General features: G+C 39.9%; 1 protein-coding gene and 1 pseudogene across 1 annotated transcript; both read right to left on the reverse strand.

Annotated features, from left to right (window-relative positions):
* Window positions 1-499: 499 nt before the first annotated feature.
* LOC100771393 lies at window positions 500-996 on the reverse strand (annotated as a pseudogene).
* A 32,912-nt stretch (window positions 997-33,908) lies between these two features.
* Window positions 33,909-110,428, reverse strand: Hsd17b4 (hydroxysteroid 17-beta dehydrogenase 4). Its single transcript, XM_027400882.2, has 24 exons — window positions 110,271-110,428; window positions 108,522-108,575; window positions 95,344-95,451; window positions 93,034-93,093; window positions 90,449-90,470; window positions 90,303-90,349; window positions 88,101-88,185; window positions 86,360-86,547; window positions 79,137-79,228; window positions 75,697-75,721; window positions 73,323-73,451; window positions 71,871-71,971; window positions 69,949-70,185; window positions 66,598-66,649; window positions 62,395-62,466; window positions 61,030-61,133; window positions 59,582-59,647; window positions 55,643-55,712; window positions 54,831-54,937; window positions 53,710-53,796; window positions 50,218-50,304; window positions 48,780-48,918; window positions 39,031-39,158; window positions 33,909-34,333 (listed from the first exon to the last, which is right to left on the reverse strand). The coding sequence occupies exons 1-24, from the start codon at window positions 110,326-110,328 to the stop codon at window positions 34,244-34,246; spliced, it is 2,208 nt and encodes a 735-aa protein (XP_027256683.1). The 5' UTR covers window positions 110,329-110,428; the 3' UTR covers window positions 33,909-34,243.
* Window positions 110,429-129,798: the final 19,370 nt, after the last annotated feature.

The following is a 129,798-nucleotide window of genomic DNA, read 5'->3' on the forward strand; positions in this document are numbered from 1 at the left end:
TAGTAGGGAAGTGCTAGGATGAGTGCGGCTGACATATGTCCTCAGACAGGAACACACAGCACACAGTTCGTGCTCTGGTCCACATGGGGTGAAGGAAGGAGCCTCACACGCTGTGACACACTTCAAGGCACTGTCAGTGTTGTCCAGGCTTCAAAGAGCAGCCAGTACTAAGGACACCTCTGGCCCTGGTAGAGAACGTACCCTGCGTGTGTTCTGAGGATCATGTTCATCACTCTAGAGTTTTTATTATTTCCTGTTTCCCAGCTCATCTGAGTCAGAAATCAACTGTTTCTTTTTTTTCTTACTTAGTTTTTATTCATAATCATAAACTTAACTCTGCAATCCAGCTAGACTCAGAGGGGAATGAGGAAAATATGGAACCCAAAGAATTTCAGTGAGAGCAGAGATTACAGGGCTTTGCCAGCAGATAGGGTGGGGTTGTTCTCCTGAGCTACAGAAGGAATGCTCTGGTAGGTAAGAAGCCCCCAAATCAAAAGAATTAGAATTGCCCACTGTGGGAAATGGTGATCTTCTTGCTGGTCTTGCCATTCCTGGGCCAGAAACGCTCCATGGCTTCTGCAATGTTCATGCATTCTTTCACCTTCCCAAAGACTACACATTTGCCATCCAGCCACTCAGTCTTGGCGGTGCAGATAAAAAAAACTAGGAACCACTTGTGTTTGGTCCAGCATTTGCTGTGAATAAGATGCCAGGGCCGGTATGCTTCAGGATGAAGTTCTCATCCTTAAATTTCTCTCCATAGATGGACCTGCCACCAGTACCTTTATGGCATGTGACGTTACCACCCTGGCACATGAATCCTGGGATAATTCGGTGAAAGGAGGAACACTTATATCCAAATCCTTTCTCTCCAGTGCTCAGAGCATGAAAGGTTTCTGCTGTCTTTGGAACTTTGTCTGAAAATAGCTCAAAGGAGATGCTGCCCAAGGGCTTGCCATTGGCGGTGATGTACAAGTACACGATGGGGTTGACCATGGCTACAGGAAGAAGTGACAGGGGACAGCGGCGTCTTCAAAACCAGAAATCAACTGTTTCTTTTTTTCTTTCTTTCTTTCTTTTTTGAAATACAGAATTTTATTTAGAAACTGTTTAAAGTAGAAAACACCCTGTCAAAATTGGGAGCATGGGGGAGGGGGAGGGAACTAGGAGAATGAGAAGGAGAGAAGAGGAGGGGTGAGGAAGACATGATGGGGCAGGGAGGGTGAGTTAAGGGAAGAACAGAAGAGAGCAAGATAAGTGATAATATAATAGAGGGAGACATTATAAGTTTAAAGAGAAATCGGGCACTAGGGAAATGTCTGGAGAGCTACAAAGATGACACCAACTAACAATCTAAGCAACAGAGGAGAGGCTACCTTAAATGCCCTCCCCTGATAATGAGGTTGATGACTAATTCATATGCCATTGATAGCCGTCATTCAGCAGCTGGTGGAAGTAGAAGCAGACACCCACAGCTAAACCTTGAACTGAACTGAAATCCATATGCAGAGAAGGAGGACTGATGAGCAAAAGGGTCCAGACCCCCTGAATGTGGGTGTCAGTGAGGAGACCTTGCAAATATATGGGGCCTCTTGTAGTAGATCAGTACTTGTCACTACCATAGAGATGGACTTTAGGAGCCCATCTCACATGGAAGAATACTCCCTGAGCCTAGACACAAGGGGTTGGCCTGGGCCCTATCCCAAAGAATATGACGGACTTTGAAGACCCTCTCTATGGAAGGCCTCACCCTTCCTGGGGAAGCAGAAAGGGTATGGGATAGGTAGGGCGTTAGTTGGAGGCGGCAGGGGAGAAGGGGAGGGAGAGGGACCTGGGATTGACATGTAAAATAATTTTCTTGCTAAGGAAAAAAGAAAAAAGAAAACACCCTGTCAAGAAAGACCAGGTGGAAAAATGGGTTCCCAGTAAAATGGAATAAAATCCTACTTGCAATATTTTTTTCTTCATATTGCAAGTTTTTTTTCTAATTTGTTTTTCCAAGAAAATTTTTATTAGTTCAAATTAGAAACAAGCTTGCTTCACATATCAATCCCTGCTCCCTCTCCCTCCCCACCTCCCCCATCCCCTACCAACCCCCTACTCCATCGGCCCTCTGCTCCCCAAGGAGGGTAAGGCCCTCCATGGGGGATTCCCAAAGTCTGTCATAGCATCCTGGGCAGGGCCTAGCCACCCCCCCCATGTGTCCAGGATGAGACAGCATCTCTCCACATGGGATGGACTCCCAAAGTCCTTTCTTACGCCAGGAATAAATACTGATCTGCTACCAGAGGTCCCATAGAGTGCCAAGACCTCCTCACTGACATCTCGTTCAGGCGGTCTGCATCAGAGCCATGCTAGCTTCCCAGACATTAGTCTGGGGTCCATGTGCTCCTCCTTGTTCAGGTCAGCTGTTTCTGTGGGTTTCACTAGCCCAGTGTTGACCTCTTTGCTCATTACTCCTCCCTCTCTGCGACCGAGTTCCAGAGTTCAGTTCAGTGTTTAGCTGTGGGTGTCTGCTGCTTGCAATATTTTGAAGTTCTGGATATAGTCATGTTCTAGCTTAGCTTGGAATTTCACTTTCTTCAAAGCAATGGAGCCAGGGGAGAGCATGTCCATAAACTGACAGTAGGCAGCCCCTGAACACAATTGTTCTATCTTTGTCAGATTCAACTGCAGAGATTCATTGATACAAGCCAGAATGTCATGTGTACTTAGGTTATCATTGGTGACTGACGTCAAGTACACATTCACTGCCATTTTGGCGCGCCTGGCTCCGGTTCTGTCTTCGACTCGTTCAAACCGTTCTGACCCCGCCTGCCTGCGCGCAATTACCTCACAGGCATCCCTCCGTGACAAGTCTAGGCACCAAATCAACTGTCTCTTAAAAGTTCAGTAGAATTTAGCAGTGAAATCATCCGAGTCTAGAGTTCAAAGGAGAGGGGAAGTTGTTAAACACCATTCCAATTTATTTAACATTTAAGGTTCTGGTCAAAGTTTGCTTATTTATTGCTAGAGAAATATTGAGCCTATAAATGAGGGCATGTTTGATTGTGAAACTGATGAAATGCTCATCCAGAAGTTTCAAAGTTGCTTAGCTCAGATTTATCCTGGAGAGCTGCCGTATGCTGCCACCTAGTGGTAATTTTTCTCTCTTCTTCTATACTATGGCTAACTCAGATCACCCACAATTTCCAGAGTGAGCACTCACTCAGTTGTCTGAAGCTGCAGGGTTAGGCCAACAGAATGCCTACTGCTTTTAAGACTTCTACAGAAGCAACCTGCTGTTGTTTCCCAAAAAGATCAACTTGAGCTCACCACCATTTAAGGAAAGGGGGACAATATAGAGCATCAATCCAGACCATTAAATTCAGGTTGTCAATGTTGTAGTTCTTTTTAATTATTCTTATTAGATTGGTATTTATTTGGCCATTCTCTATCTGTGTTGTGTTTAATTTTACTTTCTTTCCTCTCTCTTGTTACAAGCTTGTCAGTCTTAATCAAACAGCTTTCAGTTTTGTCAATCATCTTTTTATTCAGTTTTTTTAATTACATGTAATTTTATATACCATAAAACTGCTTAAGCCAGTGGTTTGTGGCATAGTTACACTGTATAACTCTTAGCACCATTTAATTTAAGAACATTTTAGCCCCAAAATACCCTCTTCCCACTAGCCCTCACTTGCTATTTCCTTCTTTCTCGCAGCCTCTGTCAACCACTAGCTAACCTTCCTTCTGTCTGAATAGATAGAATAGTTCACAGAAATGAGATCATACAGTATATGGCCTTTAAAGTTGTTCACCTTTTATTACATCCATTTCTACAAGGATGATAGCCAGTGTTTCAGTAGCTAGTCCATTGACTGTGTATGTCATGTTAAGGAAACACCCTAAACATATCTTCCATCTACAAACAAACAATGTCTTTTCACTATCATGATGGCACACTCTTTTAACCCTAGCACTCAGGAGAAAGAAGCAAGCGGATCTCTATGAATTCAAGGTCTACCTGGTCTACATACTGGGTTCCAGGACAGCCAAGACTATCGAGACATGTTGTCTCAAAAAAAAAAAAAAAAAAACTAACCTGCACCAAAAAAAATTTGTCTTTTCACTGACTTAATATTCAATGTTTTGCAGTTTTTGCTATACAGGATGTGATGTTTGGTTAAACTTATTCCTGAGTGCTTTGTTCTTGTGAAGTTATACAATGTTTGTTTGTTTGCTTTTTACTTTTGATTTCCTCATTGAAAATACACAGATAGCCGGGCATTGGTGGTGCACTCCTTTAATCCCAGCACTCAGGAGGCAGAGGCAGGTGGATCTCTGTGAGTTCAAGGCCAGCCTGGTCTCCAGAGAGAGTGCCAGGATAGGCTTCAAAGCTACACAGAGAAACCCTGTCTCGAAAAACCAAAAAAAAAGAGAAAGTACAGAGATATAGTTGGTTTTTGTATACTGGTGGTATCCTGCAACCTTGAGAAACTCTTGTGTTAGCATTAATAGATTTGAGTTTTTATTAAAATATAACTACTTCATTTCCCTTCTTCAGTTCCATCACTCCAAGTCCTCCTATGGCCCTCTTGTGCTCCCATGAATTTATGGGCTCTTTTTCTTAGATATAGATAGATAGATAGATAGATAGATAGATAGATAGATAGATAGATAGAGATAGACATATGTCATATGTGTATTATACATATACTATATATGCATAAAATAAAAATAAAACCTACTAGTTCTTCCTCTCCCATAAGTTATTAGTTTCCTGGAGTGCTTAGTCTAGGAGTGGACCCTATGAAATTTCCCCTTCCACATTAATATCCCACTTATAGTGTGTTGTTCCAGTCTTTTTTAATGCCATCTCTAGGAGAGAATGTTTTTACAAAAGACATTCTGATATTCTAGGTCTTAGAATCTTTCCACCCCCTCTTCCATAATTTTCCCTGAGCCATAGGTACAGGAATTGTGACAGCCATGTACCCCTTGGTGCTGGGCTCCCCACAATCCACTGGTCTTAATTATTTCATAGTTTCTTTTAATGCTTCTCTTTTAAAGGTTATTTTTTCATTCTTTATTAGAAACAAGCTTCTTTTACATGTCAATCCCAGTTCCCTCTCCCTTCTTTCCTCCCCTGCCCTCCCTAACCCTCATCCCAACCCCTTTCTGCTCCCCAGGGGGATCTTCAAAGTCTGTCATCTCATTTGGAGCATCTCTCCCCTGTGTGTCTAGGCTGAGAGAGTGTCCCTCTATGTGGAGTGGGCTCCCAAAGTCCATTCATGTACTAGGGATAAATATTGATCCACTAGCATAAGCCCCATAGATTACCCATACTTCCAAAATGGCATCCTCGATCAGGGGTCTAGAACAGTCCTATGCTGGTTTCTCAGCTATCAGTCTGGGGTCCATGAGCTCCCTCTTGTTCAGGTCAGCTATTTCTGTGTTTCTCCAGCCTGGTCTTGACCCCTTTGCTCATCACTCCTCCCTCTCTGCAACTGAATTCCAGAGTTCAGCTCAGTGTTTAGCTGTGGGTGTCTGCTTCTGCTTCCATCAGCTACTGGATGAAGGCTTTAGGGTGGCATTTAAGGTAGTCACCATTCTCATTATTGGAGAAGGACATTTAAGGTAGCCTCTCAACTATTGCTTAGATTGTTAGTTGGTGTCATCCTTGTAGATCTCTAAACATTTCCCTAGTGCCAGATTTCTCTTTAAACCTATAGTGGTTCCCTCTATTGTGGTATCTCTTTTCTTGTTCTCCTCAATTCTTCCCCTGACTAAATCTTCCTGCTCTCTCATGTCCTCTCCCCTCCTGTTCTCCCCCTCTCTTTCTTCTAGCTCCCTCTCTCCTCCCCCCATGCTCCCAATTAGCTCAGGAGATCTTGTCCCTTTCTCCTTCTCCGGGGGACCATGTATGTCTCCCTTAGGAACCTCCTTGTTTCCTAGCTTCTCTGGCAGTGTGGATAGTAGGCTGGTTTAAAAGGTTATTTAATGCCATGCAACTAAGTCCCTATACACGTGATTTTCTCTATCCTTTAGCTAGATTTCTCATTTTATGTCAGTGTTTCCTTGATCCTCTGACTTTTATCAAGACCTAACAAATATCTGACATTTGATAAATGTGCTTGAATTCTTGAAAGGAATCAATATTTATTATGATTATGAGTAGACTTTAAATATCTAACTTTTTTCTTTTTTCTTTTCTTATTTGAATTACAAACAAGATTGAATTACATGACAATCCCAGTTCCCTTCTCCCTTAAGCAGATTAATTATTGTTATGATTTGATGGTAAAGTGCCACCCATTGGTTCACGTCTTTGAATTCTTCGTCCCTAACTGGTGGTTCTATTTGGGGAAATCGTGTAACCTTTGGGACACAGAGCCTAACTGAAAGACACACAACCATATCAACAGGGTTAAGGGCATATAGCTGGTCTGCTACCAGCCCAAGGCCAATGTTTCCCAAGGCCTATTTCCCTATGACCTGGGAAATAAAACAGGTAATACCAGCTGCTCTCATTGCCACAGACAGAATCTCAGCTGCCACACCTCCACACATGAAACTGTGAACCAAAATTAATGCTTCCTCCCCTAAGCTACTTCTTTCCCCATATTTGATCAGTGATAGGAAAGATAACTAATACAGTTATATATTTCAGAACATTGCTGCCCATAGTTTTTTGTCCTTTTGATCACATTTGCTTTTTTCTTTTAAACTCTATTTCTATTTTTAAATGATATTTTGTAGTATTTATACATCTTTTTATTGTAACATTTCAATATGTGAATATAATGTGTAAAAATTTAATCAGTTGTTGACATGTCTGTCACCTCAGATGTTTATAATTTCTTTGAGGTAGAGGACCATTAAAAAGCTTTCCAACATCCATTTGAAATGTTCAACTGTGGATACAGTTGTCCTATATGTTAGTCTTTATGTAATTTCATCCTGTACCTGCTCACCATCCTCTCTTCCTCTCTCTTTCCCACTTATCTCCCTTCTCTGGTTCCCACCACTCTACTCTCCATTTCTATGAGACAAAATTTCTCTCTTCCAAATGTAGGTGTCGATGTGTGCCATTTCCCTTTGTGTGTCTGACTTATTTCACTAAATATATTTCCATTTTAATCCATGCTTCTAAAAGGCTTAGATTTCCATTCTTTTATGGATGGATATTATCTTTCTGTATGTATACTACATTCATTAATTGGTGGACAAAATGGCTTACATAGCTTGGCTCTTGTAAATAACCCTGTAATAAGTGTGCTTGTTGGATTTTATTGTTAACATAACCTAGAGTCATCTAGGAAGAGGGGTCCTCAACTGAAGAATTGCTTCAATCAAATTCCCCTGTTATGTGTCTTTGAGGAATTGTCTTGATTGATGATTGATGTGGGAGGGCCCAGTGAATTTTGAGTAGCAACATCTATAAGAAGGTAGGTCTGGACTGTGTAAGAAAGCAAGCAGAGAGCAAGCTGGAAAGTGAGCCAGCAAGCAGAATTTCCTCTATGGTTTCTGCTTCAGTTCCTGCTTGATTTCATACCCTCAATGATGGACAGGGACTTGTAAGTATAAGACAAAATAAACACTTTTTAAATTTTTATTTAAATTAAAAACAATCTTACTTTACATACCAGTCCCAGTTCCCTCTCCCATCCTCCCATGGCCCCGCCAACCCCCCATCCTACCCCCATCCACTCCCCAGGGAGAGTAAGGCCTCCATGGAGGATCATCAAAGTCTGTCACATCATTTGGGGCAGGACCTAGGCCCTCCCGGGTGTATCTAGGCTTAGAGATTCTCCCTCCATGAGAAATGGGTTCCAAATTCCATGCACTAGAGATTAAAAACTGATTCCACTGCCAGAGGCCCCATGGATTACCCAAGCAATCTATGTTCAAGGGGACCAGTTTGGTCTTATGCTGGTTCCCCAGCTGTCAGACTGGGGTCTGTGTGCTGCCACTTGCTCAGGTCAACTGTTTCTGTAGGTTTTCAGTACGTTCTTGAATGACTCCTTTGCTCATCACTCCTCCCTCTCTGCAACTGGATTCCAGGAGTTTGGCTCAGTGTTTAGCTGTGGATCTCTCTGCTTCTGCTTCCATCAGCTGCTGGATGAAGGCTCTAGGTTGGCATTTAAGGTAGTCATCAATCTCATTATAGGGGAAGGGCATTTAAGCCTCTCCACTATTGCTTAGATTCTTAGTTGGAGTCATCCTTGTATATCTCTGGACAGTTCCCTAGTGCCAGATTTCTCTTTAAACCTATAATGGCTCCCTGTATTAAGGTATCTCTTTTCTTTCTCTCCTTCTCTATTCTTCCCTCGACTCTCTTCCCCCTTCCCCTTCCTCCTATCCCCGCCCCCCCCCCAGTGCTCCCAATTTGCTCAGGGGATCTTGTCCCTTTCCTCTTCTCCAGGGGACCATGTATGTCTCTCTTAGGGTCCTCCTTGTTTCCTAGCTTCTCTGGCAGTTTGGATTGTAGGCTGCTACTTCTTTGTTCTATGTCTAATATCCACTTATAAGTGAGTACATACCATGCTTGACTTTCTGGGTCTGGGTTCTCACTCAGGATAGTTTCTTCTAGCTCCATACACTTGCCTGGGAAGTTTAAGATTCCATTGTTCTTTTTTCCACTGAGTAGTACTCCATTGTGTAAATGTACCACATTTTCTTTATCCATTCTTTGGTTGAGGGACATCTAGGTTGCTTCCAGTTTCTGGCTATTACAAACAAGTCTGCTATGAACATAGTTGAACAGATGTCCTTGTGTGAATGTGCTTCTTTTGGGTATATGCCTAAGAGTGGAATCACTGGATATTGTGGTAGACTGATAATCATTTTCCTGAGAAATACTGATTTCCAATGTGGCTGTACAAGTTGGCATTCCCACTAGCAGTGGAGGAGTGTTCTCCTTTCTCCACATCCTCTCCAGCATAAACTGTCATTGGTGGTTTTGATTTTAACCATTCTGACAGGTGTAAGATGGTATCTCAGAGTTATTTTGATTTGTATTTCCCTGATGGCTACAGATGTTGAGCAATTTCTTAAGTGCCTTTCAGTCATTTTAGATTCCTCTATTGAGAAATTTCTATTAAAAAGTGAGATACAGAACTAAATAGACAAAAGAAACTCTTGCTTACCCAGGTTGTTTTCCATCGCAGTGTTTTCTCACAGCGATGGAAAACAAACTAGAGTAGTCAGCAATCTAGTGGCAATACTTCTCCAAGACACTGATTTCATTTCCTTTGAATATAATATATTTGAGGTTATAGGAATGCTGCATTATTTTGTTCTTAAAGAACTCGCATGGTGTTTTTTGTAGTAACTATAATAATTCATAGTTGCACCCACAATAAGAGTCGCCCCTTCTGCAGCTCCTCACCAGAATTTGTTATGTTCCTCTTTGTGATACTAACTATTCTAACTGGGTAAGATGATACCTTGATAAACTTTTACTTACCTCTCACTGGTAATTAGTGATGGAAGGCATTTTTATATACTTTTTGTCCATATTACAACAATCTTATCCTCATGAGCAATGTCTATTCATGTCATTTATCATCTTAAAATTATAGTGGGGTGTGTGTGTGTGTGTGTGTGTGTGTGTGTGTGTGTGTGTGTGTGTGTGTATGTGTGTGTGTGTGTGTAAGAGAGAATGTGTATGTTGTAGTGAGCTACTTGACTATCTTATATTCTGGACAATAACCCTTTGTTTCCTACATCTTACCTTTCAATGTCCAAAGTGTAAAAGTACAATGTTCTTGCTTCACTGTGAATGATAAATTGTTTGGCTAGCCTGCAATAGGGAGTAGGTAATGTAATCACATACGTGTATAGATATTAGTGATAGTTCCTTATCTGTTATTACAGTTATCTGTTTTTTCTGCTTATATATAGTTAACCACATAGAATATATAACATGTAAATATTGTATAACTACATATCTAAAACACTATTATATAATATGTAGTTTTACATTCCATGGGGTTAAAAAGAAGCTTATGTTTGTTAAGAGCTAGTCGTGTTTTCTGGATGCATTCCTTATTACAATTTGTTGCTTCACATTTATTTCCCAAAGATATTGCTAAATGGACTTTTATCCTGAAGTCCTGAAGCTTCATTTGTTAAAAAGTCCATTAACAGAAAAGAATCCTGCCTAGAACTCAAAAGAAGATATATTACTTCATTTTTTCTAGACATCTAAGAGCAGAAAGCACATATTTTATATAAAAGAAAACAGCTTATTGAAACAACATATGGAAATCAGATTCATTATTTCAGAATTATGTAATGGAAATAGTAAGTCATGGGGTAAACATATGAAGAACTGAAGAACCTTTTTCTAGTCTGTGTGCAACTTTTCTTTCATTTTGGTTTGTTTTGGTTTTAGTTTTTGTTTTTGTGTTTTTCAACAGGGTCTTACTGTGCATCCCTGCCTGGCCTGGAACTTACTACATAGACCAGGAAAACCTGGAATTCACAGACATCCCTCCTGCCTCTGCTTCCTGAGTGCTAGGATTCCAACTTCCATTTCTAAACAGTTTGCGTAGTCACCATCTCAAGCCATTCATGATAGAGAATCTGGTCAAAGTGATACTCGACATAGAGTCACTAGTTCAGCACATTATATACAAGAAGGAAGGAGGGTAAAAGCCCAAGATCCCAAAGTAAATGGCTCCTCTTTTTGCTTGAGGTCAAAGTTGCTTGTTTTTTTTTTTTTAAGTGTCTTATAATCACCACATAGTTTACTTACTCTTCATGTGGTATGGCTTTCTTTCTATTATTGCTTGGAGAAAGGAACAAAACATTACTATACCACACCCAAGAGCTGTGCTGCTGGTAACATTAATGTAGGGAAAGATACATAAGGTTCTGTATTCCATTGGCTGTTTGCATGTTAGTAAATGAATCAGTCTTACCACAGGATAACTTTGCCTATAGGGTTATTTTAACAAAGGCTTCATATCTATCCCTGTACCATTTAATTCCTGAACATGGACTTGCAAGTGTAACTTATCCAAGTCACCCTAGGCTAATAATCCTGTGAAACTTACAGGTGACTCTCATCCTACCTCAGGTTTGTGCAGATTTAAAAGTACAGTCTTTGCAGAGGACAATAGCCTATATAGAAATTCTAACAATGTTATTGATTATCCACCCAAGTTTAATTTTATATAACATATTCAATTAAAATAAATATTGTGCATTCAGTTTAGGATAGCATGTACTCAATATCATCAGATAAATTCCCCTTAGAGTGTAGAGACTGAAATGTTGTCAACTTGATAATCCTAAGTCAGGCCTATGATTAAATGTTTCTCAGACTCATCCTTTTTCTTCTCCATTCCTAGGTCCAGAAGTATTTCTCAGTTTTTTATTTGTTTGTGTGTGGAGGAGAGAGGGGGGAGGGAGGGAAGGAGGGAGGGAGGGAAGGAGGGAGGGAGGAGAGGTGGTAGGAAGGAGTGCATGCCACAAATGTGAAAGTATAACTTGTAGAACTGGCTTTCTCTTTCCAACTCTCCATGCTTTCCTCAGGTCTCCAGGCTTGTGTGAATGGCACTATTGCCCACTGAGCATCTCGCCAGCCTCCAGAAATATTTTGTATGGCATAGAAAAGGTATCTCCTTTTCCCCTTCTCCGGGGGACCATGTTTGCCTCTGTTAGGGTCCTCCTTTTTCCTAGTTTCCCTGGCAGTGTAGTTTGTAGGCTGCTACTTCTTTGCTCTAGATCTAAAATCCATGAGTACATACCATTTTTGTCTTTTTGTGACTGGGTTCCCTCGCTCAGGATGGTTTCTTCTAGTTCCACCCATTGGCCTGCAAATTTCAAGATTCCATTTTTTTTCTGCGGAGTAGTACTCCATTGTGTAAATGTACCACATTTTCTCCATCCATTCTTCGGTTGAGGGGCATCTAGGTTGCTTCCAGGTTCTTGGCTGCTGCTATGAACATGGTTGAACAGATGTCCTTGTTGTATGAATGTGCATCTTTTGTGTATATACCTAAGAGTGGAATTGCTGGATCTTGTGGTAGATTTATTCCCATATTCCTGAGAAACGTCCATACTGATTTCTAAAGTGGCTGTACAAGTTGGCACTCCCACATCCTCTCCAGCATAAACTGTCATTGGTGTTTTTAATTTTAGCCATTCTGACAGGAGTAAGATGGTATCTCAGAGCTGTTTTGATTTGTATTTCCCTGATGATCAAGGATGTTGAGCACTTTCTTATGTGTCTTTCAGCCATTTAGATTCCTCTGTTGAGAATTCTCTATTTAGTTCTGTACCCCACTTTTTAATTGGATTAGTTGGTGTTTTGGTGACTTCTTGAGTTCTTTGTATATTTTGGAAATCAGCCCTCTGTCAGATGTGGGGTTGGTAAATATCTTTTCCCATCCTGTGGGCTGCTGTTTTGTCTTGTTGACTGTGCCCTTTAGTTTCAGGAAGTCCCATTTATTAATTGTCAATCTCAGTGTCTGTGCTACTGAGGTTCCCAGATGAAGAGGGAAACCTGCCACCACAGCCTGCTGACAGGCATCAGAGCAGCTTCCATATGCTCCTGCTGTCCCAGCACTCTTGGGGTTTGGACTCGGCACTCCCGAGATGATAAAGACAGATCCAGATAAAGAAAAACCTCTAAAGGTTTACATTGCATTTAAAAATATATGTAGGCTTGTGAGAGAAAAAAATAACAGGAGAAAATAGAATAGCTGGGTGTGGTGGCGCACACCTTTAATCCCAGCACTCCAAAAGCAGAGACAAGCGGATTTCCACAGAAAAACCCTGTCTCAGGAAAAAAAAAAAAAAAAGAAAGAAAAGAAATTAAAAATAAAATAATAGAAAAACCACCTAAAGATGAAAAATACACAGAGAATCTAGATACTATATTTGCTATATTGTCTTTAAATTGTTTGATTGCCGAGGAAAGACTTACTGCTGCTAAAATACATTTGATTATAAATGCTGCTAAATTAATCCAACTTATACATTTTAAAAATGCTTTGACTTCAAAATTTAAGTCTAAGGACAGACTACTTGGAAAAAAGTTTTTACTTGTGTTTCCACAGAAAATCAAAAGCTGTGGATTCCTTCCAGACTAATATGGTTTGATCAAGCAAGACCCCCTGAAGCTGAGATGATACAGCCTTACAGACTACAAAAACAAGGACTTGATCAGGTTTCTATGTTTTATCATGACCTCTATGGTATGGACTTAGCCCTCAATCAGCAGAAAGCAGTTTGGAATGAACTACACCCAAATTCCCAAATATTGTTTATAAATATTTGTTTTCATTTAAATGAGGTTGGTTATAAATAGTAATGAGCATAATCAATCTCTTTTGAAAAGGAAAAAAGGGTAATAGGATATAGGAATGAATACTTTGCATTGGTATGCATTTTCATTTATTGATACAACTTTAAGGTCAATTTTGTGATATGTATATGTCTCCTCTTGTTTAGGTATTGTGTTTATACATATCTTTTAAAATGATATGCATAATTAAACACATGTTATATAGTCACTTATAATAGTCAGAACTTATAATTAGGTTAATTCTCTAGATATACAGAGATGTATTTGAGATGGATAGGTATTCTTCGAACCTTTCAAAGACCAACAGAATATATGGCATTTAAATGGTTTAGGGTTTTTCTTGGCAGTGAGACACAACTGCTCCTGGCACACCAATTACATCAGAAAGGAGGATGGGCATCGAAGAAACTCGTTATGGTGTTTGCTTTCAACATGGCAAGATTAGCCATTTGGGAAAGAAACTGATCTTGCCTGGACTGTTTGTTGCTGAATAAACTGTACATGCAGGATCCACAAGAAAGTGACTGCTGAACTTACAAAACAAGACAGTACTAAAGGGTTCCTGTTAAAGTGGAGAAGTCTGCCAGACACACTGTGGCCTATGGGCTGAAGATGGATGCCCCAATGTTACAGAGGAACTTTGGGTGACTGTCCAGGTAGCGAGATGTCTCTGACAATTCTAGAATTTATATATTATCCTTCTGTGGTCTTTGATAGAATTAAAGACAGATAGTTATGGTTATAGTTTTCTTCAGTTATTATAAAAGATAAGTTACCTTCTTTTATTTAGAAAGAAAAGAGGAGATGATGGAGAATGTACTTCTGTGTATGTTCATCTTATTGATTATTGAATAAAGTACTGTTTGGCCAATGAGGTAGCAAGTTAGATGGGACTAGGAGTCAAAGAGGATTCTGGGAAATGTAGTAGAGAAGTGGTGATCCAGGCAGGAAGTGACATAGCAGAGAGACTCATATTTAAGGAATGATAAGCAGGAAGTGGCCCTTTTTTCCCCTCCACTCTTCCTCCAGATTGGCGATGTGATCCACTGTCAAGGGGGGGATGCCAATGGAAGGTGTCCAATAAAATAAGTCTTGTAAAATATATAGATTTATGATAATTAAGACTGAGCTAACAGATGAGAAATCCTACTCATTGGCCAAGCAGTATTTGTACATAATATAAGTCTCTGTATTACTTTGTCCATCCACGAGGCAGACAGAACTCGGGCGGCTGGCGGAGACCGCCCATGTGGTAGTAGGGCTCGGGTGGCTTCTGGAGGAAAGATTTATCATAACAGATGACTAGATCATATGCCATCCTAGGGCCTTCATCCAGTAGCTGATGGAAGCAAAAGCAGACACCCACAGCTAAACACTAGCTGAACTCTGGAATCCAGTTGCAGAGATGGAGGAGTGATGAGCAAAGGTGTCAAGACGCGCTTGGAGAAAACCACAGAAACAGCTGACCTGAACAAGGGGTTGCTCATGGACCCCAGACTGATAGCTAGGAAACCATCATAGGACTGTTCCAGACCCCCTGAAGAAGGAAGTCAGTTTGGAGGTCTGGAAAATCTATGGGGCCACTGGTAGTGGTTCGGTATTTATTTACCCCTGGGAACCAAATAGTCTTTGGGAGCCCTCTCCACATAGAGGGATACTCTCTCAGCCTAGACACACTGGGGAGGGGCTAGGCCCTGCTCCAAATGATATGACAGAGTTTGAAGATTACCCTATGGAAGGCCTCACCCTCCCTGGGAAGCAGAAAGTGGTTGGGATGGAGGGGGTTGGTGGGGGGCAGGGAAGGAGGGGAGGGAGAGGGAACTGGGATTGACATGTAATAGATGCTTGTTTTTAATTTAAATTTAAAAAAGAAAAAATAAATAATAAATTAATTAATAAATACATAAGAAAAGGTGTCTCCCAGATATTTACAAAAAGAAATCTTATAGCATTTGTACTCGGTGTTAGCCACTGAAACTCTACTTCCTGTTCCCTCGATCACTGTCACGGGGCCCAGAACCCCAGTTGCCACCTTTACCACTTCACCCACAGTGTTCCTGACTTGAGGGTCCATTAAAGGCTCTTAACCTGAGCATGTATCAGAATTGCCAGACACTGTTTAACAGATCAGATTCAGTAGGTGTGACATTGGCCTAAGAATGTACCTTCTAGCTAGTAGGATGTGGCTAGTGTCTGGGTTCAAGCACAGATTGAATCCACTGCATAGATCATTAAAAATTAACATTCACTCTATGAAGAAACTATCTCTCCTAAGTAGATGTAAACTTCAGAGTTTTAAAAGGCCTTCTACAGGGCTAAAATCCTCAGGATCCAGTTTTCAGCCTGTTTATCTTCTGACCCAGAAAAAAGCCCAATGAAGAGAAAAATTACCCATTTTTTTGTGAAGGCAGATATAACTTGCATCCAGTCAGCATTAATCTAAACAGTGCTCTTAGGGGGTGATTATTTATTATCAACTTAGTAAGTCCCCGTACATAGTAAAATGTATTATTAGTCACTCCCCCTCTCTCGGCAGTGTGTGTGCATGAATGTATGTGTGCACGCATTCATTTGTGTGTGTGCATGTGTATATGTATGTATGAAGGTGGGCATGTACATGCCTATGTGCCCATGTGTATGGAGGTCAGAAGAAAATTTTTAGAAGTCAGTTCTTTCCTCCCATCTTGCTTTTGACACAGACTCTCTCTTATTTCTGTAGGACAATGTAGTGTAGACTGGCCTGGGAGTTCCTAGGAAAATCTCTCTCTGCCAACCACTTTAGGGTAGAGAGCTGGAAAAACAGATGCGTGCCACCATGGCCAATTTTTTAATATGGGTTCAGAGAGTTGAACAAAGGGTGCCATGCTTGTGTGACAATCACTCTTACCCATTGTGCCATTCTTCAGCCCCCATACATGTTTTTTTTAATTATTTTCTCTCTTTTTATTATTATTAATTCAAGTTAGGGAACAGGCTTGTTTCACATGTAATTCCCCTCTCCCTCTCCCTCCCCTTACCCCCATTCCTTCTCCCCCACCTCCAACCTACCCCCCACCCCATCCACCCACCACTCCCCAGGCAGGGTAGGGCCCCCAACCAGGGCTCCACCAAGTCCACCAAATCTTCCTGTGCTGGGCCTGGGTCCCTCCCCATGTGTTCAGAGACAGAGTGCATCCCTTCAAGTGGGATGGGCTCTCGAAGTCCCCCACATACACCAGGGCAAAAAGCCAGTCCACCTCCGGAGGCTCCCAGGAGTGCAGGGGCCTTCCCATTGGCATCCATGATCAGGGGGCTGGATTAGTCCCGTACTGGCCTCCCAAAGAGCGTCTGGGGTTGATATGCTTTCCCTTTTTCAGGCCAACTGTTTATGTGGGTTTCTCCAACCTGGTACAGACCCCTTCATTCTTCATTCCTCCCTCTCTTCAACTAGTTCCAGATTTCAGCTCAGTGTATTTCTGTGGATGTCTGTCTCTGCTTCCATCAGCCACTGGATGAGGGCTCTAGGATGGCATAAAGAGAAGTCATCACTCTCATTCTAGGGGAAGGGCTTCTAGGCCATCCTCTCCTCCACTGCCCGGACTGTCAGATCGTGTCATCCTTATAGGTCTCTGGAGATCTTTCTAGTTCCAGATCTCTTCTCGGACCTATAGTGGCTCCCTCTGATATGGTATCTCTCATCCTGCTCTCTCTCCTCTATTCTTCCCCCAACTCAATATATCTGCTCCTCCATTTCTTCTCCTCTCCTCTTCTTCTTGTGCTCTTATTGTGGCAGCACCCACTCCCCTACCCTCATGCTCTCAATTAGCTCGGGAGTTTAGGCCACTTCCCATTCCTGGGGTTCATTTATCCCTTAGAGTCATTCATGATTTCTAGTTTCTTTGGGGAAGAGGATTATAGGCTGGTAATCCTTTGATCTATGTCTAAAATTCATATATGAGTGAGTACAAACCATGTTTGTCTTTTTGTGATTGGGTTACCTCACTCAGGATGGTTTCTTCTAGTTCCATCCATCTGCCTCCGAATTTCAAGATTCCATTGCATTTTTCTGCTGAGTAGTACGCCATTGTATAAATGTACCACATTTTCTCTTTCCATTCTTCAGTTGAGGGGCATCTAGGTTGCTTCCAGGTTCTGGCTATTACAAACAATGCTGCTATGAACATGGTTGAACATATGTCCTTGTTGTATGAACATGCACTATTTGGGTATATACCCAAGAGAGGAATGGCTGGATCTTGAGGTAGATTGATTCCCATTTTTCTGAGCAACCGCCATACTGATTTCCAAAGTGGTCTTACAAGTTCACACTCCCACCAGCAATGGAGGAGTGTTCCTTCTTCTCCGCAACCTCTCCAGCATAGGTTGTCATTGGTATTTTTGATTTTAGCCATTCTGACAGGTGTGAGGTGGTATCTCAGAGTTGTTTTGAGTTGCATTTCTCTGATGGCCAAGGATTTTGAGCACTTTCTTAAGTGTCTTTCAGCCATTTCAGATTCCTCTGTTGAAAAATCTCTGTTTAGTTCTGCACCCCACTTTTTAATTTCATTGTATGGTGTTTTGGTGGCTAGCTTCTTGAGCTCCTTGTATATTTTGGAAATCAGTCCTCTGTCAGATGTGGGGCTGGTGAAGATCTTTTCCCATTCTGTGGGTGGTCGTTTTGTCTTACTGACTGTGTCCTTTGCCTTACAGAAGCTTCTCAGTTTCAGGAGGTCCCATTTATTGATTGCAGACCTCAGTGTCTGTGCTTCTGGCATGATGTTCAGGAATCGTTCTCCTGTGCCAATTTGTTCAAGGGTTATTCCCACTTTCTCTTCTAGAAGATTCAATGTGGCTGGATTTATGGAGAGATCTTTGATCCATTTGCACTTAAGTTTCGTACATGGTGACAGGTATGGATCAATCTGCAATTTTCTGCATGTCCGAATCCAATTGTGCCAGCACCATTTGTTGAAGATGCTATCTTTTTTCCATTGTATGGATTTAGCACCTTTGTCAAAAATAAGGTGTTCGTAGGTGTGTGGGTTAATATCTGGGTCTTCAATGCGATTCCATTGGTCTATCTGTCTATTCTTGTGCCAATACCAAGCTGTTTTCAGAACTATGGCTCTATAGTAGAGCTTGAAGTCAGGGATGGTGATGCCTCCAGAAGATCTTTTATTGTAAAGAGTTGTTTTGGCTATCCTGGGTTTTTTATTTTTCCATATAAAGTTGAGTATTGTTCTTTCAATGTCTGTGAAAAACTGTGTTGGGATTTTGATGGGGATTGCGTTGAATCTGTAGATTGCTTTTGGTAGGATTGCCATTTTTACTATGTTAATTCTGCCTATCCAAGAGCATGGGAGATCTTTCCACTTTCTGGTATCTTCTTTAATTTCTTTCTTTAAAGTCTCAAAGTTCTTATTGTACAGGTCTTTCACTTTTTTGGTTAGTGTTACCCCCAGATATTTTATGTTGCTTGTGGATATTGTGAAAGGTGATGTTTCCATGATTTCTTTCTCATTGAGTTTATCATCTGTATACAGTAGGGCTACAGATTTTTTTGAGTTAATTTTGTATCCTGCTACCTTGCTGAAGGTGTTTATCAGCTGTAGGAGTTTCCTGGTAGAGTTTTTCGGGTCACTTATGTAGACTATCATGTCATCTGCAAATAGTGAAAGTTTGACTTCGTCCTTTCCAATTTGTATCCCTTTGATCCCCTGTTCTTGTCTTATTGCTCTAGCTAGAACTTCAAGTACAATATTGAAGAGGTATGGAGAGAGTGGACATCCTTGTCTTGTTCCTGATTTTAGAGGAAAAGCTTCGAGTTTCTCTCCATTTAGTTTGATGTTGGCTATTGGTTTGGTGTATATTGCATTTATCATGTTTAGATATGTTCCTGTTATTCCTGTTCTCTCCAAGATCTTTATCATGAAGGGATGTTGGATTTTGTCAAAGGCTTTTTCAGCATCTAGTGAGATGATCATGTGGTTTTTCTTTTTCAGTTTGTTTATATGGTGGATTACATTAATGGTTTTTCGTATGTTGAACCATCCTTGCATCCCTGGGATGAAGCCTACTTGATCGTGGTGGATGATTTTTCTGATATGTTCTTGGATTCGATTAGCCAATATTTTATTGAGTATTTTAGCATCAATGTTCATGAGGGATATAGGTCTGTAGTTCTCTTTCTTAGTCTTATCTTTGTGTGGCTTGGGTATCAAAGTGATTGTAGCCTCGTAGAAAGAGTTTGGCAATATCCCATCTGCTTCTATTGTGCGGAACAGTTTGAGGAGTACTGGAATTAGCTCTTCTTTGAATTTCTGGTAGAATTCTGCAGTGAAGCCATCTGGCCCTAGGCTTTTTTTTGGTTGGGAGGCTTTTGATTACTGCTTCTATCTCATTAGGGGTTATAGGTCGATTTAAACTGTTTATCTGCTCTTGATTTAATTTTGGTAAGTTATATATATCCAGAAAGCTGTCCATTTCCTTTAGATTTTCCAATTTTGTGGAATACAGGTTTTCAAAGTATGACCTAAAGATTCTCTGGATTTCCTCAGTGTCCCCTTTTCATTTCTGATTTTGTTAATTAGCATGCTCTCTCTGCCTTTTGATTAGTTTGGCTAGAGGTTTGTCTATCTTGTTGATCTTCTCAAAGAACCAACTCTTTGTTTCATTGATTCTTTGTACTGTTTTCCTAGTTTCTACTTTGTTGATTTCAGCTCTCAGGTTGATTATTTCCTGGCGTCTACTCCTCCTTGGTGTGTTTGCTTCTTTTTGCTCTAAAGCTTTCAGTTGTTCTGTCAATTCTCTAATGTGACTTTCCTCCAGTTTCTTCATGTGAGCACTTAGTGCTATGAACTTCCCTCTTAGCACTGCTTTCAGGGTGTCCCATAAGTTCAGGTATGTTGTGTCCACATTCTCATTAAATTCTAGGAAGTCTTTAATTTCTTTTTTTATTTCTTCCTCAACCCAGGAATGGTGCTATTGGGAGTTATTCATTTTCCATGCAAATGTAGGTTTTCTGCAATTCGTATTGCTGTTGAATTCCAGCTTTAATGCATGGTGGTCTGATAAGATACAGGGGGTTATTTCAATACTTTTGTAACTGTGGAGGTTTACTTTGCTGCCAACTATGTGGTCAATTTTTGAGAAGGTTCCATGTGGCGCTGAGAAGAAGGTATATTCTTTTGTGTTTGGATGGAATGTTCTATAGATATCTGTTAAACCCAGTTGGGTCATAACTTCTTTCAGATCCTTTGTTTCTTTGTTAAGTTTCTGTCTAGTGGTTCTGTCCAATGGTGTAAGGGGGGTGTTGAAGTCTCCTACTATAAGTGTGTGTGGTTTTATGTGTGGTTTGAGCTTTAGTAATGTTTCTTTCACAAATGTGGGTGCCTTTGTATTTGGAGCATAGATGTTCAGGATTGAGATTTCATCTTGATGGACTTTTCCTGTGATGAGTAAGAAATGCCCTTCTTCATCTCTTTTGATTGATTTTAGTTTAAAGTCCAATTTGTTAGATATTAGGATTGCTACACTGGCTTGTTTCTTGAGGCCATTTGATTGGAAAATCTTTTCCCATCCTTTTACTCTGAGGTATCGCCTGTCTTTGAAGTTGAGGTGTGTTTCTTGTAAACAGCAGAAGGATGGATTCTGTCTTCGTATCCATTCTGTTAGCCTATATCTTTTTATGGGTAAATTAAGACCATTGACATTTAGGGATATTAATGTCCATTGTTCGTTGGTTCTTGTATGTTTTGGATTTATTGTTGGTGGTGTCATTGTGTGTGGATTTTGCCCTCCTGCTTCTTTTGTGTTTGGCAAAATTAGATTATCTATTGCCTGTGTTCTGTGCATGCAGTTATGTTCCTTGGATTGGAGTTTTCCTTCCAGAACCTTCTGTAGTGCTGGATTTGTGGATATGTATTGTTTAAATCTGTTTTTGTCATGGAATATCTTGTTTTCTCCATCTATAATGATTGAAAGTTTTGCTGGGTACAGTAGTCTGGGTTGACATCCATGCTCCCTTAGTGCTTGTAGGGTATCTATCCAAGACCTTCTGGCTTTCAGAGTTTCCATTGAGAAGTCAGGTGTGATTCTAATTGGTTTGCCTTTATATGTTACTTGGCCTTTTTCCTTTGCAGCTCTTAATATTTTCTCTTTATTCTGTAGATTTGGAGTTTTGATTATTATGTGTCGGGGGACTTCTTTTTGTGGTCCAGTCTGTTTGGTGTCCTATAAGCTTCTTGTACTTTCATAGGCATATCTTTCTGTAGGTTGGGGAAGTTTTCTTCTATGATTTTGTTGAATATGTTTTCTGTACCTTTGAGCAGTGTTTCTTCACCTTCTTCTACACCTATTATTCTTAGGTTTGGTCTTTTCACGGTGTCCCATATTTCCTGGATATTTTGTGTTAGGGATTTGTTGGACTTGAGGTTTTCTTTGGTTGATGAATGTATATCCTCTAGCGAGTTTTCAATAGCTGAGATTCTCTCTTCTGTCTCTTGGATTCTATTAGTTATACTCACGTCTTTAGATCCTGATCGTTTATCCAGTCTTTCCATTTCCAGCATAGCCTCATTCTGTGTTTTCTTTATTGTGTCTAATTCAGCTTTCATGCTTTGAACTGTTTCAAGAGCTTCCTTCACTTGTTTATTTGTTTTATCTTGGGTTTCTTTAGCTTCTTTAAGAGATTTGTTTATTTCTTGAATTTTTTGGTTTGTCTTTTCCTCTATTTCCTGTAATTTTTTGCTTGCTTTTTCTTCTATTTCTTTAAGGGATTTTCTTGTTTCCTCTTTGAAGGTCTCTATCATCTTGCTGAGATAATTTTTGAGGTCCATCTCATCTTCATGCACTATGTTGGGCTTTTCAGGTCTTGCTGGAGTGGAGTCCCTAGATTCTAGTGGTGTCATATTGGTCTTTCTGTTGTTGAGCGAGTTCTTATTCTGTCTTCTTCCCATATCTTTTTCCAGTGAGTGCAGGTAGGATCTCTCTATCTCCTCTTGTTACTCTGTAGTGTGTGTGGGCCAGGAATTCAATGTCCGAAGCTCTGGATGGTCTTGCCTCTCCTGGTAGTCTCCTCACTCTGAAGGAGTTAGGCCTCCATAGGGATCCTCCTGGTCTGGTCTGGTCTGGTCTGGTATGTGATGAGTCGGTGGAAGGGAAAGGAAGAGTGTCCTGTACCCAGATTCAGGGAGCTCCTCCCTGCCTGGGCGTGTCTGTTTCAAGCAGGGACAAGCCTGGAGGGATCTGGGTGAATGGCGCTTAGGACAGAAGTTGGGTAAAAGCAGGGGATCGTTCACCTGGTCTGGTCTCCCCCATACATGTTTTTAAACATCTCCAAATTCACTAAGTTAGAAAATACTTGCATTGGTTTCCACCACTGTGAATGCTTTAAAGTTTATGATCAATAATGAGAAGTCAGTGGGTTTTCCATTGTGCTCAATGAGTTAAATGGCTATAATGAGACTGGTAGGCCAGGAGAGGAGACACTGGATAGAAATCGCATGCCCATGAGGGACATCTTATTTCTTATTCCAATCCATTGTCAAATGTACTTAATGTTCAACTTATGCTCTGCTAGGGTCACCAGCACAGATAAGCCATACACACAGATCCTATTATTTTCATCATGGAGTAAAATATTTATTACGTAGTACCTGACACTATATGTGAGATAGCTTAAGGAACAGTCATGGGTAAGTCTTCCTGAAATATTTTTTAGTAACTCTCCTAGCCACCTAACTACTGCACATAATCCCAAAGCATGTTAATAACTACAAGTAATTTAAGGAAGAAACTTGAAAGTGCAAGGGGGGAAAAAAAAACGGTGTTGGGAATTGTAGCTCTCCTGTTTTCACTTGTGCAACCCCAATCTCTATGCAACAGACTCAGAGAAAGAAACTCATTTGCTAAAAAACAAATACACACAAAATGAGGTGACCATCTTAGCACTCAAAGGCAGAAAAAGCGTGTCAGCCAACCCTGCCTTCTCCCGGGTTCTAATTTACACTCTGCTTTTCTGTGGGTCTTCGGCCTCTTTCTCCATTGCATTGGGAGAAACAAAAACTCCTACTGGAAAGTGATGAGATACTTCAGGCCTCAAAAACCCACATCAGGTTTCCCCTCAGGTCTTTCATGCCTGAGGCATGCCAGGACCACAGAAGAGAGAAAAGCCCTGTTGGTACACATAATGAGTGAGGAGCAACTTGACGCCACTCTCCAGACAACCCACACACCATGCATACCAGTGTGTCCCCCTTCATTAGGAAAGGCTCTGATACCATTGCTTAGGACTTGCCTGTCCTCAGGGCAAGTGAATCCCAATGCTTCATGTTAGTATGTTGTTTACCACCAGGTATTTTATCACAGTTAAGACATTTCTTTATAAAGTCTGCTGGTAATTAGCAAGTAGATGGAGGGAAATATTATGGAGAGCAGTTAAGGTATTTTATAAACATAAGTAGTGGGGTGGAAGGCTGAAGGCAAAGCCAAGTGGCATGCCATAGACACAGCCTTGGAAACTACATCCCTTCCTTCCCTGGAATGACTATCCGGGTCTCCGGACTGTTTCAGCCTGCATGAAGACAGCAAACCTCTCCTTTCTCACCCACTCACTTTGGATCCAGTGATACAAACGCCAAGGTCCTGGACCAATGTAGACATGATAGGTGAGGGTTGTCCAGTTGTTAAAAGAACTTGGTGGTACAATCTCTCAGGCTTCCTTCTTTATCCTTTACAGCTCTACCGAGGGTGGCAGCCTATCCTACCAATTGCTTTTGTTGGGTCACACTGATGTCTAGTAATTTCCCTACATGGGGGACTTCAGGTAAATAGAACTGGAAACATGGTTTAGATCTGCTACAACCTATAAACTAAATTGTTTACCTAAGACTTTGCCACTGTGTCCAAGAAGCCCAGGAACTGTTAGAGGAAATACAACTTTGCACTAAAAATATCAAGGGCTATGGGCAAAACATCCCTCCAAAGCAGTTGTGTGTGCCAGCAAAGACAGTCATCTCTATTACTGTGTTTAGTTCCTATTCTCAGTGCAGAGCAGACTCAGTCTCTTTGTTTTACTAGAGGGCCAAACTTGTTTTCATGACATCTTTAAATATACAAAGACGAGAGAACAAGATGGCCAACTATCTTATTATATAAGTCAGCATGCATTCTGTAACATGGAAACAATTTTATTTTTCTTTTTTTATGTGTACTTTTTATTATTAATCAAATTTCTTCATTTATTTTACATCCTGGCCACAGTTTCCCCTCCTTTCTCTCCTCCAATTTCCTCCTCCCTCCCTCTGCACTCCCCAACCCACTCCTCCTCTGCTTCAAAAAGGGATAGGCCATCCATGGGTGTCAACAAAGTATGGCACATCAAGTTGAGGTAGGACTAAAGTTCCTCCCCTTGTATTAAGGCTGGGAAAACCAACCAGTATGAGGAATAGGTTCCTGGAAGCCAGCCTAAGCATTAGGGACAGGTCCTGCTTCCAGCACAAGGAGTCTCACAAGTAGATGCAGCTACACAACTGTCACACATATGTAGCTGTTGGTCCAGACTCTGTGAGCTCCTATGGTTAGTTGTTTATCTGGATTCCCTTGTGATGATGACCTTGACCTCCTGGCTCATACAATCCTTCCTCCCTCTCCTCAGCAGGATTCCCTGACGTTGGCCCAGGGCTTCGCTATGGATCTCTACATCTGTTTCCATGAGTCACTGGATGAAGCCTCTGTAATGACAGTTGGGGTAGTCAGCAATCTGTTTGTAGGAGATGGCCAGTTCAGCCACCCTCTCCACTATTGTAGGAGTCTTAACTGGGTTCATACGTGAAAGTTTCCCTTACACCAGGTTTCTTTCTACCTGTCCCCAAAATGCACCCCCATCAAGAAGTCTTTTTCATTACTCTCCCCCTCCATCTACCCCCACAACCCAATCCCCCACATTCCCATCCTTGCTGGCCCCAAGTCTACCCAGGAGATATCTTCTATTTCTCCTTTCCAGGGAAATCCATGCATCTCCATCCCCCTTGGGGCCCCTCCTTGTTACCCAGCTTCTCTGGGGCTGTGGCCTGTAGCACGATTATCCTTTACAGCTAATAATAGAAACATATTAACATTTATAGAAGCATCAGTATATGGAATAAAATCATTTAATTCAACTAAAACCCAGTCTGTATTTATTCCTGAGCTGAAATGTTTTATTTTTGCATAAATGTCATGAGGTTTGATTTTAAAATTGATTATAGTAACACCAATTACAGATACTAAAGAACTATCAAGGAAAATAAAAAACCCACATTTTGTTTAACTGTGTGAAAGAAAACACTAAAACAATCTTTCTCAACTTTCTGACACTTGTCCCTAACAACCAGAGATCACAATAACAATTTTTAACATCATTAAATATGTGCCAGATTAGGGTTGGAACCAAATAAAGTGTGTATAAGTAACACTGCCTGCAACTTTAAAGGGAGATGTCTGTTTCAAAAGAAGCTAGATTGACCTAGATATTCTGCTTTCAGGCTGGGGGAGGTGTAGTTGAATCTGAGAGTACATCAAACTGACAACCTTCCTTCATTACTTTGGCAATGGTTGATTATGCTCTTAGGTTTTAAAATGCTGATATAAAACTTGAGTAGTTGCAGAAAATATAGTTCTGGAATCTCTGAGGGAAATTCTTTTCATGTGGAAACATTGGATCCCTAAGGCCTTATTTTGCACACCATAGCTGTTTGCTAACACCACACCCTTCTCTTCCTACTCCCTGAACCACCTCAATTTAAAAGACTACACATAGGTTAGGTTTGAGAAAGCAGAGATTCTATTCTGTGTGACCTTGAGTAAATTATTTCCATGACTCACATTATCATTTAGGAAACACTGCTTGTTACATAAGAAGGCTTTCTGCAGTACTCCTGCACTGAACACAAGAACTATATGCCAATTCCTTTCTAAACTGGAACTAAAATGATGAACTTGGTTTAGAGGACAAAGGACTAAATATGAGGCAGGGGGGCACTCCGTGTACTCAGGGTCCTGTCTACTCTCTGGACTTGCTTTTACCCCAGATTTTTGTTCTTGCCTGTTCCCAGGTCTTCTGGGTTTTAGTACAAAATAAAATCTGAAACCAAATATTTACACCAGCCCAGTGATCAACCAAACCTAGACTCTCTCTGAGAACCTCTGAAATGCTAGCAACTAATAATTAGCAAAGTGGTAAGTATAGTGGACAGCTCTTGTTAAGTTCACATTAGCCTTGGGCTTCTACAAAAGGGGACAAAGGGATGAGGAGCAGGAAGAGAGGCCAGGAATGGACGCACCTACCAGAGCTCCGGTACTCATTATAGAGTCAATGCCTGACGCCCCAGCTTTCCCCAAGCATGGCTATAAAGGGAACATAATTATACTTAACAGAAGCCACCTGCATTTTGAAGTCATCTTAAATTTAAAGCTTGTGGAGAGACTTAATTAAATTTAATGAAAACCATGGCTTCTAAACAAAGATGTATTGTAGTTCCCCCATAGTTATTTCTGAAGAAATTGAGTCCCCTTAGTTCTCACATTTAACACCCTGATCTATAAATAAGACCCTGCTCTCTTCTATTCACTAGCTAATAACATTGTTAAAATACTCACCTGTTCTTTTAGGAAGAAAGCAAGCTATAGCCAAAAGGCAAAGGAAGAAAGGGAGGAAATAAGGAGAAGTGTGAGTGTGAAACAGGTAGTCATCCTGACCTCCTTAACATCCCTGGGATCTTCCACCCATCACTCCTACCTTTTCTGAAAGAATGGTTTACTATTTGCCATGATGTGTTAAGTGTCCATTCTAATGTCAAATAAGAAGTAATGACTAAATCCCAGCATCGAGATATGTGGCTCATGGTAACTGTGACCTGCTGTTCACTGGTCAGTGAATAAAATGGTGATCCTCCTGCTGCGTTCAGGAGGCTGTGGAGACACAGTGCAGAGTAACAAACACTGACTCGAACAGAGGAGGAGGAGGAAATAAAGTGGCCTCACCTGTGTCCACAAAGGACAGTGAGAGAATGTCAAAAGACAGAATTCTCAAATGCTCCTGTGCATCACAGTCCCCTGGAGAGCTTGTTAAAGGATATTTCTGAACCTCACCCCCAGAGTTTCTGATTCGGTAGGTCTGGAGTGAAGCCCGAAACCTTTCCTTTCTAACAAGTTCCCAGGAGATGTTGGTCTGATTAGCTCAGGAACTCTATTTTAGAACCACTGGTCTAAGACACAATGTCTCAGAAGTTTAGGAAGCTAATGTATTATTTAGAAAGTTGTTGGATATTGGACAAATCTAACCTAAAAAGCCATCAAGAAAACTAAGACACAAATGATAAGAAACAGTGAGGAAAGGTTGAACCCTAGAAATCTGCCCTACAGGGAAGGCCCTTTACCATCAGGATAGGATTAAAGTCTCTCCCTGGGAACACTGGACAGAGTGAAGAAGCGTCCCACTGACATGATCTATCTGTTGAGTCAGGCCAGAGCCAGGCCTCTTGGGCAAAGCAGCAAAAGGTTGCAGAAAGGCCCTAATTTAAGGAATTCTCTTGGGTAGAGAGCCTCAAGGAAGGAAAATGTTGTAGGGAGACACTCTAGCCCCACCCCAGGTAACCCGGACAGGTGTGAGGGCTGGGTGAGGGGAAGTCTAAGGTGACATAGAAAAGGCTTCTTAAGGGACCTCAGACACGTGGACCCCCTCTTCCTCTTCTTCTGGCCCTGGTCCCGGCTCCCTCCTCCTCTCTTTGGCCTGCACTTGGCTGGTGTATCTGAATAAAGAAACCTTGCCCGATTGCCTGTGGAGTGATCACTTAACAAAATGTCTCCAGCCTAGAAGAACCACACCATCTCCAGGCATGTTATAATGAGTATCCTCCCCTGGCAGAACTCAGCTTCATCCCTCGGAGACAGTGTTCCAGGACTTGAAAGTTCACATATGATGAAACAGTATCTTAATCACAGAAATCTAGTTTCATCCACCTACACTCAGATCACTGTCCAACACTGTCTTTATGAAATGTGGAGCATGGGACAATAAGACAGAGTTATCAGATTTTCATATTCATTCTCAGCTGACTGTTATGAGATGGGACAAGAGAACACATCCAGGTATCACAGAAGTGGTCCAGAATGTGGGTGTCAGTGAGGAGGCCTCAGCAATCTATGGGGCCTTGGGTAGTAGATCAGTATTTATGCCTGGCGTACGAATGGAGTTCGGGAGCCCTTTCCACATGGACTCATCCTAGATGCATGGGGGAGGACCTAGGCCCCCCTCTGGATGATTATGACAGACTTTGGGGATTCCCCCATGGAGGGCCCCACCCTCCCTGGGGAGCAGAGGGGGCATGGGGTGAGGAATTGGAGGAGTTGGGGAGGAAGGGAGAGAGAGGGATTGGGGATTGACATGTGAAGCAGGCTTGTTTCTAATTTAAATAAAAATATTAAAAAAAAAGAAGTGGTCCATAAAGCCAAGTGTTAGGCATCCGTGATAGAATGTATTCCTTTGTGGAATGGATTTAAGCTTTATTCTCTCTTGATTCATTAAGCAAAAGCCAGAGTCAACAGATTATAGCAGATGACACATCAGTACAGCACAACACCACACTTTCCTAGGTCAGTCCCCACAGCCTTAGAACCAATGAAGCTCTCCAGCACTGGAGGCAAGCAAGCAAGCAACGGTTTCACAACCACTTACCAGATATGTTGACAAAGGGATTAATGCAATCATTGGATAGACTTCGTACATTTGATTCTATTGATTCATGACTTTAGAATCCCCAACTAGAATACTAATCCCAGGTATGGTTCTTGCCCAAAGATATCTTTACAAAAGAATTGTCTTTAACCTTTTTTAAATTTTTCTTTTTCTGTTTAACTAAACTCTTAAAAACAAATGTCCTTAAATCATCAGTTTTGTATCCCTCATTATAGAATCTCACTTTTTGTAGAATCGTTAAAAACTTTACTTGTGAAAGTCTTTGGCTTTTGAAGAATATTTATAGTGTTCCAAAAAGTTAAAAAGATTCGTTTACATCCCCATCCATCAGTGGACCAGAGGTCCTCGTGTTCCACACTCTCACAAGCATTTATTCTTTACAACAGTTATTATAACTGGGGGCAATGGCATCTGTAGTTTAAATCTGTATTTCCATGATAACTAATGATAGTAAGTAGTTGTTTATATGTTCGTTGGACATTTGTACTTTCCCTGATCACATCATCTGCCCATTTTATATTGACTCACTTGTGCTTTATTAAGTTTTTGTGTTTATTTATATATTCTGAAAGCTAGAACTGTCAGATGAACAGTTGTATATATCTTCACCATTTTGATTGTTGGAAAGGGATTTATTTTGACATAATGCCATTTTTCAAATTTTGTATTTATTTTCTGTATGGATTTTGGAAGATCTTATTTTAAAAAAATCACTGCCAGTACAATACTATCTTCAAGCATTTCCCCTAAAATTTCTTTATTAGTTTTGTGTTTCAGTTTTGAGTCCATTTTGAGTTGACTTACAGGTAGAGCTAGAGAGGGAGTCAAATTTCAATGTTTTTGTGGAGATTCATTTTTCACAGCTCCTAAGTACAGAATCATCTGCAGACAGATGATAATTTCAGTTCTTTCCATCGTATTTTTATGTCTTTCATTTCTTTCTCTTGGGAAATTGCCCTGGTTTAAACCTCTACTAGTATACTGAATTAGATAATGAGAGTAAACCCCACTCTTTTGTTGTGGCTCTTACAGGAAACCTTTCAGCTTGTTCTCAGTCAACATAGAGCTCTGGCTGGGGTCTTCGTATATAGCCTTGTTACTCTGAAGCATGAGCCTTCTATACTTAAACTGTTCAAGGATTTATTAGGAAGGAATGTTGAAAATTAACAAATGACTTTCTGCATCCATTCAGATGATGATACAACTTTTTATACTTCTTTGGGGGAGGGGATAAGAGACAGGGTGTTTCTGTAGTTTTGGGGGCTGTCCTGGAACTTGTTCTGTAGACCAGGCTGTCCTCAAACTCAGAGATTCACCTGCCTCTGCCTCCCAAATGCTGGGATTAAAGGCATGCACCACCACCACCCAACTACCAACTATACTTCATTTTATAGATAAAAGTACCACACTCACACTGGTTTCCAGATATTGAACCATCTTTGTGTCCCTGGGATAAAAATAACTTGGCTACAGGGTATGGCTGACTTGGTGTACTGTTGAATATGATATGCTAACAGCTTGTTAAGAATTTTTACATATATTACTATCATAGTCTATAGTCTCTTTTTCTTATGTTCTTCTTCAGTTTGGGTGACAGAATGCTCACCTCACACAATAAGTTAGGAAGGGTTCCTTCACTTGGAATCCTGTGGAAGAGTTTGAGAAAAATCATCACTAGTTCTTCTCTTAAAGTATGATAAGAGCCAGCAGTGACCCATCAGATCCTGAACTTTTTCTCAATGGGAGACATTTTACTACTGACTCAATTACTTGTAATTGGTATATTTAGAGGTTTTTTTTATATCTTCATTATTCAGGTTTAATTAATAATCAATGGCTAGAAAATGGTTCCATACCTTCTAGATTTTATAAAATTTTTTCATATAGTTTTCCATATTAATTTCTAATAGTTTTTGTATTTTTATGTTGATTATAATATCTTATTCCTAATCTTATTTATTCGTCACATGGTTTTCTTGTTTTATCAGTTAGTCTAACTAAAGATCTACCAATTTTATTTATTTTTTCTAAAACCAACTTATTTTGTCTTTTGGTCTTTTTAGTCTTTCATTAACTTCTCTGATTTTACTATTTCTTCAACTAATTTCATGTTTCATTTGTCCATGATGAAAGTTATGCTGTCTTTTTTAGTTTTTCAGTTTTTATATGCAAGCACTCTTGCTATAAAGTTTCTTTTTTCTCTTATATTTTAGATATATTATATTTCCATTTCATTTCCATTCTGATTTCCATGATTGCCTACCATACAGCCAAAATGTGCTGTCAGACACCAGTATTTGCCTATATTCTGAAATTTCTTTTGTTTTCATCTTTTCAGTTTCATCCATTGTAATCATAACAAAAGATAAAATATTATTTCAATCTTAATTAATAGGCCTATGGGTATTTATTTGTTTTCTAAGATTGGGTACTCCAACATTAAGTAGATAAAGGACTATGATCACTATGGCTCTTGTTGAATTGATCCTTTGATCATATATAATGACTTTTTGGTCTTTTTTCCAATTTCATCTCAATCCCTATCTTGTGAGATGTAATTATGGTGATACCTATACACTATATGTTCACATTTATTTGGAATACTGTTTTTGTTGTTGTTGTTGTTGTTTTCTTTTTCTTGTTTTTTTATTGCCAGGACAAAGAGATGTGGAGATAGAAATGTCAGTGTCTAAACAATTAAAGCAGGCTTCTCAGACCTTGAAAATTATTCAAATTCCAAACACCTCACCAAATACTTTCCTAATGGAATTGTATGATGGTGTCATGTGTGAAAATTCACACTGTTATTGTGTTTTGAACTGCTATAACAAAATATTACAGCCTGGATACTTATAAAGTGTTGGGGCCCATAAAAATGAATTTGCTTCATTTTGCTTAAGGTCAGAGAGTTCAAAACTATCCTTACTCTGCCAAGGTTGAAATCATAAGACATAAAGTTCTAAGGTATGTAGGTACTGTAGGATGTTTGGTTTTAGGCATGGATGTCTTATCTAGGTAACAAGATACTTGGTCTGAGGTATGGTTACTCTTAACCCTCAAGGCCAGATAATGGGAGGTTTAGTCTAAGGTGTAGTTACCAAATGTTTGGAGAATTAAGGAAGGAAGACAGTTTCTTCTTTGTATCTTGATAAATAAGTCTTTTTGGAATACTGTTTTACAACCTTCTGCTGTCAGTCATGTTTCTTTACTAAATTTCACAACTATGCTGTTGTGTAGCATAAATTCTAGTTGGTATTAATAATAAAAACCCAGAGACAGATATTGGGGTTAAAGCTGAAGATCAGAATCAGAGAGGCAAAGCAGCCAGCCACTAGAGAGCTCTCGTCTCTACCAATGCTCAGGTCAAAAGGGCCATCCTGTCCTCAGACGGCATCTTCAGACTGCACTGCTCCTTAGACTGCACTGTTCTCCACCAAACATCAGACTACCCTAAGCTCCTGTCTCCTCCTAGCTTATATTCCTCTCTAGTGCTTGGATTAAATGCATGGGATGCCAAGTTCTGGGATCACCATTGTGTGAGCTCTGTTTCTCTTTTAGACTAGTTCAATTTCGTGTAGCTCAAAGTAGCCTTGAACTAACAGTTATCCATCTACCTCCTGAGTGCTGCGATTAAAGATATGTGACTACCACTGCCTGGCCTCTGTGACTGTGACTAGCTTTGCACTCTGATCTTCAGGCAAGCTTCTTTGTTAGATATTAGTGGTTCTCTGATCTTTAAGGCTGACAGAAAGGTAGATAAGATAACCAAAACACAACTTACTTAAGTATTGAGCAACTAATAATCAACACTTTCATTAGTGAACTGTGTCATTTGACTGATAAGCTACTTCTACTGGGACACCGTTGAGCTTCCCCCAAGCTTATCACCAGTAGGAATTTAGTATAATAAAGACCAACATTGCAAGTGATTAAAATTAAAGTGGCAGAGACTCGGCACTAAGGACAAGTCTGAGGGACCCATTTCCTCAGCTGCAGGGAATTCTGAGTGCAACAAAACTGAAGCTGAGTCCATCCCAACCTTACCACCCACATGTCCCTGGTTCCTCTGCAAACAAGCCACCAAAAGCACATCCCCAGACACACTGCATCTGAGGGAAATGTAGGGGGAACCAGCTATGTGATCATATTTGCAAGACACTATCTTTACCATTTCAGGCTACTGATGAAGTACAAATGTCCTATCTTTGCATTTAAAAACATGGTGAAACAGCTAAACACTGATCTGAAATATAATCCAATTGCAGAGGAGGACTGATGAGCAAAGGGGTCCAGACCAGGCTGGTGAAAACCACAGAAACAGCTGACCTGAACAAGGGAGAGCTCTCGGTCCCCAGACTGATAGCTGTGAAACCAGCATGGGACTGATCCAGACCATATGAACATGGGTGTCAGTGAGGAGACCTTGGAAATCTGTGGGGCCCCTTGTAGTAGATCAGTACTTATCTCTAGCATAGACATGGACTTTGGGAGCCCATCCCACATAGAGGGATACTCCCTGAGCCTAGACACACGGGGGAGGGCCGAGGCCCTATCCCAAAGGATATGATAGATTTTAAGACCCCCTATGGAAGGCCTCACCCACCCTGGGGAGCAGAAAGGGTATGGGATAGGTAGGGTGTTAGTTGGGGACAGGGGAGGAGGGGAGGGAGAGGGAACTGGGATTGACATGTAACACAATCTTGTTTCTAATTCAAATATAAAAAAAAAAACCCATGGTGAAGATAATAGCTTCAAATGGAGGGAATCAAAGAATTATTTGAGAACACAAAGACTTTGTCCTTAAGCACAGCACTATTCTAGCAGTGGAAAATTAGTACATACTGGGAAATTCATGAAATACAGGATATCAATGAAGAACAAGGAAATAAGTGAGATGAACGTTAAAGTGGCTTTTATTCATTCAATTTTCCTTTTAACATACTAACATTATTACAAATTCTAATGTAACCAGACTTGGCTGAAATTTTTTTTATTAAGATACAGATCTATGAACAGAATAATTACTTGCTAGCTAGATTACAGTTCCTTGTAAAAATAATATGTGAAAAATTAGTAGAAAATGAAAATCCGAAACTTATCTGAAATCTGAAAATGTTAAGTCATTTCTGCTGCATGTTACTGTTGATCACTTCACAGAATATTGGCGCATAATTGGGCGGAGAATATTTAATGGTTCTATTTTTGTTAAGAGCACAGTGGGCCCTTCAGAGCTTGGCATAGTCTTTAAGAATCATCTGAAGCTTCTGGCTCAGCATGATGTTCCCTCGGGCCATCAGTCTGCCGCTGAAGAAGGCCTGCAAAGGGACAGGGAAAGAGCACCAACCATCAACCCTGCACTTAATTCTTTTTCCAAAAAGATAGTTGCTCAGACTCACAACAAACAGGTGAGTCAGGAGCTGGCAGCAAAGGTGGCTTCAGTCCAGCTGTAAGAATGTAACAGTTATGGATAGCACACATCATTTTACCTAAGAAAAAAGACTCCTGTGTGTTTGGACTAAGTTATCTGACTTGAATGGCAATTCTGCTTGAATCTGTGCTTCTGGCTTTATTATTACAGGTGGGTTTGAGAATACGTGGATACAAGACTATACTGCACTCTTTCATAATACAACTATTCCACTCAGAACTTGGAGGGCACTCTTGACTCTTTCTATCTCTCAAATTTATGATCTCTATTTAACTGTTGTTACACACATACACACAAAGTCTATTCCTAAATATATAAACACAACCTCCTCAGTCAATTTAATGTTTCCAGGGCTGACCACTTGGTACTAGATAACTCCCAACATCCCTTCTTAGTTGCCTGCAGTTCTCTGTGTAGGGCTGAGGCCCCCATGAGATTTCCCCTTCCGTGCTAGCATGTCTGTTGGTAAGCTTCAAGTCTTGTTTAGGAGGTGTATTGATGAGACTTCATAGGTGTCATCTGTGTATGTCTTTTATTTCTTTCTGGTGCCCGCATGTTCTGGCTAACCCTACTATTACTTAAGCATGGGGAAGAGTAACCCATATACTGCTTATGATCATAAATGCTTTTAGCTTTTGCTGATTCCATGTAATACTGTCTGTGGGTTTGTCACCCTTTACTATGTTGGAGTTTGATCCTTCTATATATAATGTGATTGTGGCTCATATTACCACGAAAGGTGTGTTGCATTTTCTCAAATGCTTTTAATGCATTTATAGACAGTCATATGATTTTTCCCTTCATTCTGTGGAGCATATGTTGAATCATCTTGCATGCCTGGGATAAAATGCACCTTTTTTTCCCTTAGCTGCGTGCGTGCGTGCGTCCGTGCGTGCGTGCGTGCGTGCGTGCGTGCGTGTGTGTGTGTGTGTGTGTGTGTGTGCATGTGTATGCGTGTGCACGCACTCACTCAGATACATACACAGGCTGTTGAGTTTGCTTTGCTAGTGTTTTTGTTTATCCAGGACAATAATGTATGCATGTGTCTCCTTATCAGGTCTGAGTCACAGAGTGGTGCTATCCTCACTGAATGAGTTTGAAGGACTCCAGCCCTTCAAGCACTGATGTTAGTTCTTGTTTAAAAGTAGGGTAAAATTCAGTGGTGAAGTCATCTGTCCTGGGTTTTTCACTCTTATGAGAAATTTTATTAATGATTACCATGTATTTTATAGCTTAATATTTTGTCTATTCTAGGGAAAGTTCTATATGCTGCTGAGAAGAAAGTGTCATCTGTGCCTGTTGAGTGGTCTATAAATGTTAAGTCATTTGATCTATGACATAGTTTATCTGTAGTAAACTCTGATTTTTTTGAATGAATAATCTATCAGTTCACTGTTGTATGGGGTGTAGAACTTTCCCATTACTTATTTAAAGCATATCTTTCCCTTTAGTCTAACAGTATTTGTTTTCTAAAACTCAGTGGTCCAATATTAGATACACATTCATTCATAATCATCCTTTCTTTCATGAACTGGCATTTGGTCACTGTACAGTGAACTTCATCTACTTTTGTCTCCATTGTCAGATGTAAATATAGCTACTCAACATTTCTGTTTACTTTAGAATGCCATTTTACAATTTTTCTTTCAGTTCATTTTGGGATTTTACTTAGGAAAATGAATTTCTTGTAGGCAGAACATTGTTGAACCTTAATCCAGATCTTTTAGTTGGTGAATTACAACCATTTACATTTGGTAACTACTGGGTGGTATAAATTTATGTTTATCTTATGTTGATTTTCTTCTAGTTCTGATTTTTCCGCTCATTTTTCCTTTCTTATATTGCTTTATGGTTGGTGGCTGGCTGTACTAACATTCTTTCGTATGTCCGCTCGTCTAATAGACTTGCTCCTTCCTAACTCCTCATATTATCCCCTTTCCACTTCTAGGCAGGATAATCCCTTCAACACCTCTGTTCTGCTGGTGGGCTGGGTCTCCCATCTCCTCCACTGCTGCTTACCTCAGGAGGTCTCTACTTCTCCTCCAGGTCTGAAGGAGAGCTTTACTTGATACAGTAACCTTGGTTGGCAGTTATTTCTTTTCAGGCTTTGGAATGCACACTTCCATACTTTCCTGCCCTGTAGTGTTTCTGCTCAGAAGTCTGTTGTCAGTCCAATAGGGCTATTGAGGACTTGGCACTTTCTCAGGTTTAAAGAATCCTCCTTCATCCTGTAGTTTGACAGTCTGACTATGTCATAGTGACTTTTTTTTATCACATTCATTTGGGAACTCTGAATCCTGTATCTGGATGTTCATGTCTTTCTTAACATTAGGGAAGTTTTCAACCACAATTGCACTGAATAGTTTCTATGCCTGTAACATTAACTTCTAAGTATATATTTTCGTGATGTTCCACACAAACTGAGTCTCTTAATTATTTTTTCTTTCTTAATGTGAAATTTTGAACAGCATATCTTCAAGCTAATATTCTTTTTTATACTTGTTCTATTTGGGAGCTTTGACTAAAATTTTTATCTGTGTTACTGAGCTCTGTTTTCCAACATGTCTTCCTATTTGCAGAACATGTCATTTATATCCTGCACACATTCCTAACTTCATACAGCTATGATCTTTTGAGCCCTTATATTGAAAAGATTGATTGGTTGATTTATTGTGTTTATGTGTACCATATGTGTATGGGTGTTTAAAGAAGTCAGAGAGCATCAGATCACTTGGAACTGGCATTACAGGTAGCTAGCCACCTGTATGGATGCTGGAAACTGAATGTGAGTCCTCTCCAGCAGTGGAGAGGGTTCTTAACCACTCATCTCTATAACCCCATCTACTTGAGCATCTTTAGGATCCGTTACTAAAGTGCTGCCATTGGCAGGAGGTACCATAGTATAATGCCTGTTTCTCATATATGATCTTATGTTGAGATTTATGTTGTTTGGTAGAATGGATATCCCTACTACTTTCATGAGATGGCCTTCTTAGAAAGCAAATTTCTTCTGAAAATGTGTCTTGGGATACTGGTTTGTTATACAAATCTGAGTCTGGTTCTTGTAGGTTATTTTGACCATCACTAGTGTTTGAGCAATATAACATACTCAAGTCAGAGACCTACTGTCTCTGCAGATTGTGCAGGAGTTGGGGGACTCAAGCAGTTCAGATGGGTGTGGTCTAGACAACAGAGTGGGTGCATACTGTGTACATATGGGAGCAATGACTTCTATCAGGAGCATGCATTAACTTTTTTTTTTTTTTTTTCAAGACAGGGTTTCTCTGTGTAGCTTTGGAGCCTATCCTGGCATTTGCTCTGTAGACCGGGCTGGCCTCGAACTCACAGAGATCCTCTGCCTCCCAAGTGCTGGGATTAAAGGCATGGGCCACCAACCCCTGCAATGCATTAACTTTTAATACTGGCTTTGTTACTTGAACGAGTCCCTGGGACTGGCTGCCCTACTAGTGATGAGGAGCCTGAAGCAGTGACAATGGCACAAGTCCCAGTGTTTCACAGGAGACACACTTGGTTGTAGTCACATGCAGTTTTTTTCAGTAGTCTCTGGTCTTTAAGGTAGAGGAGCAGCTGATACAGGAGACCCACAAGGTATGGCAACAAAAGTTACAATTCCACTCCTCTACTGCTGTGGGTGCATACACCTAAAAGCCCCTAGCTGTGCACCCTGGGAAAGGAAACAACAGCCACAGTTAGTTTTGTTGTTTGTTCCCAATTCTCAGTGGTAGTTCTCACCAGGGACTGAGTGGAAGCTGCATTTCTCAGAAAGTTCACATTTTTTGAAAATAACTTACAAACAAGTATTTTATATAGCATATAGGTATATAGCTTTTAAACAGGTTTTCTTCAATTCTTGCATCTCATGAGTTTTGATACTATTTGGAAGTTGTTTATTTACTTGCACATTCAAATAATTGTCTGAGTCCACTCATTATTAGAACCAATACAAACTGAAAATAACTAATTTTTCTCCTCTGAGCAAATTATGATATTGGCTACCTCAATTTTGTGTTTGAAAACAGGTTAATAGTTTCAGAATAATACTAACAATAGTCACAGAAGGCCCTCTTGTCTTAATGATGATTTCAACTGAAATACCTTGGAATGCTTCAATTTCAGTGATACAGTAACTATTAGTTAAATATTCTACTTCTGGTTTTCAATAAGTTATTAATACTTTATATGGTCTGAATGTCACTAACACAAAACTCTGATTTCCTGAGAAAAGAAAATCAAGATTTTTATTTTTGTAGCAGTTCAGATTTCAAATTTTGGGATTAGTAAAATCTGTGCAAATGTCCCAAAATCTACTAGTTGAAAGTTGAAACACATCAGACATTACATGTAAGACTCAACTTGTATCACATACAAGTTTTACATCTCAACTATATATTCACATGCCTAGTATGGGTTTTATATTGTTCTTAGTAAATGGTAAACAGGACCTACACCCCCCAAAAAAAAATTCTTTTCAAAACTACTAACTGAAATAGTAATTTCAAAAATATGACTGGCTAATGAGCATGTACATGCAAACTTAATGAATGAAAATCTTCAGAACACTACCTTCTGCGGGTCAAGCTTGCCCAGGACCACTTCCATGAAATCCTCATCCGAAATTATGATGGTTGTATCAGCAGAGCCTTTTGCAGGTCCTTGATACACTTCTCCAGAGCCATTCTTCATGTCAATGGCTGGGAAAAAAGAAAATAAGGTGTATCACTTTTTTCTCAAAAATATCATAGCACAGAAAGTGAACTAAAATGGAAACTTATAATTTCTAAATTAGGCAATATTCATGTATCCTATACTTGTTCTTCTTCTAGAACATGTACTTTCTGTCATGTAGAAAATTTGTGTTGATCTGATCTGAACCTGTGCAGGTCTTGTGTGTGCTGCCTTTCTCTGTAAGTTCATATGTACATCAGTCTTGTGTCTGGAAGACAGTTTCCTTGAAGTCATCCATCACCTCTGGCTTTTAGATTCTTTCTACTTTCTCTGCATAGATCCCTGAGTCTTGAGGGGAGAGGTTTGATGAAGTCATCTCATTTAGGACTGAGGGCTTCAGAGTCTCTCACTCTCAGTGCATTGTCCAGTTGTGGGTCTCTGTGTTTATTACCATCTACTGCAAGAAGACACTATGATGTTCATTATTTTAACTAGCTTCTCTTCCATTGACAGACTTTTTGTAGAAAGGCTAACTGTCCCAGAAACAGACTTAGTAGTTGAGAACACTAATCACCAGTTTAATTGCACTGCTTTCTGTAACACAGAACTTCACCAAAGCTACAGTAGGAAGTCTGAGCTGTCTCCCCTATGACTGATATCATGCCCACAGGAAAACTAGTCAGCATATTCAGTGTCAGCCTCATGACACTGGGGTCAGGGTTGCTGCCACTGTATCAACCCTCCTAGAGGATGTAAAGAACTCCCAACTTCCACAAGGCAAGCTGAAGGTCCATAAGAACATCCAGAGTGCTTAACTACCTTTTTGTTAGCAAGTGCTGAAAAAGAACTGAGCCACTCCCAGTCTCTACAGACAAGAATTCCACCAAGCAAGCAAGCAAACAAAAATCTTGAGAAAATAAAAGCTTAATGTTTAATCTAGGAAGGTAAAGAGCAAGGAAGGACCATTTTGCTTGCTGGAGTTTCCAGTGTGATTATTAGACAAGGTGTCAGAGGCACTAGGAGTGTAACATGAAAAACAAAGGCCCTATTCTTACCGGGACTTCCAGAAATACACTTTCATAGTGTGTATTATTTCTATAGTCAAAGAGAAAGGTAACAGAAGAGCTGGGAGGTGATGGTGCATGTCTTTAATCCCAGCACTTAGGAGGCAGAGGCAGGTGGATCTCTGTGAGTACGAGGCCAGCGTTGTCTACAAAGCTATACAGAAACCCTGTCTCAAATAAAACAAAAAAAGAAAAAAGAAGGTAACAGAATGGAGAAAGTATAGAAAAAGGTAAAAGGAAGGAGAGGAAGGGTATGGAAAAGTTTAAAGGAAAGCAAACCTCTGCCAGCCAATAGACTTATCATCTCTGGTTTTAATTCTGCACATCTCTGTCCAAGCCCCACTGGGAGAGGGAGTGTACATAAAAATTCCACTCAGTAATAAAACTGTACTTTACACACATTAATGCTAGAATAAAGAAGTAAGTTTGCATACATTGATACTACAGTAAAGGAGTAAGTCTCCCCACCCACAACAATCCATGGTTGCTCAGTCACATTTTCCCTTAAACTTATCTACTCGCCATTCACAGACATGAGACTTGAAACTGTGAGACACTATTAGCTACACTGATCCAAGAAAGGATGGAACTAGAAGTCATATAGACATTTGGGGTAAAGGAAAAAAATACTCAAATGCATGGGGGCTTTGGTGTGCGTGGGAAAAGCATCCGCTGGAAACATTTAGAATCCAGATGCCTGCAGGAATAAAGAAACTGCACTTGCACCCAATAGTGGTTTACTGTGCTTGAGTGACTATAGTTCAAATTTGTTATCACTGAGTCTCTAAAGAGTTCAGGAAGATTTCAGCTAGAATTTCCTGCCTTTACAGGAAGGGGTGTGGTAAAATCACAAAAGGGCTATGGGAGGGGGAAAAAATTGCTGCTTTTGCCTCCTATGCCTAGGACAGTGAAGTCTTTGTGGGCACAAACCCATCTTGTCACCTAATCCCATATTACTTCTTTGAAGAGAAAGTGTTTAGGAAATGTTAAGTGAATGAGTGAAAGGGCATGAGAAAGGCTCTCTGTGCCCCCCAAAAGTAGCATCAAATGAAAAACTTTGACACAGTACCCTAGGATGTCCTCAAAATCATGGGTTATCCTCCTACTTCTGCCTCCTAAATGCTAAGATTACAGAAGGGGGACACCACACCCTACTAAAATAGAAGCTTTTTTGAAAAAGAAAAAAAAAAAAAGGGAGAAAGCCAGGAAACAATACTTTGCTACTATTCTGACCATAAATTCATAAACCTAATCATGAATAATATCAAATAAACAAACTAAAGAATACTCTTCAAAATAACCTTTTCAAAACACCAAGATGATAAATAAGACAATGTATCAAGACACCAGCAGCTAGGAACTTAACAAGTGAAGAGTGTGAGCAGGCCAGACAGGGGACATTCATCCCCTTCTCTCTCTTCATTTCTACTGTTGCTACTATTACTGTTATTATTCCTTTGCTTTAAGTGACACTATTGTGACAAATAGCGAAACATTAATAAGGTAGTAGAGTAGATAAGAACAGTGTATAAATGTTAACTTCCTGACATTGATAACCACTCTGTGATCAGAAAATGTCTTTGTTCTTGGAATAACAGAGTAGCCATCACCCAAGTTTCCAAGTTATTCTTAAGTACATACACTTTTACAAAATGGAGTAAAATTTTTAACAATTTGAAGTACTAGATGAAAGGTAACTGTTACTTCTCTTTATAATCTTCACAGTTTTGTCTCTGTGTCAGAATTTATTGTTAACAAAAAACTGCAAATGATGTTAGGACACATTACATACTGAGAGGACTGACAGCCTGTGAAGCAGTGCTATGCTGTGAGCATGCAGTCAGAAACCAGGCTGCCTACTGCTAGGGAAATCCTTACTGATGACTAGAGAGCAGATTCTTTCCAAAGGCACTTGTATGAGACACTTCTAAATCTCAACCCCAAATCTAGAACTGCCATCTTTAAATTTTAGTGGATAGGCCTGTTGAGCTGGTACATGCCTATACTCCAACCACTTGTGAAGTTAAGGCAGAAGAGTTTCTGGTTTGAGGCAAGCCTGGGATATAAAAGCAAGGACTTGCCTCAAAATATAATACAAATAATTTATGTTTAAGCTGAAAAGTCTTAAAGGATAATCCAATTTGACTTCAGAAGATGAATTCCAAACCACAGCTCATGGGCTCTGATTAAATGAGCTTCCTCAAGAAGGTTTGGATTCTCATCTGCAAGCAATGCCAGTTCTCAAATCTTCCTTCCACATGGTGACAAGTTTCCAAAATGTATGAACACTAACATTCAAAGAGCATCGTCATCCCGTCACTGTCATACAGTGCACAAAAGACACCTGGATTTGGTTCAGATATGTAGTTAGCTCTGGACACTTATATACAATATACGTCATCAAAACTCAACTAATTCACTTCACCAAACAATATTCAAAGAAAAATGCATAGTATCTGTATGATCTTGGTACCTCAATGAAATTTTTACATGTTCATATAATGTAAAAGATTTTAGACAGATATAAGAGACTGAACAGAAACCAACCTGCTCCAGGCCATTTGATCAAACATACCACTCTAAGGAATATAGAACACATTCTCTTCAGCAACATGGTGTCTTTAGGATATAATAAGTACTTGTAAACAGTTTCAATAGTTTGAATGCATCCTATAACTATAAATATTCAAGCAACAAAAAAATACTTAGAAACATGTATTGTGTCCTTGGCATTACAAAAAAATTATATAATGGAAATATGTTAGCAAAATTCCATGTGAATAGGAATGGCAGACAATCCTCCACAACCACAGTTCCATTCTGTCTTCTTCTTGTATGACATTATCAAGGTGGCAAAGCTAAGAGCCCTGACTGTGCTTTCCAACTCTGCACGCAGCTGTCACTTAGCCATGGTCTGCAGGCACACAGCCCACAATCTAACCCCATCTTGATTGACCATAATCCTGGCATCACAGTTCATCATTTTCTCTCTACAAACCCCTACCTCTTCCCCATTTTGCTGTTCCAGTAATGAGTCACTATTCTTAAGAGTACAAGTTCACATGTGAAACAAGCTTGTTCCCTAACTAGAACTAATAAATAAATTAAAAAAAAAAAAGAGCACAGGTTCAAAACCTCAGTTTTATCCCAGATATCTTAATTTCTTCTGACAGTCAGGCATAAGTAGTGCTCAAGGAAGTTGGTTCTAAGTAATGGTTTCACATCGGTCCTCTCCCCCTTCTCTCTTCTCTCTTCTCTCTTCTCTCTCTCTCTCTCTCTCTCTCTCTCTCTCTCTCTCTCTCTCTCCTCTCCATTATTATCATAATTTTAATATAGGTCTGCCTTTCTACTAGTCTTTTCATACCCATCGTTTCCAACCCAGTAGGGGTCATGATACATAAACACTGAACTCTTCACTGAATGAACCAATTTTCCCATCCTCTGAAGCTAAGCTCATCTTTTCCAGGCCTCTGTCACCTGTGCTCCACATGCACATTCTGAATCTCAATTTTTAGCCTGGATGTGTTTTGGAATTCAGAATTGTTCTGATTTTAGTAACTTTAAGTTAGGAAAGACCCCCAATAATGCAACACTGTATAAACTGGCATATTACTTCTCCACTCTAATTGACACTAGGTGAAGTAAATAAAGACAGTAATAACCACCTAAGCTGGGGTTGGGTTTTGTTAGTAGTGGGTTTTAAGAGGGAAAAGATTTCTACCTTCAAATCTTTCTGCTTCCAAATTTCAGATCAGAGTAACTGCTTTAATTTCCAGCAACAGACAACTCTGTAGGCTCCCTGAAGCTTCCTGCTATTTCTTTCTTGTGTGGTGCTGGGAATGAAACCCTGGGCCTCTACACAGCAGGCATTTGAAGGGGGAGGTCCTTCTGTGTATATGTTTATCCTATTGATTATTGAATAAAGTACTGTTGGCCAATGAAGAAGCAAGTTAGGCAGGACTAGGAGTCAAGGAGGATTCTGGAAAATGTAGTAAAGAAGTGTTGTGATCCAGGCAGGAAGTGACATAGCAGGCAGACTCATATATAAGCAGGGACAAACAGGAAGTCCTTCTTTTTCTCTTGCTCTTTCTCCTGCTCTCTGCTCTGGAGCTGCCATGTGTTCTGCCAGCAAGAGAGGGTACTTACCACCAGCGTCCTCCATACAATAAGTCTTATGATTATGATTGATAATTAAGACTGAGCTAGCATATAAGAAATCCTAGTCATTGGCCAAGCAGCATTTGTACCTAATATAAGCTCTGTGTGTTACTTGGGACCTTAACATGGCAGCAGGTAGAACTCGGGTGACCTGGTGGAAAGCGCCCTCATGGCAGCAGAGCTCGGGAGATGGAGAAAGATTTATCATCATTACAGGCATCCCCGACCTAAGCCACTTATTCTGCCAGCTTTCATTCCTCTAAACTTTACTGTTAACAGAACACAGGAATAGTACCCAAAGAGCTTACTAGACAATTTTTGGATGGTTTTAGAAATTAACAAATAAATAAATATGATCATTTCTAGTAAAAAAATGTTTCACCACTAAAGAAAAATCGGGGTACCATCTACACAGCAAACTACTGAACAGAAAACAAGCATCCATTTTTGTTCTTCTAAAAGGACAATGATCTCATCCCTCTAAACTTTGACTCCTATATGGCTTTTAGCACTTACCAGCATAAGCCTGTACAAACTGAATATGTGCTACAGACCTGACAACAGACACAGTGCAGTTCTTTCTCAGAGTTAAGCCCAAGGTCAGATGAAAAGGGACAAGTAACTAGAAATAACCAAAGTACAACAGAGTATTGGGGCAAGCAAGAACCTGCTCCAAGGGGAACAATCAAAGATCCTTACAAAAATAAAGGGACAAGGATGGCCTTTATTCAAAGGTGAGACAACCAATGACACAGAACCTTGGGAATGACTGCTTGTTTCCAGATATTCAGTTCCAATTATTCATTATTATTATTACTATTCATATATATATATATATATATATATATATATATATATATATATATATATATCCCTAGTAACAGGTGTGAACTTGGGCCCTAGTTTAAAAGATGTTCCATCTATGAATATTGCTATTACTAAACAATGTACCCTGAGGTATGAAGATGAATGCATGAGACAGACTGCCTTCCTTCCCAAAGTCCTGCACTGAGGTCCTTCTCTGACTTGCTAATTAACCAGGGGCTTTACCTCTTGCCTTTCATCGGTAGGAGGAAGGGCTTTAGATTTTCTCAGTCCTGCAAGCAGAGGCAACACTGCCCTCCTGTTCCTTCCTACCTAACAATATGTGATGTGTCTTAGAAGTGGCACACTTCAAGGCATACATATGACTCCTGTCTCTGTAATCAACAGTGTCTTGGCTGATACCAGCATTCTCTCTAGATCTAGATTTGACTTGAAAAAAGACCCCTCCTACACATACACTCTGCCCAGATGCGGTACTGTCAGGGGTGGAACGGAAAAGATGGGCATGGTCTAGGATCTTTGGGTTCCTACATTTGCTCAAAGGCAATGATGGCATACCCAGCCTGCATGCTCATTTCCATTCCCTGCATCCTGTTTCTAGTGTACCATGATGTGAGCATGGCTGGGCTACTTAACAATAAAAAACACACAATCTTTGGTGCTTCAGCATTTGGCAAAACATCTTTAAAAAAACTGCTTGTGGGAGAAAAGGTAAAAGCAACATATTCCCTAAGGTGTTCTTTAAATATCTATTCTATATCAACAAGCACCACAATGCAACACAGGGCTACCCAAAAGGATGTCTTCTACCACACCAATAAGCCAAAAGATCTTCACTGCAGCCAAATACTGTGATTTACCTCAGTAACACAAAGACTGGAGAGAAAAGAACCGAAAACAGTTTCACAACTGTGAATCAAATCAAGCTGAGAGACAAAGCCAATCCAAGCACAGGGAAAGATGAACCCTTTCAGGGGAGGTCTAGAGCCCTGTCACTGCTTGCTTTGCGAGGTAAAGACCTGGAGAGATGAGAAAGCAGACAAAAGCTGCAAAGAACTGATGGCATGCAGCAATGAACAAGATTCCAATATTCTCTTTACCTCTAATGGAAGTTAATGGAGAAAACTTTTTTGTGTTAACAACATGTAAGTTTTCAATGTAAGCACATTATCTTCCGAATGACATCTTAGTTGGTTATTAATCACTTGCATCTTATTGCTGGCCTGCTTGCCTAGGTCAATCACTTTTCTTCAATATGAACTGCTGTGGTTCAAGTAGCCCAGCCATGCTCACATCATGGTACACTAGAAACAGGATGCAGGGAATGGAAATGAGCATGCAGGCTGGGTATGCCATCATTGCCCTTGAACCGCCAGCTTCAAGACTCATACTTCGAGCCCTTTTCTCGTTCCTGTGGCACTCTCTCTCTTTCACCAGTATCTTCATAAAGACTATGCTCTACAACTCAGCTGCTAATGAACTTTTTCCATGAAAGGAAAGCTATGCACACTCTGTTAACCTATGGCGCTAGCTCAGAAATCATGAGGCAAGCTGAGATCTGTGAATGCAGAATCTTACTATTCAGCCTTCCTTCCTCTCCTCTCTCAACTTGTTGCAAGCAATGTTTTCCACAAGGAATAACCAACAGATTACCTGTGGTTTTCTTTTTAGCAGAAACACTGTTGTGTTTTCCTCTTTTACTAATATAGACTATGTTTTATACAGTGAACATGTGCTGCCTAAAAAGAAATAGCAAGTGTTAAATTAAAACTTCAAAATGTTTTAAAGAACAAAAAATAGAAAATTGTTTCCAAAAGTTCTAAATGATTTAGACAGAGTTTAGCTGTATGTGTGGCCATTATTTAGTTGTAATGAACAATGGAACTGTGTGATTATTTTTAAAGTACCCAAGTAGGAACAATTTTTTTTCCTCCAATGCTAGAGATCAAACCCAAGGCCTTCTACATGATGGCTAAGCACTTTGTCAGGCATATGTCTTCAGCCCTAATCATGTTCTCTCAACAGCCATCAGGTAAAAGCCCAAACATACACATTTTCATTAAGGAATCTGTACCAGCACATTACCTACATAGTATGTAATACAAAAATCCTAGTTTAAAGAAGGTCCCATCCATCAGCTCTGGGTATGAAAAGCACAGCCTTCTTGCTCTCAGTTAAGAACCCAGTATATTACATTCAATACTCAACTCATTGACTGTTTCTGGAGAATTACTACCAAAACCAAGCTGAACCTAGAAGCTTACACAGGTCTAGACTCTAAGCAAATCCCAGGCCTCCTCCAAACTCTCCAAACTCTCACAGGATTGCACTGGCTTTATTTTAAGGCTTATTTATTTGCATTTTTAATGTGTATTTGAGTTTTGCCTGAGTGTGGCTATGCACCAAGTGCATGCAGTGCACCCAGATACCAGAAAAAGGGCATCAGATTGTCTGGAATTGGAGTTACAGTTTTTAGCTGCCACGTGGGTTCTCTGAATAGAACTTGGGTCCTCTGAAGAGCAACAAGTGCTCTTAACTGCTAGACCATCTCTCCAGCCCCTTTTGGGGGCTCACAGCAACCTAAACTACACGGGAATCTCATTTTCTCAATTAGAAATGAAACTTTATGGGTGGGGAGCATGCATGCCATACACTGGTGAGAAGTCCATTTCTAAAACTACCCTGAGCCCCCCACCAATGTTACTATGGAAATTTAGGAGAAAAGAGCTGCTAGACTCCCAGTGTCCTCAGGCTTCCAGGACGAAGGCTAGGAGTAAGTAGAAGGAAGAATACCCAGGGAGCATTCACTGATGGCCCAATTTCTCCCCAATCCTACAGGACAGAATAAAGATAAGACAGCTCAGCACATACAAAAGATCTGGAAACATGCTTCACTCTTTTTAAATCTCCCAATTTTTCTTTCGTTAGAAAATGGCACCAGGGATAATCATCCCATGGCCTCATGCATTGTCAATCACTGGCAGACTGAAACCAGGGATATGGAATGCCAAGTGTAGTACTGATGTCAGGTATTACAATAGCATCACGAGCACATAGTTGCTGTGGCTACATGCACTGGACCCATACAAGACTGGGCTGGTCAACAATCAGTAGTAGATTGGGGATTCTTATAGAGACCTAGCCCTCCCTGGAGAACTATTGGCTACTGATGGATGCTAGGAGGTGGAGACTCACAGTCACGTCTTCAGTTATCAGCCACTAGTGAGAGTACCACTGGAACATATAGATAGTTCCACATGGACAGTGCAGTTAAAGTCAGTGGGTCACAAAACAAATACACAAATGTGGGTGAGGAATTGGCAGAGAGAAGGAGAGGTTAACACGTTGGGGTGGGGCAGAGTAATTAGAATGCATTATATATGTGCATGAAATCGCCAATGACGTGTAATTTAAGGGAAAAAAATGCATGCCTTTTAATGTCCTGAGGCTTATTAGTTCTCATGGAAAACGACAAACAACCATGTAGGTCAGACTTACCTGCTTTCAAATATATATAATTGATATATATATCAATTATAATGTATTTCATCTCCACTAAAAGTTACCTTAGAATAACAGAAAGTCAGAAATCTTACTTACTCCACTTGGCTGCAATATTTCCACCTTTTGTGATATGCCATTCAAATACAGCATTTACTTTCTTTACCACCTCATGTCCAATGTCCTTAAGGCGGCGACCTATTTCCCCAAATACAAGAGCACTCTGAAGCTCCTCATCCTGACAAAAAGAAGAAATTTTATTTGAAAACTTCACAAAGAAATTATTACAAATACATGCAATAAGAGTCATTTTTATCCAGGTCATAAATAACACAGCTAAACTATTTTCTTCACACTAGGCTTATTTCACACTTTCTTTGTGTTACACAGCCCAGAATTTGTTTACCTTACCAGAAAAAAAAAAAAAAGAAAGAAAGGGTTTGTCTGTATAACAGCCATAGCTGTCCTAGAACTTTCTCTGTAGACCAGGATAGCCTAGAAGAACTCACAGAGATCCGCCTGCCTCTGCCACCCAAGTTTGAGATTTAAGGCATGAGCCGCCACCACCACCTGGCAAGAAAATTCTATTTTTAAAATAATATCTTAGGGACTGAGGTAAAGTACCTCCTGTAAAACCATGAGGTCTGATTTGAATCCCAAGTGCCCATGTCAAAAGCTGGGTGTGGTCATGCACATCTTACCCCCAGCACTGGTCCAGGGGCTCACTAGGAAGCCAGTCTAGATAAAATGGTAAGCTCCAGGTTCATTGAGGGACCTTGTCTAAAAAATAAGGGGGAGAAGCAACAGAGGAAGACATCTGATAACAAGATCTACGTGTGTGGCTGCTCAAGTGAGTGCATCCAACCACTCGCCACACAAATTAATTATTTTTTATAAAAGGAGAGAAAACTACCTAGGTCTAACTAACTTCTCAAAAACACTGAGCAAATAATCAAGTCCTATGGTCTTCAGTTTTTGTTTCTAAAATAGGAGTAAATTCCATGAAACCTTAATTATTTCTGGCTGTAAGATATCATATGCTCTGACTTTAGATTATTCTAACAAGATGTTAATTTTTGTTCATTATATAATAACATTGTTTATGAAGGAAAAAGATCATGGGTATGAAAGTCTCAAGATTATTTAATATTTCAGGCATAGAATACAAATATTTTTATCAAAACCTTACTAAAATATAAATAATTTAATAAATAAGACATGTTATTATCTTCATATCTGCCTACAAACCTTTAAATCAAGAAAAAAGATTAGGTTACTTAACTTTTCACCTTTTTTCTCCAAATACTTTTCAAGATTTCTCATTAAAACCAAGTTAGTCATTCTTAAAACAACTATTTCCTCTTAAAAGTACCTCTTAAAAGCTATCAAAATATTTCTTTCATTCCAATTAGTTTTAAATTATGTTATTTCTGCAACAGGCTTTTCATAGCTAACGGAAATAGCCTGACCAATCCTGAAGTGACATTAACTAAGGCTCACACACAGAAGTGACTGCATGCCAGTCTTTGCAGCCTACCTTAGAAGGTATTTGAGCTGAAACCCCAGATGTAGGCACAAGATCTACATATGCATTTGAAATGACGATGTCTCCAGTCTCTTGGACCTGAAGAGTAGAAGTGGGATAGAAAATAAATACAGTTCAATCTGATGGTTTACAGTTCCATCCTGAAATGCTACAGCCATTTTAAAGAAACCTCATACTTTTCTTTGAAATAAAAAAAATTTAAAACAAAAGCTAGAAAGCCAAATAAAAGATCAATGATGTAAATAATAAAATAATAAACATGAAAAAATAAAAAATAAGAAGAAACATGAATATTTTCTGAATTAACATAATTGTTATAAGCCTGGATATAGAATCAACTGATAGTTTTTAAAGAAGGGAAAAAGAAAACAAACTATCATCAGGTCTCATCTTCCAAAATAGTAATTAAAGGAGCTGGAGCAATGGCTCAGTAGTTAAAAGCACTGAGGACCCCAGTTCAGTTCCAGTTTGGTTTCCAGTCCAGCACCCACATGAGGCAGCTCACAATCACCTGCAACTCCAGCTCTAGGAGATCCCACCCCTTGGCTTCTGTGAGTTGCTGCACTCACATGCATATACCCATATACACAACCACACAGCTACATAAACTTTAAAAATAATAAAATGATATTTTTAAAACCTAAATACTAATTTAAATGATCTAGGACAGAGCCTGGGCTCTGGTATTTTGGAGATTTCCTTTACCCAAGGCCAAGTATATTTTGAGGGGAGTCAGAGTGAGCAGTCAACTGTTGGAAATAGTAGAAGGTGTGTCATAATACCCCCATATAGAGCAAATTTGTTTTGTTAATATAGCTTAAAACTGGGTAGAAACAGATGATAATGTTTGTAAAGTCATAATTCTGGATCCTATTTCAAGTCAGAAGTATACACAATGTGAAGTAAATGTCCAAATAACCTTTTACACCTGCCATTAAAGAAACTCTCATTCCTAACCCTATATTTCAAATCATTCCAGGGACTACTCATCCATAAGAACAATACTGTAAGCCAGGCTTGTAATGTTAGCACCCAAAAGGCTGAAGCAAGAGAACTGCAAGTTCAATGCTAGCCTGGACTAAGAAAGCATGTTTCTGTACATATTGTGATATAGCAATGGATTTACAATACAGAGAACAAATTTCCAAAAGTTAAGTATCAATTGTTACAACTTTAAATTTAACTAATCCCCTAATCCCCCTTGACTACCTCCCTTCATTCTTGAAAGGAGGGAAAATACCTTCCCTACAAATATATATATATATATATATATATATATATTGAAAAGCACAGGCACAATTAATGAAAAAACAAAATACACTTTAGAAAATTGCTTTTTTATAAGCATATGAGCATATAGTTCTGAAATGTTTGTTTTAAATGTTTCTTAAAATACACTGGAAAGGAGGGAGTCAAGGTAGGAGTCTTCTACACCCCTGTAATTACTGGGGAAGGAGAAAACACTCTGAAAAGAGAAAGCATGTTTAAAGCCATTTAAAATGGGAAGAATGAATTACATTTAGGTTATTTCTCAGCCCTTTAAGTTCAGACAAAGTATCCATGGACTGTTCATGCTAGGAATGCATGAAAATAAAAACCTATAATGTTTCCTACAGTGTCATGGTCCACACAGTTGGAGTTCATGTTCTTTTGTGTTTGTGTCTTTCTTGCTTTCTTCATGGTACTATGGACTGAACCCAAGGCCTAGTGTGCAATGGCAGAGACAAGTGCTCTGTCACTGAGCAACATTCCCAGCCTATTTGCACATTAATTTTCAAGTACAACTCTTAACTCTAGGGCTGGGGTTATATATTTGCTAACACCCTGGGCTAATCCCTAGTACCAGTCCCCAGGACCCTGACTTGACCACAAACATTTTATGCAAGACAGAAAAGAGAGAGTTGAAGAACAGGAGGCAAAGATTTTAGTGAATTAAAAGGTTTCGGGCTGGAGAGATGGCTCAGAGGTTAAGAGCACCGACTTCCAGAGTTCAATTCCCAGCAACCATCTGTTATGAGATCTGGTGCCCTCTTCTGGTGTGCAGATACACATGGAAGCAGAATGTTGTATGCATAATAAATAAATAAAATCTTAAAAAAAAAGAAAGAAAGAAAGAAAGAAAGAAAGAAAGAAAGAAAGAAAGAAAGAAAGAAAAGGTTTCAGAGAAAGCCAGGGTGTGTGCACGCATGAGTGGAATGAAGAATAGAGTTTAAAGTACTACACCAGCTGGGCTTGGAAAGGCATGTATGCAATGCCAGCACTTTGAAGGCAGAGGCAGGAGGATCAAAAGTCCTAATGGAGCAGCCTGGGCTAGAGATTAAGACTCTGTTTAAATTTAAAAAAAGAAACCAGAGTGTCTGTTCCTAAGGGTAAGGCAAAACTTACCCTTAGGTCTTTAATACAGAAGAAATTTGCAAAATAAAACAAATGATATCCCTAAAGCAAAAACATGTTGTCAGCAACAGGAAGGCATTAATACTAAAGTGAAATTCTAAGTTACCAGTTCCTGGAGGGACAAACTACAGAAAAAGCAGCCCTGATACTGAAGCTTCGGAGCCATGTGGAACTGGGTTTGTACACCTACTTGCTCAAATGCTGCCCATGAGGCCATCAGCAAGTCATTACCAACACCAAGATTTTCTTAGGAACCTACATTTTCTTATATTTCAATAACAATACAGAGTTGTTATTGAAAGTTGCTATTGAAGACAACAGCATCTCCATAAATAAAAGTGTCATTGTCACTATTGGAATACTTAAGCCTGCTCTATGTGCCACAGCAACAGAAAGTTATTACCTGCTGAGCCTTGGCAACAAAAGTTGCTTTTTAAACTGTTAATAATGAAACAAACTTGAATGTCCTTTTAGTGCTTTTTTTGGAGCTTCACTAAGTCTTCCTCAAAATTACTTAACCAACAGAGAGACAACTGACTGGCTTGGCAATTATTAATTAGACCCAGATTCTATTATACAAAACGGTAATTTATAGATTTATAGGGTGTGTGTGTGTGTGTGTGTGAGAGAGAGAGAGAGAGAGACAGAGACAGAGAGAGAGAGACAGAGACAGAGAGAGAGAGACAGAGACAGAGAGAGAGAGAGAGAGAGAGAGAGATCAGACCACATGGTTTCTGTCTAGGGAAAAACTAAGGCTCCAACCTCACAGTTCTCTAGAACACAAGTAGCTGTGCCTGTAACTTAGCAAAAATGTGTTTTGAATGCCTTTCCTGTTAGACTATATAAACTGATGCTCTGATTCTCTTGAGCCAAGCTGCAAGATCTTTCCTTAGTGAGAAAAAATTTTAAAAGGCACATGAGGAATCTTAGTTTGAACTAAAAGTCAACATTAACTTTAAAAGAACTCGCAAGTTTCTCTCTCAAAGATTGCTATTACTAACTACAAAAATGGTAGCAGAGAACAAAATGACAATGACACTGTGGTGCAGGGAGTCACACAGCACATACTTCCAACTCCATCATTCATACCTTGGTTTGAAAATGAATTCTGTTTCCTTCCTTCCACATCTCAGTTTGTAGAGTTTGTCCTGGATACACTGGTTTGGCAAAACGAACCTATTAAAATAAGTGTTTTAGCAAGTGAAACTTCTACTTGGCAGGGAAGTTTCAGGGAAGGTAAAAGGAAAAAGGTAGAGAATTAAATATATTAAGCTTCATAGAAGATATCAAAAATGTAGAAAACTAACAAAGAAAGGACACTGACAGTCATGCACACACACAATAAGCAAGTTCTTTTCCCTCAAAACAAGAGAACCAGGGCTGGGAACACAGCTCCTTACTGGTGGAGTGTTTGCCTAGCTTATGTGAAGCCCTAAATTCAATTCCCAGCATTTGGTGGAGGAGGGGGGGAACACACGAAAAGGCAGCATTTTCTCATGACAAATAAAAAACCAAAACCATAATCCTATTGGTAGTGATTCTGGCAGCCACCAGAACAATTTGGAGTTCAAAGTAGCACTAATTAATATGGAATACACAGAACAAAATATTTCCACATTTTAGAACACAATCATTTATGTTACTATGTGAATCTATACACACATTGCAGAACTAGAAAAATCAATTGTGATTAAATAAAAACCATGAAAATAATGAGTGTAATTAAGGTTCAGGCATCAGAAAATGTATCTTCACTCTTGCATGGAGGATAAACTAATGAATATTTTAAAGCCATTTGACACTGCTATAGTGCCTTTGAAGCACGTATCTTTTGACTTAGACAAAAATGTTGTAGACAGAAACACTTTCCTTTGTTATTAACAAAGTGAGTAAACAGTTAAATCTTGAAATTAACTTTTAAGCACAAAACAAAAAAACACTAAGTCCCATCAGTGCTACAGGTGCTGTTATGAGAGTCCAAACCCACTCACTGATATCTTCTGTTAAGGCAAATGTAGAGTTTCAGAAGTACATATGCTGAGGCCAGGCAGAGGTGGTACACACCTTTTATCACAGCACTCCAGAGACAGAAGCAGGTGAGGCCAGCCTGGTGTACAGAGTGAGTTAGTTCCAGGACAGCTAGGCTTACACAGAGAAACCTGTCTCAACCTGCCCCTTTCCCCAAAAAAAATTATGCAAGAGACATATACCTTAATCGCCTTGAATCTTGACACATCATTATCTGCAAACTGCTGTAAAACATGCCTTGCAGAAAATCCAAAGGTGCACAATCCATGTAATATGGGCTTCTCAAAACCTAAGAAGATTTGGATACATGGAAATTTTTATACATGGAAAGTGCCATATCTAAGTATGTATTTAGTTCAGCATTTTAATGTCTTTTAAACTGCAATTTTACCATGAATTATACCATGTATTAAGAAATAGAATGCACCAAGAGAGATGGTACTACCTTTTATCACATCACTGGGGAGACAGAGGTAGGCAAAGCTCTCTAAGCTCAAGGCCAGCCTAGCCTACATACCAAGTTCCAACCTAATCAGGGTTACAGATGGAGACTGCATCTTAAAAAAAAAAAAAAAAAAAAAAAAAAAAAAAGTTCTGTAAATAGTACTTAGTACTTCCCAGTGGGAAATTAAGACATAAGTAACAAAAACTATTTTTGAAAAAGTTTGGGAACACAAAAAACTTTTTTTTATTTCATTTTGTTTGAGGCAAACCACAGTGAGTGATTTCATATAGCTTTCTAGCCTTTTAAGATTTTGTTCTCCCCTAATGACCTTGTCTCCCTTGAGATAGTCCCCATCCTTCCCCATAGCTTTATCCGAGGCCTTCAGTAGCAGCAGCTTCACTCTACCATCTGAATTTCAAGCAAACCACATACCATTTCCTGACTACTTCATACCTTTCTATAGCCTCTGAATAAATATGAAAACTACCTTTTCAATGCTATTCAAATTACCAGTCATAAGCATTACTTCAATATTTTTCAGTGACTCACCAGCAATGCTAGCGAAGCTAGGGTCGATGTGTAAGGGATTCCAGTCCCCGCTGAGGCGGTACAAAGCAGCCTGCAGAGAAAAATCATCACTGAACTCAGTGTTTTCTAAGAAAGCATTAAGTGTAGGACAGGAAGTGCTGCCAACTATTGATTAAAATATATAATGTACATAAATCTAGACTGTGATCAAAGAGATAACTAATTTTTACAAAAACAAAATTCCCTGTAACCTTAAGTTTTAATGAGGACTTTTGCTGTAATCAGTAGAGTGAGGGATAAAACAATAAGAAAGGAAGGCAAGAATTACACCCCCACCCCCCATCCCACCTAAAGGGAAACCACAGAAAGGGAAAACCCAATAGAGACAGGTAAAGAGTTAAAGTCTATTTCAGCCAACCAAAATCTATGCCAACTTTCTTAATTTTTTTTTCTTTGAAATCTGTAACATAATACTGGACAGATAGATAAATGTCAAAGCCTTCTCACTAACTTCCATCTTTCTGGCACACTAAATCCTGAATATCAGCTCACGCACCAAAAACAAACCAATAGCTTGCCAATATGAGTCAGTGTATGTATAGCTCAAATTTTCACATTACTAATTTAAATAGGTAAGGCAAGAAAAGCAGAAAAATGTAGGGAAAGCCATCATTTTCTGGTATTTAAACCATGCAGTTCTCAACCTAGAATGTTCTCCAGGGTTAAAGGGAAGAAACTCATGAGACAGCTGGGCATTTAATGCATCTTTATAATAGCTTGTTACAGTCTGCCGGACCTGCCTCAACATCTTTTCCTTAACAAGTCTGCTTACGTGAGAATTTCACTTTTCAGTGGCTCAGTATTCTTTACAAGATTCTGTGTGTTAGAAAATAAAAGTTATTTCTTTCAAAAGCCATACACAAACAGTTAACACTAGGAAACTACACACTATCTGCTATCGTGTATACTACGAAAAAAGACACATCTCTGGATCAAAATGAGAAGTTGTCAGACATGACCTACATAATCGGCTTTGATTCCAGAGGGACTAGAATCCACATCCACCCTATCACTGCTAAGCAAGTTTCTCCACCAAGCCTCAAGCTAGGAGGACTCACTTTCAAAGAACAACTGCAGAAATTAAATGAGATAAAACTCATGGGTATTGTCTCAGTGAACATTAGCAATTTCTAGATCTTTTTACAAGGGTTTAGCAACAGTGTAAGTCAACAAAGTCTCTGATTAGTACTTGATTAGAGCCCTGTCCACACAGAGGACAGAGTATGCATGCCTGCGGATGCAAGCCCCAGAAAAGTGTGCATGCCTGAGGATGAAAACCCCAGAAAGCATCTCTTTTGGAGAAGAGGATAAGACAAAAATATCCCCCAAGAAATTGCATGGGACTGAACTAGACCTTCTGAATATGGGTGACTGTTATGTTGCTTGATCTGTTGGGGGTACCTGGCAAAGGTACCAGAACCTATCCCAGGTACATGAACTGGCTTTTTGGAGCCTATTCTCTATGGTGGGATACTTTGCTCAGCCTTGATACAGGGGGTCCTGCTTCAACTTGTTATGCCAGACTTTGTTGACTCCCTAAGGAAGGCCTTACTCCTTCAGAGAAGTGGATGGAGGGAAGGGGTGAGGAGGGGGTATGGGAGAAGGGGAGGAAGGTGGAATTGGGGTTGGTGAGTAAAATGAAAAATAAATTTAAAATAAAAAAAAATGAAAAGCACCAAGGTGGAATTTGAGGCCCTGCTGAGACAAAGAAAGCTAAAAAACCATTCCAAAACAAAACAGCTCCCTACAGTACTCTCTACAGCCATCCATCAAGGAAGTAGCAAACAGCATTTTGCTATGGGGAAGGGATGCCACAGTTCCAAACTAGCAATCTTGGTAGCCAAGCCATCAGCACAGAGGTAAGCAGATGGTGTAGCTTTACAGGACTGCATCTCAGTGTTGTTCTCGCTGCTGCTGATGGTTCTGTCTCCCTCCAGTACGCTGATCTGTTTGTCTTTCTCCCAACTACTCTCTACCTATCCTTTCAGTTATTGCCCTCATTTTCATTTTCTTTTCTCATGTATATGGGTGCTTGGCCTGCTCGTATGTCTGCAAACCCAGAGTATTGTGTGAGAATCAAGATTCACTAGACTCAGTACAGGTGAAGTGAAGTTTATTTGGGAAGAATGCACTTACACAAGAAACAAATGACTGCCACAGGTTCCTGCTCCAAGGATGCCAACCCTGCCGCCGCCGGGATGCTCTCTGTGACCCACAACCAGAGCAGGAAGCAAGAGAGAGCTCTAAGACCCAAACCTAATCTTTATCCCTTGTCAAGTAGGCACCTGTGACCACGCCCCTTTGGGTGTGAAGATGGATGTCACTACACCAGAAAGACCAAAAGAAAGTGTTGGGCCCCTAGAACCAGAGTTACAGAACTTTGTGAGCTACTTTGTAGGTGTTGGCAATTGAACCCGATTCCGGTAGAAGAGCAAGCCAGAGCTCTTAACCCCTGAGCCATCTCTCCAGGTTCCTTCATTTTCTATTTCATTGTTCCTTTTCTTCCTCAGTTTCTCAACTTATTACACTAAGTCTGTTTGTTTTTAATTGTTGCCTTTCATCTCCCATGTGTCCTTAACAACAGGGCATCTCCATATCCCTTTTATGGTTCCCATGGGGGGTGTATCACTTATACTGTATGTTACTTCTGCCCTTTCAGTCTCTAGCCTAGTCATGGGTTTACACTTGGCTATTTCAATCTGTCAGTCAGTGTTCCTCAGAAACCGTTTAGATGAAGCTCCTTCATGTGGAGTATTCTTTTAGAAGGGTTGATGCAAACTTTGATTTCCCAAGAATGGTGCCCCACTTCCACCCGGCTCTGAAGGAATCTGATGCCCACCTATCTTCTTCAGCAAGTTAGCTCATCATTATCTTTCAGGTCCTCGAGGTTATTTTATCATCTTTAAAGTCGGTTTTACCAGGATCCCTCTCAGTACTAACTTACTGAAAATTTGCATTTCCTGGTCTATGCAAGCAATGCAGACAGTCCTGTGAAGCATTTGTGACATTTTAGATTTTCAGCCCCATAAAGGGATGGCCTAAATCTGAAAGGGTCCCCAAAAAGAAGACCCTGTTTTGAGTCATATCTGCTGTCGATTTAGCACAGAAATGATTTTAATAAACAATTATATTTTAACGGGAAATACAACCGACTCAATAATAACTGAAATTCTGACAATATAATCAGCATTAGACATATGTCTAGTGAAACTACAGTTTGTTTCTCATTCTCCTCAAATACAATGCCTGGTATTGAGAGCCGTTCATTGTTTGGCCTTTTTACATCACTGCACAGAAATCTTTATTCTTCATGAAACACTTGTTTTACTTGTACGGTCAAAGTCAGCTACCAGTGAAGAAACTCTCCTCTATGGACATTTAAACAGCATATCTGGGAAGTGGCATTTATAAGGCTAAAACTATACAGTTGTGTTTGCTTGCTAAATAAAAAGATACTAACATAAAAAAACCAGCATAAATTTATTCTTTAGTGGCACAATTTTTCCATTTTTTTGTAAAGATCTGCCCACACACATTGTCCTCCATTACCCACCAATGTAAATGAGACTTCACCCTTCACATTTGCTGATGCCCATCATGCTTCCCCCTCTCTGCACTCTGCTGTACTTCTCAACCTCTTCCCTGACAACCTGAAAGCCCTGTATCTCTGAGGAGGGAACATCCACACACCATCTTTCTGCCAAGCCAGTCATCGCCAGCAAACCTTTCCGCCTATCACTCCAAGGAGTGCCCTTCTCCAAGGACTTACTCTACAAAGCAAAGCCTTGTGTTTCATTTTTCCGTGCTTGGAATAAGATGCTGGAGTCACTCCTAACGACATACACAGGTATAGGGTATGAACAGAACAGTATATGAGCCTGATGGATCAGTACTTCTCACCTGATTTAGTGAAGTGCTGTCCCTCAGTACAGCATCAGGGGGTCGTTTTGGTACAGCTACAGCTGCCTGGAATCAGAAGACATTGTGTGTCAGTTTAAATATATATGATTCTCTAACAAAACTGACATCCAATAAACAACGATGTGTCAATAAACTCTGCAAACTGGATAAAGGATTTTTTAAATGTACAGAGAAAAATGATATTTAAAATTTCATAACTCCTAACTTTTTTAAATTATAATTTTTCTAAAATGATTCTTTTCAATATAAGAAATATTATCAGAACTATTCTCAGGTCACAGAGGACAAAAGACAGTTTTTTCTATGCAAAAAGAAGATGACAACAATTTACATATTTTAGTTTGCCATGTTAATAAAAATAATACATTATCAGCTTTTTTAATTTGATTTTAATTATTAATTATGTGGAGGGTACACAGGAATGCAAGTGCACATGGGGGCACACACCTTCAATCTCAGCACTCAGGAGACAGAGGCAAATGTATCTCTGTGAGTTAAAGGCCAGCCTGGTCTACAGAGCAAGTTCCAGGACAGCCAAGGCTACACAGAGAAACCCTGTCTCAACAAACAAAACAAAAAAAGGGGTATGGGGGAGAGGGGGAGAGGAGATCAATTGTGCCACTATTACACAGTTGTTAATAATAAAGTCAGCTATTCTAATTACAGCATTGATGATTTTTCACTATGAAATACTAAGTTTAGATATCACCAAGTTTCTTCCAAAAATCCCAAAAACACAATCCTAAAAGGCCACAAGGAAAGAGGCTGCTTCCACAATAAGAGACTGCTGCTGCTTTTCAAAAGCAATTTTAACTTCTTTTTAAGTGTGTGATGTGGGGGCTGGGGGAATAGCGAAGGGAGAAAGGAAAGCTACCAAGGAAAGACTCAGTCAGAGTCTAGTAAGTCAGTCTTATAGAGTGAAGGAAGCTGGGTACAGGGGCTCACGCCTACAACCCTAGAACCCTGGGAAGCTGAGGCAGGAGGACTGCTACAAGTTTGAAGCCAACCTGCTCTATAGAATTAGATTTCATCTGAAGAACACAAAAAGGGGGTGGGGCTGGAGAGACAGCTCAGCAGATTGAGTATACACTGCTCTTGCAGGAGACTCGTTTGGTTCCCAGCACCCACCAGGAGTCTGATGCCTCCGCTTGCCAGACATCTGTAGATCCCACACACATACAAATAATTTAAAGAAAGTAGACAGTGGTCACTAGACAGGAAAGATGTGGTAGAAAGGAGTGCAATGCCACAAACCAGCCAGTGTGGACCAGCAAGCAACATTTATCAAGAGCATGAAATTCCCAAAAAACAAATGATCTATGTTCCAGGATATGCTTTTTTCTAACTTACATTTTGAAACATATACTGAGTTGCTATCATATGCCCCATTAAAATGTACAAACATTACACCTCAAAAAAAGTCTTACTTTGAGTTTTTCTGACGTCCGTTTTCCACCAAAGCCCCCAGAGCCAACAACAAAAACAGAGAACTGATTATAGCATATAAGTTCCTTCCCAGAATAAGAATGGACTATAAAAGAAGCAAAATAGAAAAAAGAATTATTACACACAATATGTCTAGTTAGTGAAGACAGGCTTAACAATTTCTTCAATAATTAAATAAACAAAATACGGCTAGTGCAAAGGTTAGCATTTACAGTGAGCATGGGGTTTTGCAAAGCTTGACTAAGGTGTGCTCATCTCCAGACTCTGGCAGCAGGGAGAGCTCCCCAGCCCTTCACCATGAATGGTGGGGATTTTACCTCTTAAATCCCCCAACTAGCACATATATCTCAAGGTTTATCTGCCACCAACATTTCAAACAATTCCTCAAGGAAATTCAAGCTACCACACTCAAACTTTGAAGCACTGTCAAAGCACTGCAGAAGAACATGGGACTTAAAGAGACAGTGCCCATGAATGGGATACAGGAATGGCCCATCAGATCCCTCCTGCCTGTTTAGTTCACCACTCTATCCCTAGGACAAAGAATGTACAATACAAAGAAGGTTCCTCCTGCCTCAGCCAACTGAATGCTGAGATCATTATCAGGTGCAACCATTCATGGTTTTTAATGCATTTTTACCAAAATTATTTCAACTTCCAATGTGTTTACCAAGATGCAACCCCATGGTAAGTCAAGGAGCACTGGCATGGTCTCTAGTATTTCCCTCAGAAACAACAAATCCGGCAGAGCTGACATTTCCACAGTTCTTAGGAGCAAACTTTACACCTCTATTTCTTTTCTTCTTCTTAAACTTAATAAACTTCTGCACTATCTTAGCTTACGTTTAATTACTTACACTTTATTAACTCAATACTTATTATAAACTACAAGCTTTTTTCTACCACAGATAAAATGTGGCTACAATGTTTAAACTATATTATGAGTTCAACAGTCTTAAATGCAGTCTAGAAATCCAACTGCAATCTAGAATAATCAAGTTCCAAATAGCTAACACAGAAAAGAGCATCAATAACACAGCCCAGCTGCATCAACCCTGCCGCAGTAGGAATAACTCTTCCTGTGATCTATACAGGGACACATACCTCATTTCTGTGCTTTAGTTATATTGTTTCAACCCTCTGACATTTCCCATCTGCCCTAGCCTTAGCCCCAACTCCCCCTCCTGCCTTATGTTTGTTAAAGACCCTATGATTTTTAAAAATGCTTACTTTGCTCTTACAAATTATAAAATGAATATAATGTGGATCAATCTCTGTGGTGAAGAATGTTGCATGCAAAACCTATCACTCTAATGATATCATTATAAAAATTACAGATGTCTTACCGTCCATAACAATCACTATGCCAGATCCTTTATCCAGGATGTCAGCAACAACTGCTTCACATTTTAGTTCTCCTAAAATTAAAGTAAGATAAATAATTACATTAAGACATCAAGGAATCTACCATGGTTTCCACTTGCTTCAGCAAAGCTAAAAAATTGTGGTTTTAAATATTTCCCCTAACTTACCACTAAAAAAGTGTAATTGCTTCTACAGAACATGTAAATCACTAAATTTGAAACACTAATATTTCTGATATGAAATTTTGAAACACTAATATTTCTGGTATGATTTTCTTTAAATTGTCATTTCCAATGATGGTGACTCCTCTTGCATCTAAATATCAGGTAAGCACCAATCCCATTTACCTCATTCCTTCTCAAATCTCTATAGCTTCTGTGAAACATGTTCTAAGTATTCTTCTCTGAACTTTTGATTCCTCATTGAACTGGTTAAACTCAGTGGGTGACAAAACAAAAGCAAACACAAAAAAATAAATAACAATTGGGGAGAGCTTGTGGAGAGAAGGCAGTTGGGAAGGGTGGGAGAAAGTAAGAAGGAGGGGGTGAGGATCACCAGAAAGTATTAGATACAAGTATGAAACTGTCAAATATTCATTTCTTTAAGACCTGCCTTTCTCTTTTACCTACACACTGGACTAACACCCAGTCCCCAACCACACAACTTGAACATCAGCTTTGACTCACAGAAAGCAAATCCATGTTAATACTTGAATGTACAGAGATAGGTAGATTTTTATCTCAATCCCAAATCAAAGTCTATGAACTGCTATTTGAGGATTTAATAGGGAAACAGCATACGCATTTGCATCTTAGATTCAGCAATATGGCTGCAGTGAGGTGAAAGTCCCTTTGGAATAGGAATAGAGGTAGAAGACACTGAGAAGGTGAGGGAGGAACAAAGTCAGCAAGAGGAGGGGAAGCAGAACAGAAAGTGAAGGCTCCGGATGCACAGAGAACCAACTTCCTAAGTATCTACCAGTGGGAGACAGTGAAAGAGAAAAGCAATTCAAAGACCTTCGGAGTGATGCTTCCCCAAACCAAGCTTGTTGATGACTGTTCCTTCAGAATGGAGACCAAGCCTCGTTACCTGACTTTCAAGGCCTGTGACAACCCATCTTGCCTCTTTCTATTCTCAAACCTTGCTACACTCCCAACTCATCCTTAAGGAAGGGAGAACTGTCCTCAGACCCCAACAGCCTCTACCTCCAGAGTGCTAGGATTGAAGTGGTGCCACCATGCTTGGCTTGAATCTTAAATTTTCTGTATTCTTATTTCCTAAAGAATAAAATTTTAAACTACATAACAAACACAAAGAGACACTACTGAAGACAAAGAACTCACAAGAAACACAACTTGAGGCTAAAGATGTATAAGAAATCAAGAAAAGTATTATCCATACCTTCCTAATATATCAAGTATAACTGTAATCATTTGGAGTATATAATCCCTAAGGGCAATATTTAATACACATCTACTTACTTAACAATGGTTCCCCAAATGAACCCACTAAGCTGGCTATGCATGAAACATACAGGGACCTTTATGAAATCTCTCACACACACAAACAAACAAGATCTAGGGCTATGGCACAGAATTTATATTTCACTAAAATAGAAGGTAATATAATAGCCCAGATAATTCTGACATAGCCAGGTTTGTTTTTGTTTTTGTTTTTGTTTTTGTTTTTGTAAAGCATCTAACATCTGATACTATAACATTCTACCTTGGAAATGTTAAGTAATTCCATAGTCACCATAAACTGTGTATTGTCTCAGACTAAATAAACAGACTAGAAATATACTCTGCAATATAATTAAACAAAGCTATTACACTTTAAAAGCAATTAACAAAGCTCAGAGTTTAAGGGGGCTACTTGCTGATTCTATATTATATGATGTGAAAAGATACTAAGTCCTCCTTTGCTTTTAACCACCTTATTTGGCAACACACACACACACACACACACACACACACACACACACACCCTGGGCAAACATTCTGACATCAAAAAATACATAAAATTTTGTGAAAGAATAAAAATATGGGGTGGGTACATGTCCTCTCTTATCTGTAATTCTTAGCTCCAAATCCTCAGATATAAGCATACAACATGGAATAATCACCACAAAAGCTGCAAAGTATAAAGGAATAATTGGGGACTGGGGAAATGGGAAGATAAAGGAATAATTGGGGAGTGGGAGATGGTAGGGGAATCGCAGAATACAGGCGATATGAAGTAGAAAATGGAACGATGAGGAAGGGGTTCCAAATGCAAAGGAGGGAGTGAGGTCAATACAGGAGGAGGAGGGACAGGAAGAGGGACAAAGAGCACCAAGGTTGTTTGATAAAGCCTTAAGGCATCATACTGTTTTCTATTTACCTAAAGTTATATACAATACATAAAAATGTATGTGCATATGCATATAAACACACACAAAATAAAAGAAGTTAAGTTACTTTGGATAATGCTCCCCAACAAGAGCCATAAACTAACAAAAAAAAAACAGTACTGGGCATGTGAAACATCCTTCTGAATGGTTGGTCAGGGTAATTCAAGTAGCTCCCAAAACAATATTATTGATATAGCCCTTGGTTGCTTCTCATGGGTTGGCCCCTATTGCTGAAGACACCACACACTTAGACCTGGACCTAACCTGAACACCTTTTTTCTTCATTCTAGCTTCCATGGTTCCAGAAAATGCAAACTATTAGGGGAGGAGTGCCATTAAACAGTTCTATGCAGATGCAATACCCATAAACCCTGGCAACTGCCATCATGACAAGACACGCATAAAGGTGTCACAAGGGTGCATATAGCTGAAGGGTGGTAACCAACGGCTGTCTAATTGGACTAAGGACCACTCAACATGAGGGAAATCATGCCTGGTACTGGAAATCTAGCCAGCTTCCTGGGTCTAGTAAGGTCATGGACATTAGAAGAGAATACTACCCCAATGTTCCAGACTAGCATAATTCCTTACTACATTCTAAATCTTACCTTTATACCCCCAGGCAAGTGTAGCTACCACCCTTCGTCAAAGAAACCTCTCTCTATAGCAAATGAAAGTGATCAAAGAAAACCATAACGGGACACAATGTACAGATCAATGGATGGTAGGGATCCAAGCCCCAATAATTATATCTACATCACATGATCAACAGATCATGGAAAACCCAGCCCCCGTGGAAACATCTACATCACAACTCCTCCATCTATGGCTCAGGACACATCATGAAGAAGGAGGCACAAAGACTGAAAGAGCCAGAATTTCAGGAAATCTCCTATGACACAGTCTCTCCTAGATATGACTGAATACGTAAGGCTAGTGCAATGGCACTGTCAATGGACTTGTTAACATAAAAGGAAGGAAATTCCAGAGTCCCACTCCTTCACAAAGAACTATAGGCAACTATAGTTAAGGAGGAGAATTATCCTCTCCCAGGAGACTCAAAGATGAGTAGCTGAGAGGTACTAGAGGGCTGGAGGGGGTGATGTAAAGCTGTTTCAATTAAATACATATTTTAAATGAAAAAGATGGAGCTGGGGACATAGTTCAGTCAGCAGGGTGCTGCCTACTATTCAAAGTGGTTCCATCCTAAGCACCACACAAACCTTGTGTAGTTGCTCAAGTCTTAACTCCAGTAATCAGAAAATAGGAGGAGGAGGGTCAGAAGTTCAAGGTCATCCTGTGCTAGAGAAAAAGTTGGAGGTCACCCTGGGCCACAAGAGGCCTTATCTCAAAAAAAAAAAGAGAGATATAGACAGACAGACAGACAGAAAGAGAGAGAGAGAGCTGTGTGAACATCCAAAGTATTACTGAGAAAAGAAAAAAAATGATTAGGTAGGTTTGGTTTTCTTTTCTTCCAAGGGAATATGAAAAATTACAAATGCTGTATCTTTCAGCATTGCTTGCTTTATGCAAAACAACCACAGGAACTGTAACTGATACACAACCATAAAGTATATATGTCACTACAGATAAACTGGTAATATTAAATCAATAGCTTTACTGTTAGTGGAAGACAATTAGGGACTGGTTAACATCACTGACTCTGAGGTTACACATGGATGCTTCTGATACCTTGTTGGGTTGGACTATGCCAATTTAACATAATGGGATGACTTGGGAGTTAATCAGAAAATTAAACATAGAACTAGGCAATTAGTTCACATAAACTCACCTGATCGAGGAAGTGGTTTATACAACTCCAAGTATTGCTCCCCATGAAGAACCTATGTTACAACAAATGCAATTTTATTAGCAAACTCTCTTGAACCAGTGTCAAACTGTGAGTACTACTAAGCACAGGTAATATTTTACTATCCACACACCACATCAGTATCCTTCCTGTGTCATCTGTCTCAGTATGGTTTTTACTTCTTAATCATGCAATGCAGAAATAATTAGCATGCCAGCATAAAGACAAACAGATCTTTTGGAGTAGAGAAGATAAATTTGTGCTCTTAGAATTCAGGCATCCTTATTGACTATACATGGTGGAACCACTCAATCAGGCTCTGTTCCAGGTGCTTACAATAATGCCTAGAACATATTGGGTATTCAGTAAATATCCACTCAGTAAAAATGAACCAATGGGCCAGGGTGGTAACTTTAAGTTACACAGAGTAGAGATGACTCAACTAAAACACAAAGATAAACCTTATCAGCATATCCAAAGGCAAAAACACCATTAATGTCAATATTCCCTCTGTATATCTCAAAGAGTAGAAACCAAGTACTGCAACCTGAGCTCAGTGCAGCAAAGCACCACATGCAAGTAAACCTGAGTGGAATGTCTACATCCAAGTGCCTGCATCTACTACAGCAGGACAGCTCTCCACTCTTCCCCAAAACACAGAAGGAAGAAAGGAGTGGAGCACGGATGATAGGAAACAAAAGGAGTGCATTTCACACTGCGCCATGCTGCCCTGAAACCCAAAACAAGGAAAACTGAGAAACAGATTTCCAGATGGCTGTCACTATTGACCACAGACTGTGAACATCTTACCTGATTCAGCATATAATACAGGAGAGGGATTAAGAAGGCAGAGTGCCCGGCACAGGTTTCCAACCCTTCCTCCCAATGTTATCAAATATTCTAAGAAAATGAGTTCCTATTACTCCAACAGGAAAGCCATCAGCAATGGGCTGATCAATTCAACCTGATAGAATGCCCATAGTGATGAGTCAAGTCACCACTGCTGGAGTCGGCTCACACCTACATATGGAACTAAAACAGACCCTAGGTCAAGTTTTCTTAAGTTATTTCTTCCTTCTTGAAATATTTTATTCTGGCTTTTTTAATGTCAAGTTGTTGGTGCTGTGGACCATCCTACCCAATTTGTTTTGCTAATTTTTCCTCATCTCTTCAACTTCTAAACACTTCAGGGCCCTAAACTCAGGCATCTTCTCTACCTAAATTCACAGATTAGGTGATGATAGCTAGTCCCACGCTTTTAAACATTACCTGAATGCAGAGGATCCTGGTTAGATCTTTCCTTACCACCCTAGACACCATCAACTATGCCTTCCTCATCTCCACTTAAATAATACCAGACAGCTCAGCCTTGTTCAAAACAAACTCCTGACCATCCTTCCTTAGGACAAGTACATGCAGGCTGGAGAGATGGTTCAGTTAGCAGTGCTTGCTATGGAAGCATGAGGGCCGGAGTGTACCCAGAACCCATGGAGAAGACCCAGATGTGGCAGTAAATGCTCAAAATCACAGTGCTGGGTGGGTGAACACAGGCAGATCCCACCTGGGCTTGCAGCCAACCAGCCTAACCTAATCAGCAAATCCAGACCAATGAGACCCTGTCTCAAAAACAAGGTAGATAGCACCTGAGAAATGGCACCTTGTGCTGACCTCTGGCTTCTGTGGACACCCATACATGTAAGTACCCACATGCACATGTACACATTACAAGAAAAGGTAGGTGTGTGTGTGTGTGTGTGTGTGTGTGTGTATGTGTGTGTGTGTGTGTGTGAAACTATGAACGACAGAACATGCCTATAATTCAATTCTAGCACTCAGACAGATGAGACAGGAGGATTCCAAGTCTAAGGTAAGAATGGGCTATATAGCAAAACTGTCTCAAATTATGCAGGGGGAGGCATACAATAATGTATCATATGCAAATACTATATAGTAGGTATATATTAATATATGTATTTATACATAATTATATCTACATGATTTCTGTTGTTTTAAACGATCACCTCCCTCCTTACCTTCTTTGTACTTTAGTTTAGAGCTTTTGCTTGGATTACTACAATAGACTCCTCAATGGTTTCTCAGCTTCTGCACTTGCCTCTCATACTCTTCTCCACACAGGAAGATTGAGTCAGAAAGTGAACATGTCTGGTTCACATCACTCCTCCCATGCTCATTAAGAGCATCAGCTGAAGGGAAGCTAGACATTCATCCCATCCCTAGCCATGAAGCTATTGGCAATTGGTAGCCGTCTGGGAAAAGGAGAGACAGTTTTCTCTAAGAGCATAGCTCTGGTATATTAACCAGGCTTCAATCAAAGACTGCACATCCAATAATACATGGGCAGCACAAATTGGTCTTGTTGAGCTTTCAAAAAATAAAGAAAGGACTGGATAGATAGCTCAGTGGTTACGAGCACTGGCTGCTTTTTCAGGCATCCTGAATTCATTTCCCAGCAACCACATGATGGCTCACAACCATCCTGGTGCCCTCTTCTGGCCTGCGGGGATAAATGCAGACAGAATCCTATACACATAATAAATAAATAACTCTTTTGAGAGAGGGAAGGAGGGAGGGGAGGGAGGGAGACAAAATTGGGTGGGTAGAAAATGGGAGGTGAATCTGGGAAGAGTTGGGGGTGAAAGAATGAATATGATCAAAACACACTGTATGAAACTCTCAAAGAACTAGAAAAAAATTAAAGGAAATCTTATGGAGCAAAAGGAGTATAAACTAAAATTCTTATAATTGCCACAAGGCTTCCTTCTCATAAGAGCCATGAATAGGCCCTCTCTGTACTCTACAGTTAAGACTGATGCAGTGTTGTTCCAAAACAAGTCAAGTACATGCTACCTCGGGGCCTGTTTATGCTAGAGATCCATCCCCCAGATAATTAGTGGGTGTTCTCCTTCATCACTGTCGTAAGGTAAAGATTGCCTATAACTCTATGAATAAAGAAGCCAAAGCCTAGAGCAGTTACTTACAATTACAGTAACAAGCAAATGGTAGAGACAGAATTAACATTATCCCAGGATTACAGGACTGCATATGAGTATTTTCTTCACAGAATTTTAAACTAACTCTCCCCTATTTTATTTGTGAAAAGAAAAATCAAAAGATATATTAAATCATTATTCCTAAGCCAACCACCATAGTCAATTTTACTTCAATATAATCTTTATATACATGTGTGTGTATTCATATTATATATAAATTGTATGTATATATGTAGTTTGTAATAATAATATAGTATGAGACATTCATCAACAATACTTAAACAGGGAAAAAAAATAACCAAAAGTTTCTTAGTAGGCATACCTTTGCAAAGTTGATTGACAGCCCAGGAATCTCTGCTAGCCCTCCATTCATCATGGCCTTCTGAGCAATGATAACTCCAAAGGTGGGCAAACAGGAGAAGTCAGCACTTCCTTCATACACAAACTTCAAATCCTTTGGATTCTTGACTGAAGCACCTACTCCAAGGGCATACATAATACTCTCCAATTCCGTATATGAAGAAGAAAATGAAGGAAGCTTATAGCCAACAGCACGAGCCTAAGAGAAAAACAGGAAGACTATTGCCCTCCACAGTAACATCACATCTGTTGGCCCCAACTTCAAATCATAACTATAAGCTAGCAATGTTCTCAGGCTCAACATCAGATTTCTAACAGATAACTACAGCTTCCTGGGTCACAAAATACCAGGGCAATGTGTAATAAATGATTTTTCTCATATACTACACTTCCTTTTTTTCCTTTTAATAAAAAAAGATTTTTTTCTCACATAATATAAGCTGATTACAGTTTCCCCTCCCCTCTACTCCTTCCCATTCCTCCCCACCTCCCCTTCATCAGGATCCACCCCTTTTGTCTCTTGTTAGAAAACAGGCTTCTAAGGAATAATAATAATGTAAAATATAATACAATATGATAGAATAAAGCAAAAACTATCACATGGAACTGGGATAAAAAAAACAGAAGGAAGGGTCCAAGAAACAGGTAACAGACACAGAGAGCCACTCGTTCACACACTCGGGAATCCCACAAAAACACTAAACTGGAAGCCATAATGCATAATATATACATCAAGAACCTGTAGGGTGAAAAGAGAGAAATATATATACATATATAATAAAAATTAGTTTTCTTATATTAGTTTTATAGATAATAAAAATAAAGATAAAGCTATATATGTGTACATAAATTATACACATATACATATATTTATATCTCCTGACCTGACATTATAATCATCCAGTTGGCAAGAGAAAGGGAAACATGACCAAGAACCTGTAGGACAGAGTCCCCATGAGCCATCGATGCCATCCCCCAAAAATTTGTCAAAAAATTAAAATCTATTTCAAAAGCACTTAAAGTTAATCATGAAGAAGAGAGAGTGAATGGGCAGAATGAGGACTGCACATGGAGGTTGACTGACGGGAGCACCACACATGAACACTCGATCCCACGTAATGGCAGACTGACGGGAGCATCACACATGAAAACACTTTTCATCTACAGTAGAGGAAACAGCTTTCTTTCTCTTCCATCCAGTATCTTCCTGTGTTACTTTTCAAATAGCAGCTGGGCATTGGTGGCGCACGCTTTTAATCCCAGCACTCGGGAAGCAGAGGCAGGTGGATCTCTGTGAGTTCGAGGCCAGCCTGGTCTCCAGAGCAAGTGCCAGGACAGGCTTCAAAGCTACACAGAGAAACCCTATCTCAAAAAACCAAAAGAGAGAGAGAGAGAAAAATAGCAAGGAGAGTGTCAGCTAGCTACCCCTAAAACAGCTCCTACACTTATCACACAGAAATGCCCAGGGCAGAAGCTGAGCAGCTTTGGAAAAAAAAAACACCCAAATCCCCTCTCTCCTCTCAAAACAGATCTCCATCAATGCAAAAAGCATAGTACAGGCCAGAAAAATCTCCAAGGAAAGGTGGAAAAGAAGAATAGAGTTATGTGAACAGCTTCAGAATTAACTTCAGGCCACATGCTCATGTGGTCGTCGTGAATTCCCTGTATGTCACACTTAGCCTTATTCCAAAGACAATCATAAACAGTTTCTGAAGACATACCACTAATTTTCTCCATGAGGAACGACACTGACTCTCTCCAAAAGGAAAGCTAAAGGAAGGGAGGGAGGGAAGGAGGAAGGGAGGGAAGGAGGAAGGGAAGGAGGGAGGTAGGGAGGGAGGGAGGAGGGACTGTAGGTTGGCTTCAGGCACTTCCCCAACTTACAAATCCTGATGTGGCTGTAGATGTCGAATGACTGGTGTGATTTTGTGAGACTCCTTCTGAATCTATCTTATGTAAAATTTCAATTACACGACCCGTTGATTCTACAATTAAAAAGATAGAGCTTTGCTGTGAAACCCTAGTAAAGAAAACTGCAATGTGCTAAAGAACATCCACCACACACTTCCACTGATCTTTCTCTTCCAGTGGATGGCCCAACACCCATGACACTCAACTAAATGGGTTATTAAAAAAACACCAACAAAGAGGACATGAAGTTGAGACTGGAGTACAGGTAGGAAGATAGAAAGTGGACATGGGAGCAGTTAGAGGATGGAGTGAGGTGAATATGATCAAAATACGCTGTACACATGTATGAAGTTTTCAAAGAATTAATTGAAAATATATTTTTAGAAGGATTCCACATAAACTGGATTGTACTTGGTGATACAGTGCTTGCCCAGCATGCCCAAGGTCCTGGGTTCTACCCTCAGCACCAAAAAGATAAATACATGTAAAATGGTCTCTGCCTCAAAGGAACTTAACATGCAGTTAATAAGCCATACATCTGGAACAAAAGCAGTAAGAACAGTTACCATTAGATGTTCACATGGTAGGAGTTCAGCTAACAGAACATAACACAGGCCAGAATATGTGGGAATATCTTGCAGAACACTTGGGGTCTGAATTTTTCTAAAGAAGTCCTAAAATTGTATATAGGTGACAAAAGGAGGAGCAGGTGGGATAGAAGAGAGAACAGCAAAGGCAATGAGCTGAACCAATGCCACTGTAACTTAACAAGAGAGTTAAGCCTAAGCAAAAAAAAACAAAAAACAAAAAACAAAATACATGCCTCTTAGGGCAATAGAGAAAGCTGCATGAGACTAAGAACACGTGTCTAGGGGCTAGATAGATGGTTCCAAGGTTAGGCGTGCATACTGCTCTTACAGAGGACCCACCCACACTGGAGAGTTCACAACCTATAACTCCAGCTCCAGGACATCTGATGCCCTCTTCTGAACTCCAAAGGTGCTTGCACTAATGTATGTGAGCACACACACACACACACACACACACACACACACACACACACACACACACTTAAAAATAAATGTAAAAATAAAAACAAGCATATGGCTAGAAAATAGACTTCAAAACCAACCACCATTTGGGAAGAGAGTGCATGTAGCACAAATGACTATACCCGCCCCACACACTGCCATCCATCCACCAGAAACACACTAACCAAACACACAGGACTAAGATACACTGAACAACGTAATATGACTATGAGAATAACAACACTATATCCTAAGTACGAAGTGGAGCAGAAACTGTATGTTCCCAAGACCCAAGTGCCAGCTAATGCACAATTGAAACAGATGAAACTGCATTTGGAGAAGACAGCTTGTCACCTCTGCTCCCTGACCAGGACCAAATGGCTTGGGACTGTACCTTGAATGGTCTGTGGCTTGCTAGCATTGCTGAAGTCACAGATCTTCTCCCATTTGTCCCTCACTGCCTCGGGAGTCACGGGCTGATTCCTCTGTCTGACAACAGCTCCAAGGGTCTGCTCCCAGCGCACTAGTTATGGAAACAAAACTAAAACACTGAGCATATAGTTTGAAGGACAGAATGTATGATGCTTAAGAGTCATCTTCAAGAGAAAAGAAAATCCTAGAGAAAAATCATTCTAGCCTCTGAAGAGCTCTACTAAAAACCTTAAAATACATTTTTCTTTAAAAGCCCATTAGCAGTGCCTGGGGAGTAGAGGTTAGATGGGGTGGGGGGTAGGTCGGGGTGGGGGAAGAGGGATGGGGTGAGGGGAGGGAGAGGGAGAAGGAGAAGGGATTGACATGTGAAACAAGCTCCTAATTTGAACTAATAAAAAAATGTAAAAAAAAAAAAAAAAGCCCATTAGTAGAAATGTCAGGTTTTTAGAGAAAGAGCTGCAGCTGAAGGGCAGAGGGAAATGAACAGGTGTGAAGCATAAGAACATAAATGGATGATAACGCTGTAGTAAAACCTATCACTTTGCATGCCAAGTTAAATAACACAAAATTAAATTTAAAAAAAAAAGAAATATCTGATGTTGAAGAGAAACTTCTCTAACTCTGTTAGGTACTGCTAATAGCAGAATCTCCGGCTGAACCTGGGGACTCAGTTACATGTGGTCACACCAATCACAGACCACTTAGCAAAAGATACTCCACTTTGCCTGTGTATAGATAAAGACTGGCAGGACAAGGTCTGCTGCTGCAAACTGGGAACTGGACATGGCAGCCAACAGAGGTTCCAGTTACAGATCCTGGACCACACAGTCACCAACAATTAATTCTCATTCAACCTCCCTTTGCTTGTCCTCTGTTCCCACAGCCCCACCAGAACCTTGTAGGGTCATAAGAAATACTGATGCTCTTAAGTTCTCTTGAGAAATTTAACATTGTTTTCTTTTTAAAACATTCCATAGGAATAAATAACTATACTAACGATGTTTGAACATGATGGTGGGTGGGCACTGGTGACCATTCAATTTAAGACATCTTGAAGGATGAAAAGGATGCCAGTTTCTAGACTTTTTCCTCCTGTAAAAGTGTCCATATGTGCCTGTTGCTGCAATACTTACCTTGCTATTTTAAATGTGATTCAGATGCCATTAAGATAAATGCTTGAGAAATATAAGTCACTTTATGCTTAACTCAACTGAAGTCATTAATGCATATATATGCATATACTCTATAATATGTGTAACAATGCCCTCCAGTGATATCAGTCTTCTAAATAACTCAATTAATTCTATGATTGTGATACCAGCAAACAACTAAAAGCAAGGTGAGATCCTGAATTTTTTCTCTTTGGTTTTGCTTTGTTTTTCAAGAAGGGTTTTTCCATGTAGCCCTGGCTATTCTGGAACTCTATAGACCAGACCCATCTGCCTCTGCCTCCAATTGCTGGGACTAAAGGAGTGCACCTTCATGCCTGGCAATTTTTCACATTTTTTTAACACTACAGAACAACTACTATATTTGGAGCTTAGAAAGTGAGCTGTATCTTCTGTCCCTGAAAGCTGTCCCTAGTATTCTCTTACTCACTCCAGGCATCTTAGGTTCTTCCGTTCTATTTAAAATATTTAGCTTTCATTTTACATGTCACATGTTTACATGTTTACATTTTACAGTTCCCCCTCCCTCCCTTCTCCTGAACCCCCACCTTCCCCTCACCCCTCCCCATTTCTCAGAGAGGGTAAGGCCTTCCTTGGGGAGTTAACAAAGTCTAGCATAACAAGCTGAGGCAGAACCAAAACCCTCCCCCCTGTATCAAGGCTGAGCAAGGTATCCTACCATAGGGAATGGGCTCCAAAAAGCCAGTTCATGCCCCAGGGATAGGTCCTGGTGCCAGACACTATAAATTCTAAAAAGAACTACATGAGAGAATTGGAGAATCTGCCTGTCCATCTAGAATAGGCTCCTCCCACCTTCAGACAGCTCTCTCACTCTCAGACTCACTGTTCTGATGAAACAGCAAGAAGCACATGGGATGCCAGAGTCATTGGCATATAAATGCCAACAAAAAAGAAGCTACAGTATTAGACAGAAGAGAATAAGATTAACCAAGTGCTACCTATAAGGATAGCAGACAGGTTCTTAAAAGTACAGGAGGCCTGAATAATTCCCCATGCTTTAGTTCCTTTTGTAGGCCCAGAATTCAAGTCTGAGTAAGTGTACACTAGTGATAAGGCATTTTATAAGATATTTATCCATCTCTAATGGTTAGATAGGCTATATTTTTTTTTAAATCTATCACAAGCCAAAACCCAACATAGACTTACATTTTCCAATCCAGCCTCCTCCAACCTAATAAAAAGGGAAAAAAGTATCATCTAATGTAAATCATTGAGAGAACATTTTAATTATGAGGAGTACTAGGATGCTAGATGACTATGAATGAAGCATTACAGCTCTGCACAAACCCCCTGGCTCCAAGCCTTTGCAATGTCCATGGCATCAAAGCAGAAGCCTGCAGCAGGCAATGCTGTGGGGATGCATGAGGCTAAGATAAAGTAAAGGACCACATTCTAATTTCCACAGGAAAACATAATGTGTTTTATTTCTGCAATATTTAGGGGAGACAAGTATCCGATTAAAGAAATTCATATTTTCACACACTACTATTGGCCAGAACTTACTGAAATTTCTTATGCATAACAGAAGAAACACATCAGTGCCAGCCACCTTAGTGGAGCTAGGTCCAACATTAAGACTTTTCATCACCTTTTGCCTTTACTATGTGTGGTGGTTTGAATAGGTATGGAACCCCCCTCCCCCATAGACTCATGTGTTTTAATTCTTGGCCCATAGAGAGTGGCACTATTAGGAGGTTTGTTGGAAGAGGTATAGCCTTGTTGGTGTAAGTATGCCATTGTAAGTGTGGGCTTTGAGGTCTTATATGCTCAAGCTACACCCAGTGTGGCAGATAGTCTCCTTGTGTTGCCTAAAGATCAAGACATAGAACTCTCAACTACCTCTCCAGCACTACGTCTGCCTGCATGCTGCCACGTTTCCTGCCATAACAATAATGGGATATGCCTCTGAACTGTACACCAGTGCCAATTAAATGTTTTCCTTTATAAGAGTTGCCATGGTCATAGTGTCCCTTCATAGCAATAGAAACCCTAAGACACTATGCTCACACCTTCTATAATATATCCAATTAATGGTTGATAAATCAGCTTCAGTTTTGACCACAGGCAAAGGTGATGGGGAATTGGGGAAAGAGAAATTCTCAAGAAGGCAACTTAAAACTTTCAAACATTGGCTTTCAATGAACAATCCTTAAATTGTCTGTCACTGGTTACTTAAACGCAAACCAGCACAGGGCACCTTTCTGACTGACCCAAAGCTTTCAGGTAAACAATATGAATAGATATTTCCTCCTAAACATTCATTCTAAATTTGGGACCACATGTAATCACCTTATCTGACCACAAAGTGAAAGCCAACATAACAAAATGTGGTTATTTTCCTCTGCTAGCTGGAAGACATTTTTCCTGCTAAAGGCTCAAGTCATTCTGGGCAAAACACTATGAGCAGACCTTCTCACAGCAGCTGGTTCTTTGTTCTTTCTCAGTTGGCCTGACTTCCTGTTCTTGCTAAGTGTACTTCACTTTCTGCCTTCCATCTCATTAGAATCTTACTAAGCCTTTCCTCTGGTTGCCCTTTAGGTCTTTGGAAGGTGTTCAAGAGTCAATATCTCTAACTTTGGACCACCTCACCTGACTGAGGTGTTTCTCCAGCAATCTGGTAGTAACATCTCCTTTAACTATTTTGTGAGTGAAGAAACAAACTACAAACTCTTATCAGGGGCCAAAATAACTACACCAGTTGGACCAATCTTCATCTACCACTAACAACTCCAGGAATCCATCAGAAGTGAGCAAAGCATACTTTCAAGTTTAAACTCAGGTTTATTACGGTTATCTCTTACTATATTTTTTCAATTGTATACATCAAATGTTACTCATTTTAAAAAAAAAAAAAAAGGCCGCACGTAGTAAGAGAAAATAATAACATAACACTGTATGTATGCATGATCTCAGTTGTATGATTACAGAGATGAAGATGTATATAAAATATCCATCTAAAAGAAGAGTCTTTGTAAAATGCACACCGAATAGAAGACTGGAAGGAGATATTTTTTTAAAAATTAGTAGTAGTTTTCTGAATAGTAATAATGTATGGCTTTCATTTTCTCCTATTTACATTCCTATGTATTTAAGATTTCCACAAAGATGATATATTATTTTATACAGTTAATAATAATGTAACTATAAAGAAATAAGTAATATTTTTATTCCTAGCTAGACAAAAAGAGGTCAGACCAAATTTCAAATTCTAAGTAGCTCAATATCATTAAATTTTTCTATTCTGTAAAATTAAGAGTGCAAAGCTCTTTCTATATCTAATTTTCATAATTTACATTCAGCTAGTATGATTAGAAAGGTGAAGAACATAGCTGTGCTCAAATATATAAAGGCCTTTTCTCCTTAACTCATTCAACAGCTTTTAATTCAAATGAAACTGGCTAATAATAATTACTTTAAACTGAGACAGATTCTTTTGCTACTAAGAAGTATTTTGAATGCTACAGTCTATATGCTATAGGTTCATAATTCCAGAGTATCAAAAATGGGGTAAAGAGAGGTCTAATATACAACACTTTAGGCTAAAATAAGGGATCAAACATAAATGGCTACAAAATATGTAAATTAGCTAAGTTTAGTGATACACATCTGTAATCCTGCCTATCTGAGCTGTTGAGGCAGGAGGAGCTCAAGTTCAAGGCCTACCTGGGGCTATGAACTAAGTTAAATGCTGGCCTAGGTGAGCCCCTGTCTAAAAATAAAAATATAAACTTAACAGAGCTGAGATGGTGACAGAGCCTTCACCTTGCACAAGGTCTTAAATCTAATCCCTGTGAATACAAATGATTTCAACAAATAATGGGCTGTGTGTCGCTTTTGTTTTTATAATAAACATGGAAAGTTTCATAGTAAGGGAAAAATAGAAAAGCTTACTGCTGAATTTAAAATAAAAAAGCTGTATTTATTGATCTGTCACACGCAAACATAATTTATAACTAAAACTAGAAGAAGGAAATACTAGGCTCCCATGTCAAGGGTTTTAATGATTTATAGTTGTCACAAAGACCCCAAGAAAACTAAAGCTCTGCAAGATTAATTCACATCATAACACTTTGAGCCAGCAAGAGCTATGTCAAACGTTCAAATTCTGGCCTTCTTGACTCTACACATCTGCTTTATCATTCAGCCTCTTAAATCAATGAGACTTCCTATATTTTACTAAACACATCAAATCAGCCACATTGCAATTAGGGGAAATACTAAAAATGGGCATCTATGAAAGAAGAGTTTGTAATAATAATGTCACTTTCTAAAAAAAGGGGGGGGGGCATGGATCCACACTTACCTGCTTAAAACAAGGTCTTGCTATGTAGTCCCATCAGAACACAAACTCACATCCTCCTACCTTGGCCTCTAGAATGCTGGGATAACAGTGTAAACAGTGTATACCATCTTTCCTGGTTTAATGCTTGTTCCTTAACAACATATATATGATATTTGATAAATCAAGTGCTACAACTAATACATATTTTTCTACATGTAAACATTTGGGAAATACTAATATCCAATCTTTTTAAAATCTAATAACCATAGCAACGCTTTAGAAGAAAAGCAAAGTTTCAAAATACCTCAAATAAACCACCATTTTCCTCACAGCTCTCATGGCAAAGCCAAAGTACCAGAGGAGCCACATAATCTGGCTTCAGGGCTTCAACAATATCTGAAATAAATACAAGAATATCTATAAGCAAGAGCACGTACAGGTTTCATAAATCATTTTTCACTTTCTGAAAGTATTTTACATTAATAATCAGACACTTTTAAAATAAATGTGGACAAAATTATTATATAGATAATTAATCTAAGCTTAAAAGTTTTAGAGCTTTTTCATCCCAGCTGAGAAAAGCCTAACATACTCAAAAGTTTCTCCAATCATAGGTATCTTTCAATGATGGGTTGCATATATTTGTTGAAAACAAAATTACCAGAGCTGCCTAGGCAAGAACTATTGAGAAAAAAATAAAACGAAAATTGGCCATCTTAGTTACCACTCACCCTCAAAGTCCTTTAACTCAGCTTGCTGTTTAATAAGAATCTAGGAAACTACAAGCATCCTTGGCAAATGTCAGCAAAGATAATGACTAAGACGGAACGTACAGCTGCATAGGATAGGAAAACTGTTAAGAATGACCTCCCACTGCACTTCTGCGAACAGCGTATTAGTGCAGAAAAGAACTACACAAGGAAAAAGAAGACCTGGACTTCAGTGTCAGCTCTGTGGGCACAAGACTCAACTCTACTACTCCCAGGCCTTTATCAGTAAGCTAGTAATTTAAAGTGCTTTCTTGCCTATGGTATTAAGATGTACCAAGCACAAATGAGAAATGACTATATCCTATAATAACTTATTTGTTTATAATACATTATAATTGTACCTAAAGGATTGTGTTAGGTGCAAATTTTAATTGACATAATCAAATACAATTATACTTAGATGAAAAAAGAAATTTTTTTTGGTTTTTTTGAGACAAGGTTTCTCTGTATAGCCCTGGCTGTCCTGGAATTCACTCTATAGAACAGGCAGGCCTCAAGCTCACAGACATTCTGCCTGCCTCTGCCTCCTGTGTGCTGGGATAAAAGGCATGTGCCACACTATCCAGCGAAAATTCTGATATAAAATCTAATGGCATGCTACGTGAAGTTTTACTCACCAATCTTTGCCTAGGCAACTCAATTTTTCTCCTGAAAAACTGTTACTTTGTTGCTCAAGCATCAAGGATACAGTTATTACAAAAGAAACTTAAGGGAAGCCTAAACACAGAAAATGAAGAAAGTGTCAACCAAGAGAACACAGGGAAGAAACTACAAGGCAGAAACAAGAGATGAACAAAGAACTAAGAAAGAATCCATCATACCAGCACTTATAAACCAACAAACCCCTGAGGGTAATGATGAGGAAGAGGAGGACCATAATAAGAAGTCAGGAAGAAATAAACAAGAGTACAACAAAACAGAAAAACAATGAAATTAAAGGAATTAGAAAACCTCTCTCAAGTTAGGAAATAAGGAGGAGTCTAAGAGAGACATACATGGTCCCATGGAGAAGGGGAAAGGGACAAGATCTCCTGAGCTAATTGGGAGCATGGAGGGAGGGGAAAGGGAGCTAGGAGAAACAGAAGGGGAGAAGAGGAGGGATGAGGAGGACATGAGGGAGCAGGAAGGTTGAGTTGGGGGAAGAATAGAGGAGAGCAAGATAAGAGATACCATAATAGAGGGAACCATTATAGGTTTAAAGAGAAATCTGGCACTAGGGATATGCCCAGAGATCTACAAGGAAGATACCTTCTAACAATCTAAGCAATAGTGGAGATGCTACATTAAATGCCTTTCCCCAATAATGAGATTAATGACTACCATTATATGCCTTCATCCAGCAGCTGGTGGAAATAGAAGCAGACACCCACAGCTAAAAAATGAACTGAACTGGAATCCAGTTGCAGAGAAGGAGGACTGATGAGCAAAGTGGTCCAGACCAGGCTGGTGAAACCCACAGAAACAGCTGACCTGAACAACAGGGAGCTCTTGGTCCCCAGACTGATAGCTGGGAAACCAGCATGGGACTGATCCAGACCCCATGAATGTGGGTGTCAGTGAGGAGACCTAGGAAATCTATGGGGCCCCTTATCAGTACTTATCTCTAGCATAGATATGGACTTTGGGAGCCCATCCCACATAGAGGGATACTCCCTGAGCCTAAACACACGGGATGGGCCTGGGCCCCATCCCAAAGGATATAACAGACTCTGAAGACCTCCTTATGGAAGGCCTCACCCTCCCTGGGGAGCAGAAAGAGTATGGGATAGGTAGGGTGTTAGTTGGAGAGGCAGGGAAGGAGAGAAGGGAGAGGGAACGAGGATTGACATGTAAAACAATCTTTTTTCTAATTCAAATAAAAACTTTTTTTAAAAAAAGAAAAAAAAAGGAAAAAAGAAAACCTCTCTCAATGATCCAAAATGTAAATATTCTTAATTTTCTAATTAAAATATGCAGATTCACTGATTGAGTTTTAAAACAAGATGCTTCATTTGTTTTCTCTATGGAATAGACTTCACTGGAAAAGACACACAGATACGAGGAAGACACAATCTATGTCATAGATCACGGAAAAAGTAAACTACAAACCAAGAGTAGTCAGAAGAGACAAAGACCAGCACAACACATTAATAACACAGACAACCCATAAAGAACATGGGACTGGAGAAACAGCTAAGCAACATAAAGCGCTGTGCTCAAATGTGAGGATGGGAGTTTGAATCCCCAGAAACCCACATAAATGCCAGATGGGTGTAGCACCCTGCCTGTAATGCTAGCCTCAGAGGGCAGTGACAGGAGATGTCAGCACAAGCTGGCTAGCTAGCAAGACTAGCTATACTGGCAAGTTCCTGATTTGATTTGAAAGACACTGCCTCAATGTATAAGATGGAGGATGACTTACAACATCAGCCTGGGTTCTTCACATGCACATAAAACATAAAACAGTGCTTGAAGAGATCAGGGATATAAGGGACATACCTAACCATAATAAAAACAGTAGGCAGCAAGCTGACAGCCAACATCAAATTACATGGAGAAAAACTCAAAACAATTCTACTAAAATCGAGAATAAGACGTTGCCCACTTTCTCCATATCTACTCAATATAGTACTTGAAGTTCTAGGTACAGCAATAAAACAACTAAAGGAGATCAAGGAGTTACAAAATGGAAAGGAAAAAGTCAAAGTATCATTATTTGCAGATTATATGACAGTATACATAAACTGACCCCAAAAATCTACCAGGGAACTCCTACAACTGATAAATACCATTAGTGAAGTGGCTGGTTACAAGATTAATCCCCCAAAATCAGTAGCCCTCCTATATACAAACAATAAACAGGCTGAGAAAGAAATCGGGGAAACATCACCCTTCACAATAACTACAAATATAAAATATCTTGGTGGTGTAACTCTAACCAAGCAAGTAAAAGACCTGTATGAAACAACTTCAAGTCTTTGAAGAAAGAAATTGGAGAAGATATCAGAAGATAGAAAAATCTCCCATGCTCATGGATCAATAAGATCAACATGGTAAAAATGTCAATCTTACCGGAAGCAATTTACAGATTCAATGCAATCCCCATCAAAATCCCAACACAATTCTTTACAGACCTTGAAAGAATAATACTAAACTTCATACGGAAAACCAAAAAACCCAGGATAGCTAAAACAATCTGAACAATAAAGAACTTCCAGAGGTATCACCACCCCTGATTTCAAGCTCTACTACAAGGCTAGAGTAATAAAAACCAGATTGTATTGGCATAAAAACAGACAATAAAAATCAATGGAATCAAGTTGAAGACTCAGATGTAAATGCACACACCTATGGACACCTGATTTTTGACAAAGAAGTCAAAATTATACAATGGAAAAAAGAAAGCATGTTCAACAAATAGTTCTATAACTCACTGTTGGCATGTGGAAGAATACAAATAGATCTGTTATCTATCACCCTGTACAAAATTCAAGTCCAAGTGGATCAAAGACCTCAACAAAAATCCAGATACACTGAACCTCATAGAAGAGAAAGTGGGAGATAGCTATGAATGCACTGGAATAGGAGACAACTTTCTAAACAGGACACGAATAATGCAGGCACTACGATCAACAAGTAATAAGTGGGACATCATGAAACTGAAAAGCTTCTGTAAAGCAAAAGACACTGTCAATAAGACAAAATAGCAGCCTAAAATCCCCACATTTGAGAGAGGACTAATCTCCAAAATATATAAAGAACTCGAGAAATTAGATATCAACAAATCAAACTATCCAATTTTAAAAATGGAGTACAGATTTAAACAAAGAATTCTCAACAGAAGAATCTCAAATGGCTGAGAAATGTTTAAAGAAATGTTTTAACATTTAAAGAAATGTCCAGCCTTTGGGAGCTCACTCCACATAGAGGGATACTCTCTCAGCATAGACACACAGGGGAGGGTCTAGGCCCTGCTCCAAATGACATGGCAGACTTTGAAGATTCCCCCATGGCAGGCCTCACCCTCCCTAGTTGGATAAGACAACTGACTAATGCTAAGAGCTCTAATAAAAAAAGAAACAATATACAAAGACAGATGGATACCAAAAGCAGACAAGTGAAAATAATAGAATCAAAAGAAAACAAGCCAGACAAACAAAGGGCAAGTATCACATTATCTTTCATATGAAGAATCTAGACTGAAGAAAAAATACATGAAACAAGAAGGGGTGCTATTTATATAATAAGGGCATAAAGTTAACAAAGGAGGATATGAGGGTAAATAAGATCAAAGTACATTATATAAAATAAATATGAAATGTAATGTGATCAATTATTTTATATGATCAATATATGTAAAGAAAAAATTTACAAGGAAAGAAAATGCTTTGTAAATCAAAATCACTGCAACAGAAATGAAGAACAAATGCACTTGAGGATATGTCACTATAAACTCCTGAAACCAAAGGCAAAGAGAAATAGGAATGAAGCCAGGTGGGTGATGCACACCTGTAAGTTAGCACTTAGGAGGCTGAGGCAGGAGAATCAAGAGTTCAAGGCCAGACTGGCCTACACAGCAAGTTCTATGCAGGCCTGCACTGTGTCTGTGTTTCCTTGATTAGATTATTTGAGACTGGGAGACCCACCCTAAATCTGGATCATCTGAGGTAGGAAGATCTGCCCGAAATCTGAGTCATATCTTCTAGTGGCAGCCCATGAAAGGACATGGAAGAAGAACGCTTTCACTTCTTGCCTGCTTGCCCTCACTCTCACTGGCCAACTTCATGTATTTGACAAAGGATTTGCTTCCAAAATACACAAATACTTAAAACTCAAAAAAGGAACCAACTCAGGCTAAGAATGGAGCAGCACGCATTCAAGAGGCTGAAGCAAGATTTCAAGTGTGGAGCCAGTTTAAGCTACAAAGCAAGATCCTATCTGGTGACCTTAGTTCAATCCACAGACCATGTAAAGGTGGAATAAGAAAACCAATGCCAGCCGGTCGTTGGTGGCGCACCACTTGGGAGGCAGAGGCAGGCGGATCTCTGTGAGTTCGAGGCCAGCCTGGTCTGCAGAGTGAGTGCCAGGATAGGCTCCAAAGCTACACAGAGAAACCCTGTCTCAAAAAAAAAAAAGAAAGAATGAAAGAAAGAAAGAAAGAAAGAAAGAAAGAAAGAAAGAAAGAAAGAAAGAAAGAAAGCAAAGAAAACCAATGCCATAGTTATCCTCTGACCTCCACATACATCACATAACATCTGCCCAAATGCAAACACCATGGGCACACACACGAATAATAATCAACCAATAGACACTTACCAAAAGAAATAAATGCAAAATACAGACAGATGCCAGAATCACATGGCATCAAGGGGGTCTCAGATTAAGATAGTAATGCCATATCATTGGCTAACTATTAAAAATACTAAAATTCAATTTCAATTTGCCCATTGCTGGCAAAATACAGCACAAGGACTGAGTCAGTGCTGGCAGGAATGCAAATGATAAAGTCAGTAAGAAGAACCCTCAGTAGTTCTTTACACAGATACAGTAAGTAGTCTTACAAATTATCCAATAATCACATTTCTTAGTATTCTCGAAAAAACTGAAATTTTATATCCATATAAAACTTACATGGGAATTTTTATTTGTAGCTATCATCTTAGGATTTCTCTTAGTGGGATAAAACAACATGACCAAAAGCAATCTGAGGAGGAAGAGCTTCATTTCATCCTCCAGGGAATTCAGGGCAGGAACCTGGAGGCAGGAACTGATGCAGAGGCCACAAAGGTGTATTCCTTACTGACTTGTTCCTCATGGCTTGTTCAACCTGCTTTCTTATACCAGCCAAGACAACCTGCCCAGGGGTGATACCACCCACTCACTACAGGATGTGCCCACCAACATCAATCATTAATCAAGAAATGCCCGATAAGCCAATCTAGTATGGGCATTTTCACAGTTGGGTTTCTGTCATCCCAAATGATTCTCACCTGTGTCAAATTAACATCAAAACTACCTAGCACAGTAGCTTTAGTCACAATTAACAAAAATAAGAAGTAACCAAGATGCCATCAGATGTAATTACAAATTGTGTTACTCTTATAACATGGAATGTGTCCAAACAATACATGAGTTTTGATGCCCCTCCCCCAGAGTCATCCAGAAGGAAAAAAGAAGGAATAAGTGAGGCACGGGTGAATTCTGTATGATTCTGAAAAAGTGGACACATATGGATACATATTATAGCTGAATGTGACAAAGTGAACCCCTTAGCTAAGAACAATCAATCAGCATTGGTTCATCAATTATAACAAGACATCACAGTCATGAACAGGAAACCACGAAAGGAGACATACATGAGAATTCTGAACAGACTGCCCAATTTTCCTATAAAGCAAAACTGCTCTAAAAATAAAGTAAGTTACATTTCATATTTATGCTATGCATTTCATATTATATTTTATATATTGTGTATAAGTAAGCAATTATAATAATTGTGTAGTAATTATAAAATAATAAGAGTATTATTATCCTGTCTAAAGAAATATATGTGTGCATCTAACAATGCAGAGAAAAAGGATGAAAGTTTACTTCTATGAAGAAATTAATGGTCACTTTTCATCCTTTCCACTGTACTCTAAATTTTTCAACAATGGCCATAAATTATACAAAATGTTTTTGAAATTGGAAAAAAATTTTAAGTATTCAGAAAATCAAATCCTTTTGCCAAGCTTACTCCACACAGTGTGACAGAAGTGCAGAGTCTGAGCACACTCACCTTCTGGCAGCACAGTCTTTGTCATCCGTGACCCAGCATTGGGGGCGATGGTGTTGCAGTGAATGTTGTTCTTCCTGCCTTCAATTGCCAGAGTATTGCAGAGGCCCAGAACACCCATCTTCGCAGCACTGTAATTTGCCTGACCAAAGTTGCCATATATCCCAGAAGCTGAGGAAGTCATAAGGATCCTAAAAGAAAACAACCCCTCAACATCATCTCACCCATGTTTTCCCAACACTGAAGCCCTGACTCTATCCTGTCAAAGGCACATAGCATCCTTCACTTCTCACAGCTGTGACTCACATAGTTAGAATAATGTTGATAGAATTGGGATGTTTCAGAACATCACAATTTAAGTGCATAGAAAGGATTTAAGTGCATAGAAAGAATCTCTGATTACAGCCAAGTGAATTTAAATATAATGATGTCTATATACTAAATCAAACCCAACAATATTTATAGATACAAACTAGCAACATGTAAATTAAAATTTTGGCAAGAAATATTAAGTTGAACAGTTGTAATTCTTTAATGGTCACCACTTGGCTGCTCAGTTTCTGGATAATACTAAATGCCATTCTAAAACCTAACCCAATCTCACTCTGCTTAGAACAAATAAAATAAATCACACCATTTACTTTCAACCATCAAGATCAATATAAAAGTCTCAACAACAACAACAACAACAAAAAAAGTCATCAGTAACAATGTGCTTCTACAACTATCTGAAGCCTAAATTGCAGGACTGAGCCTGACACCAGAGTGGATGGTATAAATGGACCCATATTAAGTTATACTTGTGCAGTAATAAAATTAAGTCCTGTAGCCAGGCAGTTCACAAAGTCTAGCTCATGGTGGGCTAGCATCAGAAGAAAGGGCAACTCATCTCTGTCCAGCCAGTTACCAGGCACAATAAATAGCATTCTGTTTATGAGCAAATCTTCGGTGCCTGCACTGCCTTCTGAAATGGTTGTGTGCAGTTTCCTACAAAACTAAAAATCTTCCATCTTGGAATGAAGCTCATTAAGCCACACGATGGTTACAGAGCCGAAACAAGAAGATGTCCTAAGGGGAGGTAAAACATTCCACACTGCTAGGAAGCTCAGTAAGCTCAGTAACTATGCAAAGACTTTAGGAAGTCCCTGAAACCAACAGGATTCACTAGATCCTACCCTCCCCAGGGGTCCATAAGTAGTAAAGATAGCTGATAAAGACTCTCAGCCAACCTGACCTGTCTAGAAGAGGCTCAACTCCACTGAGACACCTGGTAAGTCACTCTCCAACCTGTTGTGCTCTTACAGGTCATTCAGTGAACTCCAGTTGTCCAGTTTTTGTGAACTGTAGCCTATGCTAATGTGGAACTTTGGTGATACAGCCCTCTTTGAGTCCTTTCTGCTCCTGTTAGTGGCCCCCACCCATATTCCTGTAATTAACTCCAACAAAACTCATTGTTTTGCCAAGTGGTTTCTGTACTTCTGTTGTTGGTTCCCTATCTGGGAATAAACAAACATTGTCTCCCCAAGAATAGCGTCACACAACAAAAATGATGGAGGTTCATGGGAAATGTACTAATAATGAAAAGCATGTGGTGAAAGAAAGATACAAACCTAGTAAGTGGGCACTAAATGACACTTGAAAGCCTGAACATGTATAAGAGTACTTGCCCCAGTACCAAGCAATTGTTTAAGAGCACTTGATGCAAACATCTTCAATCCTCTCTGGTGACTTCAGGCAACTCTACCTTCCATAATTCTGTTTCTTCATATGATCCCATGCTGCCCGGGTCACTTGGAAAGAGCCCCGCAAATGAACTCTCTGAATAATATCTAAAAAACAAATTATTTTTATTATATATTTTGTCAAAAGTTAGGTATGCTTTAGAATAAACTTATACAAACATATTATATTTACTCAAACTTATACAACATATCATTTTATATCCAGCATTCATAACCACCTATGGTCATACCCAAGTAATCACTCTTGCTTTCATTACAATTATGCTAGCAATCATCAATTCATACCCATACCTATGAACTTTTCCTATAATTTATAAAATTATTGTAATCCTTGAATATATCTAAACATAATGCTATACTAAATGCCCACTCAAAAAAATTTATTAATATAACCTGAGAGGGCAGGGAGACGGTTCAGTTGGTCTTTTACATCTCTACTTGACTGTGTACCAGGCAACACAAACTTAACCAAAGTAAATTCTGGCCACCCTCCCTTCAATAAGCACATTTAGGGATTTAGTTCAGCTGGGAAAGGGCTTGTCACATAAACATGACCTGAGTTGGAGTCCCAGGAGCCATGTGGAAAAGTTAGGCATGGTGGTAAATGTATACAATCCCAGTGCTGGTGAGGTGAAGGTGGTCCCTGGGACTGCCTAATCAGCAAGTCTAGCCTAATTAATGAGCTCCAGACCAATGAGAGGTCCTATCTCCAAGGAGGCAGGTAGCATTTCTGAGGATAACCCAGCATTGTCTCTGGCATATAAATGTATATGCCTATCCATCTGACACAAATTCACTAGCTAATATACATGCATTAAAAGCAAATATCTAAATATAATACCCATGAATTTACGTATGTAACTTGTACTCAAAATAACCAAACATAGTTAGACCACACTGCTCATCACTGGGGAATATTTAGAAGATACTATTATCTCTATTTTTGCCAAGATTTTCAAATGAGTTAGAGGGGGTCTACTTTCAAAGACTTCAATCCTGTGAGTAGACCCCTTGGGAACATTTTAGAGAAACAACTCTAGGTTGAATGCTGTCTCGTTTTGACCATTCTTACCTATTTGGTTTCATCTGGAAACCCCCAAAATTTTTACATACAAATATTAGATGAAAGGGATTGTAAATGCAAAACCAAGGTTAGAAAAAGGGGTGATGGATTGGGGGACTAAATAGGGTAGAATCCCTTCTGTTAGGTGGAAAAGTCCCACTTGCCAGCCAGTCTTCTCTCTCTCAGCTTCCTTTCCCAACTGTCCCAAGGGAAGAGGAACTAAAAGCTTTCCTTTCCTTAATTCTGGGTTGCAAGGATATCATGCCTTTTCCAAAAGCTCTAGGGCCAGAGATGAATTCTTAGCAATGATGTGATTGTCCCAGCTCAGCTGCTATGCCTGCCACTGTCTGAGCCACTGGTCTCTTGTGATGACTGATGAAAACAACCAAACAGGAACAAAAGAAAAATAAACTACAAGCATGATTTCATCATTGTACAAATTCAACCTTTGCAACAAGGGAAAGGAAAATGAAAAATATTTCCTATTTATTAGAAACTTCAGATGTATATGTACAGGTTTTGTCCTACTCTTTTCTTAAAACCTTTGTTTTTAATTTGTAGTGCCCTGTGCTCTTTCAAATCCTGCTCTACTCATGGTGGCAGGAGGTGCAGAGGGGACACAGCTAGATAAAATATGGTAAAGGGGGCTGGAGAAATGGCTCAGTGGTTAAGAACACTAGCTGGTCTTCCAGAGGTCCTGAGTTCAATTTCCAGCAACCATATGATGGCTTACAACCATCTGAAATGAGATCTTCTGCCCTCTTCTGGCCTGCAGGGATCCATGTGGACAGAACACTGTATATATGATAAATAAATAAAATCTTTTTTAAAAAATGGTAATAGCTATTAAAAAAGAGTTAATACTGCTAAAAAAAAAGCTAACAACCTCTTGGGGAGATAAAAGGAGAAACATTGCAAGAAACAAAATTATTTTCAGTAACTTCTGCAAATGACAGAACTATTTTTTAACAAATGTTTAAAAATATGATACTTCTAACTATATAAATCATTGTCAATAGTCTAAATTCATTTATATTAACAGTAGCAAATAGAAGGTATTTCCTTAACTGTACATATGCATTAAATATTAAATTGACAAAATGGATAGTTACATTCCACAGAAACATGAAAAACAGCTTACCCCAGTCTTCATCACTTATCCTGGAGAAGGAACGGTCCCTCAGGATTCTAAAATATTGACAATATGTATGGTCAGAGTGGAAAGGAAAATATATAGTGATAAACACAATGGTGTGTACTTTATTTGAAATGAAAATAAAAACTCACCCAGCATTATTGACCACAACATCTACAATATAAAAAAGATCCCAAGTTACATAAAACAAATATATTAATTTGCACTTGCTTACAGTTCACATCTATTTTAAAACTGTTTCTAAAAGCCCCCAGAAAAACTAAATATAAGAATGCTGTCAAAAACAAAACTTTATACCTATAGCAAAAAACTTACAAAAATACAATCACCACGCCTTATCTTCCTGTCAAATGTAAATATTTAAATTTCCTTTCTTCTGCCAAAATCCTGGTAGCCCACAAGCTATCTACACCCTCGAGTGAATCAACTACAAACCATCTTGTACTTAACTTCAAAATCCACTCAGAGAGTTAACAGTTCTCAACATGCTCTGCAACAGTCAAAATTCAAGAAGCCAGGGAAGTAAGCACCAGGATTCAGGCCTGTAATCCAGTCACTTGTGAAGTGAAAGCAGGAGGCTCATGAGATGAAAGCCAGTCTCACCTACACAGCAATTTTGGTGGTAACCTGTACTACATGAGACCTTGTCTCAAAAACAAACAACAAAAAAAAAAAAAAAGAAAAGAATCCAAAAGAAAGAGGAAGAGGAGAAGTAGAAGAGGAGGAGGAGGAGGAGGGGGAGGTGCTGGAGAGATGGCTCAGAGGTTAAGAGCACTGATTACTCTTCCAGAAGACCCAAGTTCAATTCCCAGCAACCACATGGTGGCTCACAACCATCTGTAATGAGATCTGGTGTCCTCTTCTGACCTGCAGGCTTACATACAGGCAGAACACTGTATACATAATAAAGAAATCTTTAAAAAAGAAGAAAAGCACTGAAGTTAGAAATTAATTGCCTATTTGATAAGTCTTCATAATCTCACTATATGCAAAGAAAGTAAAGCTTTTAAAGATTCAATCACTGGAATCCTGTGGCTGTCCCCATCCTCTGCCTTCACACTCTGTGGTTTCTGTCCCTGTCAGATGGCACATGACCATGGCTCTTACGATTCAACCAACGAAACTAGAACAAGAAGTGTGTCAGACTTAACAAGGAAGGGATACACTCAATTGACAAAAAGTAGTGCTGTCCAGGCAGTTTCATTTCCCTCTGGCAATCCATTAATTTTAGTAGAATGTGTGGACTAAACCACAGGAGGAGTATGTACAGAAGAAGGACCAAGAGTACACTTATTGAGCTGGGTACTTTTATGTCAACTTGACACAGGCTAAAGCCATTTGAGGTAAGGGAGCCTCAATTAAGAAAATGCCTCCTAAAATCTGGCCATAGGAAAGCCTGTAAAGCATTTTCTTAATTAATGATTGATGAGGAAGTACCCAGCCCATTGGTCCTGGGTTCTATAAGAAAGCAAGCTAAGCAAGCCATGAGAAGCAAGTCAGTAAGCAGCACCCCTCCATAGCCTCTGCATCAGCTCCTGCATCCAGGTTTGAGTTCCTGTTCTGACTTCCTTTGATGATGAACAGTGATATAGAAGTGTAAGACAAATTAACCCTTTCCTCCCCAACTTGCTTTTTGGTCATGGTGTTTCATCATGGCACTAGAAACCCTAACTAAGATACACATAATTCTTCAAAATTTATAAGACCTAAATGAACTTAATTATTAAAAAGAATGCACCAGGTTCATTATTGCCAAAATACTGATTTATCTCAGAAATGTATTTAAGACTTAATTGAATTATAATTAAAAAGGGAAAAGAGCTTATGCTCACAATATTTTTTAATCACTTAGGTGCAAAAAAATTTAAAAAGATATATATAGAGACATATATATGCATATATAAACATGTTATTAAGAGTATCACCTCAAGTCTATTATGAAGTAAAACAGGTTAAATAAAATATTTGAATTATAAAACAAACCCAAAAATTTAAATAGCAAGATATATTTGTTTACTAAACAAATGTCAATTCAAAAATACTAGGAAGTTAGAAAGTGCTTCATTAGGGGCTGGAGAGATGGCTCAGAAGTTAAGAGCACTGGCTGCTCTTCCAGAGGACCTGAATTCAAATCCCAGTAACCACATGGTGGCTCACAACCATCTGCAATGAGATCTGGTGCCCTCTTCTGGCATGCAGGCAGAACACTGTATACATAATCAATAAACAAATCTTAAAAAAAAAAAAAAAAAAAAAAAAGTGCTTCATTAAGACCATGTCACAGTTAGCTGTCATTGTTAACTTAACCCAACCTATAATCACCTGGAAGAAAGTCTCACTGAAGGACTGTCTACATTGAGTTCACCTATGTGCAAGTCTGTGGTGGACTATCTTAATTAAGCTAATTGATATGTGAAGACCTGGGCCACTATAAGTGGCACCATTCCTTAAGCAGGGTGTTCTAAACTGTGTAAGAACGGGGAAATGGAGCTGAGCACAGGCAAGCAAGTAGCAAGCACACATTCACATCCCTGCTACAGATCAGTGATGTGACTAGTATTTCATTCCTGTCATGACTTCCCCACAATGACAGACTACAGCCTAGATTTGCAAGTCAAAATAAATTCCTTTCTCCCTAAGTTGCTTTTCCTGGTGGTATTTTACCACTGTAATAGAAATGGAACTTAAAGGAACTATAAATGCAAGAAAACATCACCTATTCTGCCGAAAGCATCCAGGGCTGTCTTCACAAGCTTCTCTCCTGCTTCAACCGAATCTGACAAGGGCAATGAGGACAAAACTTCAATCATTTCCCACAAATCACTTCCTGTGGCTCAGAGCAAAAGCATGAGTGATACTATCACCAAACAGAATTAAAATCAAAAAAGGCACATAGCAATCAACAGAGTTCAGTATTACCAAAAAAATGTTTATGCCAGGCAGCACAATGCTGCCAAGAACTAACCACAGCAACACTGTCCAATAAAACTGCTTATGGAAAAGGGAAGGGGTATGAAGTAATACATGTTAATTACATTTTTAAACTTCCTATGAAGTTGAAAATACTCTATTCCACCATTGCATAATACAGCAACCAATAATCAAATGTGGCTACTGAGTGTTCAAAAGTGTGGCCAGCATAGCAGGCAAATACTTAGTTTAACTGAATTTATATTTAATTTTACATAACTACACAGGCATTTCACCTTAATGGCAAATGAAAACTTGGGACAAACGGAGGTACACATTTAATTTGTAAAAGCATATACATTATTATACAACTGCATGGAATATCAATAAAAACCCAGTTTTGAAATATTAAGCACAAAAAGTAGAGCAAACATTGTGGTTTTCATATTCAGCTGGTCTAAGTGCAAAGGCGGGGCGCTGCCTGCTGTCATTTCCCATCACCACTGCTCTGGAAAAATCATCAGTCCCTTTTTCGGCACCCAGGAATAATGGCATTCTCTTTCAGAGGACCCAGAAAATACTGTTGCTCCTCTCCATGGCATCCAAACAGTCCTTGGTCAGAGATACAGGTTGAGGCCAGGTGCTATAGCACACCCCTATAACCACAGAATTTGGTATGCTTGGGGGAAGAGGATCTCAAGTCTTAGGCCAAGCTGAACTATATAACAAAACACCACTCTGTCTGTGTGTGTGTGTGTGTGTGTGTGTGTGTGTGTGTGTGTGTGTGTGTGTGTGTGTGTGTAAAATAGCTTATATATGCAGCCACTTTCCAAAACGCTAGGAACAAGAAGCATTTTTTTTCCTCAGATTTTGGATGATTTGCCTACACATACTGATCTATCTTGGGGCTATAACCCAACTCTACACAAAATATTTATTCACATGTCCTGTGTATTCACTGTACACTCATACCTGAAGGTAAGTTTGTATATAACCTCTACTGGACCTATTCAGAACTGACTACACTCTGTCAGGTGAGGTCAGTTGTGAAACATTCTACATCTGACATCACCTTAGCACTCAACAAGTTTTAGGCTGTGGAGCCCTTGGTGTTCAGATTTTCTGGTCACCAATGCTCACTGTCTAGATGACATTAAAATGCAGTCCCAGGTAAGACTGAGGACTCATCGAGGTGAGCTCGAAGGCTGCACCAGCTCCAGTGGTCACTGCCAGCTTCCTGAGCCTCATCTATCCAGCCCTTGTAATGGCTGTTGAGCTTCTAATTCCAAGAAAAGCTTCAGGACTTAGAAAACCTGGAGGGGCTGCTGTCTTGACTGATACAGACCACACAAATGAGAACTGCAAAAGGAAGGAACCTGAGTTCTCATCCTTATAAGCTTTTAAGGCTCTAAATTTTGAAGGAAAAGTTGAAACATTTTTTTTTCTAAATCACCAATGTAGGGGAAAAAAGACAGTAAGCATCTCATTAGCATCTCGTTAGCATCTCATTACTCCCTTAGATAATATGAAGCAAATCCTACCTCCTTCCCTGTAAAGCTGTCAAAATGAAGTCAAGCTACTACAACCTGGTTCCAGAGAAGTCAGTAGCCACTAGCTTGAAAAGTAAATCTACAAAGTCCTCTCCAACACAACTAGAATAACAAATCAAAATGGGAAAGCTCTATTTGCAGGGTTTTTTGTGTCATACTCATATCTAATTTGACACTTGAGTTTTGCATACAGTAGTGACTGCTTGAGCACAACAGAACATGGCAGCTGATACAGTAAAGGGCTGTTCACCACTTAGCACAGTATACTGTGAGAATCTTTTAAAAGAATGCTGTGGAGATATGTTAAGATCTTTAGTTTAAACAAGCCTATAAGAACTGTTGATGAAATTACCTACATCAAAAGTTCAGAAACTTCTCACATATAATATAAAGTATGTTCTCAAAAGGCTTGATAGATATAGGTAAAATCTAATTTCATAGTTACGGTGTAACACTGAGCTATGTCTCAGAGATGACTATATGCGCAATTTTAATCAGTGGAAGGAAAGTTGACAATCTCTACCTGTCACATACCGTTACTGGGATAGTTTATACCTGTCACATACCATAATTGGCCACTGCTTTCCCGCCTCTCCTTCTTATCTCTTCCACAACTTTGTCCGCAGCTGAGGAACCTTTACCAAATCCCTTGAAGTCTCCCCCTAAGTCATTCACTGCGATGCAAAAAAAAAAAAAAAAGAAAAAAGAAAAAAAGAAAGAAAGAAAAAGAAAACAGGTCAGTTTTCACATCTTCCAAGTATATAAAATCCAAAGCATTTGTGTATCTCTTCAATCATCTGCACATTTCCCTGCTGCATTATCACCAATCTTACTAAAATAAACATAAAGAGGAGGGATGAGTGGGGCAGGGGTTTGGAAAACTACTTCAAGAGTAAATATACAAGAAAACAATGAAGAGGTTTCTGGAAACTTTAAAACAAATAAACAAACAAGTGGGCCTAACTAATGATGAGGGATACAGAAGGCAGGTGGGAGCAATCGTGAAAGAGGGGTGAAGATTAGATATGATTGATGCATGCTGTATGCATATGAGAAAACAGCACACTGAGCCCCAAGAATATGTGCAAGTAAAATGAGCTAACAAAATAAAAAATTAAAAAGAAAACTACCAACAATCCATTTAGACAAAACAACTAAAATCAAAAGAAAAAAAATGATAGCAGATCTCAGACTGCAGCACAGTTCACAGCAGCTAAGGTAGGGAAGTGATCCAGTGTCCACAGCAGGCAAATGGATGAAGAAGAGGGTGAAGTATGACAACCAGAAAAGGACAAACAATAAAGAGTCCCCTTATATATGGCTTTTGGTATAGTCAGATTCCTAGACTTAGACTAGACAGATAGTTGGTTCCAGGAACTGGAAGAAGTTGGAACTGGGGAGATTTTAATAGGCCTAAAGCTTCAATTATGCAAAATAAATAGTTATTCAGACTTACTATGTAACATAGTGCCTATAATAATAGTATACTGTAAATTTAAAACTGAAGTGAGCATTGTCTTCTTACTACAATAAAGTTTTTTTTGTTTTGTTTTGTTTTTGGTTTTTCAAGACAGGGTTTCTCTGTGTAGCTTTGGAGCCTATCCTGGCACTCACTCTGGAGACCAGTATGGCCTCAAACTCACAGAGATCTGCCTGCCTCTGCCTCCCGAGTGCTGGGATTAAAGGCGTGTGCCACCAACGCCTGGCTCTACAATAAAGTTTTTAAAGATGATAAACACACACTATAAAGTACCTTCCCCATGTCAAAAAAAAACATTATTTAATGTAAGTGTACATAGATGTATGTACATTGTAAATTTTCCTAAAACACAATGACATAATCTAGAATTCAGAAAAACGTCTATTAAAAGAGATCACAAATTATATACCAAACTAATACATTTTCAATTACTGGTCACAAGTAAGTACACAAAATCTCCATAAACTCAATTATACAATTACTGTCATCAATTATACACTGACAATACTCAGAGAAAATCTACAGTGGGACACATAAAGTGAGAGAATGGTGCTAACCCTCGGGATTTCTGACTTACTGAAAGTTAAATGAACAAGGGAAGATTTTTAGCATAGAGTATTTATCAAAGCCAAAGTAAGCCAGTACTAGGGACAGATGACAGTAATTAAAAAATAACATGCAAACACTAATGAAACATACAGAACAATGCCAAATAACTTAGAAAAACAGAACGTAAGAAAAATATTTGGGGCCGGGCAGTGGTGACGCACGCCCTTAGTCCCAGCACTCAGGAGACAGAGGCAGGCAGATCTCTGTGAGTTCGAGGCCACAGAGCTACAAAGCTACACAGAGAAACCCTGTCTCAAAAAATAAAAAGTAAAAAAAGAAAGAAAACTATTTGGAGTTGATGGCTGCTGGCAGGAGCAGGGAGTGGAAGGACTCAGTTTTCTTTAAGGGCCACTGAGAGTCTGACCATGTTCCAGTGATTATATGGGCAACACCAACTTTCCTCCTCCTCCTCCTCCTCCTCCTCCTCTTCCTCCTCCTCTTCCTCCTTTTGAGAGAGGAAGTCATGTGTGTGTGGGGGGGGGGGACCTGGGAGGACTGGAAGTGAATGTGATCAGGGTACACAATGTGAAATACCCAAATATTCAATAACAATGTTATATTGGCTGGGGTAAGAAAAGTATTTGGGATGAAGACTATATTGTAAGTGGGTCATTTCTGTAGGGCTACTACATAATTTTGAGTATAAACCTAATAAATTACTAATTAAATGGTGAGAGATTACATACTACAACTAAGTTTTTCAATATTGATGAGAGGGGTATTTTGCTTGTTTTCTTTTTTCTAGAGAAAAACATCCCTTTTAATTGAAATGAGGTGACTAAGGAGATAAAGAGGACACAGAGAAAAAAAAAAAAAAACCAACACCTAGTCACACTAAAAATCAGCCCCAATAAATGTGTTTCCAGTCCTTTTCTCTTTTTTTCTTTTTTAAAGAAATGAGTTTTCCTAAATTTAGACAGGGATATTTTTCTAATCAAGTAATATTACCCATCTTGCTGAAAATTAAAAATCTCTGTAAAGACACAAGTAATAAGCAGGGACACATTACCCTCAAGACACGGAAAGGGGGGTGATTCTTCAAAATCTGATGTCTATTAATTATTCATTTCCATGCAATTATTCAAACGACAGAATAACAACTAGTTAAAAGTAATCAAAATTTTGAGACAGACAGGAATTTTGGTGACTTTTTAAATTAATTTTACATTTTTAATTAAAATATAATTATATTACTTCCACCTTTCCCTTTCATGCTTCTTTAAAAAAATAAATAAATAAAATAGCACAAGAACTTCCAATACCAAATTGACAAATACAGCATTTAAGTGGGGAATTTTTCCACTATGAAATGAAACACTGCTCCCAAGTGGAGACATTAGAAAGCGCAGCCAAGCGCACTGAAGGTTGGACAATGCAAAGGAAAAAGGACACATTGTTAAAAGCATGGAACAGATATTCAATAGGTCTCTGCATTAGAGGACTAAACTAACAAATTCACTCAGTCACCAGGTCACAATCATGGGGACATTAGGAACACCTGTTCAAGCACTGAATGGCTGGCAAGCAGTAATTTACAAGCTTATTTGTAATCAAATATGAAAAGAATTGTCATATTTCTAGCATGCTATGTAACATGGCTGTCACTCCAATACATGGTCAAAGTTCCAAATGCAAGAGCAACACACCAAGCACTTTACTTTTATGTTTGCTTCCTATCTTTCAACAATTATACACTGATGATTTAATGTTCGCAGTTTTTCAAGAGTTTGCAATAACTACTCTTGTGTTCAGTGATGAAAACACATTTACACTTTAACTCAGACTTGTATATGTAAATCTTAATCTAGAACCAGGACTTCCTACCTCATACCTCAGCAGCACTGTGTTCCTCTGTCACACCCAAGCTGCTGGAGCTTAAAAGGAACAATCATTTCTACTAAGAAAATCAAGAATGTTCGATTGAGGAAGGCACAGAGGAAAGGATAAAGCAGCCACTCCCCTCAGGTTAATGGCATTTGTGTTAAGATCATGATAGCTGAGGATAGCTTTCTCAGCTGGATCCATCACAAGTTCTGAAGTGTGATATGTTTGTATATTCCCCACTTAAAAATCCCTTTCATGGGTCAGATGTCCCAGCATGTGCTTGTAATTGCGACACACGGAGACAGAGGAAAGAGGACCAAGAGTTTTTAAGTTATCCTTCGCTACACAGTAAACTCTGAGCTAGCCTGAGCTACATCAGATCCTGTTTCAAAAAAAAAAAATCAGTTCACAACCTGAAAGGTTTTTGTTTTTGTTTGTTTCTTAAGCAAATTCATTGCCCTTTTCTTGTCATTTTCAATTAAATCAGTGACCTAGCTGGGCAGTCTATTAAGGACTGTTTGGTTTGGTTGGGTTGGGGGCTGGTTCTCATAAACTTTTAAATAACAGCTGTATTCAAAATTCATGGATCTATAGAATTCTAAAATACACTTGGACCACACACACACACACACACACACACACACAGAGGGGGGGGAAGGAGGGAGGGACAGAGGAGAGAGGAGAGAGAGAGAGAGAGAGAGAGAGAGAGAGAGAGAGAGAGAGAGAGAGAGAGAATTCCACAATTAGGTACACAGGTAAATAAGTTGAAAGTGCCAAATTACCCAGCTGCAGTCATCTAGAGCTACACACCTGAGAGAATTCCCACTTCTCACAATATTGCCTCTTACCATATTTATCAGTCTGAATAGTCATAACTCCTAGCGCACTCTTTTAACTCTCATTTCGTGGAGCACTATTGAGCTCACACTTTATTCTCATGTCCTTTTTCACTTTGCCTGCTTATTTCACACTTTATTTGGGTGTGTTTCTCTAACACAATTTTTCTTTTCTTTGTTATCTGTTTTGAGACAGTTTCCCTGGCTGTCCTGTCACATCCATCTGCCCACCTGCCTCCGCTGGAATTAGCCATGTGCCACCACACCCACCTCATTTTAGTATATTTTCAAATGACTTTTATTAAGTTTTTAATTCTTTTTCATATGCATTACAAACCATAAATCCTTTTACCAAAATGTTGAGAAGGAAGTGCCCTACCTTAGTGTATCTATTGCTTCATGAGTATTATAGCATTCACTGTTTTTCAGTGTTCTGTGTAAACCTGATAGAGAAATGTGGATTTGCCCATAATTATTCTATCTGCTGTACAAGCGGTGATACCTGGAAATGGGTTTTCTCATTCCTTCTCTTTGTCCTTCACCTAGCATTTTATGATTCTTTAAAGGAAGTTAATAATAGTAAGTATTAAGAAACACGAGCCAAACATGATAATGCACTTTTGTAATTGAAGCACTTGGGAGACTGAAGCAAAGAGGTCTAAGATCAGAAGCCAGCCTGGGCTACAAAGATGAGGACTGGGACAGCATGGGCTGCGGGAGAGGAGAGGAGGGAAAGGATATGCATTGGTGTCCTGTTTTCAGGGCTGCTAAACTAGAACAGAGGCAACAGAGTTCACTTTTATGCTATGGATGTTTGCACATGATTTGTGTGTGTGCAGATGGGCATCTGTGCACTGTGTGTGGAGATCAAATGTCAACCTCAGATGTGGTTCCTCAAGACTCATCTGCTTTAGTTTTGAGACAGGGTCTCTTACTGACCTGGAACTCACTGATTAGGCTAGCTGGTCATCGAGCCCCAGGGATCCACTTGTCTATGCTTCCAAAATGCTGAGATTACTGACACCAGAGCCACGATATCCAGCATTTTCTTTCAAAGTGGTTTCTGGAATTCTAACTCATGCCCTCCTGCTTACACAGCAAGCATTTTTACCAACTTTGTGATCTTTCCAGTACCAACTCACCTTTAATTTTCATAAAACATGCAAACATGCAAACCAAACAGAATCACGTCACTGCCTCCCCTTTTCCACAGCACTAAGACTTCAAACCTTCTTTCTCACCCTTCTCCCATTTCTGAAAAGCACAGACCCTGTCATTCAGTTTTGTATTCAATTTCATCAGGATTCTTGAGTTCCCAGTTTGGATCCAGTTGTCTCCCAGGTGCTGCATGCACTAAGCCTTAGGTCTGCAGTGAGAAGATGCCGGGTGCTCTGATGAATTCTCTATCTCCCTTTCCTTCCTTTTGTTATCACTTCATGCCTGAGTTGCTACAGTTGCCCCTACATGGTTGTGATCTTTATAACTGCACACAGCTGCTGGAGTCAGCTGGGAACCCTAGGCAGCTGTCACAGTGTCTTAGTGTCTTGCTCAAATCTGCAGTAGCTTTCTGTTATTCATTAGCCAACAATGAAGATGCCATATAAGTAGGCTTACTTTTGTGCTTTTGTTAATCACAGGCTCTCTTTCCACTGTACTTAATATAGTTTAGCAATTTCTTCTGACTCTCCAACCACCTACTGAGAGTAATACTGGTTTAATTTACAGAGCACTTACTGCATAATGTACAAATAGTCACATTCATGTAACATTCAAAGGATTTGTCACCCACCGAGTCATATCCAGTTCTACTGACAGTGGAAATGTGATGGTGGATATTCTTTCTGTATGCTGTGAATATTTGTTTCTCTTTGGTTAATGAACAAAGCTGTTTTAGCCAATGGACGGGCAGGATGTAGCCAGGCAGGAAGTATATGCCGGGCTACAAGACTAGGAGAATTCTGGGAAGAGGGACTCAGTGTGAGTTACCAGGGAGACACCACATAGCCACGGGGAGTTCTCCAGTAAGCCAAGACCACATGGAGATATACAGACTAATAGAAATGAGTTAATAATTAATAGTTAAGAGAGAGCTGGCCAGTAAGAAGCCTGAGCCATCTGTCAAACAGTTAATATAAGCCTCTATGTGTTTATTTGGGACTGAAGGGTGGCAGGACTGAGCTGGACAGAAACTTCCACCTACAGAGATGAAAGCCAGCTAGATGACTCGATGGGTAAAGATTATTACCAAGCCTGACAACCTAGGTTCAATCCCAAAGACTTACATGGGGGAAGGAAAGAACTGACTACTACAAGCTGTGCTCTGAATATTACATATACCTAATGGGAGGTAACTCCCCCATACATACATACATACATACATACATACATACACACACACACACACACACACACACACACACACACACACACACCCCAATATTAATAGTAATATAATTTGGAAAACTTGTTTTAAAAAGAATTACTTTAGGGTTGAGGATATAGCTCAATGGAAAAGCACTTCCCAAGTATGCATACAATTCTAAGTTCAATTCCCAGCACAAGGAGAAAGGTCATTTCATTCAACTGGAGATGGAGATCAGTAAAAACAGAACATGTGCCTAGTATGCACAAAGCCTTGGATTCAATCCCTAGCAACTCCCACATCCCCAAAAGCATTTCATTAACTTTACAATAGCTTGGTCTCAATGGATTTTTTTAACCAGTTATATTTATGACCTGATTACTACCAAACAGAATTTTTAAACTTATGTATTTGGGGGCCACACAGGTGCCATGGGACTCATATGGAGGCTGAAGGACAGAGTCAGTTCTTTCCTTCCACCACACAGGTCCTGGGGAAGGAGCTCAGGCATAAGGCTTCTCTACAAGGGCCATAACCAGTTGAGCAACCTCACTGGCCTCCAAAAGTATTTTAAAAATTAAGTGTAAACTGTCTGTAACCCCGGCACTCTAGAGTGGCAGCAAGATGATTAGGGGTTCAAGGGCAGACTAGGTTACCTGACAAAAATACCTGTTTCAAAAGAGAGAAATGAAAAATTAATAAGGTATTATATGTGTGTTATGTGTATATTGTACATGTGAATGATTTACACATATTTATACTAGAGAAAAACAGCTTCTACAAGGCATAGCAGTGGTTGCTGAAGACCTTGTCAAGTTTCATCTTAAGTTACATAACTGCCAGGGAACAGAGGGAGACAGTAAGCTGGCTATCATATTGTTCCCACTATCTGATAGAAAGATCATCTGGCGGCTTGGCTGGAAGGAATCTTCTAGAATGGCTACAAATGTATCTAAACGTGTGAAGGGCTGAGGTGAAGAGCCACTCAGAAAGCAAAATCCTGGACTAGCTTCCTGACTTGACACACTTGTGCTGATCAGACCCAACACGACAGATGGGGTAGTTACTATAAACAGATTTTTTTTTTTTGGCAGTTCTAGTGGTTAGAATGCCCAAGCCCCAAAATTATGTGAGGATTGCTCTCTGGGGAGAGGAGGGGTCCCCTGCAGACTTTACAGCAAGCAGGGAAAAAAAAATCAGAGTGAGGTAAGAACTCAAGCTGATTTTACTGTAACTGGTGCTGGACCAGGACTTCCAGAGTCTGGTACAGGTCATTTAACTTTGGCCACATTTAAGCAAGATTTGGGGGGAAAGGGTATTCAGATTATCATTAGCTCAGCCCCATGAGTACAGCAAAACTTAAGACACGTTTACATTGAAGCTCTTCACCAAATACATAAGGTTTCATCTGTAAGATGGGTTCTTGTTGACTTAGAGACAATGCTCAAGATCAGCGTCTAGGGAGAATGACTAAGGTAAACATGACAGTGGAGTCAGGGTTGGCCTGGACTAAGATAACATATCAATGCTCAAAATTTAGGGAGAAAGGGTCTGGGATTAAGTAAAAACATAAATTCTGGGAGATACAGGTGGACCCTATCTCATCAGACAACAGATGATCACCAGGTTGTAAAACTGCATCATTCCTGACATTCCAGGAAGAACAGCTACATACCTCACTCCTCTGAAGAGTGAGCTGTGTGTTTAACTTTCCTGGCTCCTCCAGCGCTTATCTGTGAGCACAGGGCCTTTTGTCCTCTACAGTTCTCTATTTCCTTTCTGGTGCCTTGTGGATGTTTCCTCCAGAGCGGAGGAAGGCTGAGGCCTACAGGACAGAAGGACCAGAAGTCCAAGGGGGAGCTCCTTCAACCTAGTCCCTTTAGATTGGTGCTAATCTCATTTGGGAGGGCAGAGCCTTCCTGACTTAATCCTCTTCAAAAAGCCACACCTCAGCACAGCTGGGATTCAGTTTCAACACCATCAGTCAAGTCGTGGCAATCCCTCTAATTGATTATCTTTGCCTCACCAAGAAGGAGGCCAACATTCCCTTAAAGGAGAAGAAAGCTGGAAGTGAAAGTTGAAGACTGATCCTTGGGCCTCTTTTCTGGTTCATCTGTACTCTGCGTAATCAGAAGCTTGGCTTTAAATACTACCCATACAGGAGAACGCTCAGATTACACATCAGAGGAGAAACACAGGAGCAGCACCAGCTGACTGAAATACTGAATCTAATCTTCTGTTTTCTGTTGGAGACCAAGAGGGGAATATGGAATGGAGACTGGTCACTCGCAAGGTAGAGGAAGGAGGATCAAGAGTTGAAGGCTAACTGTGACCACAGTTTGAATTCTAGGCCAGCCTGGGTTACATGTGGCAGTTACAGAGAGAGAGGAAGAAGAAAATCAAGAAGGGAAATATGTTTTTTAACCTACCCCTGACTTCCATCTCCATCAGAATGCTGATCCCACTGCCTACTGCAAATCTAACAGAAATGTCTCCTGTCTGCCAGTCTGCTCCTCCTCCTTCATTTTTCCCTGACTTAGGAGATGGACACATTTAATTTTTCAGATGCTCAACTCAAAAACCTTGGAATCATCCTGAACGTTTCTTTCCCTTTCAATTCACATATAAACATTCAATAAACCCCAGGCCACCTACCTTCAAAATATCCCCAGAGTTTAATCTCCATTCCTACCATCCTTTCTAAACCACTACCACTTCTTGCATGGACTTATGATGTGCTTTTCATTACTATAACTAATGACCTAAAGCAGGCTATTTTATATAGAACAAGAGGTTTAGGAGCATTAGTATAATACTTGCTAGCATGCTCAAAGCCTGACGTTCTAGAGTACCTGGACCACAAAAACTACGCAAAGAGGCACATACTTGCAGTCTCAGCACTTGGGAGGTGGAGGCAGGAAGATCATCTTTGTTAATATACGGAGTTCAAAGTCAGACTGGGCTACATGATACATGAGATCTTGTCTCCAAGAGGGGAGAGGGATATGGAGCTTGGGATATAGCTCAGTCAATAAATTACTTGCCTGGCAAGCATGAAGTCCCGAGTTTGATCCGAAGAACCCACATGAAAGAACTGTATATGGTGGTACACTCAATCCCAGGGCTGAGAAGCAGAGAGTGGAAGATACCTGGAGTTTGCTAGCTAACTAGCCTGACCAAATGAGTGAGCTCCAAGCCAATAAGAGCCAGCTCCTGAGGTTGACCTGTACACACACACACACACACACACACACACACACACACACACACACACACACGAGCTCAAGCGCACACACGCACACGGGGGGGGGGGGGGGGGTAGGGGGTAGTTTCTCCCTCTCCCTGGTTCTCTTTCCTCATAAAGCCCCCAGATTTCATGGGGGCAGTGCACATAAGGTCCCACCTCAAAACACCATTATCAGACTAGACTTCACCATCTTAATACATACATACATGCACACACACACACACACACACTTTTAAAAACTTATAAAAATTGATTTTTTTCACAAGATTTCATATTGACTTATGAATTCAGTCCAGGTCTGGCACACAATATGTACTTGGTACCGGGGTGTACTGCTGGTTCCTTTATCTTCTCTCTGTGAAGGTATTCAATTTTTCATACAATTTAATTTCAATGCAATACTCCAAAGTAGGGAAAGTAGCTACCAGGATATCACATAGCTACTTAGGTAGTAGAGGCAGCAAGATTTAAACTTTCACCTGGTTTCAAGGTCACTCAATGGAGTTTTTTCCTCCTTGACTTACCTTCCAGCTGTCAGGATCTCACAAGAGTAGAAACACTGTGACTGCAGCCCACAGGAATTGAAGATCTGGTTTACCCATTATTGTATAAATTCGACAAAGAAAGGAAGTCATGCCCATCTTAGTTCATAAGAGTGTAGCTTAACTTGTCCAAGATGCTACTTCCTCACATCAAGAGGACAAAACTTTCTAACTTTTCAACTAAAGTTCCTACTAGAAGACCTCTATCTATCTTACATTCATGCTCTCAAGACAAAGTATTACCACTCACAATGGGCTGGGCCCCTCTGAATCAATCACTGATAAAAAAAAAAATTAAAAAAAAAAATGCCTTACAGGCTTGCCTACAACTGGGTCTTATGGAGGTATTTTTTTAATTGAGATTCCCTCCTCTAAGATGACTTAAATTTGTGTCAGATTGACATAAAACTACCTGGCACACAGCATTATGTCCCCTCTGATGCAATAGCAATGCTCCAGGTAAGAGCTGACCTGTCTTCTGGGATCACAGTACAGGAAGAGCTGAATGGTCATATAAGGAAGGAGTATCTGTCTATCCCAACAAGCCATTACAATGTAAAACTTTCAGTCTAGCATAAGCTACTTTATTTCTTATGGTCTTACACTTCTTACTGTCTTCTGAACCAATTATAGGATATATGATGGACCAATCTTCCAGAAACAAGATAAGCTGAACCATCACAATGAACATAGAAATTAACAAAAAGGTTAGCACTATATATTGCAGTCTTAAATACTAATAAAGAGCATGGTGCTGATTAGGGAGGAACAAAATGCCTTGGTGGCCCACAATGTTCCAAGGAAAGTCACAGATGAAAAAAGGGTAAGCAGCCACCAAAAAGGTCTGTCGTATCTAGCCTGGTATGGTATTGCACACATGTAGCCCCAGCATTTGGGAGGCTGAGGCCAAAAGATTGCAAGTTGAATGCCAGCCAGGGTAAGAACAAATTCCACGACAGGCTGGGCTACAAAGAACTGTCTCGACACTTAAAAGTGCATCTGTGTGTCTGTCTGTCTGTCTGTAGCTTCACAAAGATTGAATCCTGCCCTCTAACACCTAACTAAAACTATCTTTCTGCCACCTTTAGCAAATATTTTAATTCTGCCTCCCTGAACTTTCAGATAGGACTTATCAAAATACCACAATAACCACCCCAAGGCAATGAGAGAATAAATAGACCTGTTGTCCTTGTACATTTGATCTCTTCTTTGAACTCACTCATCATCTGAATTTGGCATATTCAAAGGTTACAGGAAAACAAGAACTGACGCACACTCTTACAAAGAGCCTGACTATAGAGCCCAGTGAAATTATTTGTGAAATAAGACTTGTGATAGGGAGGAAGGTGTCTATGCAATTTTGTGTGTTTTGTTTGTTGTTGTGGGCTTTTGGTTTGGTTCTGGGCAGACTGTTTGTTTGTTTGTTTTGCTTTGTTTTTGTTTTTGAGAGAGGTTCTCATGTAGCTTAGGCTGGCCTTGAACTCACTATGTAGCCAAGGCTGGCCTTGAACTTCTGATCCTCCTGTCTCCACCTCTTAAGTACTAGGATTACAAGGATCATATCTTGGTTAAAACAAAAAGGGGGAAAAAAAAACTTCTTATGTTCCTCCTTCATTAAAGATGTCACCAATGAACAAAATGCCCTCCTTGCAAAAAGAAATATTCTAGGGTCCTTTAGAAGATAGGAAAGATTGGACAAAATCTATGAAAATTTGAAAAGTGAGTAAAATTTACATGATAAACAAGGTAAGGGTAGAAATACTAAGAACTTCGTAGCACATGAAGAAAGAAAAGGGAACAGGATATATTTTCAGGCCTGGCCATGAAACATCCACAAGAAGACCTGACAAAGACTGAAATATACACAGTCCTGCTAAATATTACAGTATCCAAACTTTAGGAGGCCACTGCCAGCCAACAGTTTTATCCTAGAAAATATGCTACAAAACGTCATCCGGCCGGAACATATGCCCTGCATATAGCCCTGCTCTAGCACTCAATCATTCCCAACTGTGGACAAACAGAGGCCAATCCTAACTATTCAGGTTACTAAATCCTTCAGGATTCTATGATAGCCCCACCTTTCCAACAGTCTCCACCCAATCATTGAACTAACAACACTCATACAGGTGAACACCAGGATTCCATTTTTTAAGTTTTAAACAGCTTTCCTTTGAATTTTTTCAAACAACTACATAACTCATAGTTATGGCCTCCTGGCTCCAAACTTCCAACTTCAATTGTTTCTTACTTTTACCAAGGTATTTACCAAGGGCTTCTCCTTTAATCTCTTGTCAAAAGATTAGCTGCCACCTCAAAAAGTAACAGCCCACAAGACTAAAGCCAAGAATCAATGTTTATACCACTTTATCAATTCTTTTAAATGAGAAAGTCTACAAAAGTAACTTTTCTTTAGAAAGTGAGTTAAGTCGGGAATGGTGGTGGACACCTATAATCTCAGCAAGCCAGGGCTTAAAAAAATAAATAAAGGGCCTGGAGAGATGGCTCTGTGGGTAAGAGCACCAGCTGCAGCTCTTCCAGAGGATTCGGGTTCAATTCCCAGCATCCACACAGCAACTCACAATGGTCTGTAACTTCAGTCTGATGCCTTCTTCTGCCTGCCCTCAGACACTGTACATACATGGAGCACAGACAAATAAAAATAAATAAATATTCCTAAATAAAAAGGAAAAAGTTAGCCTTAAACTAAAGAATTCTCTGACAGAAGTAAAAACTCTGAAATTGACCCTTAATTAACTGTGCAGTAGGAGGACAAAGGGCACTTGTGAAAACTGTGTTTTTTGCTGACTGCTACTAGTTCAAAAGAAAAACACAACAACTTACCAACAACTAACGCTCCTCTTTCTGCAAAAGCCAGAGCATAAGCTCGGCCCAGTCCTAGTCAGAAACAAACAGAAAGTTGGAAAATATTAGTATAGTTATTTTAGTCCATGAAATTTGATCTCCATTTTAAAATAAGTCAACAATTAGTTACAACAGCAGATGGCATCTTCGTTGGTACTCTCAACATCCTTTCGACTCTCTTTCTGACTGTAAAAGTTGGGAAAGTTAGAACCATTTTTTCCCATCTACTTCCACTACCACTCCCAAGTATCCTCCCAGGCTGCTACATGCCAGGGTGTGAAATGGAGTCCACTACTAGGTGAAATTTTAAAAGTAGAAGTGACACCGATGCCACGTTACCAGGGCTCTAGCACTTACTGCTTAATAAGCTACTTATCTTGAAACATTCTTGTATTTAAAATCATGCCTGAAGAGGTAACTTCTTGACCTGGTCTTCTAATCCCTGAATGGCAGCTTCCATACTTCAGGTCCCTAATGTCAGAGGCTATTTCGCCTATGACAGCAAGGAAGAGATCAAAACCCCACCTCAAACCAAAATCTTCTGCTGAATTCTTTACTTTCCTAAAATATTTAACCAGTGCTGAACTCTGAATATATGAGACCAACAAGTAAAGATAAGCTTTGTGGAAGGGACCAGTGAGGCTAGTAACCAGTGATGGAAAATTTCCTTCTGGCTTAAAGTTCTTTAACTTTAATTTTTTTTTCAATTTTAGTTGATACATTTCATTGCTAAATGGAGAAGCTTAATTGGAGATTTATGTTTGGGGTAAATTGATATATATGTATACAAATAAACCAAAATGGATAAATCAATCAAACTTTTCCCACTGTAGGTGGTAGACATGGGTAATGACAGCCCCCTGACAGACAGAGGGAGGAAGATCAGGAGTGTAAAGCCAGCTTGGGCCAGATGATACCATGTCAAGACGATAACAACTGATGCTTGGGAGCCCCTTTAAGTATACGGAGAGATCAAAGGTCATTAAGTCAATGCCCTACCCATGGAGGTGAGGGGTCACTCACCGGTGTGAAACTAATGGAGAAATTTCACTGCAAAGCATTTACCTACGTGTGAGTTGCTTAATTTCCTGTCCTCTAAAATTAGCATTGCTTCATTTACAATTTCTCTTACTTTGAAGTAAAAGATTGGCAGGTTTTCCAATGGCTGGCACACTTCACAAACGCCTTTGCTCTTAAGTTCTCCTCTTGTCTCACCTTATCCGCATATCATCTCTCACCCTTTCACACATTTGAGTTTAAGACCTTTGCCACAATTCTGGTGAACTTTGGTACTTGGCCCTCTCAACAACTTGAATCATGAGACAGATGGCAAAGGACCGGCACCTCAATCCCTTGGGTGGAATGCCAGGCCCAAGAAGTCTTTTCAAGCCCATGTGTGACTTGACAGAGGCCTAAGCGCCCAAAGGCAGCAAAACTCACAGTCCATGCCCACATCCTAGAGAGGAAAAACTTTTACCCAGTTGCGAATCGGGCAACAAAGCTGGCATCTACCCTGGGAAAGCCGTGGGCCTTGGAAGCTCCCTCCTGGCTGGGAACTCCGGAGCGCCTGTCTGCATGGCCAGTGTCCTGTGTGCCCAATAACCCTGCGTGCCCGGCCCACCCCGGCCCCCACCCCACCCCCACACCCCGTGCCAGCACCAGCTAGGCACCCCGCAGCTGCACGCCGCAGCCCTGCCATCGGGATAGTGGGCCCGGCGCGAGGCTCACCTGCCCCGGCGCCGGTGACTAGGACCACACGCCCGTCGAACCTCAGCGGCGAAGCCATGAGTCTAGCCGGCACCAAGCACACACTGGCAATGCCACTGGGTATGCTCAGGGAGACCTAGAAAGCGGGCGGGGAGAGGAGGGGCGGGACACCAGCAAATGACCTGCGGGGTTTCGGGAAACTGGCGTCTGTTTCCAAGTGCGCCTGCGTGGTTCTGGCTTGGCATCATGGGAAATGTAGTCCTATACGATTCCACTTAGAAAATTTATCCAAGAGACTTGGATATTCTTTTGTTGTCGTCGTCGTCGTTCTTTTGTTTTGTTTTGTTTTGTTTTTGTTTGTTGACCTTTAATAATACAGGGCATGTATCTTAAAAAGGAACCTATATTTAAGGGACTTAGACTGTTCAAACATAAGACTAAAACAAGGCCATTTAAACATTTTAGTTCTTCTTTTTTAAAATATAAAACTGTGAACTTAAAAACCAAACACCACGCCCCAAAAACCCAAAACAAAACCTAGCAAATTAGTGAACTGCGGTTACTTGAAATAAAACTTGGGATTATTTAAATAGCCAACTAAGAGAGATTCTTTTGGAAGAGATCGCTGCCATGATTTATGTGACAAAATGGCTGATTCCACACTCTCCTTGCATCTATCTCCCATAGCTTCATCATTCACTCAACAACGTGTTCTGAGTTGCCGCTGACCTAGACCTAGATAAATAGTACTTGGCTTCCATTCTGGAGAAGTTTTTTGACATAGCTTTTAAAAAACAGAAAGTTATCCTTCCCAGGAATCAAGAGTTCTCAGTGTATCTATCCCCTGGATCTACTATATGGAAATCATTCTAAAACTGTCAAAACAAAGAATCCTAGACCTCCACTACTGCTTTCCCAGACACATACAGTGGACCAAAGTTTAGATAGATAGATAGATAGATAGATAGATAGATAGATAGATAGATAGATAAAGTGCTGTCAAATGAGCTTAGATTTTGCATGTTGGGAACAGCCATACAGTGTCAGTCATTTATTCAACAAATATGGAGCATGTAGGTCTTAGAAACAAACACAGCTGAGCAAAAAGGCTACTGAAGCTATTGACAGTGCCCTGCTTAGCTTTCAACAGTGATGCAGCCTGACAGGACTTGTGAGAAAAGTATGTTAAGTGTGCTGACAGATGGTAGCAAAATACAGGAACACTGTGCACCCATGGAGAGGAAAAGAAAAAAGAAAACCGTTCCCAAGGAAGTGAAGCAGAACTGCTTAAACTGGAGGGGGGCATTACTGGGAGGGAGATACTGGCTAGGCTGTGGCCAGAAGAGAATGGACCCACAAAACTAAACACAGCTAGTTAGATGAAATTTCAGTGTATGTGTTTCGTGCCGAAAACGGTTCTGAGCAGGATTAATGCAGAGAGTGGTTAGAATACATTGACTTTTGGAAAGATCACTTTGTCCAATTTTAAGGTGGATTTTGGAGAGGTAGACAAGAACAAATAAAAGATCTAGGACGAGATAAAAGGACAGAGAAGAAATGTTGAAGAGAAAAATTTCAGATGCTTGTCCAACAGAGTGAATAGTCTTTGTGAGTCACTGACATGAGGGAAAAGCAAAGGAAAGACATACTCTGCCTTGACAAGCTGTTATGGCAGACCATTCTTCCGAGCCAGTAATGGGAAGGGCCACTCCTGAATGAGGAGAATATGGCCTCAGCCTTAGGCAGCTGCGTTTGGGGAAAGGGAGTGAAGATTCTGAGGTTGGTGCCTAGCCACCACCTTCAGTTCTGAGATCTGGAGATGTGGTTTCACTGCTCCAGCAGAGCAAGAGAAGTAGCTGCCTAACCCACACCTTCAACTCCAAAGTTCACGTCCTATCACTCAATGACAGTTCAAAGCTTAGCCAGAACTTTGTTCTCTCAGAGATCTGTCCAAATTTGCTTATCTTTGACCCTTGAATTCCCATGTTCGCTGAAACCAGAGTAGACCAGCTCAGAGAGCATACAGGACTCAAGATAAAAGGTGGGAGGGGGGAATGCATCTTGGTGGTGAAAGGATTGATTGCTTGGCATGAGTGAGGTCTTAGGTTAGACATAATTTTTTAAGACTTTAGTCCTTGAAAAATTAGCCAGCTAACAGCCAAATTTTACAAACAGGCAGGCTATCATTGCCAAGATAATAAGGTTCTCTTCAGTTTAAGGTAAAGTGACGTGATGCTAATTAATCCCTTATTTGTCCATTGCCCTGACTCCTATACTTTTCTTAAAGGAAAATAATTTTGAAATTATCAATCCACTCTGCTTTCTGTTCTGCTTTTTTCAAGCTCTTCTCTGCCTGTAAAGCCAACCTCCTTCACTTGGACTGTGAACACACTATTTTATAGATAATAGAAAAGCAGAGCCAATGGAGAAAGTTAGGAAGGGGGCAAGGCTGGGTATGGAGCCAGTGGTACTTGCCTACCTGGCTCCAGGCTCTGCTTTATGCCCAGCACCCACAGAGAGTAGTTAAGGAGAGGAAGCAAGGAGGAGGTACCGTAAATCAAGGGCTCATCAGCTCTGGACTTTGGGACCTTTTCTCCGACTCAGTAGCTTTCAACCAAGCAGATCGAGGCCACCTCTGCCCCAAAGGCATATCTGTCCCTCTCCTCGCTGGTTTTCTTCTTCCCTTGCTGACCACACACAGCCAAGTGAGAGAGCGTTATTAAACAAGAGCTTAAGTTAAAATGTAAAAATTAGCCTAGTTGTAGGGAATCCAGGAATCTGATGCTGGCATAAACTCAGTAACAACTCTGTAACAGTGTGGGTTTGACGGCCCTGAGCCCCTCTGAAGAAACCCCTACAGCAATAGCAACAATGAGGAGCCAAACTTCAACAAGCTAGCTCAAAGGGGGAATACTTGATTATGTGTACTGGTATTTGAGGTAGCTCAGGTTCCAAAGTAGTTACTGAAGAATGTCAGTCTTGATCTTATCTTGTAATCTGCCTTGATTAATTCATAACCCTGTCACTCTAGTTTTTTGTTTTTGTTTTTGTTTTTTAAGAACAAGTCTAACCACATTATTCTTGCTTTCAGAAATTGAAATGTAAAATCAACTCAGTGGTAACTTGTGAAGAGCTGAATTCTGAATCATAACTATTAGAAATGAGCCAATGCAGGGCTGAGGGTGCAGGGGCATTCCACTAGCTAATATCCATCTTAAAATCCAGTTCTGGCTGTTTCTAGTTTGTCCTGGACCATGGCCAACAGAAATAGGTAAAAGCAGGTGACAAACAAGGTAAGTCTACAAGTAAATACGTCTAGAATATGAATGATTACCCATTTAGAAACTACAATCATCAAAGAAGAAGGAGGTTTCTTGATTTAATAGGCTACAAAAGAGGCTTATGACATAAATATGGAAATTACTATACATAAGTATATACTATTGTCTTGTCTTGCCCTGGAGTCCTAGAAGAAAAAAGATTTATACTGCTAATTAAAAACACATTGGTCCAGTCATGATGGCACATGCCTATAATCCCAACCCTTCAAAGGCAGAGGCAGGGGGATCTTTATGAGTTCAAGGCCTGTCTGGTCTATACTGCTGCTATGAGGACTAGCCTCTAGTAGCTCAGGGATTGAGGGGTATCCACCAGTCATCGGACTAATAACGCAACTTGACTTTTGGATCTGAGGGAGTAAAACTTACTTCTCAAGAGCTGGCAAGGAGGGGCTGAACTTAACTCTCTGGGTCTGGTGGAAAAGGGAAACACATACACACACCTTTCCAGCATGTCAGGATCTCACCTAGGGGGCTGATGAATGGCAAGCCTTCAGCAGGTCTGAGAAACTGAAGAGGAGATGCAGAGCTCCTGGACAGACAGAACTACTGGACAGACAGACACATCAGGACTTTTCTGAGGGCCAAAGCTTAGTTCTTCATTTGATTATTCTTTCTTTTGCTTGTTCTACTCTATTTTTTTCTATTCTGTTTTTCTACCCTGATGTTTCTCTTCTGTCTTTCTTGATGTCTTTATTTTTTTCCTTACAGCTGTATAATTTAAGCAAAATATTTTAAGCAGTGTAAAAATTACAATGTGGTTGCAATCTATTTTAAGTGAATGATTACAGTGAATACAAGTAAAAAAAAAAAACAACATGTTTTCCATATCCCATACATGATTAGACATTTTACATGTTACAGATGAAAAGCAAGCTGTCCCAAGAACCCACATACATTCATACCCAAACAACTTGTTATAGATTAAGAGTATAAGCGAGCAAGGTATTTTTCTCAACCAGTTCTTTTACTGGCAGGCTGTATTTTGTGATTACAAAGAAAGAACCAATCAGTTTACTATTTATCTCTGAAGGTAATATTATAAAAATATCTTAAAGGACTCATAAATCTAAACTTTTATATATGAAAAAACAGTCAGTCAACTAACTCTATTTTAAATCCTCAGGGTACATACCCATTCATCAACAGTTTTTTTTTTAATATCAGGAAGCTGAGGGCAGAAATGGGTACAAGGAATTAATAATCACCCTTGATTACCAACCCAACGTAGCAAGAAAAGTATGTCAGCCAGCAATAGATAGGCTGTCATTGTCCTTGTTCTCTGACCTCAATGAGTTCCTCGCTCAGTTATTAAAATTTCAAATTGTTTTCCAAGATTTTCTATCTCAAAGTCATTAACAAAAACATCTTAACCTAATCTCGTCTTATCTAAAGCTTTGTTTAAGCTATGATGCACACCAAAATCTATAAGCACATCTCTCAACATTAAGATTAAAAGAACTTGAAGTAACTTAGCTTCTGGGACTAGTTGTTTTTCTTAATCATTAACCTAAGTCACAGTCTATATGGCTCCTTAAGAGAAACTAGCTGTGTGACATTTCTTTGTCCCTATTTTCTATCCTCTGCAGCCCCAGCTTTATCAGGGGCGGCGGAGGCAACACCATATCTTGATTTTACTTGTATTAGTTTTCCCACTAAGCTAACCTCTATCACAATTCCTCACTCTATTTAAGACCCTCAATCAACAAAATCCTATTTAAACTAACACTATTATTGTATAAAATCATTGCTTCAGTTAGAAAGTACAGCTTAGGAAGAAACCATCTTCATAATAACCTACAGGTTGAAGTGCCCAGTAAAACAGGATATTTCCACGGAGATAATCACACCACATTAAAGGCAGTGGGGATCTCCACATGCCCATTCACACCATGCCAGATACCAGAGAAACCCTGTCTCAAAAAAATAAAAAATAAAACAATGACAACAAAATCCTTACCAAAATCCACGAGAAAAAAAAAAAAGATATGTAAGCAGCATATTACACAAAGAAAAGAACACATAATTCCAGCCACAACATCATGTAAGACATCATGAAGGAGAGGCATTGGTCTAGGCTGAAGGGACTTAGGTGGAAATGCCTCCAAGTGGAACACAGGTCCCTGGTGTAGGAAAGGCTTTGGGTAGAAAGACAGAAGCAACAGGGTTAGAGTCAATAAATTTGGGGTGACATGCAGATTTTAAGATACAAATGACACATTTTGTGGACAAAACATAAAGAATTTTAAAAATTAAGGCTGGAAACCAGAGGAAGGGGTGAGAATTTTAAAAGCAGAAAAGACATAGTATGCAAAAAATAAAAGTTGATACTGGGGAAGTAAATGAACTAAAATTATTCAGTATTGACAGGGAGAAAAGGTGGGAGAGTGGAGATGAATGCAAGAGAGAGCAAGGAATCCCTATATTTAACAATCTGGCTAGAAAAAGGGCATCCCTAACATCACCTTTCACAATATCCACAAGCAACATAAAATATCTTGGGGTAACACTAGCCAAAAAAGTGAAAGACCTGTACAATAAGAACTTTGAGACTTTAAAGAAAGAAATTAAAGAAGATACCAGAAAATGGAAAGATCTCCCATGCTCTTGGATAGGTAGAATTAACATAGTAAAAATGGCAGTCCTGCCAAAAGCAATCTACAGATACCATCAAAATCCCAAAACAGTTTTTCACAGACATTGAAAGAATAATACTCAACTTTATATGGAAAAATAAAAAACCCAGGATAGCCAAAACAACTCTTTACAATAAAGGATCTTCTGGCAGCATCACCATCCCCGACTTCAAGCTCTACTATAGAGCCATAGTTCTGAAAACAGCTTGGTATTGGCACAAAAATAGACAGATAGACCAATGGAATAAAAATGAAAACCTGATATTGACCCACGAACCTACGAACACCTTATTTTTGACAAAGGTGCTAAATCTATACAATGGAAAAAAGATAGGATCTTCAACAAATGGTGCTGGCACAATTGGATTCGGACATGCAGAAAATTGCAGATAGATCCATACCTGTCACCATGCACAAAACTTTTAAGTGCAAATGGATCAAAGATCTCACCATAAATCCAGCCACACTGAGTCTTCTAGAAGAGAAAGTGGGAATTACCCTTGAACAAATTGGCACAGGAGAACGATACCTGAACATTACGCCAGTAGCACAGACATTGAGGTCTGTAATTAATAAATGTGACCTCCTGAAACTGAGAAGCTTCTGCAAAGCAAAGGGCACAGTCAGTAAGACAAAACAACCACCCACAGAATGGGAAAAGATCTTCACCGATCCCACATCTGACAGAGGACTGATTTCCAAAATATATAAGGAGCTCAAGAAGCTAGCCACCAAAACACCAAACAATGAAATTAAAAAGTGGGGTGCAGAACTAAATCAACAGAGGAATCTGAAATGGCTGAAAGACACTTAAGAAAGTGCTCAAAATCCGTGGCCATCAGAGAAATGCAACTCAAAACAACTCTGAGATGCCACCTCACACCTGTCAGAATGGCTAAAATCGAAAATACCAATGACAATCTATGCTGGAGAGGATGTGGAGAAAACGGAACACTCCTCCATTGCTGGTGGGAGTTCGAACTTGTAAGACCACTCTGGAAATCAGTACGGTGGTTGCTCAGAAAAATGGGAATCAATCTACCTCAAGATCCAGCCATTCCTCTCTTGGGTATATACCCAAATAGTGCATGTTCATACAACAAGGACATATGTTCAACCATGTTCATAGCAGCATTGTTTGTAATAGCCAGAACCTGGAAGCAACCTAGATGCCCCTCAACTGAAGAATGGATTGAGAAAATGTGGTACATTTATACAATGGAGTACTACTCAGCAGAAAAAAGCAATGGAATCTTGAAATTCGCAGGCAAATGGATGGAACTAGAAGAAACCATCCTGAGTGAGGTAACCCAGTCACAAAAAGACAAACATGGTATGTACTCACTCATATATGAATTTTAGACATAGAGCAAAGGATTACCAGCCTATAATCCTCTTCACCAAAGAAACTAGGAAACATGAAGGACTCTAAGGGATAAATGGTCCCCAGGAATGGGAAGTGGCATGAACTCCTGAGCTAATTGAGAGCATGAAGATAGGGGAGAGGGAGCTGCTACAATAAGAGCAAGAGAAGAGGAGTAGAGGAGAGAGAGCAGGATGAGAGATACCATATCAGAGGGAGCCACGATAGGTCCAAGAAGAGATCTGGAACTAGGGAGATCTCCAGAGACCTACAAGGATGACACGATCTGACAATCCAGGCAATTGTGGAGAGGATAACCTAAAAGCCCTTCCCCAAAATGAGATTGATGACTTCTCTTTATGTCATCCTAGAGCCCTCATCCAGTGGCTGATGGAAGCAGAGACAGACATCCACAGTTATACACTGAGCTGAAATCTGGAACTTAGTTGAAGAGAGGGAGGAACAAAGAGCGAAGGGGTCTGTACCAGGTTGGAGAAACCCACAGGAACAGTTGGCCTGAACAAGGGAGAACACATCGACCCCAGATGTTGTCTGGGAGGCCAGTACAAGACTGATCCAGACCCCTGAACATGGATGTCAATAAATAAGGAGGCCTCTGCATTCCAGGGAGCCTTTGGTGGTGGATTAGTATTTTTCCCTGGTGCAAGAAGGGACTTTGAGAGCCCATCCCACATGAAGGGATACACTCTGGCCCTGGACACATGGGGAAGGGCCCAGGCCCAATACAGGAAGATTTGGTGGACTTTGCAGAGCCCCTGTTGAAGGCCCTACCCTGCCTGGGGAGTGGTGGGTGGATGGGGTGGGGGGTAGGTTAGGGGTGAGGGAGGAGGGATGGGGGTGAGGGGAGGGAGAGGGAGAAGGAACTTACATGTAAAACAAGCTTGTTCCCTAACTTGAACTAACAAATAAAAAAAGGAAAAGAAAAGAAAAGAAAAAGGGCATCCCTAAGGAAGGAAGGGTGTGAATGATCATGAAATGCAGAACATCTGGGCCAGGATGAGTAGACAATGGAAAGGGCAGCAGCAGGTGCCACAGAAACTGTTTGCACAAGCGTATCTAGACTCAATCATTAGTTGGGGTGAAGAATTTTTCTAAACTTTAAGCCATGCTTTTTAAGATTTTATTTATTAAGTGTACAGTGTTCTTCCTGCATCTCTCCAGAGGGCAGTGGGGTAAGCTTAATGGTTTCTTCCGTGTATGTGACTTATTTCTTATGGTCTACACTTTCCCATCTTCAGCTGAAGAGCTAGGTGTGTGAAATACAGAAAGACACACAGTGAATCTTTAAATATGTTGCTGCCAAATGTGGTAACACATGAGAACTACCTTCTTGGAAGCAAAATATGGAGTATTGTAGCTATTTGAAACATCATTGAGTAAGCAGCTGGATTCTGGCTGCAGCTTTTACCTGCTGAGCTCACACTTAGACCTCAATAGCAGAGGTAAATAAGAAAATTGATCCATTTGGGGATAATATAAGCTGTCCAAGAATTACACCGCTTAAGTCAGGGTCAAGTCATGGATGGAAATGGAAATGTTTTTCTTTAGAAGGTCATAAGAAATTCTCTAGGGGACACAGTAACCAACAGACAACTGCACTGTGCCAAAGTTTAGGTCTGGTTAGGTCTCAACTATTAGCATAACACATGTTGTTTGTTTGTTTAGATGTGATTTTTGTAATGGTGTTGTTGTTGTTGGATTCTTTCTTTTGTTTTGTTGGTTAGTCTCAATTTGTAGTCCTTGCTGGGTTAAAATATGCTATGTAGACCAGGATGACTTCAAACACTTAATGTCCTTTTGCCTCTGCTTCTTGAATATTGGGATTAAAGGCATGAACCACTACACCCTGCCACATATTGTGGGGTTTGTTTTGTTTTGTTTCTTATTTATTTATTTATTTATTTATTTATTTATTTATTTATTTGAGATAGGTTCTCTTGTAGCCCAGGCTGGCTTCAAATTTGCTATGTAGCTGAGGATGACCTTGCACTCCTGTATCTGACTCCCAAGTGATGAAATTAAGTTTTTTCCTTTATCTTATTTCTTTTCCATAAATAGATTATATGCACTGATTCTGCTACAGAAACAAAATTTTTATATGAAGTCATGTGTGGTTGCACAAGCCCATTATACCAGCACTGGAGATGCTGAGGCAAGAGGATCATAAGTTTGAACTACATAAGAATTTTGAGACCATTTGGAGGTACCTAGTGACATCCTGTAGAAGAAGAGGAGCAGGAAGAGAAAGGAACTTACATATCCTTTGGAGTAGCAAATTTATGTCCTATGTCCTTACTGGGCCTCATAACCCAGTCCCAGTGAAAACAGTAGCTGCAACACAGCTGGAAGAAAGTCTTGGGTTCATGCAGGACATCAGAAAGCACACACAGAAGCATAACTAATCTGTTTTTGAAAGTATTTCCCAGCGGAGTTTAGGTTCACCAACTCTGGTCAGCTAGCAACAGTAGACTAGAAAGCCAACAAAGTCATACAGGAAGCTTGCTTTTTTCTACATTCCTAGATAGTCTTAAATCACTTTGCTGGCAGACACTACATGGGTCTGGATTGTGCTGAGTCTGGCAATGTCATTTGTGCTTTCGATAACATCTGCTCGTGTTTTCTAATATGGTGAGCAGTGAGCAGGCGACTGTTGGTGTAATCATGTGGATAATGTACCTTTGGAAGAAGTAAGACTCCTGAGAGAATTACAGCTGAGTTAATCTTACTTTAGAAGTTTGAGGACATTGCATTAACTTTTGATTCAAAGCACAAGATAGAGGGTTGACACTCGGTGCTGACCAGTGTATTAAAGTTAAGCTTTTAACAAAAAAAATCACCCTGCCTAAGCCTCCCACGTACTGGGTTTGTAGTCCCACACCACTGCCACACCCAGCTCTTACATATCTTCCTTCATGTGTTTGTTATTTACAGATTTATTAACTATCAAACAGGAGGGGTTTCTAATAATCTTTCTTACTGATAATTTTGAACTTAATGCATTTGTATCAACACTGGTTTCAATCTTTTGGAATATATCGGATTGGCTTTCTGAGCCATCATTTTGCCAGCATTAATAAGGATTCCACATGTATTTGACAAGAATGTATGCTTTGTTGTCTGGGGCATAGGGTCTACATATGGCCATTACATCAAGTCTGTAGATCATATTATCCCCACCATCTATGTTCTCACTGATATCTTTACTCTTGTACTCTAGTTACTGAGATATCTAAAATATCCTACTGTTCATGTGTTTTTCTAAGTATCCTACTCTTTCCATTTTCATCTTATATATTGTTTGACCTTATGCTGTCATCTTGAAAACCATGAAAGGCTTAGCAAGATTTCAAAATTTGGCAGTTTTTTTATTGCTATTTTACTTGAAAATAATAACTGTGGGAAGATGGTGCCTTATGAGGCACAACTTAAAAATGTGCAGCCCTAAAACATGATGAATTCATCAACAGGAGTAGACCACCATTTCCACCAACAATACAACTGGGATTTTTATAGTTAGATAACATGAGGACATTGAAATCATTATAACAACTCACACTCAAGGGCATGGCCCACCCAACCTTGAAGAAGGAAGAGGCCTGATTATTTGATATGAAGAATACAGAACCGTTAAAATGTGAGAAAAGGTTCTGGAAGAGAGATAAAGTTATTTTTACCTACCTCAGGTTGAATTCCACCTCCTTTTTTTTTTTTTATCTAGATACATTTGAGAAAGCCTCTAATCTCCTTCTAAAAGAAGTTCTTAGTTAATTTCTCAGTAAAGGTTAATTGTCTGTATGAAGAGGAGTCAAGAGTCTACAATGGAACAACACAATAATTACAATTTTACATCATAGGCGACTGGCTATAGTTACACTTGTATGTAGAGTTCATAGTATAAACTATGGATTTAGTACTTCTCTCCTAGTTATCAGTTTTAAAGAATCTTGGAAGTGGGGAAGAGTGTTGGCTGGGTTTATGTCAACTTGACTCAGACTGGAGTCATCTAAAAGGAGGAAACTTCAATTAAGAAAATGCCTGCATAAAACCGGGCTATATGTAAGCCTGTGGGGCATTTTCTTAATTAGTGTTTGATGGTGGAGAGCCCAGACTATTGTGGGAGGTTTCATCCCTAGGCTGATAGTCCTCGGTTCTATTTACTAAAAAAAAAAAAAAAAAAAAAAAAAAAAAGCAGGCTAACCAAGCCATGGAGAACAATAGAGTAAGCAGCATCCTCAATGGTGTCTACATCAGCTCCTAACTCCAGGTTCCTGCCCTGCTTGAGTTCCTGTTCTCACTGCTTTTGATGATGAACTGTTAAAGGAATTGTGAGTGAAATAAACCCTTTCCTCCCCATGTTGCTTTGATCATGGTTGTTTCATCACAGCAAGAAAAACCCTAACTAAGACAAAAAGGAACTTAGTGATGAAGCACTTGCCTAGCATGTGTAAACATCATGGGTTCCATCACCAACATAATAAATAAATAATAAAATAAATAAATAAATAAATAAATAAATAAATAAATAAATTCTTCAACATTTGGATGTATACTGATTGCCGGGTGATATTTAATAAATTGTTCCCAAGCCCAGGTAGCTTAAAAATCATAAACATTTAATATCATCAGTGTCTATAGTCCTCTACACATGACTTAAATGCCCATGTGTCAAGGTTCAGTTTGGGGAGGACCCACCTGAAGCCTGCTCCTGTGGCCATAGGAAAACCTCAGGTCTTTACAGGCTGTTGGAAGTAAACAGCAGTTCCTATCTAAATTGGCCTCCCCATAAGGGTATTCATGGCCCAGAAACTGGCTTTCCACCAAGTGAATGAAAGAAATCACTCAGACAGAAGGAACTGGTATTTTTACTGAACATTTTTTAAACACACGTCCTTGGGCTAAGGAGATGGCCCCGGTGGGTGAAGTGCTTACAGTGCACCTGTGAAACCTGAATTTCCATCCCCCAGATCCACAAAACGCCAGAAGCAGCAACAGGCACCTGAAATCTGTAATGCCAGGGCTCCTGCAGTGAGATCGAAGGCAGAGATGGATGAGTTTGCAGGCCAAGTGGCGCAATACATGCAGGGGTGAACAATAAGACATTGTCTCAAACAAGGTAAAAGGCAAAGACCAACATCTGAGACCGTGAGGTTGTCCTCCGATCTCCACATACACACTGCGGCATGCACACACCTTCATTCACTCACAGGGATATACACACACATACAAACACACATCATACATAGACACAAGGATTTAAAAGGTTCTCTGAAAGAATAGCATTACAGCAGAATTGAGTTTGAAGTTGCAGGAGCATTCTCCATACCCCCGCCCCTCTTTCTACACACACACACACACACACACACACACACACACACACACACACACACACACACACCACCCTCCCTCCACCAGAGTGGAACATCTGCTCAGTTGACGAACCCATATTCAGACATCATCACCCTTTCCATTAGAGTTTAATCTCTGGGTTTGGTAAATGTATAAAGATATGCATCTATCACATTAGCAGAGTCATTTCACCACCCACGCCTATTCCTCCCTCCTACTCCTTTGCAACTGCTGATCTCATTGCTGTCTCCACAGTCTGCCTTTTCCCAACTGGCATGTCATCTGAAATCTGACCCTTATCTGATGGGCTTCTTTCACTTAGCATGCACTTAAGCTTTCTTTGTGTTTTTCCATGGCTTTGACAGCTCTCTCGGTATCTATTATGGGATATGACTCCGGTGTCTCCATGTGTCACACACAGTGTAGAAAAATATCTTTGCTTCCAAATTTTAGCAAACTACTACCCTGTAAATGGTATCCCATTACTATGGTGACATCCTGGGCACTGAAAGCCAATCAAGTTTATCTACAAAGACACAGGACATGAACATCATGAACAATCTTGGGGAAGACCCTGGAGGTTTTCCTAGCACAAAGGGTGAAACAAATACCAACAGCCACCTTGACCCCATGCAAGCACAAGGACGGTTAAAGAGGGTCCCTATAGAACCTCTCCCTGAAAATGGCCTCATCTTAACAGATGCTCTTAACAGTACCCACTGAGAACATTCCTAAAGAAACATATACTTTGAAACCTTGCTACTAGTTCATCTTCCTTTGCAAACAGAGTCTATTTCTGGCAAATTTTCTTGAGACATGACATTCCCATTCAGGATTTCAAAAGGGAACATGTCAAGTTGTGCCTTTATTTCTGTTCTTCCCTGTGTGCAACAGAGTAGAACCCAGAACTTGATATACAGACAACTCCGTGGATACTGCCTATATATACATGCGCTAGAATATGCATATTAATTTAGACCTCACATTTCAGTTTTGTAGGTTATGGATATTGTTTTCCCTCTGCTAGAATAGAAGTGGAGAAATTTGGCATTTTACTGAATTCCTATGTTGGTCCAGAATTTTGTGGAAAAAGCGTTTGTGTTGTTTTGTTTTGCTTTCTTGTAGTGCTGGGGATAGATCTGGGGGCCTTTTGTGTGCTAGGCAAGTGTTCTACCATTGAGCCACATACATCCCCAGCCAAAAAAAGAAGTTTGTAAAACGATCTATTGAAGGGCATAGTGAAGCTACGTGCATCTACACAACGTCTCACAGCTAGGTTCCTAAACTCCCTGAAATGATCACTTTTAGCGTAGGCTCTCTGCTGGTGAAGAGCTAAGGTAGTTTAACCAAACAAGCTTGTGTTGTAGATGACAATGGCAACATGCCACCACAAGAGGGAGTAAAGAGCCACAGTAACAGCTCCTTCAGTGTGGATTTGTTTATTTATTTATTCATCTACATATTTAATTACCTATTCAAAAAAGGATCTCACTCTGTAACTCAAGGTGGCCTTGAACTCATTACAATCGGTTGGCAAGTGGTTTTCAAGCTAGACTCCACTATGGTGAAAACACCAGCAGCTTCCATTCCAATCCTCTTTCTCCTAATAATCCATAAGCTGACAAAAGGTGGGGCCAATACTGTTCTTCCTGCAGAAATACAGTAGACACTGAGAGCATCTGCTTCTGCTGTGTTCCCATACTGACTCCAGGAAGGACTGGAGCTAATACTAATTTCCACAGCAGGGGGTTCCTGTCTCCAGGCTGAAGGTGCTCTCCAGTAATTGTCTCTGTACCCTGATTTGCCACCAGTGTCTAGATCACCGGTTTAACCATTCAAGTGCCTTTGGAGTCTGCCATCAAGCAATTAGCTGACATCATTTTCTGTCTTTGCTTTGTTTTGTAAGACAGTGTCTTACCTGGCTGGCTTCAAATATAACATCCTCCTGCCTCAGTATCCTAAATGCTGGAATTACAGGCCTATCACAGAGCTCACACACACACACACACACACACACACACACACACTAGATTTCAACTAGAACATGTCTTCAAAGAGTTCAAGCACAGTTGCTAAATGAAAATGTGAATTTCATTTGAGCACTGCCTGAGATAGAAAGTAGTCTAGGAATCGTGGAGGAAAAAAGACAGGGGTAGAAGCAAACTAAGACCAAGAGGACTTACAGGGAGGAAGACTGAGAAAGGGAAAAGCTAAATCTTTTTGGTATGAAACCAAAGGGCTAAAAGAAGGAACACAGCACTGAGGTCCTGAACAGCAATCATCAGGTTACACTCCCACACCCATGACACCCAGAATCCTGGAATCCTCCCACAGGCTTCAGATGGGGGAAGTCTGGTACAATGCCACAAACTCCTCTTCCGTAAGCCTTTTGTTGTTAGTGATGCCCCTCTCTCACAACATTCATTTATTGTGGAGAAACAGCACTCCAACTCACCATTTACTTCCCTGCCATTCTATCAGTTGTTTCCTAGCTCCAGACCTGCTAGTTACTAAGTCACGAGATCCTAAAAGTTTCATCGAGGAGGATAGCCTCTTAGTGCCTTGTCATTTCCCATCTCTGAATCCAGCCAGAAGAATGGGGATTTGATCAGACCTGTTCTTAAGCTTCAGCAAGACTGGAACAATCTCTACAAGAACAGATTGTCTGGAATGTTGTGGGCCACACAAACACAGTAAGTGAATGCTGAGCACACAAAAACCAAGATGAGAATCGTCAGTCTCTTTCCAACCCATCTCTCTGTATCACTGAGCCTCACATAACGATAACAAAATACTTGATAAGCTACTTGTGAACTTGAGGCTTATTTCAGCTTTTGTGTCTGAAGGTTAAAGTCCAAGATTAGGTCAATTTATTTAAGCCTTTGATGAGGGTCCCATTCCATGGTGGATAGGCACGGTTAAACAAGTGCAAGTGTTCACGTCTCAAGCTAGAAAGGAAGCAGGGCAGAGGACAGGTGTCATAATAATTCTGGGCATATTTCCAATGACCTAAGAGCAGTCTAGGTCCTTCCTCCTATGGCTCCATAGCACTGCCATTCTGGATAATAAGTCTTTAACATATGGAACTTGGTGAAATGTTCATCCAAACCACAGGAGTCACCAAATACAGCCTATCTAGACCTTTTAACTACAATGCAAACAAACCCTTTGGTGTCATACAATGTGACGGCCTTGACTTTCAGCAACCATATGGTGTGAATTGCTTTCATGAGAATCATTCCTATCCAATTGCTCGGTGCTGTTTCAGTTTCTGTGCACAGCTTTCATTAATTTCTGTTGTCACTAAGTCACCTACATATTCAGAGTTGCCAGGAGACAAGTCAAAACAATGATAATAGTTGACAAACAGCAGAGATTGCATATTATAATCATCAATGTGGCCTGGGAAACTTGAAGATGCTATAGCACAGTGGAAAGTGTTCTGTTTTTAATTCATTGCCAAGCAAATTGTGTTATTAATAATAATTTCACATAGGATAAATATTATTTGTTTCAAGTCATCTGCACCACCACTCCTTTAGGGAATTATCAATAAAAGTAAAATAAAACAAGTAATTACCTTTCATTCTCATGTGGATCATTGCTACACAACTATGTGGAATGAAATCAATTGCAAGTGATTCATTAGGAAAGGATGGTTGTCCTCCCTCATGTCTTCATATGTAAAAAGAAACAGGAAGACAGAACTGTAGCAGAAGTTTCTGTCCTGCCAGGTCCTGCAGCTGTTAAGTCCCAAATAGACACAGAGGCTTATATTAATTATAAACTGTTTGGCCGATGGCTCAGGCTTCTTATTGACTAGCTCTCTCTTAATTATTAACCCATTTCTATTAATCTGTATATCTTCACATTGTCTTGGCTTACTGGTGAAGACTGAGTCTCTTCTTCCTTGGCAGCTACATGGTGTCTCCCTGATTCCATCTACTACCTTTCTTTATCCCTGTTTGGATTTTCCACCTGGCTAAATCCTGCCTGTCCATTGGACAAAACAGCTTAATTCATCAACCAACAAGAGAAACATATACTCACACAAGACAGAAGGACATCCCCCATCATAGAATATAACAATTCTTCTCAGAAAAGACATCCTAGGTCATCAAAACAATTCAGTCTGTCCCCATTGCCACTGGAAAATCCTCCGGTGAGCCTCTTGGATGACCCATAGACCCCTGAGACCTGGAATCTAGGTCTCCTGTTGAGTTGAGACCTGATACAGAATATGCAGGAGCTGGAGGGCAGAGGTAAATCCTGCTAGAGTGGTTGGTGTACATGGCCTGGGGAAGGGTCATGGGTAGTTTCCATAAGAGTATTAAGGAGGAGATCTAAACCCACAGGGCCAGGGCAGCTGGGAATCCTCCAACAATTTCTTTCTTCTAAACCTCAGTTTTCCCATCTGTAAAATGCTGTTTCTACCTCGTGGAGTTGTGACAGAAACAAGATAGACCACAGGGAGTTTCACATCTTTTGGGGTACAGAATTGGGTTCTTTTTATTAGTGTTGGGTTGGGTATTTTTTGTTTTTTTCCCACAGGTCCAGTGGGAAAAGTTTAGCCTGAACACATCCATTAGGAGGAATGCCATTGACAATATATTCCAGCCTTAAACGGAGCAAGGAGAATACAAATACTCAGTTCTTCATTGACACTTCGTGTCTGAGTTTGCTTCCTATGCTATGATAAAGACCATGAGCTAAAAGTGACTTGGAGAAGAGAGGTTTTTTCCATCTTACAGCTTATCTGAGAGAAGGTAAGTCAGGGACTCATAAGGACTAAAGGCAGGAACTGAAGCAGAATAGTGGAGGAATGCTGCTTACAGGATGGCTCTCATGACTTACTCAGCTTGCTTTTTGATACAGCTGGCCACAAATGGTGCTACTCACAGTGGGCTGGGCCCTCCCACATCAATCATCAATTAAGACATTGCCTCACAAACTTGCTACAGGTCAATCTGGTGAAGGCATTTTCTCAATTGAAATTCCATTTCCCCAAATGACTCTAGCTCTTTTCAAGTTGACAAAACAAACAAAACAAGATAAACAAACAAAAAACCCAGAAAACTAGCCAACACACTCAGCAAATCAACAGTATTTAAGTGTCTCTTGGTCTATTAGCTTGAAAGAGTTGGTGACTAAATCTGAGACTGCACAATGAATGTTTAATAAATCCAATGGCTTCTTTCTAGAGTTTGTGCTTCTAATTTATGTAATTTTGACTCTATTTCTGCCTCAAGACTGCAATAAAATCCATTATTATATATTCCACAAAAGGAGAAATTCAAAGCATTATTAATAGTGATATCTTTTTGGGGGGTTGGGTTTTGAGACAGGGTTCTTCTGTGGCTTTGGAGGCCATTCTGGAACTAGTGCTTGTAGACCAGGCTGGCCTCGAACACAGAGATCCGCCTGCCTCTGCCTCCCGAGTGCTGGGATTAATGGTGTGTGCCACCACCTCCTGGCTAATAGTGATATCTTCTACTTGTGAGTGATATACTAGATATTTTGGTCTGAATTCTTTATGTAAACCATTGCTTATAATAACTCCTTGAAATAATTATTTTAATATAATATGCCCACTTTACAGAAGAGAACATTGAGACTCAAGGAAAAATAAATCAATTCCCCACATTTCAACTACAAACCCTGAAAGTTTTAAAATGAGTAATGGGAATTAGAGAGTTGGCTAAGTGGTTAAAGGACTTATTGCTCTTCCAGAGGACCCTGGTTTAATTCTCAGTACTCACACAGTGACTAACAATTGTTTGTACCTCTGAGGGAACCAGGCATGCACATGGTATACAGACATACATGTAGGCAAAATATTCATATACATAACATAATAAAATAAACAAATATAAAAATGTTTTGATTAAACATGAATAAAATAATAGTGTGGATTTGAATCAGTACATTCTACTGATACTTCAGTATTCGTTCTGAGCTCTCGATGGCCTGTCTTCCCTGACCAGGTCTGTGTTCAGTGGTCTATTACAAGGCTTCCTAGGCTCTTTATCTTCCCTAACCAGGTAGAACTCTCCACAAAGAAAGCAAAGCCAATCTCACAAAATCATCTTGTATCCTTCAGAACTCTCTGGGTCATGTGTAATGAAATGTTATTCAAAAATGGCTTAAGCAGCCAGGCAGTGGTGGTACAGGCCTTTAATTCCAGCACTTGGGAGGCAAAGGTGGATATCTGAGTTCAAGTTCAGTCTAGTATACAGAGTTCCAGGACAGCCAGGGCTGCACAGAGAAACCCTGTCTCAAAACAAAACAAAAATGGCTTAAGCATTGTGGTGGCCCTATATATATTTGAATACTTAGTCACCAAAGGGTGGAACTCTTTGATAGGGTTAGAAGATTAGGAGGTGTGGCCTTGTTGGAGAAGGTGTGTCACTGGAGTTAGGCTTTAAGGATTCAAAAGCCCAACCCATACCCAGTGCCTTTCCCTCTCTCTTCCTATGGATAAGGATATATCTCAGCTACTGCTTCAGCAACTGCCTGCAGTTTGCCTTGCTCCCTGCCATGATAATAGACTAAACCTCTGAAACTGTAAGCAAGCCCTCAATTAAATCCTTTCTTTTATAAGAGTTGCCTTGATTGTGATGTCTGTCTTAGTCAGGGTTACTGTCTCTGTGATGAAACACCTTACCAAAGCAACTTGGAGAGGGAAGGGATTATTTGGCTCACATGTCCATATCATTGCTTCGTACTGCCTTGTTCTTCAGGGCTTGCTCAGCCAGCTTTTTTATAGAACCCAGGATCACCAGCACAGGGGTGGCCCTGTAAGTTCCTTCTCCCTCTCCCTCCCCTCACCCCAATCCCTCCTCCCC

This window comes from Cricetulus griseus, chromosome 2 (assembly GCF_003668045.3).
Source record: "Cricetulus griseus strain 17A/GY chromosome 2, alternate assembly CriGri-PICRH-1.0, whole genome shotgun sequence".
Lineage (NCBI taxonomy): Eukaryota > Metazoa > Chordata > Mammalia > Rodentia > Cricetidae > Cricetulus > Cricetulus griseus.

Excerpts from the sequence above, each read along its gene's own strand:
- Hsd17b4 (XM_027400882.2), bottom strand. The coding sequence starts at position 110,328 with ATGGCTTCGCCGCTGAGGTTCGACGGGCGTGTGGTCCTAGTCACCGGC. Across the intron at positions 79,229-86,359 it reads AAAGACTGTGCTGCCAGAAG|ATATTGTTGAAGCCCTGAAG; the intron begins GTGAGTGTGCTC and ends TATTTATTTCAG. Across the intron at positions 53,797-54,830 it reads CAAGATTCAAGGCGATTAAG|GTTCGTTTTGCCAAACCAGT; the intron begins GTATATGTCTCT and ends TTATTTTAATAG.